Genomic DNA, 144,179 nt, shown 5'->3' on the forward strand with positions numbered 1-144,179 from the left:
TGGGGCTCAGCTCCCACTCTCCACTTACATAGTTCAGGACTCCAGGCAGGGAATGGTGCTGCTACCTACGCGCTCGTGTGTGTGTGTGTGTGTGTGTGTGTGTGTGTGTCTCCAAACTTCAGTTAATCCAATCATGATAATGCCCCATAGGCATGCCCAGAGATTCATCTTCCAGAAAATTCTAGATTTTGGGGCAAGATGACAACTAACACTACGTGTTACAGGAACCATCACTGTGAGATCGGTTTGTTCTAATTCCTATTGTTCAAGGGCACTTCTTCAGACTGCAATAGGCAATGTGATTAAATCTTCCTGTTGCTGACTGGCTTCTTACCCTGCATTGCAGTCATTATTCTGATTTGTATTTTACTGTTAATTGAGAAGAAAGTAGGAATATGGGAATTAAATGTACCATTGAGCCAGGTGTGGTGGGACATTGGCACATGCCTTTAATGTCTGCACTAAGGGGGTAGGGGAAAGTAGATCTCTGTGATCTCTGTGAGTCTGGGGCCAGTTTGGTCTATATAACAAGTTCTCAGGTTCTAGGACAGATAGAGATACATAATAGAGAGTAGAGAGAGCCTCTGTGGTGTGTGTGTGTGTGTGTGTGTGTGTGTGTGTGTGTGTGTGTGTGTGATTGAGTCATGATAACATTCTAGAAGTCAGTCATTTGAAAACTTCCTGATAGGAACTCATGATAAATTAATATAACCTTCTTGAAATTAAAATTTTAATGAAGGACTTGTTTTTCTTTCTCTTACAAGGATAGTTACTTGTTTTAAATTCTTCAGTTCTTTTAAATTATTCAAATGATGGTGTGGAGTTTGAATGTAACTGGCCTTCCTACTCTCATAGGGAGCGGCACTGTTAGGAGCTGTGGCTTTGTCAGAGTGGGTATGGTCTTATTGGGAGAAATATGTCACTGTGGGGGCGAGCTTTGAGCTTTCCTATGCTCAGGATACTGCCCAGTGTCTCAGTTGGCTTTCTGTTGCCTGGAAGTTGTAGGATTCTTAGCTACTTAGCCAGAACCTTGTTCTGTCTGCACACTGCCATGCTCCTGCACACTATCAAGATGAAAATGGGTTGAAACTGTAAGCAAATTATCCCAACTAAAAGATTTTCTTATAAGAGTTGCCACGGTCACGGTGTCACTTCACAGCAATAGAAACCTTAATTAAGACAGAAGTTGGTACCAGGGACTATGTTATTGCGGTGATGGGCCTGATCATGTTTTTATTTGGAGTAATACGGGTTTGGGGAGTTTGGGTTAGGATAGCAGTGGAATGCTTTAAGTGCTGTTTAGTGGCCATACTAGTAGGAGCGTGAAAGACAGCGGCGTAGAATGTGATGTGATGTGGGGGGCTTGCTCAAGAGGTTACAGAGGAGAATTTTAGTATGTTGCCTAGAGAATGCTCTTGTGATGTTTTTGTGAAGTGTCTGCTTTTTGCCCTTGTCTGAAGAGTTTTCCTGGGGATTAAATGAAGAATTTGGTTTAATTATGTTGGCAGAGGAGATCTCAAAACATTCTAGTGTAGACTATGTTGTGTTGTTATTAGTGTCAACTCTGATGAAGATTTATAATGAAAAGGAGCAAGCTGAGCAAGGAAAAATTATTGAGGAGAAAAAGAGCACCAGAAAGTGTAAGGGAGCTAAGTCCATTTGTTCAAGGAGATAAACAGATAAGAAATTGAGATAAAAGGAGTGATGACCTCGGGGAAAGAGCCTATCAAGCTAAATTTCCAGCTTGTGAAAGGGAATTAAAGAAAAGCTTAGAGCAGTTTGTGGTGGTATGTGCAGTTCATCCTAGCACTCAGAAGGCAGAAGCTGGTCTCTGAGTTTGAGGTCAGCCTAATATATAGAGCAAGTTCAAAGATAACTGTTAGGCTGGGAGCCTAGGCCCCAGTCCCTGGCATCTATCTCAGCCCCCAGGCATGGTCTGGACTTCAAATCCCAGCAGGCCAGATCCTGACCCCTCCCTGGGGGTGGGGTCAGGACCACTCCCCAGGGTACTTAAGTAATCCCCCCAAAGAAGAACACGTGGTCCCCCTTTCTTCCTCCTGGTGGTCACGTTCCTGCGGCTTCCTGGTTTCCCCCTCAGGGCCACCTGAGAGCGCAGATCTTCCATTAAACCTGGATATTTCTTTTTTTAAAAAAAATATTTATTTATTATGTATACAATATTCTCTCTGTGTGTCTGCCTGCAGGCCAGAAGAGGGCGCCAGATCTCATTACAGATGGTTGTGAGCCACCATGTGGTTGCTGGGAATTGAACTCAGGACCTTTGGAAGAGCAGGCAATGCTCTTAACCTCTGAGCCATCTCTCCAGCCCAAAACCTGGATATTTCTTAATTCGGCTTGTTTTGATTTGGTTTGATTGGGAATTTTTGCGTCGTCAGAGAGCTCATATAGGAAATATTCCTAACAATAACCAAAGTTGGCAGTGAAGAAAATCATGGAAAATAGAAAGCTGGTAACAATGTAATTGAATGAGGGGACATGTTCCAGGCCCAGCAAGCAGCAGAACTTGGCAGCTTCAGCCACATGGTTCTGCTTTAGAGTTAAGGATAGAAGGAACGGGTTATAGAATTTGCCTCAGAGTCTAAAAAAAGCCTAAAGGTCAGGCATGTGTCAATGATGTCTCCAAATGGAGGCCTAGAGAGGCTATTTTATAAAGCTGTGATATTCTATACGTATATAAAATTGTCAAAACAAAATGTTCATATTTAAAAACTGCAACAAAGGGCTGGAGAGATGTCTCCAAATTTAAGAGCACCCATGTTAGGTAGCTCATAAGCACCTGAACTTCACCTGCAGGGCACCCAACACCCTTTCTCCACCTCTTAGGGCACTGCAAACCCATACATAGACATACATATATACATAATTAAAAATGAAAAAGTGAGTTTTTTATTTAAAATTGGAAAGAAAAATATGCAAAGAATATCTATTAGATTTTATTTATATTTGTTTCTTCAATGTCAGCAAAATAATTTTATGTAAATAATTCAATAAACAGGCTTCTGAAAGATATTTTTGTTTATTTGTTTGTTTGAGACAGGGTTTCTCTGTGCAGCTTTGGTGTCTCTCATGGAACTTGCTCTGTAGACCAGGATGGCCTCAAACTCACAAAGATCTGCCTGTCTATGCCTCCTGAGTGCTGGAATTAAAGGTGTGAATTAAAGGTGTGTGCCACCACCACCCAGTAAGAAAATATTGTTTAGTTTATGGCAAGATATTGCCAATAGTTCTCAACGGAAAATTTAAATGTAAGCTGTACAAAGTAATAGATGCAATTTAGAAATTCTTATTAGCGTTAAGCAATGCTAATACTCAGATTGTCCTAGGTCGAGGTGACTGACGACAGAGTGAATAGAACCAACTATTTATATAAGGGATTTAAAAATAAACATAAGTTAAGAATAAAGGCTGCTATTTACCAATGCTTTCCATTATTTAATCCTTCCACTTATCTATAACTAAGATATTTTTTACTGTCTATTTTTGAGAAACCAAAATAAGACGGGACTGCTTTTGTGGATTTACAGTACCAGGAATCCAAGAGATTTAGGCTTCTAGCACCCACGCTGGGCAACTCACAACTGCCTGAATCTCCAGTTCCATCATCATCTCTGGCTTCTGTGAGTACCCTCACTCATACACACATGCCCACACACAGACACACACGTATAGACATAATTTTAGAAAACAAAACAGAACTTTTTATTTTATATTATTATTGTTATTATTATTATTAATTATTTTTGGCATTTTTTTCTTTAAGACAGGGTTTCTCTGTAGCTTTGGAGCCTGTCCTGGAACTAGCTCTTGTAGACCAGGCTGGCCTCGAACTCACAGAGATCCACCTGCCTCTGCCTCCTGAGTGCTGGGAGTGCGCCACCACCGCCCGGCAGAACTTTTTATTTTTAAATAAAAGGAAAAGTCCAGGCATGACAATGTCCATCTTTAATGGCAGTACCACAGAGCTAGAAGCAGGCAGCTCTGAGTCAAGACCAGCCTGCTCTTCATCTAGAGTTCCAGGACAGCTCGGACTGTATAGAGACCCTGTCTCAACAAAACAAAAGTTGTAACTAGTTTATGACCTCTATAGCTGACCAGCTGGCTTGGCCCTTTGTTGTTTTTCATGAAAGTCACGGAAGTCCTGCACCCAGGGCCATCTCTGAGAATTAAGAGCTGATTCCCTCCTCACTGCTCCTGAGGGGACGCCCTTCTCAACCCAGGAGAAATGGTCCAGCGGGAATTACAATAATACGTTAAAAATATAAACAGACAAGAGGGAGAATGGCTTTCCCGTTCACCTGTGAGAGAAGATGCAAAGATGTAATGTTCCTTCGCATCCTACCCCAAGCCGGAGAGCGCAGTTTTCCACGTACTTTATGTTGTTTGACCCACGCATTTCATTTCTAGCCACTGGTGACTGCCCGAGGACACTCCATCAAGCTTATAATTTAAATTTGTTTAAAAACCAAATTCTGAAAACTAGTAGAGGATCAAGAAACTACATAGTCCAACTTCTCTATAACATGTTTCACAAAAAAGCAAAATAATAAAAAGATCAACTTATTTCCAAAAGCCACTGGGATGTTAGTTACTACATTCTAGAGAAGTCTACCACCTCTTTGTAAAGAGAACGGACGCCAGATTTGTTTTCTTTTTCTTTTTAACTTGTCATTGTATTTTTAGAAAGAGGGGTCTGAACCACTACAGAACTGCTAAACTGCAGAGAACAAACAAACAAAAACCCTCCCAGTACATTCTGGAACACTACCCAGGCCACGCTGACTACTAGCAACCAGACCTGCCCGGGCAAGCCTTGGCACCGAGTGTTCAGTTCCGTGGCTCAGGGAAGGACGGAAATGTTCCAACGAGAGAGGCTGAGAGATCCGGGCGTGGCATCGAGGGGGCGGAGAATTGGAGTCTGCTCAACGGCAGATGCACGCTGATTGGCCCAACTTCCTCAGATGCCATCCATCAAAAGGAGCGCACCAATCAGCGGCTAAGATGCGCCCCCCGCCCGCCAGCCCCGTCCCCGGCCTGTCTCCCAGCTGCCGGGCGCAGCTCTTTCGCTGCGCGCTGACCCCCGGGGACGCCGCGCCAATTCGGGGCGCTGCGGGCCCCTCCACCCGGGACGCCCTCCCCTCCCCGGGCCTCTGCTCGCTTGCCCGCCCGCGAGTCCGTTCCCCTCGTCGGCCTCTCGGTTCGGGAACGTAGGGCGAGCTGAGAGCAGGCCCGGGGAGGGTGGTGACCACCGCCGAGGAGCTGTAGCTGTCAAGGTGAGAGGGAACTAGGGGTGGAACTCGGGGTGGGGGCGCTGTGCAAGCCCCAGCTAGTCTGCTCCAGGAAAGGCGCAACCGGAGCCGTCGTCCTGGGATGTTCCTGTGTCATGCCTCCCAATCCCAACTTGCACCGTTGAACTGAGTTAGTGGTTCTTCACCAGGGCGACTCTCAGCTCCTCTGTTCTGTCTTTAAATTAACAAGAGAAGGGTCATCTTCTGTCTCCAGGACTTCGCCTGTGACAGGGTCTCGGGGAAGTGCTGTGCGTGCTTACACCAAATGCGACTCCCAGCTTCACCTAACTTTTTCTTTTGGTCTTTAAATGATGTTGCACTATTAAGAGCATGTGTGCTAAGCACCGCACCGCGTTGAGTCATGTCGTGTGTCATTTCCAGCCGGCCCAAGAAACAGATGTTGCTGTCCTCAGTTCACTGATGTGGAAATAAGCTCATTATCTGGCAGTAATTAAACATCTATCTATGTGCGAAGCGGTTTGTGGGACTCCCGTTAACCCACACAGTCTATGAACTTCGGCAATAATCGTCTTTCTACTTCATAGATAAGGAACTAAGAAGGTTCCCGTTGTTAATATAGACGACAGACTATTATGTTCTGTCATTTTCACTTTTTGATTTGGGTGTCTTGTGCGGTAGTATCTGTTTCTGGCTGTGGACTGGTAATGAATAAGTTTCCTAAAGCTGGGGAAAAAGTTATTTTTGTTCTTGTTTTTAAGCCATAGTTCATGTCCTGCACAAACTCATAATTTAGAAATGTGACCAACTAGGAGAAGGTAAAAATTACCTGAGAGCCCTTTGCAGGGTCTCAGACTTAGTGGGGGTGGGGGAATTGCGCATTGTAAAGCACTTCTTGGCACAGCGCACAGATGGCGGGGCAGGAAGGGGCTCTTACCCTCTTTTCTGGGTTTGTTCTATATATAGATGATAGAGCTACTGACAACTGACTCTCAGAAACTGCTACACCAGCTGACCACCCTGTTGGAACAGGAGTCTAGATGTCAGCCAAAGGTCTGCGGTTTGAAACTAATTGAGTCGGCACACGATAATGGCCTCAGAATGACTGCAAGACTCAGGGACTTTGAAGTAAAAGATCTACTCAGTCTCACTCAGTTCTTTGGCTTCGACACTGAGACGTTTTCCCTAGCTGTGAATTTACTGGACAGATTCTTGTCTAAAATGAAGGTATGTTCGAGCTACACTATCCCCTTTCTTCTTCTTCTTCTTCTTCTTCTTTTTTTTTTTTTTTTCGAGACAGGGTTTCTCTGTAGCTTTGGTGCCTGTCCCAGAACTAGCTCTTGTAGACCAGGCTGGCCTCGAACTCCCAGAGATCCGCCTGCCTCTGCCTCCCGAGTGCTGGGATTAAAGGCGTGCGCCACCACCGCCCGTCCACTATCCCCTTTCTTAATTTTGCTCAGCATCTGTTTAAGAGATCAAATTGCAGAGGGCTGGAGATGGCCAAGGGGTCAGAAGGCTTGCTGGTCTTCCAGAGGACTTGAGTTCTATCCCAAGCACCCAGGAAGGCAGCTGGAATCTAATGCTTTCCTCTGGCTTCCTCCAGCACCTGCTCAAATGTAGCAGACATCACACATATACACATGGATACACAAAATCGATACTAATTTTAAAAAAAAGCTGTCAAATTGCTGGTTTAGACCTGGTATTAAAAGCCATTTTCAAATGTAGTAATGATTCTTTCTTATAATCAAGAGTAGTAATACATCACTTACTAGTTGTGTACGGAAGAAGAAAATTGTCGGATCTAACGATTAATTGTAGTAGTCCAGTAGGAAATCTGGCTGTATTTAAAAACCTTTCTTGACTCAACAAAATGATCCATCAAGTAAGAGCAACTGCTGCACCTGCCTCAGGTGGTCACATCTGAGTTCTGTCCCTGGAACACACAGGGAAAAGAGGGAACCAACTCCCAAAAGCTGTGCACCATGCACACAGCTGCCCTCCCATCTGCCTTTGTCCCTTACACACACACGCACACACACTCACGCACACACAGTAATAATAAAAATTAACGGCCTGGCATAATGGTGCATGCCTTTAATTCGAGCATTTGGGAGGCAGAGACAGGTGGATCTGTTAATTTGAGGCCATCCTGGCTTATACACAGTTCTAGACCAGCCAAGGGTACACAGTGAGACCATTTCAAAAAATAAATTTTTAAAAAATTAGAAATCTTTCTTAAAAACTGTTTTATGTATAGTTATATGTTTGCATGTATATGGGCACACTCACGCTACATCATGTATGGAGGTGAGGACCATGGCAGCAACTGAGTCCTGGGGATTAAACTTGGGTTGTCAGGGTTGGTGACCAGCATCCTTACCCACTGAATCATCTCACTAGCCCTTATCAAAGCCTTTCTTGATAGACTGGGTATTTCCAGTCATCTTTACATGTTCATAGATGTAAAGACGTTAAAATCAGAATGTTAGGTTGTGGTTAAGAATTAAGATGCATTTCTTAATCACTGCCCATATATAAAAGTTCTAATTCCTTTAGCTGTCTGGCATTTCCAGCTTCAGTTTGCATGCAGCAAAAAGAGAAGTACTGTCTGAAGGAGGATCATCTATGGCAAAATACTTGTATGGCTTTCAAAGTTTAACTGTTAAAACTGAAGCTATCTCCCCTATCCACCAAGTTACTGGTTCCAAGAAGGGCACATAAGACCGGCAGGCTTCTGTCCAAGTGGGGAGATGTTAAATTCACTGTAGCTCAGTTGTTTGTTGCAGACATACTTTCATAATGGTAGCTCTGAGTCCTAGATGTCCCTTCCTGTTCTATTTATTGAGAAGTGGTAAAGACACACACTGCCTTTGTTTGTGTTTGTAGGTACAGGCGAAGCATCTTGGGTGTGTTGGATTGAGCTGTTTTTATTTGGCTGTTAAGTCGATAGAAGAGGAAAGGAATGTCCCCTTGGCAACTGATTTGATTAGAATAAGTCAGTACAGGTTCACGGTTTCAGACTTGATGAGAATGGAAAAGATTGTGCTGGAGAAAGTGTGTTGGAAAGTCAAAGCTACTACTGCCTTTCAATTCCTGCAACTCTATTACTCACTCATTCAAGAAAACTTGCCATTTGAAAGGTATGTGGATTTTGTTTTGAACAACAACAACAAAAAAGGTTGGAAAGCAAAAGGATACCGTTTGGCTGTTGCATAAAGTCGGAACCTTCATAGAATTCTTATCAGAATAAGTGTGCGTCACCTGTCCTTTGGACTTTACTGCCTAACAGAAGTGAAAAGATGGGTAGGTTATTGGAGGCTTTCTTAAGATAAAAGGATATATGTCAACTTTATAAAACCTAGGAAATAAGCATCTAACACAAATTTTAGAAAGATATTCAGAAGATGGAGAAATTCTTATTAAAATAAAATCATATTTGTGGTATATTACTGTTCCCAATGATTTTTACCAGAATAATTTAAAACTCATGCTTAAGAAGTTTCTATCACTGATAGGAGAGAAATTCCTTTCCTTCAAATAATTTTCTATAAGAATATGAGTTCCACTTTAAAAACAGACGTTAACATTTCGAAAACTGTCTGCCAACTAGATATAATAAATACTTTCTACATAAAACCAATCCCATTTTCTTTTTGAAGGAGAAACGATCTTAATTTTGAAAGACTAGAAGCCCAACTTAAGGCATGCCACTGCAGGATTGTATTTTCCAAGGCAAAGGTAAATATTTCCTAAGAGTACGTGTAGTTACAGAGACCTATTTTTACACTTGACATTTACTTCCTATTTCTCTTTTCCAGCCTTCTGTGTTGGCATTGTCCATCATTGCTTTGGAGGCCCAAGCACTAAAGTATGTAGAATTAACAGAGGGAATTGAATGTATTCAGAAACATTCCAAGGTATGTGAAGGTTGTAGCGTCAACCCCATTAACCATCTACAAAAGAAATGTATCCACTGCACTTCTAAAGTAAAATAAGATGCCATGTATTGATTTGAAGCTTAAATGGTTCTCCCCATTTGGAGAGAGGAACCATAATAATGGGTTTACATTTATTGCTATAAATAAGTGGGGCTTTTAGTAATTTTTTTTTATTTATGTACAGATAAATGGCCGAGATTTGACCTTCTGGCAAGAGCTTGTATCCAAATGTTTAACTGAATATTCATCAAACAAGTGTTCCAAACCAAATGTTCAGAAGCTGAAATGGATTGTGTCTGGACGCACGGCTCGGCAACTGAAGCATAGTTATTACAGAATAACTCACCTCCCAACAATTCCTGAGACGGCTTCATAGGTGGCAAATCTGGCTGCTTTCCAGGTCTACACCTGAAGAACTGAAATACTGTCTTCAATAATAAACAATATGGGATTAAAATAGTAAAGGGCAGAACGACTCTGTTGATCTAGTTCGTGAATACTGGAGGGCATTTACTGTGTACAAGACGCAGCGGTCTCAAGAGAAACAGCCTAGCGAACCTCTAAACATATGTCAATACTTCTGTCACCTTATTAGCTCAGGAAAGAGAATCTTCCAAACCTGAACTTTCGAAGTAGTTAATGAAATAGTATTTTTTAAAATTACACATCACCTCACTGTAGCTCATTTAAAGCTCCATAAACCCAAGCAGAAGGACGAAACAAAAAGTTTGACCCATATATGAACAAGTTTGAGTCTGTTCGTTGATTAAGAAAATGCAGTATACAGTTGGGTGATGTAATTTACAAAGTAATATAGGGCGGACAGTTGCCACGTTAGATTTCTGGAAATTGCTGGGGTCTCTCAATTCTATATTTAGTAATTTTTCTCTATAGCAGATGAGTACCATTCCAAAGTAATTAGGTGTTTAAAAAACATTAACTTGGTTCCTGATACATATACATTTTTGCCATCTAAATTTTTTAATCATAGCAAAGATTTATCGTTTAGGATTAAAACTAAATGTTGCCAGGCTTTGTGGCGCACACCTTTAATCCCAGCATTCAGAAAGCAGAGGCAGGTGGGTCTCTGAGTTCTAAGCCAGCCTGGTCTACACAGTGAGTTCCAGCTACATAATAAGAGACCCTGTCTCAAATCATTTAAAAAAAAAAAAAGTAAATGTTGCCGAAAAGATGGTTCAGTAGGTAAGGGTTCTTGCCGCATGCCCCTAAGTCAAGCAACCTGACTTAATTCCCTAAGCCCCACGTGACGGGAGGAGAGAGGAGAGCAAACATATGATCATTCACCTTGGATATCAGTTCGGGTTGCCTTTAGCAGCTCTCAGTAGGGAGGCAGATTTCTGTCAGGCTGGGTTTGTGTTGTTAGCTTAGGGAGTAGGATTGCAGTAGCAACAAAAAACTGTCCCAAGTCCTTCTCTGCCACTCTGACCATGAGTTTTAAGCTATGAAACCTCATAACATCACCACCTTAGCAGAATGGTCTCAGTGGTGGGAAGACTCCTGATTCCAGGCTTGGTAGAGCTATGCTTAGGTTTGAATTCACCCACGAAACATTCAAATCAAGGCAAAAGACATGAATGTGAAATAAAACTGTGAACCTTCATTTTAACATTGGTCTAACATCCTAGATTGGATCAATATATACTTAGGTGGTATTGAAAACGGTAAACTACTTAATTTAAATCTCAAAATTTAAATTACGAGGTTTACATCAAAACCAACATTTCACAAATGCACTTTTAAGGTATTATCGGGTAATTTAAGCAGTAAATGGTTTCTTGGCACCCATAACCAAGTACTAGCTAATTTAGAGGTGGGATTTTTTATTGCTATATGAGAATTACATTTAAACTTGTGGGTGTTTTATATAAAGCAGATCTCTCACAAGTTTTGAAAAATCTATTGTTACCTTTAATGTTTCTTCTAGAGAACAGGTGGTTTGTATCCATAATAAAAGAAACCTACAGAGCTGCTGCTTCAATCTAGCCGCAACTAAGAAAATTTGTTTCTACTGTGTTAATAACTGGGTGAATTATCACTCTGAAAATTTATTTATTGCATCAAACTTAGTTCAGGCTTGAAAAAGCAATGCTGAAGGTCCCCCCCCCCCCAAGTTTTATTATAAAACTGCCACACTGCTTCTAAGGCATTTTGTTTTAAAAGGAAGAGAAAATTTGGAAAAACGTTTACTGTGTCTTCAGGGAGGCACTCTGTAAAACCACCAAGGTTGGCTTTGAATATAAGATCTACACTGTTAAATTGTAGCTGCTCCTCAGTGCAGCCTGAGTTCACCCAGCATGACTGTAACCATTTTGACATGTAATGGGTAATGACTAATGGAAAATAAACCAAAGAACGGGAGTACTTCATCCTTAACCTTTGTAAACCATGTTTCATGGTTACCTTTTCAGTTCTTCCTAAAGGCTGATTTGAGTGGACAGAAGTAAACTAACCAACTACCATTATGTTTTGAACTAAGGAATGCACCTTTCAATAAAATTATTGAAACGAACTCCTTCCCTGGGTGTTTTTGTTTCTTTGGCTTTCTTTATGTTGTATTGTTGTATATTAATTTTACTAAAGTAAGATGCACAGAAGCAACAAGAAAATCTTTTTCAGTAATGCAGCTATCATGCTGGGTATGGTGGCACACACCTTTAATTCCAGCACTGGAAGGCTGAGACTGGTGGATCTCCAGAAGTCCAATGCCAGCCAAGGCTACATCATGGTCACTTGGTTTCAACCCCCACCCCACCCCCTTTTTTTAGACAGTGTTTTTCTGTGTAGCCCTTGCTGTCCTGGAGCTCACTCTGTAGACCAGCTGGCCTTGAACTCACAGAGATCAGAGGTTCACCTGCCTCTGCTTCCTGAGTGCTGGGATTAAAGGCTTAAAGGCTTGTGCTACCATGCTAGGATAAGTATGTTGGTTAAATGTATACTAAAAGCTATATTTATGCATTATTGTTAATCAGGTTTTTCATCTAGATATACCACTGCTATGGCTATTATTCATTTTAAGAATTTACCCTTAGATCCCACCCACCTGAGGTTTTGTCCAAACCCTCCTACCTAACTAAATAATATTCAAGCAGAGTGAATGTTACTGATGCTGATAACCTGCTTGGATCAAATGGTAATTATTATTGAAGAGAAACTGTAGTTAGAACTCTTCATACTTGAATTTTTTATTCTTCGATAGCTTCATACATGTATATAATGAATTTTAGTCACTGTCTCTACCATTCCCGTTCCACTTTCTCCATCTCCTCTTCCTGGTAGAACCCCTACTACTTACCGTACACATGCGTGTGTGTGTGTGTGTGTGTGTGTGTGTGTGTGTGTGTGTGTGTGTAAGCACACGCACATGCATGCCAGAAGAGCACACATGAGTCCCATTCCACTCTTTCCATCTCCTCTTCCTGATAAAACCCCTACTGTGTGTGTGTGTGTGTGTGTGTGTGTGTACACTGTCAACAGTCCCTTGGGGGATGCGTGGGGTCTCATGACCCTTTTCTTTTTCCAAGATGAAATGTTAATGGACCCAGTTCTAAGAGCGTTTAAAGAGTTATAAAGTGGGCATTGTGAGGAAATCACAACAAAACTATTGGACCTGACTCATATACTCCCTTTTCCAAGTACCTGAACTTTATGCATTCCCAAATATATGATATATACACTTGCTACTTCTGATCTAACGTCCATAGCTGTCAGGGAGTCTTTGCTATAACTCTCCTCATACAAATCCTAAACTGAATGAAGATACCAGTTAAGTGCTTCAGAAACACAAGAAGTGAAGTGATTTGTACCTGGTAGATACATGGTATGAGGGGTAACATTAAAATTCAGGAACTTCTGACTCCAGAGCCTTTTGATCGTATGAGTATGTATATTCTGTCCCCAAATGAATTAATACATGTGAAATTGTATAATTACCACAATCCAAACCATATTCTGTGCACTATCATGACAGAACATACCATGATAGAATATAGAACTTTCCCTAAAAACAAAGTAGTATTTATCAAAAGGTCCATTACAAAACAGCCTAACGAAAATGTGTCATGTCTTGCACTGTGAAGCTTGTAATTTTCCTAATCCAACAGCAGAGGAGATGATTTTTACATTAGTTCAATAAATGGACTTAGGAGCAATCAAAACTGCTAAAGGAGGATAGTTCATCACCAAGTAACCTCCCCACAAAATCACTAAATATATCACTACTTAAAACATATGAAACTAAAGCATAGCAATGAAAGGAGAAATCTTCAGTCACGGCTGGAAACTAGACATGACTCTTGGAAATCCATGGAATTACTAGAACATTAGTGCTGACATAAAGCTGAATACCATTAAATGACACACAGACTAAGTGCGACACCCTAAAAGAGCGTGTGAACCCTTCTCAGGTGAGTGCGGGACATTCATCAAGACAGACTAGTTCTTGGGTACCAAAAACTAAAAAAAGCTGAAAGCATACAAAGTATGTTTGCAGAAAAAAAGTAGAAACAAGTTAGCATGCAAAATTCTAAGCACTTAAAAAGGAAACTGCAGACTTCCAAACAATTTGGGGCCCTAAGGATAAGCCTCAAAATAGAAAAGTATTTTAAACAGAGTGTAAATGAAGCAGCGCCATGTGTGGAACGCGCTAAATCAGTACTTGGAAAGCAAATTACAGTCACTGCATTATTGACTCTGACGGTCTTAAGAGCCAATAAAGTTTCTATTTTAAGAAACTGCGGTGGGAGGCTAAGTGAAACCCAAGCGAGCAGAAAGAAGCAATTTATGAAAAAAGATGGGGCGAAAAAAATCAAAACAAATTAGCAAAACAAAAATAAAAAAATTTGAGAAAAATCAAAACCAAAAACTGGTTTTGTTTTTGAAGAGAGCAAAAAAAACTGATATTCTAGACAAACTCCAGTATTGGAAAGAAGAGATAGGACTGCAGATCCTGGAAGACATTAAAAGGTATTGAGGCTGGTGAGATGGCTGGCCAGAGAGTAAAGGCGCTTGCTGGCTGTTCTCTGACGCCTACAAGTGCTGTGCGATATGTTCGACTGTACATTCAAAACAAATGATTTTTGCCGGCCAGTGGTGGCGCACACCCTTAATTCCAGCGCTGGGGAGGCAGAGGCAGGCGGACCTCTGTGAGTTCGAGGCCAGCCTGGTCTACAGAGTGAGTGCCAAGAAAGCCAAGGCTGTTACACTGAGAAACCCTGTCTCGCCCCTGCATCAAGGCTGAACAAGGTAGCCCACAACAGGGACTGGGCTCCAAAAAGCTAGTTCATGCACCAGGGATAAATCCTGATCCCACTGCCAGGGGCCCACTGACTGCCCAAGCCACAGAACTGTCTTTATCCAACTGAAGAGAGAAAGGAGCGATTATGTGAGCGCAGTGTGTGTGTGTCACGATCATGATGTGGAAACCTGCAGAGATAGCTCACTGGAGCTAGTGGGACCTCTTGGACTCTGTGCTGACCAGCTAGGAACTTGTATGGGACCGAACTAGGCCACCTGCCTCTGCCTCCCAAGTGCTGGGATTAAAGGCGTGCGCCACCACCACCACACTGGGCTTTAACACCCTTTTTGAAGTTCAGCTAGCTACAAATAGTTGGGAACTTCAGCCGGATATAAGGGAAGTGTGGAAGCCTTGCAGATAGCATTCCACACAAGGATGAGCAACAGTGAGTTCATCCTCCTAAAGCACAGCTGATACGGGCTGGCCCATTTCTCTGTCGTCTAGCCAGCACATTCAGGAAAGATGAAGGTGTTAGTAGGCCTCTTCTCAGCACCGGAATGGAGGCAGGAGAATCAGGAACTCAAGGTCATCTCAGCTACGTAGTGAGTTCAGGATTAATATGGGCTACATGAGATTCTTTCTCCAAAGCAAATAGACCCCCCTTTTCCACTCAAAAAGAGGGTAAAATGAAACTGATTTATACAGAAAACTCAAGGAATCAAACAAACAAAAACATGAAAACCAAAACCCACAAACTGAATTTAACATAGCCATAGAATACAGAGTCAACAAATATCAAACATATCTGTATATATGGACTTCTAAATTACGATGTCAATAACACTTTAAATCACTCCACCTAAAAATGAACACTGGGTAATAAAGACACAAAGGATCTATAAACTGAGAAATATAAAAAATGCTTATAACTGTAACCAGAGAGGGACTCAATGTAGACACATTACTAATGGATTGGAAAACATGAAATTCCATCCTGTGATGGCTATTCTTGGTTGTCAACTTGACTAAATCTCGAAATTAATGAAAACTCAAAGGAATGGGCACATATGCGAGGGATTTTTTATTACATTATTTGGAGTGGAAAGACACATTTCTAACTGGATCTTTGAGAGGGGAAGATCCACTGCGAATCCGGCCCACACCTTCTGCGGGCAGCCTAAATAAATGACACAGGGGAAGGAAGCTCTCTCTTCTTGGCTGCTTACTCTTGTTCCTGCTAGTATACCCATTCCTTCACTGGCCTTAAAGACCACTTCTTTGGGAGTCTGGGGTGCAGTGAAGTCCAGCCGAGACATCCAGCCTCATAGACTGAACAACTACTGGATTCTTGGATCTTCTATTCATAAGACAGCCATGGCTGGAATGGCTGGACCACAGTCTGCAAGCCATTATAATAATCCCCTTTTATATATAGAGGCTCATTTTCTAAGTTCTGTTACTCTAGAGACTCCTAATTCACATTACCATCTCAGTGAGATCTCTCACAGATACAGACAAGATGGATCTGAACCTCTCAGAAAAATACAGAAAGAAGAAAGTTGAAGGAATCAAGCTACTCCATTTTGTGTCTTGCACTATACGGCTGTGATAATCAAGGCAGTGTGCTATTGATAGAGGATTGACTCATAGTTAGTGGAAAATGGTACCAAACCAGACTCACACAAACACAAAGCTGATTTTTGTTTGGAGACAGGGACTCACTTTGTAGCCCAGGCAAGCCTATTTACTAGGTATAAGAGCCTGGCTTCAAACTTGCAGTGGTCCTCCTGCGTCTGTCCACTTAAGTGCTGGGATTACAGGGATGACCCATCATCATGCCCTGCTACAACTGATTTTTGGTAAAAGTACAAAGATGATTCAGTAGGCAGTGTTTTCAACAAAAGATTCTGAAACCAATGGGTAGGTAAGAAATAAGGAATTTCCACCTAAACTTTCCAGCTTCCATGAAATCTGCTAAAAATAGGTAAACAGTTACATGTAAAACATGACATCAGGGGCTGCCGTAGACCCACAGTTGGACGGTCTCACTATGTCTCTGTGCATATTTCTCTTATGCTTTTCAATAATTTATGAATCTTCTTTGAGAGCCTATATTCATACTTTGGAATATCTTCCTTTCTGAGCATTTCTTTCTCTTAGCCTTTGTGTATAGTCTTTATTAAAACATCTTTATTTAATAAAACCTCAAGTTGGCTTTAAAAAATTCATTAGATTAAGACAAAAACAAAGGGAAAAATTCTTATGATTAGAAATTCCCATAAGAGTTCTTATGGGAACACAAGACACAAGCATAGTCTACTTACAATATGATAAATTAGGCTTAGCCAAAGTGAGAAAAAAACTTAAGTGCTTCCAAACAAACTACCAGAAAATAAAAAATACTGATTGGAGGGGAAGCATGCCTGCCATCCCTACTCTGTAGTACTGAGGTAGGAGGCTTTCAGGCTGTCTGTATTACACATCAAGAGTGTCTCAAGGGGCTGGAGAGATGGCTCAGTGGTTAAGAGCATTGCCTGCTCTTCCAAAGGTCCTGAGTTCAATTCCCAGCAACCACATAGTGGCTCACAACCATCTGTAATGGGGTCTGGTGCCCTCTTCTGGCCTGCAGGCACACACACAGACAGAACACTCTATACATAATAAATAAATAAATAAAATATTTTTTTATAAAAAAAAAAAAGAGTATCTCAAAACACAAATAAGTAAAACCCACAGGAAATTACCTAAAAAAAAAATCACACAGCAGGTAACTTGTACCCATATGATGTACAACTTAATAAGACAACCCTATTTCCAAACTGGCATGAGATTTGAATTATTTCCTTTTGGAACTTGCTTTGTAGTCCAGGCTGGCCTGAAACTCAAAGAGAAACACCTGCCTCTGCCTTGAAAGCGCTGGGATTAAAGACAAGGCACCACCACCTACAAATGAACATTCATCTTTAAAGACGATACACAAATGCTCAATCAACACATGAATGCTAGCAGTAACCTGCCTTCACAGAAATGCAAACCCAAACACAAGGAGGCTAGGAGATGCTGCAGTGGGTAGAGAACTTGTCACCAAGACTGGTGACTGAGTATAATCACTGAGAGCTGCACGGTGAAAACAAAACTGACCTCCTTGCTCCCTGTGTAATGTGTATACCCTAACCCCTGACTCACCCACTCGCCACACAACGGATAAATGTACAACATAAATATCTACGTTTGCAAGTATACACAGCCACAAAGATACCTACCAGGTCCTATCACTAGAACAACTCAAAAAGCCAGCTAAGGCTGGGCAGCCGTGGAGCACACCTTTAATCCTAGCACTCGAGGGGGCAGAGGCACGCCGATCTCCTGAATTCAAGGTCAGCCTGGTCCAAAGAGTGAATTCCAGGACAGGCTCCAAAGCTAACCCTCTCTTGAAAAAACAAAAACAAAGAAGTATAAGCAACAATGTGGAAAAACTGGCATCCTAAACACCACAGGGAAATATGTAGCTTCTTTGGAAAAGAACCTGGCAGTTTTTCAAATGATTAAATTAAGGCACATGTGGTGACCTGAGAAAAAATTGGCCCCCAAAGGGAGTGGTACTATTAGGAGCAGTGGCCATTGGTAGAGTGGGTGTGGCCTTGTTGGAGTAGGTGTGGTCTTATTAGAGGAAGTGTGCCTATGTGGGGCTGGGCTTTGAGGTCTCATATTTTCCATGATTCTATCACGGAAAAATGCCAAAGCATTAAAACCCAAAGAAAGAATGGGAACTTGTTCCAGGCTAAAGTGCCTTGCTGGGCAGCACATCCCAGCAGCAGGGCTTTCTTACTTAAAGGACATTGCTGGGCTCAGTCCAAATAAATGGCATCAGGTCTGAGGATGAAACAGCAGTACCAAGTCCATGTCGACGTTCTAACTTTAATGATTGCATTGTTGAGAAAACATACTTTTTGGAAGCAAAACAAAATAAACCACCACCAACAACAACAAAAACCAAAACAGTAAGACTGAGGTGACAGAATCATGTCAATTTATTACAAAACAGTATTAAGATTTTTAAAGTGTTAATACTTTATAAGCTTTCTACACATTTCAGACTATCTTTTAAAGAATTAAAATACAACTGGGCGGTGTCCCAGCACTCGGGAGGCAGAGGCAAGCGGATCTTGAGTTCAAGGCCAGCATGGTCTACAGAGTTCTAGGACAAAGAGGAAACCCAACCCTTTCTTGAATGCCCCCCACAAAAGAAGAATAATTAAAAGACACAAAAAAAGGATGAAAGCAATTTATTCTAGACAATCCTCTCTCTGTCTGAATCATTAAACTTATGTGAAGCTACTAGCTTACACCCAGGGGCCTACACTTGCTTTCTGACACTAATAGGTTACTCATTATCCCTTTGTTTGGCTTTTACCGGTTTTCAATTTCTTCACATAATCACTTAGGCAGTAACACATGAGTTAAAGAGTTTTTCACCAAATCAAATTACCTAAAACTCTTCTGTATACTTTTTCCTTTATTAAAGTGTTTCCAGCACTGTACTTTCCTTCTAAGGACTGGCATATTTAGACAATGGGCTGCAGTATATATATATATTTTGGTTTTTTAAGACAGGGTTCTCTGTAGCTTTGGAGCCTGTCCTGGAACTCACTCTGTAGACCAGGCTGGTCTCAAACTCCTAGAGATCCTCCTGCCTCTGCCTCCAGAGTGCTGGGATTAAAGGCATATACCACCACTGCCCGGCGAGGAGTGCATAATTCTTACTCAGAAGTTTACTGAACATTATTCCTGCATCAGACTAAAAAAGAAAAAAAATTCCCTGAAGGCACTTTTTCATTTCATATGATTTGTACTCCAATGCTTTTGTAGTAAAAATACATTTAAATATGAAATTAGCAAAATGTAGCATACAAAACTTAACGCAGAGCAATAAGTTATCATCTAGCCACAGGACAGTTGCTACACTTCCTGTATAAATCATATCCGAATGTAATCTTTTAGAACCATGCTGAAATACATTTTGCAATGTTAACTGTACACATCCGTGTCTTTCATCCTTCATATCATCTGCTGCATTAAGCTGCCAGCTCCTGCTGGGATCCACAAGATGGAACAAATAAAGAAGCAGTCATTTCTCAAGGCTTGAGAAATCTGGTCCGCCCTTTGTGTAGTTTCCTGAGATTTCTGCACCACTGAAGTCAAAACCAGGGTTCTGAAAGACATAAAATAACAAAACTTACAAGATGTTGAATTCACAGTTGACAAAAACAAAACAAAACAAAAACCAAAAATATCACTGCAAGCACCCATGGGAAAATGAAAAACAAGAGGCACCTTTCAGATCTGTTGGTCTTTACAGAAAGAGATGCATGTGACAACGCTAGTGACCGTACAGCGAAACATCTTTCAACTTCACTGTCTGTATAAAAGATCTTAACCTTTTCTCGGGGCAGGGTGTATTATAGACTGAACACAGAGCCTCCTTTAAGCTAGGCAGGTACTCTATTCTGATTTATACCAATTTTCAATTTAATTGTTTTCTTTTGAGACGTGGTGTAGCTATGTCGCCCAGGCTGACCTTGAACTTGCAGTTCTCTTGTACCATCCTAAGTAGCTGAAATTAAAGGTGAATATCACCAAGCACAGCTAATAGCTGGTAATTTTTTGAAGCTTACTATAAGCCATGCAGAGTTCTAAGAGCTATATGTATATTAGCATAGTGATACACATTATATACAGTGGAGTACTGCTGTAAGCTTCAGACTTTTCTGGGGGCATTTCATTTGTTTAACAGACATTTATTGAGCCCCATACAACTTGGAAAATACCACTAAATACATATAGATTTCAAAAGTAAAAGAATTTAAGACTTCTAGAGGAGCTTATACTGCAGCAGGAAAGCACAAATATCAAACCATAAATACTGACACAGATTTCGGCAAGCTTGACTTGTACAAAGAGACCAACAGGAATCACTTTTGACTATGCAGACTACATAATTTCTCTCATAAACACTTGATTATAAGAAACTGCTATATATAAAACATATTAATAAGTGAACAAAGGTTATGTCTCTGTAAAACTTTACCTGCAGAGACATACAGAGGGTTGAATCTCCCCAGGCGACAATTTGCCAACCTCTGACTTAGTGTGCTAAAGCTTGTAAGTGCTATAAAAAAGCTAAACAGAAAGTATGGCAGGAAAAAGAATTAGAGAGAAAATTATAGACTTAAATGGGATCGCTAAAATTTGATGAGCTGAAACTACAGAATAAATATTCCAGTCAGAATCAGCAGAGAGCCAGGCATGCTGGCACATGCCTTTAATTCCAGTATCTGGGAGGAAGGTATCTGTTCATGGCCAGCTTGACCTGATTTTATATGTGCGTGTGTGTGTGTGTGTGTGTGTGTGTATTACACACACACGCACATAGAAAGTTCCAGTACAGCCAGACCTACACAGTGAGATACTGTCTCAAAGGAAAAAAAAAATGCAAGAGAGAAAGAGAAAGGGAAAAAAAAAAGAAAAAAGGAGTGGGTAAGAAGTAATTGATCAATTATCCCATTAAAAGAAGGAAGAACTTGGAGAATTCTGAGAAAAAAACACACTGATCTGACTTGAGCTATCAAAAGACATCTTTAATGGCTACTCTAAGATGACTATTTGGGTAAGAGTCAAGGAGGCTAGTCAGAAACTTTGGCCGGGTGGTTGTGACGCACACCTTTAATCCCAGCACTTGGAAGGCAGAGAGGCAGGTGATTTCTACGAGTTTGAGGCCACCCTGGTCTACAGTGAAGAATTCTAAGACAGGCTCCAAAGCTACAGAGAAACCCTATCTCGAAAAACAAAAAACAAAACCCACCAAACAAACAAACAAAGAAAAAAACAGACAAAAAGACCATAACTGAGATGGCAGCAGAAGTTTGAGGTGGGGGACTAAAACAAAGAAGGGATCTCTCACCTTGTTACAATATGTACTTTACAGTGTTCCAGTGTTTTAGGCTTATTATTCATGAATTACTGATATGAATTCAGCAATCTTAAGTTCACAGTAACAAACATATTTGTGAAATTTAAAACCCACACACGCTGGGGTGGTGGTAGCATATGCCTTTAATCTCAACACTCGGGAGGCAGAACAAGATGGATCTCTGTGAGTCTGAGGTCAGCCTGGTCTACAGAGCTAGTTCCAGGACAGCTAGGGCTGTTACACAGAGATACCCTGTCTAGAAAAACCAAAAACTAAAACCCACATAGTAGGCTATTTTCTTACCGTTCACTTTAAAACTCACCCAGGAGGTTTTTTTTTTAACTACTTCGTATAATGGCTTATGAACGAATACCCGCATTTGGATCGTGTAACTCTACATACTCACAGCTGCACCCGACTTACTTCTTTCTGGAACCGCTCTAATGTAAGTTTTCTCTGCATTTGGTCTTGTACCCAGGGATCAGCTGCATATTCAGATTCTAGAAGAGAAGTCCAACAGTTTGCAGCGTCTCTCTTGGTCTTTGTCAGGACAATGCGGACCATTTTTCTATCCTCTAAAATACAAATGAGAAACAAGTTACAGAGAAATTACAGAAGGAGTTAATCCTTGCAGAAACAAGTTACAGAGAAATTACAGAAGGAGTTAATCCTTGTATTTTCTAAGACTGTCAGGCAATTCTGATATACAACTGTTCCCAACACATTTCTTCATCTTTAACAGCTACAAGGACAAGATTTAAAACAAAGAACAGTATCACAATCTACTTTTTAAATTTTATGAATCACAGTAATTATTCTTACCCAAAGTCCATGTTCCTTCATCAGCAATTGTAGAATCAAATAATTTTCCCTGGGAAATAAATATAAGGTTCTAAGGATACAACATTACATTTTATACATTCTCATAATTAAGATTTGGCTCATTTCAATCTAAGCCACATCTTAGACTAGTCCAGCCTAACTGTAGGGGCTCAACCCTGAACTTCCTCCTACTCAAAGGGACCCCGGTTTACAAAATTTGACATTCTTAGCATTGGAAACAACACAGGATGCTCTAAACAAAACAAAAAAGACACACTACTCATTACGGATAGAATAAATGTGAAATTAATTATAAAATGCTTTACCAATCAAAATGAACAATCATGATAAAACTAGAAGAAATGTTCTATTTTATTTATTTCTTGAGGGAGGATCTCTGCCAGTGTTCTCAACCTGTGGGACGCAACCCTTCTCTTCTGGGTGTCCCATATTAGATATTTATAGTACGATTCGGGGTTTTTTGTTTTTTTTTTTTCGAGACAGGGTTGCTCTGTAGTGTCCCGGAACTAGCTCTTGTAGACCAGGCTGGTCTTTAACTTAGAGATTCACCTGCCTCTGACTCCCAAGTGTTGGGATTAAAGGTGTGCACCACCACTGCCAGGCCAACAGTATGATTTTTAACAGTAGCAAAAAATAACTTTATTTATGTCACCCCAACAAGAGGAACTGTACTAAGGGGGCTACAGCATTTGGGAAGTTTAACAACCACTGTTCTGTGTAGTCCTGGAGCTCAATATATAGACTTGACTGGACTTGCCTGCCTCTGGTTCTCAAAATGCTGGGATTAAAGGCATATGCCACAATGCCTGCCTTAAAAATGCTACCTTTTAAAGCAAATGTTATTAAAAGCCAGTTCAATCTCTTCCGAAAAGCTGGCACTAGAAAAAGCCAATTTCTTAAGGAGAGTTAACCACATACTGCAGATTTTGATGTCAAATTAGCTGTGACTAATTTTTCATCTTCTCCTGCCCAAGGTTACAAAACATGGTACCAGTCTCCCTTCACCACTACACTGCATGGGCATCAATCAGGTTACACATCTAATCAAGGAGAGAAATTCAATCTCAGATTGTTATGTGAATATTCTTTCTTTCTTTCTTTTTTTTTGAGACAGGGTTTAGGATTTTTCTGAGATTTGTAGAGCAGACTGTCCTCAAACTCACAGAACTCTCCCTGCCTCTAACTTTGGGATTAAAGGCACCATCACCCGGTTTGTGAAAATTCTTTAAAAAAAAAAAAATGGTATAACCAGATTCAAAATGTATTGGTGAAATCAAATAGAAGAGGCAGTATTTTCTTCACACACCTCTTCATTATCTTGATGATCGTCAACATGCAAGAAACCTGCAGTTTAGAAAGCCAATCTGACATTTTCATCCACTACCCTAGTCTTGTTTGTTATTCCTCTATTTGCCTGCCTACACATCACCGTTTTGTCTAGTCTCTGGGACTTAGATCAGTGCCCGGAAAATGATGCGCGTTTGCTCTTTTGATCTAGTTAGCCTTCTGTCAGAGGAATTAAGAAGCAGCAGAAATCTGTTTTAGAAACAACAAGGAAAACGGAATCTTTACATTACCACCCACTCAAGGTCAGCAGCTCTGGGAGCGGGTGCTACGAGGAGACAGACCCCTCGCCAGATCCAGTTCCTTTCTGCCAGCCAGGAACTGACCTTCCCACCCAGCAGTCATCCCTCTGAAACCGTGAATTTTAGGACTCGGGGTTCGGGGAGGCCAGAAGGAGGAAACTCGGGACAAGCCCTGGCTGGCTACCTTGAGGATCTCACGGCCACCCACGGCCAGAGCCACATGCCGGCTCTGCAGGCCGCACTGGATGTCCTGCGCGCGAGTGCCCGGAGGCACCTGGACTTCAATGAACACCTCCTCCAGGGTCTGGTACCACTGGCCCCACGGCGTCCCGCACGGGACCACCCCACTACGCTCCTCAAACGGGGCAGACATTCTCCAGAAGCCACGCGGGGACAAGGCTCCGAGTGAGCACGGCACGGGCGGGATGCAACTTGAGGTCACCGCACATGCGCAGGAGACCAAGCTGGCGCGTCCGAGCGTGCAGATTTTTCCCTTTCAGCGCCCATTCAGGACACTCGCGAGACCTGGGGTGAAAGAACCGAAGCCCGGCGATGTCGACATCCCAAGAACGGTGACGCCAGAACAAAGGAGACCGGCGCTCGCGACCTTTTAACCTGTGTGACGCCGAAAACACGGAATCGCCGGCGGGGCGCCTGTGCAGTGCGCTTGCGCGAACGGTGAGTCAACTTAAGTAACGCCGGACGGGACTGGCTGGAGCCGTAGCGGCGGCGACCAGCAGCAGTCTGTCATTGGCTGTCGGCTTAAAGTTACAGTCCTGCCGATTGGACGCGGCACAAACCTCGTGCGCATGCTCCTCGGCCCCTTTCGGCTGGCTCGGCTAGGTTTCTGTCTTCTGATTGGCCGACGCGGGGAAGCTGGCGTGAATTTGAATCCCGGCGAGCGGACAGTTGTAGAGGCGTTTGGTGGCCGCGGCTGGTCCGGCTGTCAGAATGTCTTTTCCTAAGGCGCCCCTGAAAAGATTCAATGACCCTTCGGGTGCGTACCGGTGCGGGAGTAGGGTGGGAAGGGGACGCGCCCTCCACCGATCCTTCCTCAGGCGGCGGGAAGCCGGAGTAGGGCTGGCATGGTGTTTGTTTTTCTCAAAATAAGTGCAGTAAACACTTGGCAAGGGCTGTACAGGATGGTAGGGATGTGGCTCCGAGTAAAACAGAGTCTCCCGACCGACAACAGCGAGCCTTCAAGAGGGAAATTCTACCAATAAGCCGTCAGCGCCATGGTGAAACTATAGCTGGTTGAAGGGGGATGAGAATTGGCAGGCATTACGTGTTATTTTCCTTAGACTTTTCTTTCTTTCTTAGACACTGGTACTTGGTGGTACAGTAAATTGAGTGTAGGTGGTGATAGTGTCCAAAAAGTTAGGCTAAAGGAATTTTTAATGTTTTCACCATTAAGAATTAGATGTTTCCAGGCCCAGTGGCCTGAGCTACAAAGATTGTCAGTGACCCACCCCTCTCAACAAATAAATAGTTTTAAGGAAAATGAGACTGAAATCTGCTCAGTGTTAACACAGCTAAGTTGACAAAATTGATATGGGAACCCAGGCTTCCGCTGATATATCCTGTGTCCTTAACCACTGTAGTGTCTACCCACAATAACCAGGGAGCCTTAGGTGTGATTTGATCGATGCTAACTGTACAACTGTCCTGTTCTAAGGGCTGGAACTTAGTCCCTTAAGCAGCCAGATGAGCAAAGTACCCAAGTTGCATTCTTTACAAATGAGAAGTTGAGGGAGTTTCTGACTATATTGGCCATCAAAGGCCACGCTGTATCCTCTGTAACATTGTAACATCTGTCAGGTCTATGTCTGTGACTTCTAGCCACACCACTCCACTCTCAAGGTCAAGGGACTAGCAGATTCGTCCAGCTCAAGGGCCACACCACGTAAAAGGTATTCGAACACTTAGGTTCTGCAGAGCATAGGAAATTGACATTGGACTATGAGTTCTAAGTGACTAACTGGAAAATGCAGAAGTCTGGAAGCTTGAAGGCTTTAGTTAATGTAATAAAAACTGCATGCAGAAACCCATGACTTCGTCAGCTGATTTGTTTGTTTTAGGTTAGAAGATAGCAGCTTGGATAAGAAATCCATGAAAAAATAATGATAATCAAGGCAGCAATTGCAGCCACTTTGTGAATAATAAATAACACAGTTTACAAATAAATGAATTGTGTCTGTAATAGCAGAGGTCTATTGTCTCTGTGACTTTTTGAGGTGTGTGGGGGGGGTGTCTTTCTCTGGAAGACCAGGCTGGCCTCAAACTCACAGAGATCCACCCGCATCTGCCCCCCTGAGTGCTGGGATTAAAGGCGTGTGCCACCATCTCTTAGCACACCTCTGACTTTTCTAGTAATGCTCTCATAGTCCTAATTTTTTCAGAATACACACACATAGAATTTTAAATAGGGTGATAGCACATGAGAGTTTCTTTAAAAAGTCAAGACGCACAAGAGTAATCAGCTGTCTGCGTCATGAGAAAAGTTAATTGAATAATAGATACTTAGAATGAAGAAGAAAAAATCCAAGATAATGAGATATTTAATCTCCAAATACTTGAAATCCATAAAGAATCAAAAGTGTTTATTTGAAATTCTTGAGGGTTAGTGGGAAACATGTATATTAATTACAAGCAGGCATATTTCTGAGAGTAAATATCTACTGCTACAATAAGCCTGCTTGGACTAACAGATTTTTATGTCGTAAGAGATTCAAACACATGTACAACCAGAATATATGGACACAGTTTAAAGTCTCTTCTGACACAGTCGTCTACATTAGCTGCAGCTGTGTTCTAACTGGGCGGATTTTTGGTGCTCAGGCCTAGGTCTGCATGCATAAAAAAGCCAAGGACTCTGTTCCTAGAAAGCCTATAGGGTTTTGTATTTATAAAATGATAAAATTATGCTGGGCGGCGGTGGCGCACGCCTTTAATCCTAGCACTCGGGAGGCAGAGGCAGGCGGATCTCTGTGAGTTCGAGACCAGCCTGGTCTACAGAGCTAGTTTCAGGAAAGGCTCCAAAAACCACAGAGAAACCCTGTCTTGAAAAACCAAAAAAAAAAAAAAAAAAAAAAAAGAAGTCCAAAATTGTATTTCCCCCATCTGGTTTATTCCTCGAGGCTAACGTGAAATGGGAGAAAGTGCTTGTGTTGCACGCTGTTTGGCTTTACTGCACTGACAGGCTCTCCTGGGTCCTACTGGTTTCCACTCTGAATACAGAAAACGGGGCTATTCTCCTTTGCTTGATAATTCTAAGAGAAGTTTCTGTGCAAAAGCTTAAGCCATACTGCGCTTGATTTGGCAAGGAGCCGAAGTGGGTGGGGAGAGTTTAAAAAAATAACAACAAAAACTCTTCAAGCATGTTGAGTCCTAGTACCCTCGTCTACCACCTGGCCCATCCTTTCAAAGAGGGCAAAAGTGCTGGATAGAGGAAGGTACACTGGAGCTAGGCATCACGCTGCATGTGACCTGAGCACCCTGGACACTAAAGTGAGAGACTCAGGGATTCAAGATGAGCCTAGAATATATAGTGAGCTCTGGAGGAGCCTGAGTTCCATAGTAGAATACTGTGGAGCGAGAACAAAAGTAGGGAAGAAAGACTGTTAAGCAAAAACATAATATATCTTGGGAAATACTAAGTTTTCTGGAATAAATTATCTTAATTCATCAACAGTGACTGTGGGGAACAGAGTAGGAAAGGTTTATTGGCTTCCTAGAGGCAAACCAAGTCAGGAAACACAGATGGAGTTCTGCTAATGGCTTGCTTTTTATGGCATGCATTGTTACACAACCCAGGACCGCTTGCCCAGGGGTGGAATACCCGCAGGAACTTCTGATGAAAGATAGTAGATACTTATTATAGGTATTGCTAATCTGTTAATGGTGGTAATAAAATGATAACATTAAGTGATGCATTGCTGTTATGTGTTTTCTGTAGGTTGTGCTCCATCCCCAGGAGCCTATGATGTTAAAACTGCAGAAGTAACTAAAGGACCAGTGTCTTTTCAGAAATCACAAAGATTTAAAAACCAAAAAGGTAATGGGTCCTTAAACAATGATTCTACAGTCTTATAGCCTAACATAAGCAATACTGTTGACATTTTAAAATGATTTTGCATTTCTAAAGTTTCATGGCTGAAAGTATGTTTGCATATCATTGTTTGGTTTATTTATGAAAGACTCAAGTAAGGAATGTTTTCTTTTCATGGTCAGACTGTACATTACAAGTGAAATTATGCAGGATATTTGCAGATAGGTAGTTTCCCTTTGGATAATTGCTTTTCCTTTCTGTCAGAGTATTGGGACTGCCAAGGAGTTGGAGGGTTGGCTCAGTGGTTAAAAGCCCATAGTGTTGTTGCAGAGGACCTCAGTTGGGTACAAACACTCAAGTACACACACATACTCCCACACAAACACATGGACACTCAGGTTCACACGCATACTCCCACACAAACACATGGACACTCAGGTACACACACATACTCCCACACAAACACATGGACAAATTTAATATTTTTTTAAAAAGTTTTTTAAATTAAAAATATCAGGAAGGGGATTGGAGAGATAGCTCAGAGGTTAAGAGCACTTGCTGATCTTCTAGAGGTCATGTGTTCAATTCCCAGCAACCACGTGGTGATTCACAACCAACTGTAGTGGGATCTGATGTCCTTTTCTGGCATAAAGGCATACATGCAGATGGAGCACTCATATACACAAAATAAATAAATCTTTAAAAAAATATCAGGAAGATTTTAGGTCTATAACAAATAATTGTGTAAGTAATTATTTGAAATGTACAATCAAAAGGAAAAGCTTATCTTGTTCAATTACTGTCTGCAATGAGAAGTTTGGAAATTTTATTGTTTGTGGTTAAAACATACATCAACCATGGTCATATTAGTTTTTTTTTTTCAGAATCTCAACAAAATCTTAATGTTGACAAAGATACTACCTTGCTTGCTTCATCTAAGAAAGGAAAGACTTTGGTTTCAAAGGTGAGAAATGTTTATAAGACTGTTGGTATATTCATTATGTCATTGACTATATACCTGCAAGACACTGTGTTTGATTAAAATGGCTAAGTGTGTAAATCAAATTTATATGTAAGTTGGAGCTAGAGAGTATGCTTACTGCTCTTTAGAGGACCTGAGTTCAGGTGCTTGCACTTAGAATTGGAGTTTTGTATGATTAAGCATAGACTCCCCAAATGATAGACCTTTTCCAGTAGAAAAGGCTACCAGTTTTGAAATGAATGTCAACTTAGAAACACACATAACAAACCTGTTATTATTAATGATGTATATAATGAAGTATAAACATCCATGTTTATATTTTCTTCCATTGTGTCAGAAAGGCTGCTATGTACAAGATTATGTGAAGATTAATTATGTCATAGATAAATAAATGCCATTAAAAAAAATCAGAATCACAAGTTTTCATCATAGACCTCTATTTTTGCTGTAAAGGAAAGGGAAAGCTATTTTTCTAATGGGTTGAAATTAGAAAATTGAAATTTTTTCAGGTTTTATGAACATTTTAGCCAGGCAATGGTGGTGCACCCATTTAATCCCAGCATTCAATAGGTAGAGACAGGTGGATATCTGTAAGTTCGAGGCCACTCTGGTCTAAGAGTGAGTTTCACTAAGAAACCCTGTTTTGAAAAACTGGGGGGAGGGGGGCGCATTTTATTTATCAGAAAAATTCCTATAAAATATGTCATAACCCTCTACAGTATTTACAATACATATGAAAATGGGTGTGTTAGTTTGTAGTTTCAATCCCAGCACATGAAAGTTGGATTGTGAATTCAAGGCCAGGGTGAGTTCTTGACGTAAAAAAGTAAAAATTAGGAGCTAGAGAAATGGCTCAGTTACTGCTCTTTCAGGGGACCCAGGTTTAATTCCCAGAACCCACTTGGCTATTCCCAACACTTTATATGACTCCTCCAGAGGATTCAGTATCCCTCTCTGGCCTCCGAAGGCACCAGGCACACACATGGTCTGCAGACATATATGCAGGCAGAACACCCACACACATGAATTCTTTTTTTAATTTGAAAAAGGACCAAATATAAATAATTAAATATCAGATTGGGCTTTGATATTTGTGGCTTGAAGTTCATAATTTTTTTTTTTTGACTTTTAAACAGAAGGAGCCTCAGAAGAATGATAAAGATTTGAAGAGATTAGAGAAAGAGGTAAGCCATACTTTCAGCTTACTGGGGAATAAATGGAATAGTGGAAAGAGGATTGCATAGATTTGCAGGCTAATATTGTGGAGCAATTTGAGTAGTTCTGCAGTGAGGTAAGCATGTCATTCATGTCAGAGCCTTTAGGGAATGGATCCTTGTCTCATTTAATTTAATATTGCCTGTCTTTATTGAGGATCGATGGCAATGAGGATGTTATGGTTGATACACGTGTAATAATTGAGTTAGTGACATTGCTGATGAGTGAGTGACATTGCCAAGATTAGGACTGATTATTTGCATCAAATTTTAGGTTGGCAAGTTTTTAACCATACTTTCCTTGTTTTGTTTTGTTTTGGTTTTTTTGCATCAGTGTGTGGTATGCATACTTACATGGTATGTTCATGTGTGCATAGATGGAAAAGCCAGCGTCGTCTTAGGTTGCTCTCCACCCTAAGTATTGAAGCAGAGCTTTACAGAACCTGAGCTCGCCCTTTCAGCTAGTCTGCCCAGCTAGCTCAGCCAGCTCACTCCAGAGATCTGTTTCTACCTGAAGTGCTAGGATTACAAGCGGGCCACAACCCTTTACTGACACTTAGATGGCTTCTGGGACTCCAAACGCCAACCCTCATGTTTGAGCAGCAAACCCTCCCCAAACGTTTTCAATGTGTTGTTTCTGTGTTTCTGTTAACTAATATTCTGACAAATATTAGTTTCTGTGTTTTGCTCTTGGTTAACTAGTAGAGAGAAAAAAACATGGCTCACTTCTGCCTATTAAGTTCTTCTGAGGACTCGGCTTTCCTGAAATAAGAAACATATAGCACTTCAAGCTATAATTTAAATTTGTGTAATTAGGACCAGGGAAAACAAGAATTCTTACAGCTTTTAAGTGACTAAATAGTTAACTATCTTACACTTATAAGTTTATGTCAATTAAAAATTATTGGGTTTTGTTGTGGTTTTGTTGTGTGTGTTTGAAACTGGGTATGTAGCTCTTACTGGCCTGGAACTCTCTATGTAGACTGGCCTGAAAAATCACAGAGTCTGCCTGCTTCTGCCTCTCAAATACTAATCATTCAGAATTTACAGTGCACATCTTTAAAGTCTATTCATAAGGTAAATATGATTATTCAAACAGAAAGTAGAAAAAGAATATCTGAACACTGTATCAAATTGTACGTTTCCTAGAAGGGTTGAGGCTTCTGGTACCGGTACGATCAATCATGTATTTATCCTCTCATTTTCTTCCAGATCCGCGTTCTTTTACAGGAGCGAGGTGCTCAAGACAAACGGATCCAGGATATGGAATCTGAGTTGGAGAAGACAGAAGCAAAGCTAAATGTAGCACTCAGAGAGAAAACATCTCTTTCTGCAAGTAATGCTTCGCTGGAAAAAAGGCTTATTGAGCTAACCAGGGCCAACGAGCTACTCAAATCTAAGGTAGTTGGACCTCATAAGAACACAACATTGAATAGTGCTTACGTTCACATTCGAGTGGTTTGGTAGTTTAAGCTTGTGACACTCACAAGTGGAGTTGAGGCTGTTTATTCACTTACAGCACAGGTGTAGGAGTTTTTGCTCTCACTGGACCTAACCACACAAACTAGAGTGATGGTTTGCTGTGCTAAGTACTGGTCTATTTCAAGAAGGCAAGTAAGGTTTTGAATAGAATGTAGTAAACACCAGCAAACCATTAGTTCTGCTGTGACTATTAAATTAAGTGCTTTAAATATTAGCCTACTGTTGTAGGATTATTTTTACCTACTTTATTATAGGACTTAGAAATGATTAATAAAATGAATGTACTCAATACATAAATTGTGTTTATAAGTAATAATGTACTAATAGATTCTAAAGAATGTACAATGGTTCCATTAACCAATGGCAAACATAGAGGGAAGTCATCGTTCAGTTGAATTCATCATTTATTCAGTGCCTGTGATGGGCTATGCTCTTTATGTCTGGAATAAAAAGTGTATTAGAGCCCAAGAGAGATTCTGACCTAGAAGGCCTGGATTAGGCCCCATATCCTGTATACTTCAGGTATCCCAAGCAGCTGAGACTAGTTTAGCAAACAGTTCTACAAGTCTTTCTGGGGTTTGTCTAAACCCTGCATTAATAGTAAGTGACCTCTTAGACCAACGGTTTTCAACCTGTGCATTGCAACACCCTTGGCAAACCTCTATCTCTAAAAGTATTTACATTATAATTCATAACAGTACAAAATTACAGTTATGAAGTAGCAGTGAAAATAATTTTATGGTTGAGGGGGAACTATATTAAAGAGTTGTAGCCGGGCGGTGGTGGCGCACGCCTTTAATCCCAGCTCTTGGGAGGCAGAGGCAGGCGGATCTCTGTGAGTTCGAGACCAGCCTGGTCTACAAGAGCTAAGCTAGTTCCAGGACAGGCTCCAAAACCACAGAGAAACCCTGTCTCGAAAAAAAACAAAACAAAACAAAAAAAAAAAAGAGTTGTAGTGTTCGGAAGGTTGAAAACAATTGACTTAGACTGTTTCAAAAATAAACCAGGAAGTCAAGGGAAAAGGGAAAAATCAGTACTGGTGTACAGTCAGTACTTGTTGTAGTAAAGCTCTTTTTTCTGCCAAAGTATATTACACATAATAACTCCAGTGATAGGCACATTATTTAGTATTTAAGTAATTCTTCTTCTTCTGGGTTTTTTGTTGTTTGTTTGTTTTGAGACAAGCAAGGTCTTATGAAGCCCAGGCTGACCTTGACCTCTTGGTCATCTTGTCTGTGTCTCAAGTGCTGAGATTACAGGCATCTGATACTATACCCAGACTTACGTAATTATACATATGACTTAGCAGAAAATATTTCTGAATTTTTATGTTTGTTGTAGTTTTCTGAAGATGCTCACCAAAAGAGTATGAGAGCTCTGAGCCTGGAGTTGATGAAACTTAGAAATAAAAGAGAAACAAAGATGAGGGTGAGTGCTACCTTTGGTGTATATCCCGTCTCTTGTCTCTGGGAACCTAAGAGCTTCTCAGTTCCTAAAATAGTTGTCTCTGTGTGCAGAGTATGATGGCGAAACACGAAGGCATGGAGCTGAAGCTGCAGGCCACTCAGAGGGACCTTGTGGAGTCTCAGGGGAAAATAGTCCAACTGGAGGGAAAACTGTAAGTGGGAAAGGAAAAGGATAGTTAAGTGACGATTTCTTTATTAAAGTGTTCTATCAAACTATATGTATTAATAAAGTTCAGTAATGTTTCAGTGTAAATACACATTGTATAATGAGGAAATCAAATTAAATATAAGAATCCCCTCATTACCTTATAGTGAAGAACTCTAGCTTTTTTAAGTTATTCCCAACTCAGTCTGGAGTCATGTTACTGTGGCATGCCAGCTTCTTCCTCCTTTCTGTATTAGAACTCATTGATCAAAAGTTCTCTTTAAGCCGGGCGGTGGTGGCGCACGCCTTTAATCCCAGCACTTGGGAGGCAGAGGCAGGCGGCTCTCTGTGAGTTCGAGACCAGCCTGGTCTACAGAGCTAGTTCCAGGACAGGCTCCAAAGCCACAGAGAAACCCTGTCTCGAAAAACCAAAAAAAAAAAAAAAAGTTCTCTTTAGCCAGGCGGTGGTGGCGCTCGCCTTTAATCCCAGCACTCGGGAGGCAGAGGCAGTCGGATCTCTGTGAGTTCGAGGCCAGCCTGGTCTAGAAAGAGCTAGTGCCAGGACAGGAACCAAAAGCTATGGAGAAACCCTGTCTCGAAAAATCAAAAAAAAAAAAAGTTCTCTTGACCAACTAGCGCCATGCTGGTTCTTCCCTATTCTTTTTCCAAGTTTCAGTAACTATGTTCTTTTATGATAATTAATTTTTAATTCCACTAGTTTGTGAGATTTGTGGTATTTGTCTTTGTGCCTTGCTTGTTTCACTTGGCATAATGAACTCTAGTTCCATCCATGATGTTACACGAAAGGATTCTGCTTTCTTTATAGGCCTGTGTACTATTCCACTGTATGTCATTGGATCAGTTTGTCTCTTGAATAGGTGTCCTTGGCTTCTATGTCATAGCTGTGTGAGAACTGCTGAGGCTACCGTGGGAGTGTAGCCATTACATCCATGTAGCGACTTTGTTTCCTTTGACTATATACCCACAGACACAATTGTTGACCTTATGGTAGTTTATTTTCAGTTTTGTCGTTCGTTATGGAAAAACCTATGTTCTGTTTTCCATAATAATTATGTCAAATTTTTTCCTACCACCAGTGTACAAGAGTTTATTTTCTTCATATCCTTATCGGTACTTATTAACTTCAGACTTTTTAAAAAATTTATTTATTTATCTTTATGTGTATGAGTACTTTGCCTGTATGTATGTATTTGACTATATACATGCCTGGTGTGTGGATCAAGAGGACATTGGATCCCATGAAACTATATTTACAGACGGTGGTTGTGATCCACCATGTGGGTGCTCAAACCTAGGTCCTCTGCAAGAGCAGCCAGAGTTCCTAACTGCTGAGCCATCTCTCTAACCTCCAAAACCAGTCTTTCTCTTTCCCTCTAGTCTCTCCCAGGTACTGTCCTTTCGACTATTCCTATGGACCACCCCCCACACTTTTAAGTTGATAGCCTTTTTTTTCTTTATGATTGTTACCTGTTTGTGTGTTATATATACAAATATAATACAACCTGATGAGTCTGTTTTGTTATTTAATGATCATTCTTTCTATGGCAAATTAATACTTGATTTTGATTTGCATTTTCTTAGTGATTAATGATATTAAGCATTTTCATCTATCTGTTGGCCATTTGTATATTTTTAAAAAATGTCCATTTATATCTCCTGCCTATTTTTAAATTAGGTTAACTTTTACTATTAAAATTTGAAAGTTCCTTATATAATGTAAATATCATAACTTTATTAGAGATACACGTTGCAAATATTTTCTCCAATTCTGTAGGTGGTCTCATCATACAGTATTTGCTATCCAGAATATTTTTAGTTTGATGTAGTTATATTTATCTATTCTTACTTTTGCTTTCTCTGCTTTGAGGGTTTGGCCATTCTATTTTCAGTGTCCTAAAGCATTTCCCCAGAATGTGTGCTAGTAGTATTGTTGTTTTGAGTGTTAAGTACTTAGGCCCTTTTGAATTGACTTCAGAAGCTGATGGGTTATAGGGGCTTACTCCCATTTTTCTGCATATGGATACATGATGTTCCCAGCATCATTTATGAGGATTCTTCTGTCTCTAGTGCATGTGCTGTGGGTCTGTTTGTTTCCCTCTTGGCTCTAGGCTGTCGATTTATCCAATTGTCTTATTTTTACACAAACACAGTATTTTCATTTCAGTAGCTTTGTAGTATATAAAATCATGGAGTGTAGTCATTCTTGCATTGCCTATTGCTCAAGGTGTCTTTTGGTTGTATGGTCTTTTGTTTGGTACAAATTATAGATTTATTTCTTGGTTTGTGAAGTATGTCTTTGATATCTTGTTAGAGGTTGCACTGAATCTGAAGATACTTTGTGGAGTATGAATATGATAACAATATTGACTCTTCTATAAATATAAAGAATTACTTATATCCTGTAAGGTTTTATGTCAGTATTTTGTAATTTGTATTATAGAAAATGATCACCTCTGTTGTGGTTTAAATGGCACATGTCCCATACAATCTCATCTTTTGAACTGGATCCCAGTTGGTCATGCTGCTGGGAGGCTGTGGAACCTTGTGGAGGCTGGGCAGAGCTAAATGAAGTAGGCCTCTGGGAATGGGTCCTTGGAAACTTTAAAGCAAAAAAACAAAAACAAAACTGCAAGGGGTTGATGAAGAGTCAGGGGTAAGATGCAGTAGTTTTGGTTACAGAGTAAACTTTTTAGTCTCCATCTTATTTCTGCTCTGATTTTTATTGTTTCCTCTATTAAGACTATAGTAGATTGTTAGCCAATTTTCTCTGAAAGCTGTATTTGCTATGACTGTTTCCTCAATACTTTCTTTGTTGCCTTCCTTAACCTCTTTTTTTCAGGGGTGGAGGGTAGGTAGTTTAGAGACAGGGTTTCTCTGTATAACAGCTTTGGCTGTCCTAGAACTTGTTTTGTGGCCTTGAACTCACAGAGCTCCACCTGCTTCTGCCTTTTGAGTGCTGGGATTAAAGGCGTGTGCCACCACCTCCTAATTCTTCCTTAACCTCTTAAGTTAAGTCATAATCATACTCTAACCTTATGAATGTGTTACCTTCAACTCCTTTTTTGCATCTTCAGTTTTGATGAACAGGGAAGATCTTGTTCTGCTAGCATGATTGTATTGAAATAGTTGACTAACCCAAACTGAAACACAGGTATAGGAAGATAGGATTCATGTCCAATTATAACCTTAAAAAAAAAAAACTGAGTTACAACTACCATAAACATATCTCACACACATCACATACACAGACTCCTACATGCACACACAAATGTGTTCACTCATCCATGCATACAGAAACACATCTACACATACATCACATGCACACAACTGTGCCGCTTTATAACCTGTAGCCAAGTGTGGTCTTAGATTTGTTCTATATTCATAGTGTTTAATATTGCTGGCCTATTTCAGCCTTTCTAATGGTGCTATATGCTAATTTGTCTTTGTTGTTCCTGTTTGAAACAAAGTTGTGTGTCTCATGTAGCCCAGGAAGTCTTCAGTGTCCAGATCCTCCTTCCTCAGCCTTTCAGGCTGCTAGGATTTACAGGCCTGTGCTATATGACCTGGCAATAATTTGTTATATCTATAGACTTTATATATCTTCTCTTATGAAGTATCTGTTTAAATCTAATTCTTCCCTCAAAGTAGAAGAGCCTAAATCACATAAGTAATCGAATACTGTACAACCTGGAATGGAAGCTTCTTAGCATACAAAATATGATTTGGGTTGGTCAAACTAGGAAAGCTGCAAAATATGACCATTTCTAATTTATACTGCTGTTCTTATCATAGATCTTTTGTCAGAGTGTGTTTGGAAAGCTTTTTCGTGTAAATAAAATCTAGTTACCTGTGTTGATCATAGTTGCTAACCTGAAAAATCACATGAAATTTAAGGTAGAAATTGACCTCTGGAGTTACCTTACCTGACATAATAGTATTTAGTATCTAGTAATTATTATGCATGGTTATTACGTAAACAAACCATATATATTTATTTCCTTTTTTCCCCAGTGTTTCCATAGAGAAAGAACAGATTGATGAAAAATCTGAAACAGAGAAACTCTTAGAATACATCGAAGAAATTAGGTAATATAAATAGTAACTTGAAAATTAATTTCCAGGCCAGAGAGATGGCTCAGTGGTTAAGAGACCTGGCTGCTCTTCTAGAGGACCTGGGTTCAATTCCCAGCAGCCACATGGTGACTTAACAACCATATGTAACACCAACCTCCAGGGGAATCTTATCTGATGGCCTCTGTGGGCATTGCACATCATGTGGTACACAGACATCCAGGCAGATAAAACATAAACATTGAATTTATAAATAATTGAAATGAAAAGAAAATGACTTTACTGGCTGGGAAATAACTTTGTGGGTTGCCTGGCATTTGGGAAGCCCTGGATTTAAATTCGAAATTGTTTTGCTCATAGAAAACAAGAGGACCTTATTTTCTTGAATATGTTCTTCCAGTACCTAAACAGGAATTCTCTTCAAAATATTCTTTAATGCAGTTGTGCATCTGATCAAGTGGAAAAATATAAACTCGATATTGCCCAGTTAGAAGAAGATCTGAAAGAGAAGGATCGTGAGATTTTAAGTCTTCAGAGGTCTCTTGAGGAAACCCTCACATTTTCTAAGCAAATAGAAGACCTGACTGTTAAATGTCAGCTGCTTGAAACGGAAAGAGGTACTGTGCTATTGATGTTGTTCTACTTCAGTAAGGCCTGGGTGCTGTCTATAAAAAATGCATGTCTGTATGACGGCAACATTTTTCATAATTATGTGAATACCAAAAAAAAGTCCATGTGCTATGTTTGGGAAGTTTTTTTAATGGTACAGTGTTTGTTTTATTTCAACATGTTATATTCTTTGACGACTTCTACCCTGGGTGGCCATTCATAATTAGTGTAAACTCAAAACTAACCTTTCTGTGTAGCATATATAATAAGGTAATGACTATAATCTTACCCCTTAGGAAACACTTACTCTATATAGTGTGCTACAGCAATGGGGTGAAATATCAGCTGAACTAAGCCCCTTAACATCAGTATTTAGTTCTGGAATGCCTCGTATTTTCCTTTTATAGACGATCTTGTCAACAAGGACAGAGAAAGGGCTGAAAGTCTCAGTGCTGAGATACAGATTGTAACAGAGAAGCTTGTTCTGGAAAAACAAGAATATGAAAAGCTGCAACATAAAGAATTGCAAATAGAGTCACTTCTACAGCAAGAGAAGGTAGTTAACTACATGTATTTTTGCTTTTTTTTTTAAAAAAAAACTACTAATTATATCATAATTTCTCCTTTTTATCAGAAATTCTCTGTGTATACTTTGAATGTTTAGTCACAGATACTAGTATACGTTTTATCAAGTAGACAAGATAGGTATTTATAATTACCTCAAAAAAATGTCTAACACAAAATCTCCTGAGTAAATTGAAAACATGAGGACCTTGGGGGAGAACTGAAGGGGGGAGGGGAGAAGCAGGGAGGGGAGCAGAGAAAATGTAGAGCTCAATATTATATATATATATATAAAGATTCCTAAGAGTTAAGGGAAAAAAAAGAATGTCTAACATTAGGAAAAAGCAAAACAATATAAAAATGAAAGTTGCATAAAGAAAATTTTACATATCAGTAAGGGAATTAAACCCATGAAAATATACAAACAAAAAAACATGGTTATGGGGAATAGAAGTAGATAATTGTAACACTGTAACACAACACTCCGATTACTTGTAAACATGGAAAGAGGCTCTCCCCCATTAATCAGTGGATTAGAGATGTTCATTAACCATTTCACTGTCATACTGTGAGGAAGGCTGAATCAATAGGGATGGACATGCACTAATGTGATGGATATTTGGGGGCAGTAGACAATAAAAGGGGTTCAATAGGTTAATATACATTAACCTGGAAAGATATCAACTATTTTTATGATTTTAAAAAAATTTAACATACACAGAATATGTAGTATAGACCCCCCCCATCCCAAATGTATGGCATGTATGAAAATATATGGGCAATTACTCTAAACCAAAAGTTACCTCTGGAAAGGAAAAAGAGAGATTGGAATAGGGATTAGTGAAAACTTATACTAATTTCATTTAAAATCTAGAATTTTGTTCTCAATAGTAATGTTTTATAAAACTTTGAAATGTGTATCCTATAACGGAAACATTTTATTAAACAGTGAGATCATAATATACTTATTATCATATTTAAATAGAGTAGATTGGTAAATTGGGAGCATAGGGCCCATGGGAGAGGGTTGAAGGGGAGCGGGGAAGAGAGAGGAGCTGAGAAAAATTAATAGCTCAATAAAATCAAAAATAAAAGGAAAAAAAATCACGATAATTTAATGTCAGGAATTGAATGACAGATTTGTGTTGTGTTTTATGTAGATAGGGAAATAAGTCTTCAATGACTTTATTTTTTTCTCTTAATGTTATCTAATGGGAAATGAAGCATTTTATGCATAGGAAGTAGATCATATTTATTAACAAGATAAAAGTAAATAAATTTAGAGTATATTGAAGTATGTATAAGCCAGTTGTAAAGCAGATATAAAGAAAGTTGTGTGATGGTTTTTCACTAAAAAAGCTAGAAATTATATTTTCCACAGTATTAAATTATAATATATAATATAGGGAAAGTGAATATAGTATGTATATTTTTGTGTTTCCTTTAAACTTTCTAATTTATTTGCCATACTTCATGATCTGTATTGCATTTCTTGTCTCCAAGAAAGGTCCTGAGGCCACATCTAATTATTTTGTGCTTCTTTGTCTGAATGCAGGAATTGTCTGCTAGTCTTCAGCAGCAGCTCTGCTCATTTCAAGAGGAAATGGCTTCAGAGAAGACTGTCATTAGAGAAGAGCTAAAACTTGCCCTGGAGGAGTTAGATGCCGTCCAGCAGAAGGAGGAACAGAGTGAAAGACTGGTCAAACAGCTGGAAGAGGAGACAAAGTCGACTGCCGAACAACTGAGCCGGCTAGAGGAGCTTCTGAGAGAGTACGTGTTAGTGGGGTCTTTTCTACACAGGACGGGAAATATGAACTGTTTCCTTAGAGTTCTCATGTCACCTGAGTATATGCACGAAGGTAGGAAGAGATACAGAGGAACACGTGGTACGAGTATACATATGCTCACATACGTACACCACACACATATATGTAAACAGGCATGGTAGTCAAAATAAGAGTTGCCTAGCACATGTTTACTCCCCAGACCCAAGAGGTTAAGGCAGGAGGATGATGAGTTTGAGATTTGTCTGAATTGCACATTGAGTTCAAGGTATTGGGCTTTAATAGTGAAATTTTGTCTCACAACAAAAAAGCAACAAAAGGAAACCCTTTTTCTAAGCCAAAAGCTAGTGTTTGCTACTACATTTTCTAAAAGTCTGGGCATCCACATTAAAACAGTTTTTATTATATTTGAAAACATCTAACCTTTCCATTTGTTAAATATCTTTTTTGAGAGAATCCAGACACTCCATTCATTCATGCGTGTGCACATCAGCATGGACAGGCACACATCACTGCATGCATGTGGAGGTCAGAGAACAACTTTTGGGAGTTGCTTCTCTTCTCACCATGTGGGGACCTCAGGATGTAACTCAGATCACCAAGGTTGACAGTGGCTTTTTCCCCTCAGCCAATCTTTCCTCATTTAAGAATCAGAAAACAAAATGGTCCCAAGCTATAGTGGCTCATGCAGGTAATCCCAGCATGTCAGAGTGAGGCAAGAAGACCGCAGTGAGCTTGAGGCCAGCCTGTGTTGTAGAATGGAGTGCTCTCTCAAAAATAAAGCAATCAGCCGGGCGGTGGTGGCGCACGCCTTTAATCCCAGCACTCGGGAGGCAGAGACAGGAGGATCTCTGTGAGTTCCGAGACCAGCCTGGTCTACAAGAGCTAGTTCCAGGACAGGCTCCAAAACCACAGAGAAACCCTGTCTCGAAAAACCAAAAAATAAATAAGTAAATAAAGCAATCAGAATTAGCTGGTAAGCATTCAAAAACAGCATTCTTATTCAAAGAAAAACTGTCTCATGTTTTGGTTTTTTTTTTTTTTTTTTTGGTTTTTCGAGACAGGGTTTCTCTGTGGCTTTGAAGCCTGTCCTGGAACTAGCTCTGTAGACCAGGCTGGTCTCGAACTCACAGAGATCCGCCTGCCTCTGCCTCCCGAGTGCTGGGACTAAAGGTGTGCGCCACCATCGCCTGGCCTGTCTCATGGTTTTGTATCAATTTTATATTACTGCAGTCCTTTTATTTCAACTTTATTTTCCAGCACATGCTGGAAATGCATTTAAATTAAAATTTAGCAATTTTATTCTTTTATTTTTAATTGTTATTATTTACTTTAAAAATATTTTTGAAATGTATTGTTATTGTTAGCCCGTATGTGTGGTGTGTGTGAGTCTAGGCATGGGTAGAGATCAGAGGACAAATTTCAGTAGTCATTCCTCCCTACCATGGGTTTCAGGGACAGACATAGGTCACGAGGTTGTGTTGGACTCTAGCGTCCAAACACCGAGAAGGAGTCACCCCCAAAGACCATCTCACACACCACAGCTGATGCAAAAGCATGAGGATTTTATTAATTCTGTCATGACAGGGTCCCCCAGCATTCGGGAAGCCAAGAGACCTCGAATAGCTGGTACAGTCTACTTTTAAAGGGGCCACAGAAGCAAGTGGGGTTGTTCTTTGATTATTCTGATTGATTGGCTTATTCGAAAGGGCTATTACCAATAATTGACTGGAGACCTATTGCCAAATCAGATGAGGTAAGAGGTCATTTTGACCCCGTTTCCCAGGGGACCGAACCAAAACATACATATATGGGTAATTGTTCAGGAACTGAGTACGTGCGAGTGTAGCTGTTAGGTCCTTGGTTCCCAGGGGAGGAGGGGAAGCACTATGGCACAGAGGCTGAGAGGATTCAGAATAGTCAAAAATGGCTTCAGGATTGTCTTAAAGTCTTACATTCCCTCCTCTTACTTGGTCAAATATCTCAATCTTGAGATATTAGTAAATTTGGAGGACCAATTGGATCTGTACACAGAGATTAACAAACCAGTGTTGTAGGCCCATCATAGATCAATAGAAGGCACCAGGTCCTGTTGTCCTGGGACTTGGGAGAGTTAGGTTTATCCCCAAATACAGGACGTATGAGAGGTGATATTGTTGAAACTGTCAGATGAGGCTATGCGATACATGGTGCAGTTTATGATCTTTTGTAATTTTTCCTTGTTCTTAGGAAAGAAGTTGAGCTTGAGAAAAGTAATGCTGCTCACATCCATGCAACCATGACTTTACAGGAGAGGTATAATGATAAAGTGCAAGATCTTAAAGACATTACTGCTCAGTTGGAAAGGTATTTTTCTTTGTAGTGTTCACTATGGAATGTATGAGTGGGGAGATGTGTTTACCTACAGAAATCTGAACGAAGTAATCCATAGAGGATGACTGCCATTACGTTACATTCCATAAAGACTGGCTGTAAATGGGCACCTAGTGTCATCTCGTTATCTTACTACACGTAGGTTGGTGTTCTTTTCCTACCATCCACTTCAAACCCTCGCGAACCTTTAGCACCATCTACTTTCCGGATAACATCATTTAAAAAATAAAAGCTTTTAGATCTTCATGATAGTTATCTTATCCCCCTGACTATTCACTAATTCTTTAGTCTCCTGTTTCTTTGTTGCTTTTCTTTCCCTCTCCCCCAACCATTACCCCTTCCTTACACTCTCTTGCTGTGATTGCTCTGGTTAGCCTGGTACTATCTGAGACTGGCCTCAAACACATGGAAGTCCTACCTCAGCCTCTGATTGCTGGTGTTACAGGAATGCTCGACTGTGTGGAAGCTAATATTTTAGCCTTTTTAGCCTTAAGTGACCGTATAGTATCATTTCTTCCTTGTCCCTTAATTTTTCTTGACCAGGGTTGGCAGCTCATCTGCACTCCTTTGCTCGGGAGTTCTAAGGCACAATTCCAGTAAGGTAGAGGCCAGAATGAACTAGATAATGAGTGATTTCTAGCCCAACAAAGTGTGACCCTGTCTCAGAGTGCAAAAAAGAAAATTAGAGGTGTTTTCAGTCAATATGATTGTATATTTGATGTGAAGTCATTTTTAAATGCATAAATTAGAAAAGAAAACAACCCAATTGACCCTCACATTTTTCTTTACCTCTCAAGGACCACTCATTCCCAGCACCTTCTTAGCACAAAATTCTCTTCCTCTCAGTCCATCCTCTTGAGGTAGCACTAGTTTTCATAAGTGTTATTTCATACAGTGCTCATTTCCCTCAACTCCTACCCTATCTACTTCCTATTCCACTTTTGGGGGTGTGGGGATACACAGTCTCTCTGTAGTTCTCGCTGTTCTAGAATTTTCTATGTAGATCAAACTGGCCTTCAACTCACAGATATCCACCTGCCTCTGCCTCCCAAGTTCTGGAATTAAAGGTGTGTGCTACCACACCCTGGCACTAATTTCTCCTTTATTAAAAAAGGTCAAAAGCATTGGAGAGGGGGCTCAGTGGTTAAAGGCACTAAGTGCTCTTCCAAAGGACCTATGTTTGATTTCCAGCACCCACAGAGTGCCTCGGCCATCTGTAACTCTAGATCTGGATATCAGATGTCATATTCTGGATTTTTGGACACTGCACATATGTGGCTCACATATACCTTCAGGCCAGCGACTCCTAAACAGAAAATGTTATGTAAACTCATTAGTGTTTACTTCAGAGTACTGAGTTGTTACCTGCGTGAGCACATGATAATAAGGTTTTTTCGTCTGCCAAGAAGTATATAAGATCTAAACTTTGTCATGTGTACAGTAGTAACAAAGAAGTGTCTAACTTTTTCTCTCCAATAAGCTATAAAACATCGACCCTTAAAGAAATGGAAGAGCTGAAGCTGGAGAACGTGGCTCTACAAGAAAGAGTAGCCATGGCTGAGAAGAATGTGGAAGACGTTCAGCATCAGATATTGACAGCTGAGAACACAAATCAAGAATACGCAAGGTGAGTAGCACAAATACATCAGATAAGGAAAAAAAGTTTTCTGTTTGTTTTTTGAGACAAGGTCTCAACTCACTATGTATTCTTGGCTGAAACCTACTATGTAGAGCAGGCTGGCCTCAAATGGAGAATCTGCCTGACTCCGCCTCCCAAATGCTGCGATTAAAGGCAAATTCCCACCACATCCAATTAGAATTGAAATTTTTAAGAACTTCTCCTACTGCTTTGTGTTTCTTTTCTCTGAAAAGAAGGGATAAAAATTAAAATGTCTGTGAGATAATTAGTGGATTCTTTTTTTCTCAAATCCAAGGATGCTTCTAGATCTGCAGAACAGATCAACATTGAAAGAAGCAGAAATTAAAGAAATCACAGTTTCATCTCTTAAGAAAATAACTGATTTGCAAAATCAACTCAGACAACAGGATGAAGACTTTAAGAAGCAACTCGAAGAGGAAGAGACAAGGTAATTCAGGCTTAGACCTTGAGTGCCGTGTAATGCATTGTTTTTTTTCTAATAAGTTGAAAAAAGATAATTTTTAAATTTACTTTTCCCATACAGGAAAGCAGAGAAAGAAGATGCAGTGGCAGAGTTAACTGTGGAAAGTAATAAATGGCGGCTCCTTTATGAAGAACTTTATAACAAGACTAAACCTTTTCAGGTGTGTTGCTTATGATTAACTTTTCGTGAGCTGGAGGTATGACTCAAGGTTTAAGAGTACTGTTTGCTCTTCCAGAGGACCCAGGTTCAAACCTAGCACCTACATGGTGGCTCCCAACTGCCTATAACTGCAATTCTAGGGGATCCAACACTTTCTTCAGGCTCCATGGCCATGTGGTACACAGACATACATGCAAAATACCCATACACAGAAAGTAAAGCAAAAATAAATAAACTTAGTTGGATCTATTTTAAGAATGCATTTCTTTCCTGTGAGTCTTGGCTATGACTCGCTGCTTCTGTATTACTCTTCATTATGTAGTCATGGTTACAACTGAACTGCATGTTAACAGTTTTCAAATTTTATCTGGTACTCAGCACTTGGGAGGCAGAGGCAGGTAGATCTCTGAGTTAGAGGCCAGCCAGGTGTACAGAATGAGTTCCAGGGCAGTCAAGGCTATGCAGAGAAACTTTGTCTCAAAAAAAAAATTTTTTAATCTGGGGATGAGTAGGGTGCTTGGCATATACAAAGTCCAGGGTTGAATTCCCAGCACTATGTGAAAACAATGAAACCAAAAGCTAAGGGCTAAAATTTACTATTTATAACTTTTTCACCTTTATTGAAATACAGTTAATAAACTTCGTAGTCATAAAATTTTAACATAGCTATTTAAAAAGTACTTTCTAATAAACAGCTTGTAATTAGTCGTCTTGAAGGCTCTCTTGATAGGAACATCAGTTTTACTTGGTGGTGTGTATTCTGATATGATCTATCTCAGTATTTTTCAGGTTAGTATACTGATCTTTGTACTATATTTTGTCCTTTGGTTTTTAGACGGGAGTCTTGCTCTGTGCTCTAAACTGGCCTGGTACTTGCTGTGCCAAGCAGCCTGGCCTGGGGTTTGAAGGGCTCCTCTTTTAATTCCCAAATTGTGTCCTTACGACTCTGCCCGTGCGCCTGACTATCCTTTGTCCTTGAGACCTAGGCTGGCCTCCAAGTTTTTACGTAGCTGGAGGGCCTTGAATCCCTGACTCTCCTGCTTCTGCCTTCTGAATTGAGAATTTATAGCCATAGTCCACAATACATGGCAATAACCTGGTCTTTTTATAAGGAAAAGGTGGTGGGCATGGTATCAGATGCCTTTAATCCCAGTACCCAAGAGGCAAAGATAGGTAATAAAGTTCAGGCCAGCCTGATAGTGCATTCCAGGACAGCCAAGTCTACATATGGACACCTTTTATTTCAAAAATATAACAAAAAACGCCTACAAAAAAAAAAACACAAATACTATCTGGGCGGCAATGGCACACGCCTTTAATCCCAGTATTGGGGACAGGCTGGTGGATCTCTGTGAGTTCAAGGCCAGCCTGGTCTTCAAGAGCTAGCTCCAGGACAGGCTCCAAAGCTAAAGAAAAACCCTGTCTCTAAAAACAAAAAAAAAAAAAAAAAGAAAGGAAAAAAAAAGGTCTAATTGGACTGGAAGCAGATACTGTTTACAAAGGTGACTTGACTGTTTTACTGATAGATTAAGAAAGCTGGCTAGCCTGGCAGCGGTGGTGCATGTCTTCAATCCCAGCATTTGGGAGGCAGAGACAGGAGGATCTCTTTTAGTTCGAAGCTAGCCTAGTCTACAGAGTAAGTTCCAAGACAGGCTCCAAAGCTACACAAATAAACCCAGTCTCAAAGGAAAAAAAAAGAAGACAGCTGGATGGATCTTTATTGCTTTCTGTTTTGATGATACTTAAAGTAAAAAATGCAAAGCTTAAAGGATTTTCTTAGTGAAATTAAACAGCCTTCAAGAAAAGTGTGAATACTGCTTGGTGTGTTATTTTTGTTTGTTTATCTTTATGCTTTATATGAACTTAATAAGATTTAATGATTTTAGGCCAGATGTAGTCACAAATGGTTTTAATTACTGGTGTTAGGGCAGAGGCAGAAGGATGCACAGGTTTAACAATTTTAAGTCTCAAATTCATTAAAAACAAACACGTGTCTTTTCCAGGAACAACTGGATGCCTTTGAAGCAGAGAGGCAGGCATTGTTGAATGAACGTGGTGCAACTCAGGAACAGCTAAATAAAATCAGAGATTCCTATGCAGAGCTCCTGGGTCACCAGAATCTAAAGCAAAAAATCAAGCATGTTGTGAAATTGAAAGACGAAAATAGCCAACTCAAATCGGTTTGTAAAATAACACTTGTATTCAGATATACTAAAAACTAGAAAAACTGAGCAATTTATAGGGGAGAACGCATGTGAGAATTAATGAACTTATTTAGTGTTGAACTGGATGGATATTCAGTTTTACTTAGCTTTATAATTGCTGCTGTAGTTGACTGTGTAAAATGTTTTTTGTTTGTCTTTGTTTAGGTTTTTTGAGACAGGGTTTCTCTGTGTAGTCCTGCCTGTCTTGGAACTCACTTTGTAGACCAGGCTGGCCTCGAACTCACTGAGAGCCGCCTGCTTTTGCCTCTCAAGTGGTAGAATTAAAGGTGTGCACCCACCACCACCTAGTTGACTGTATAAAGTTTTACACGTTCATCTCTATTTACACAATAACCATTTCTTTTTTGTAAATACATGAAGATAAGTCATATTCAAAAAATGATTATTTAACTTTTTTCCTTCTAGAAGGTCAATTTATATTTTATTTACGTACATATTCACATTTTTTAAATCTGTGCACTTGCTGATAAACATCTAGGCTTATTTTGCAGCTTGGCTGCTATGAATTGTTCTGCTGTAGACCTGAGTATATAGTTATCTATTATCTATTGAATGTTGATTTGATTCTTCCTGCTATATACGCAGGAGCTGTAAGCCATCTCGTGCAGTATTTTGTTGTAACTCCAGGACGCTGCTGTCATCTGTCTTACTCTGTCTTACTCCCCTTGAGCACACTGAGCTAGGACTTTAGAACTGAAACTAGAGCCATTTAATCTCTTTTGGTGCCACCTCTGCCATTGGAGCCATGGTTCTTAGTGACTTGAAGGGAAAGGGTATGAGAAATAGCCTCCGTTTCTCTCGCTCTTGCATCTCCGTTATGAGCTAGAGCTAGGGTGATCAGTGTTTGCAGAACACCATTGCACAACTGCAGCTGAGCAGAAGACATTTGCCCGTGGACTTCACCTCAGCAAGTAGGAGCTGCTGGCAAATGGGCTTATGGGTGGGAGTCTTCGGGAGCTGGGGAGAAGGAAAGCCTGTGTTTTTGGCGATGGGCTTTCTAGTATGGAGTGAGCTTGCGGATCATTTTGAATAGCTAATTTTTTCTTGGTTATTGTGCTTTAAGAGGACCATTTCTAGAGGAAGAATATGATGGTTGCCTTTTTATACTAATTAGTTTTACTAGGAAGCCTACCACAGAGTGTTAATTCTGTCAAGCCAAAAGCTGATTTGAGGGCAATTTATTTTCACTTCACTTTTGATCAGAAAAGTATACTCATAACTATAGAAGGACAAGAAAATTTGAAATGCTTTGTTTACTTCGTATGAACTGTTCCAAATCACTTTGTAATTAAATCTTTTGTGAATGTGTAAGAGTTACTTTTGCCATTAGTTATGATATATAAGCAACTTTTTGGAATATGTCTGCAACAATGATAACACATTTTACCACTGTATTTTAGTGATTATTTGTGTTTTTCTTATCTAGGAGGTGTCAAAACTCCGATCTCAGCTTTTTAAAAGGAAACAAAATGAACTCAGACTTCAGGGAGAGTTGAATAAAGCTTTGGGCATCAAACACTTTGACCCTGCCAAGGCTTTTCACCATGAATGTAAAGAGAATTTTGTCCTCAAGACCCCATTAAAAGAAGGTAAAAAAAAATTATGTATTTATATACCTGTCATCATTCATTCTCTGTCTGTCTGTCTGTCTCTCTCTCTCTCTGTCTTGCTTTCAGAGTAGTTTAGTGATTTATCTTTTTTGTAAACTATGAAACTGTGTTGCTATCTTCTAATATAGAAATTCTTTCTGAGATTGATGTATCAAGGCTACTTTCCTCCTTTATCTGCTTCTGCACATCTAGATGTCCTGTCCTTCAAGTTCCATCCAGACCACATCTTCCTTCAAGTCTTCCTTTTATTGCTTGTACTAACATCCCTCCTTCCTTATCCCCTCTATACTGCATGTGTCTCGCCAAAGGCCAATCCCTCTGTACAAAACTCACAATGTAACCTAAGTGTGTATTAGATCCATCATAATTTTTTATATTACAATTTTAGAGAAATAATTTTTTGATGGAATCTTTAAATATTTCACAGTTAAGTCCTGATTACTTGCAATTGTGTATGTGCATGTGTATTGATATAATACATATGTATATATATATTATAATATGGTATAGAATGTGAACATTGCTTCTTCTGTCTTCAAGAACATAGGTCTGGTTTTAGTTTTTAATGACTTAGGAATTTGGTTTGGTTTGGTTTGGTTTTCAAGGATTTGAATGTAGACCCTTGAACATGCTAGGTAAGTGTTGTGCCTGAGTTAGATCCATAACCTGGATCATCGGTTAGTAGTTTTAACCTAAAATACTTATAGCCTGTTGTGATCTTCTTTTCAGGCAACACAAACTGCTGCTGAATTCTGATGTAACATTAAGGATCATGGAAGTATACATTTGAAATACATGTTGAAGATTATTCTCTTCATTATTCCTGATATTATGTTTATAATATATATTATATAATATATTGTTTCTACTGCCCATTCTTAGATATGTGGAAAGACATTCAGCATTTGTTATGAAGATGTCTTTTGACATTTTATTTTCTATTATGTATCAATTTAATCTTTTAATCTTTTTTAATTTTTCTCATCTCATTCTGAACCATCTTACTTGCTTTGCAGCTTACGTCAAATCAACATTTTGTTAAGATCAGTATTAAAGATTTCCCCTCTACTCTGTATTCCCCCAGTGTTTGTAACTTGATGTTAGAGTTCTCTCTATTGTGATGCAGAGTGGAAAGACTGCAGCACTTTGGCTTGCTTGTGCCTCTGCTTGATTTACTTATCATGCTCACTCTGGTCTCCCTGTCATCAGTCTCTTCCCACTTCAGACAGAATAAAGGCACCTTAACTCCACAGTAACCTCTTTTTTATCAAAGTCACTGAATTATTTAATCATTCCCAGATTCTTTGGCTCTATCCTAGTTCTAAACTAAAGCATGTAGCTCGGCCTACAAAGCTACATTTTTAAAAAATTAGCCTGCTAAGTTTTAGATATTCTGAGACAGGATTTTTCTGAGTAGCTCTGGCTGTCTTAGAACTCCCTATGTAGCTGGGCGGTAGGCAGAGGCAGGTGGATCTCTGTGAGTTCGAGACCAGCCTGGTCTACAAGAGCTAGTTCCAGGACAGGCTCCAAAACCACAGAGAAACCCTGTCTCGAAAAACCAAAAAAAAAAAAAAGAACTCCCTATGTAGACTAGACTGACCTGGAACTCAGAGATCCACCTGCCTCTGCCTCTCAATTGCTAGGACTAAAGGCAAGCACCACCATGCCCAGGCTCAAGGAAATCTGAAAGACTGTACATATTAGATTTTTAGAGAATTTGTCACCTGCATATTCTCTGAATATATAGACACTCATAACAGCCAAACAGTAATTCAATTTTCATGTAATAAAGTTCTGTTCAAGATGTATTTGTGTCTACCTCCGTCCTAATTTATCTCAGAATCATAGGTGATACCTTTTATTTATTTCTTTTAAAGTTTTATTTATGCCAGGGTGACACACACCTTTAATCATTAGCACTCTGGAGGTAGAGGCAGATGATGAGTTTAAGGCTAGCTTGGTCTATATAGCTAGTCCCAGTCTAGCCTGTTATAGTATTTAGGCATCTGTATTGACCTGCCCTTGGGGTCCAAACAGGTTACATCCTCAGCTGTAGCCACTAAGAGCACCTCCTGTGCACATTCACTACCTTCCCTTTTAAAAGCTGGGCCTTGACCCCCCCCCCTTCTCTCTCTCTCTCTCTCTCTCTCTCTCTCTCTCTCTCTCTCTCTCTCTCTCTCTCTCTCTGTCTGTCTCGGTCTCGCTCTCTCTCGGTCTCGCTCTCTTTGTTTCTCTGCCTGTCTCTCTGTCTCCCCACCCCTCTCTCTGCCTCTCTCTTCTATTGTGCTGCCCCGTCCCCAGAAGCTGGTTTCCCCTTCCTTTCTCCTCCTTTTCCATTCTCTTTCCCCTAGTAAAAAACCACCCTGTCAGGCAGTGGTGGCGCACGCCTTTAATCCCAGTACTTGGGAAGCAGAGGCAGGCGGATCTCTGTGAGTTGAGGCCAGCCTGGGCTACAATAGCTAGTTCCAGGACAGGCTCCAAAGCTACAGAGAAACTCTGTCTCAAAAAACAAAAATAAGTAAAAAAAAAAATAAAAACAAAAAAAAAACCCACATGGCCTCTTTCTGTCATACTACTTTTTAAATTACAATACAGCCAAGACTACATATTTAGTTTTACTTAGGTTTAAACATTGAAAATTTATATTATTTATTCTATTCTTGTAGTATTCTGTAGAGATTTATAGCCTTTAGTCATAGTAAATATACACAAGGAAATCAGAATAATCAGTCTTTTGTGGACTACTGGCTTTGTGATGACACTATCCACAGAATATCATTTCTGGGGCTGAAGGCAGGGCTCAGAGATGGAGAGAGGACCAGAGTTTGAGTCTTAGTACCCATGTAACAAGCCAGGCATCCGGTACACGCCTGACACATGCCTGGGTCTGAGACAGGAGAGTCACTAGGATTCGCTGGCTCCTGGCCTAGTCAGAAAGACAGCAAGCCCTAAGTTTAGGGAGGGACCCTCCCTCAAGGAACAGATGAAGAGTGATAGTGGACCACACCTGATTTCCCGGTCCTCATTCCTACACACAAACACAGAATTCTTAGGCTTATTCAGGTTCAGTGAAAATTCAGTGGAGTTCCTGTCTTGCCCCATGAGCAAGTCATAACCAGTTACCTGGTTATAAGCATATGTGGGTCTTAGTGTTTATACAGTCATACTTTTCTGCAAAATAAGTGCACACTCTACAGGAAAACAGATTTTGACTTTTTTTCAGATCCAAATTGCTTGTCCATTTTATCAATGTGATTGCTCTTACTACATCAAACTAATATCCCAGAAAATGTTAACTGAGTCCAAAGTTGTGACTTCAAGGATACAAAATATGATTGTATTGTGTTTTAAAATGCAGGTATCGCTATGCGTGGTTGTATATAATTCTAGCACTTGGGAGGCTGAGGCAGGAAAATGTAAGTTCATGTCTGGCCTGGACTTCATAGGGAGACTCTGTTTGTATTCAGGCGTCTACTGGCCTACCCTTGGGGTTCTGACAGGAGCTACCGAGAGCACCTCCTATGCACTTTCACAGTGTTCCCTTTTAAAAGGTAGACCTTGCCCACCTTCCATCTTTCTCTCCCTCCCCCCTTTCTCTTTCTCTTCTGCCACTCTTGTCCCCAGGAACTGATCTCTGCCCCCCTTTTCGCCCCCTTTTCTGTACCCTTTTTCTGCCCCTTCTCTAAAATAAAATTCCCATATGATCCCTGTTGTATGGCGTGACTCCTTTCCTGCTGGTTTTAAATAAATTACAACACCCTGTTTTATTTTTTAAAAATGGATATAAGCTTCATATAGCAATAGAGTGAAATAAACATATCTTTTGTGTTTTAACACGTCTGCTAAATGTCTATACTCTTGAAATTCACATTCCATTGATAAAAGTTAAGTCTTCAGAAAGTTTACTAAGGCCTTCACTGTCAATCCCCGTTTTCTACCAGCACAAGGTTATGCCTTCCACAAAGATTACCCACCTGTTCTAGAATTTCACATACATGGAATCATATTCTCTCTGCCTAGCTTCATTCACTCTGCAAATGACAGATTCATTTTTGTAGTTTATTTCTTTGTATTCCTAAGTAGTATTCCCCAGTATGGATGAACCAGAATTTATCTATTCATCCGTTGACAGCTGTTTGGTTTAGCTCAAGTTTCATGCCATTTTGAATTCAGCAATAGGGCTGGTGAGGTGGCTCAGTGGGTACAAGTGCTTGGCACCAAGCCTAAGAACCTGAGTCCAATCACATAGTCAACAATAGCGGGAGAGACCTGTAGGTGGTGGCACACGCCTTTAATCCCAGCAGAGGCAGGCAGATCTCCAAGGCCAGCCTGGTCTATAGAGCAAGTTCCAGGATTGGCTCCATACCTACTGAGAAACCTTGTCTGGAAAAACTAAAAAGAAAAAGAAAGAGGAGAAAACCAACACCTACAAATTAACCTCTGCTCCCCTCCCCAGCACAATGCCCTTACCCCACAGGAACATGCCCAAAAAGAAAAATTTAAATGGAATTAAGCATCTCAGAATACTCATACAAATCTTCGTGAATGGGGTATATGCTTTCATTATGAATGCGTGCCTGCATTACTGGTTGATGGGGAAGTGTACCGGGCGGTGGTGGCGCACGCCTTTAATCCCAGCACTCGGGAGGCAGAGGCAGGCGGATCTCTGTGAGTTCGAGACCAGCCTGGTCTACAAGAGCTAGTTCCAGGACAGGCTCCAAAACCACAGAGAAACCCTGTCTCGAAAAAAGCAAAAAAAAAAGAATGTCAGCCATGTATTTTCAAATGGTTTCACCATTTTTGTATTCCCACTATCATAGAGTGAGCAATCTGACTGTTGAAAATGCTTGCAAGTCCTAGGACAGAGAGGGCCGGCAAGTGAAGGAGTTAAGAATGAGCCACATTAACATCCACTGTTTGGAATTAGACACTTAAGAAACAAGTGCAAGAAGATGATTCTGATCTTTCTGTTTCTTGAAGGTAGAAGCAAAGCCACCTTCTTATTACCGTGAATGGGGAGTTGAACCTAACGGAGTTGTGCAAACCTTATCAAAATTACTCCCAACTGCCAATCTCACCATGTAATTTTTTTTTTGCTATTCATAACTTACTATTCTCTAATTCAATGTATAATTGTTGAACTCTTGGATCCTTATTGTCTGGTCTTTAGTGCCTTATTAGCGCAGCATTGCCATGTAAAACATGTTTTTAATAAGTTTATTTGTTTTATGGCAAATTAATTCTCAGCTCCAGCTGAAAACATTAAGAAGACAGAGGCAAATATTGCGTTTTAGCATTTAAAGTTTGGGCTGGAGAGATGGCTCAGTAGTTGAAAACACTGACTACTCTTCCAGAGGATTCAGGTTCAATTTCTAGCACCCATATGGAAGTTCACAACTGTCTATAACTCCAGTTCCAGGGAACCAATACCCTAACACAGATGTACATCTTGGCAAAGCACCAAGGCATATAAAAAAAAATTCAAGGGGGCTGGAGAGATGGCTAAGAGGTTAAGAGCATTGCCTGCTCTTCCAAAGGTCCTGAGTTCAATTCCCAGCAACCACATGGTGGCTCACAACCATCTGTAACGGGGTCTGGTGCCCTCTTCTGGCCTGCAGTCATACACACAGACAGAATATTGTATACATAATAAATAAATAAATAAATATTTTTAAAAAATTCAAAATTTTGGCCCTGTGATGGTGGCACACGCCTTTAATCTCAGCACTCCAGAAGCAAAGGCAGGCAGATCTCTGAGTTCAAGGCCAGCCTCATCTACAAGAGCTTGCTCCAGGACAAGCTTCAAAGCTAGAGAGAAATCCAAAGCATTTAAAGGTGGGTAAGTCTGTTCAATTTCAACCATTCTATATAGGTGTACAATGATATCTCAATGTGTTAGGTAATTATTGGCCCTTCCTCTGTTTTCCTTTGTTACATCTAGTAAAATTTTCTTCAATTTAAAAAATTGGGGGCTGGAGAGATGGCTCAGTGATTAGCAGCTCTCTTCCAGGAGACTTGAGTTCAATTCCTAACACCCACACAGCAGCTAACAACTGTAACTCCTAGATCTGACACCCTCACACAGACATACATACAGACAAAACACCAATGCACATAAAATAAATTATTAAACAATTAAAAATGGTTTTTTTTTCAAATTATTGAATTGCAGTTCTTTAAATATTCTGAATATACTCATTTCGGGTATATGTATTAAAATTATTTTTTCCCAGTCTGTAATTAATTTGAACTTATTAATAATGTCTTCTCCTAAGCAGGACTGTTTCACCTTGAGGAATTTCAATTTATCATTTAAGAAAGTAGGTGGTTTTAATTTCACTGTTGTATCACAGATACCAAAAGATATCATCCTATAATTGAATTCTTTGATACTGCAGCTTTTGCTGTTTGACAGGACTAATCTTTAAGATATATATATATCAGCACCTCCCTCTCCCCCAGGCCTCCTCTGATTTCCTGACCTTAGGTGAATCCTCTGAATTCCTCCTACAGCTCCTACAGCTTGCCACATCACATGCCCTATGCCCTCTGGGTAGGCTATAAAGCTGAGTAGCATTTTAAAGCTCAATTTCAATACCAGCTTCTACAGACGTTAAAACAGTGCAAGGCCATAAACTCAATGTCTCAAAGCTGAACTAAGCAAGCTTAAATCGCCCTTGAAACTTCAAATTGCTGGCTCCGCTTCACTGCTAAAAAGTGGTTCTACACTGTTGATGCTGTTAGGGGCAGGTTTGGAAAGTACTGAGAAGCGGTATTCAATGCTTGGCTAAATATAAACAGAATACAGTCAATGGAAACGACCACATTCTACATTTAAAAAGGGCATTGAATGGGGCGGGAGAGATGGCTCAGTGGTTAAGAGAGATGGCTTTTACTCTCAAAGCATCGGGGTTCGATTCCCAGCACCCACAAAATGGCTCACAACCATCCATAACCCCAGTTCCAGGGGATCCAACAGGCACACATGGAGCTCATACATGCATGCGAACAAAATATTCATACACACAAAATAAACTTTTTGGAAAGCACCGAGGAATTTTACTAAAGATTCTGTTAAGTGTGAAACGTGTGAAATATTTCAAAACAGGAATCAATTGCATTGTACTTCCCCCCAACTTGGCTCATTCTCGCTACCGGAGACGTCAAGAAGTTCTACCGGGAGAATTGCACTTTTTTTTTTTATTTGTTTGTTTTGTTTAACAGTTCTGTCGTGGATTTTGGTAATGGACCCTCTCTTGACTTACAATTAAACATGAAACTTCTCATTGGGTAGTTTCAAAACGAACAGGAGGAATCAGCTGCCAGTTTACTGCACTGTGGAAAACTGCACGAGATTCCAGGATTGGAATGGAAATGCTAATTTAAAAGGTCAAGCGGAGCTGCGCCTCACGTTTTTGGCGTCCGTGTGCTCGGTGCGGGCGGAGCAAACAAAGACCCAGCCAGAGAAGCCAGACGCCGGTATTCCTCCCGCTGCTGTTTCCCCAAAATAGTTCTGGAATCATGCCTGAAATGCCGGAGGACATGGAACAGGTAAGAGCTAGCGATTCAAGATACAGTCTCCATTCCGCGTTGACTTAAAAGCGATTCAGAACGGCTGGTAAGAGCAAAATGGGTGTAGAGGAAATATTTGCCGGTGCCATTTCCTTAAGAAACAGAAGCTTGAGACACAGAATAAACTCTCTTGGGTTTCTGACCCAAAAAACCAAATTGTGTTTGACAGAAATAAATTATGAAGCAGAACGAGTTTCATTCTCTACGCTACGTGCAATGGTGGCGAAGGTTCTGGATAGTATAAGATTTAATCGGTGGTGCATGCCCGGCTTTTGTCTTGTAGGGCTTGAATCTGCTAATGGGACTTTCAGTTCCAGTTTGCACTCTTTAAGACGTGATCCCTGTCGGAAGCCGGACATTGACTGTACACATAGAACCTTTTTTTTTTATTAAGCAAAATGACTAAAAATTGCATTTAAGTATGTGCCCCTAGAGATCTATGCCCAACTTTTGCCTGACAGGTGTCAAATCGTATTCTTAAATGTAGGCAAACAAATATTTCTTTACTCACTCGAAGGTTGCACAGGGAATCAAACTGCAAATTGCAGAAATCCTTACATGTTCCTTTTGAGTACAATTTATAATCCCGTCTAGGAAGGGATTCCTTCACACCTTCCAACTAGAGACATTCTCACTTTTAAGAAGGATGTGGGATCTTGGATCTGTCCTTTCCCTCAGACTTTTTCTTTCTAATTATTCTTGTAATTTAGTGTTAGGTAGCCCTTTTAGTAATCTTTAAGGCCTGGATTAGAAAAAAAAATAAATGAAAAACTGACGGGCCTCGGGCTGCCTCCCCCCCCCCCCCAAAGAATTACGTGAAAGGGGAATACGTTTTTTTAGTGTATGGGGGAGGAAGGAAAAATCACCTGGCTTTGACGAAAACTTTTTCTAGACGGCAGCTTGATCGTTAGTTTAAAAATAAACCAGACGGATTGTGACAATAAGGCGTTTGGGGGAAATCCAGGCAATGGTCACGTTTAGGGGCGAGTTTTGAAATCCCTTATGTGGGTGTCTGGATGAGAGCAGAAGGCTGGGTCGAAGCAGGCGAATTCTTTCCTGGGTGAGAGCTTTCATTTACAGTGGAGGTTTCATAGGCTTGGTTGTGCTGTACTTCGGAAGTTTTTTAACCCGCAGGTAATTCAGTTGAGTGCTGAGTCAGGCACTAGAGGCTGTTGTTTCTGATTAACTTTTAAACAGCCACACAGGTTTGGAAGAATGCCCGGCACTGCGCGCGCCCTTCCTTGGTCCCATCGTTTTAAGTTTTTGCAGCTCCTCCAAAGCTTGGCTCGAGCAGCCCCGCAGGGTCCCCTAAAGTGACTTCCTCCACTTAGGGCAGCCAGAACACCTGTAAAATCTACTTAAACGTGGACCAGGCTCATTATCGGAGTTGTTTCTCATTTTGTAATTCTTAAATTACCCAAATGATATTCCCTCCCACACCTTTTTTATTTTTAATTAGCTAAAAATACACACTTAAAAAACTTCCCAGCAATTTTTTTTTTTTTTTTTTTTTTTGGTTTTTCGAGACAGGGTTTCTCTGTGGTTTTGGAGCCTGTTCTGGAACTAGCTCTTGTAGACCAGGCTGGTCTCGAACTCACAGATAACTGCCTGCCTCTGCCTCCTGAGTGCTGGGATTAAAGGCGTGCGCCACCACCGCCCGGCCCCAGCATTTTTTTTTTAACATTCCAGAAAAACTTAGTTTCCAGAGATGTTAATGACTCAGAAGACAGCACCTATTTTTATTCTTTCTCCTTTCCTTGAACAAACAAACGACCAATCACAGCTTGTCTAGATTGCTTGTCCACTCTTGTGATCCCAGCTCTTGGGATGGGACCACCCTTGGTTTTTGCCTCTCAAGTTACTGATGTAGTCTACTTTGTGTGATACACGCGCAGTTGACTCTTAGGCATTTCGCAGTCTGCACACACAGAACTCTAGGCCACTCGATTCTTTATTCCCCTTCACTAGGAAGGAAGAAGTAGACAGATTAAAAAAAAAAAGAAAGAAAAAACATCACTCACTCTCTTAAACACAAGAAAACCTGCAGTCACTGCTTGGCGTTGCTCTATCTCTTTAAGAACTGGCACGTGTGCTAGAGCGTCCCTTGAGGTCCCGCCCCGTGATGAATGCGTGGCGGACGGTGGCCAATCAACGGCCGCGGCCATGGCGGCGGAAGCCGGAAGCGGCGGCCCGGGTCGGCCAGGGCCTAGGGGGAGGAGGGCCAAGGGCGCGGGCGCTGTGGCCCCCGGCTGTGCTGCGCTGGAGGTGGCTGCGGTCGCGACGGCGACGGCGCTAAAGCGGCTGGCATGGTGGGCCGGGAGAAAGAGCTCTCTATCCACTTCGTTCCCGGCAGCTGCCGGCTGGTGGAGGTGAGGTGCGGGGCGGGGAGCCCTGGGTGGCGCCTCTGAGTTTGTTTACCTCGCTCGCTGCAGGCTTCCCCTGAGCCGCTGCAGCCAGGAAGTTGGGGCGGGGTGGGGGCCTCCCGTCACCCCCGACGGCTTGTTTCCATTTGGGTTCTGTGGACCTCACCTTTGTTTTGAATTCCTGGATCTTTAAGGAGATGGGAGGGTGGCTTGTTATCAATGACGGCGTTGGGAATGTCAGCTCAGTGACTTCATAGTTCACAGGGCACGTTACTTGGGGCACTTTTACGGATGTCAGTGTTCCCCAGTATGCGGTACTGTTAACGCTCGGTCTCACAGTGAGAACACGGTCTTTGCCTCGAGTTTATTCGCTAAGGTTTGAGCAGGTATTCCAATACAGGTTTGTTTGGCCCTTGGCCACTTTGGGTTTCAAGTCTTGCACGATGGAAGACTGCTGAGATTTGGGAGACCAAGTGTCTGGTAAACTTCCCCTGCCTCTTCCCAAATCCGAGTCGTTTTGTTTTGAGCCCCTTAGCAATTACTGACCTGCACAATTGATGAGACTTAATTCCCAAGCCAGTATGTCTTTCAGGTATAAGAAAGTATAGGAGATGACCACTTTTGTTCATGCCCCAAAATCTGTGTCTGTCTGTTGAAATGGAGTCTCTGCTGTCTAGTTTGTCTGGTTTTTGTTGTTTTTGTTTTTCGAAACAGGGTGTCCTAAGCCGGGCGGTGGTGGCACACGCCTTTAATCCTAGCACTTGGGAGGCAGAGGCAGGCGGATCTCTGTGAGTTCGAGACCAGCCTGGTCTACAGAGCTAGTTCCAGGACAGGCTCCAAAGCCACAGAGAAACCCTGTCTCGAAAAACCAAAAAAAAAAAAAAAAAAAGAAAAGAAAAAGAAAGAAAAAAGAAACAGGGTGTCCTAGTGTATCTTTGGCTGTTGGTATTAGTTCTTTAGATCAGGCTGGCTTTGAACGCACAGAGACCTGCCTGCCTCTACCTTCCAAGTGCTGGGATTAAAAGCACGGGCCGCTGTGCCCTGCACTGCTGACTAGTTTTACCTCCACTTAATACAAGCTGGAGAGGGGGGGGCCTCAGAAAAAAAATGCCTCCTTAAGATTAGGCAGCAGGCAAACCTGTGGGGCATTTTCTTAGTTACTGTTTGATGTGAAAGGGACCAGCCCATTGAGGGTGTTAGCATTATTAGGCGGATGTCCTAGAAAATTGGTTGAGCAGGCAAGTCCGTTAGCTGCACTTCTACATAGCCTGCCTCAGGTTCCTGCCCTGTTGACTTCCTGCCCTGATTTCCTCTAATGATGAACAGTGATGCGAAAGTGGAAGCCAAATAAACTCTTTTTTCCTCAGATTTTGGTCCTGTTTTATCACAGCATAGTAACCAACCCTAACTAGAACAGGTTCTCTCTGTATAACCCTTGCTGTCCTTGATCTCAACAGAGACTTCCTTGTCTCTACACCCCAGAGTGCCACCATGTCCAGCTGCAAGATTTTTATATTTGGGTGATGTACATTCGGTATTGTCTCCAAGTGACTTGGCTTTAGCTAGTTCAAGTTCATTTGCAGTTTCAGGCTGTGACTGTTTCTGCATGCATGCATGTATGTACACATGTAAAGTTAATGTGTTAAAATTACAGAGTAGAGAGTGGTAAGCTGGATGTAACTAACTTGAATGCCTGTAAACTCAGCACTGTAGCAGTGATGGGTAGATATGATCGCTTTTCAGGGTGGTGGGGTATACGGGTAACTTTTCATGTTTTCATTTGTTTCTTGAAACAGGATCGTATTCTGTATTCATGTGTAAGTAAATTTAGTGCTGACTGAGGGATATATATTAGTTTGTTCAGATTTAAAATATATGTCTTAAAGATCAGATTAGTTTTAGTCTAAATAAACTGCTTTGAAATGTTGACAGATTTTCAAACCTATAAAAATGTGATGTGCCATCTGAGGCTTGCGCGTTTTCATAATATCTTCGAAGATGGGAAATTCTTGTTGACTCATCAAGGTGATATACCATCACTTCATCCATCATAAAAGCAAAATAACTTCCATTATTAACATGAAATCTAAATCAAGTGGGGAAGTTACTTGTGATTTATCTTGGGTTCTTTTTCTTCATTATTAATACTTTGTTCTATTATTTTTTTCTTTTTTACTAGTCTGGAAGATTTTAGTTTTTATTAACATATTCATTAAAAAATTTTTATGTGCATGAGTGTTTCTCCTGTGTGTTTGGGTGCACCTCATGCATGCCTGGTGCCCACAGAAGAAAGAAGAGGGCATCAGATCCTCTGAACTGGGAGTTAACAGACGGAGTTTTTAGTTGCCTCTGGGTTCTGGGAATCAAGAAGAACATGCAGTGTTCTTAACCATGGAGCCATCTCTCCTGCCCCTTATTTTTTATGTTAGAGTCTTTTGTGTGTGAATGCAGTTGCTTTCAGAGGCCAGAGATCTGGAGCTTGAGTTATAGGTGGTTGTAAGTCACTCAGCGTCTGTCTTCTGCAAAAGCAGTGTGAGATTGATTATTAAAACTTATCAAGTAAGTGGTGGCTGGAAAGATGGTTCTCTGGTTGAGTACTTTGTTGATTTGCAATGTACCCAGGCTCAGTTCTCAGCCCACCTGTAAGCCCACTGCCTGAACTCCAGTTCCAGGAGATTTTACACCCTCTTCTGGTCTCCCCCAGCAACGCAGGTGGTGCGCCTGCATAACACTCATACACATAAAATAATTAAAAAACAAACTTATTAAGTTGTACAGTTGTTGGTGCAGTTTGATTAATCTAGCTTTAAAACTGAGTTTTTAGGTATGACATTAATAAGAAAAATACTTAGATTTCAGGTATTTGGCACACAATGATGGCAGCCCATTTCTTTAGAAGAATTGTTTTCAAGCAGACTTTCCTTCTTTTCCGCTTCTAGGAGGAAGTAAACATCCCTACTCGGCGGGTTCTAGTTACAGGCGCCACAGGTCTTCTTGGCAGAGCAGTTTACAAAGAATTTCAGCAAAGTAACTGGCACACTGTCGGCTGTGGCTTTCGAAGAGCAAGACCAAAGTTTGAACAGGTGAACCTGTTGGATTCTGAAGCAGTTCATCACCTCATTCATGATTTTCAGGTACGGGTTTTTATGTTTGAAGTTGTATGTGCATTCTATTCAGAGTTCTCTGGAGTGTACAGAAAGTGCATGCTGGCTGGAAGCTGTGCTTGAAACTGTAACCTGCTGAGCAGCAACAGTGCAGAGCGCACTTTGCTGGGGAGGGGGGTGCTTTACCTGCAGTGGTGCAGGTTGTGGGGCCAGGGTCCCCAGCATGCTGGGCAGGTACTCTACACCAGAGCTAGATCCTCCCTGTCCTTTACACAGTGCACAGCTTGTATTTATGCAGTATTTTCCTAATAAGACTCACCATACAAATAAGTGTTATCTGGAACCTGGAAAAAATTATTATTTCTGCTTTAGAGCCAAGAAAGTACAGCCAGGGATTTCGAGAACCTGTTTGTTATGCTCCAAAAAAAGTTAGAGGGAGAAGGAGATACAGTTTGGCTTGCCATCAAATTATAGCTTTGGTTTTTTCTAAAGGTGTGAGCCCTAGAGCATGGGTACTCGAAACACTGGGGAAACCTGATTTTAGGCTGCATGCCCAAAGAGTGTAATATAGTAAATCCTTGATGGGCCCTCGATGCTACATGTGAAGCATCCCAGATTCTGATATTCAAGTTTAAAAACAATTATACCTTCTTGAAATTAGGTATGTGGGAGTTCATTCTCTGCCTCTTTCTCCTTTTAAAATTTATTTTTATATATTTTCTGTGTATAGGTATAGGTGGAGTTTTTCTGTGTCCTGGCAATTGCTCCCAAATAACCACGCGGAGACTTATTAATTATAAATGCTTGGCCAGTAGCTCAGGCATGTTACTAACTCTTACATTTTAAAATAACCCATATCTCCTATCTACACTCTGCCATGTGACCTGGTACCTTTTCTCAGTATAGCAGGTTCATCTCCTCAAGATTCTGAGACTCCTCCCCTTCTTTATGCTCTCCTTTTGTCTGCAAGTCCCGCCTGACCTCTACCTGTCCAACTGTTGACCAGTCAGCTCCTTCATTAATCCCATCACAGTGGTGTATATTCACATAGTGTAAAGTAATGTTCCACATACGGGTGTTTTGCCTCCATGTGTATGTTTGTGCAACACGTGTGTGCAGTGCCTGTAGCAGCCAGAAAAGGAAGTCCTTCTAGTTGAAACTGGAGTTACAAATGGTTGTTAGTTGTCGTGTGGCTTCCATAGCATTGACTGTTAGCACAGTCTTAGTTCTTGCTCTGTTCTTCTTGAATTAAAAAAATAACTCTCTGTGAAAGATCTCCTGCATCCCTCTGTTTTTGTGTGTAAGGAAGACCTGTTCTGCTCACAGTACTTCCTGTGTTCTGTTTAGTTGTCAGCTTGACAAGAGCTACAGCCGTCTGCAAAGAGAGAATCTCAGTTGAGAAAATGCCTCTACCATGTTGGTCCATGGGGCTTTTATTTATTTTTATTAATGACTGATGTGGGCTGGCCTGGGTTGTGTAAGAAAGCAGGCTGAGCATGCTAGCGGGAGCAAGCTGGTAAGCAGAGTACACCATTGGCTTCTAGACCACTTCCTGCCTTGACTCCCTTCAGTGATTTACTTTGGTGTGTAAGTGAAACAAACTCTTTGCTCCCCAATTTGCTTTTGTTCCACAGTAATAGGAAAATAACCAGGACAGGATGGCTTACTGCATTTATGGTCAAATGGGCACGCAGGTTCTGTAAATAGTTGATTCTGGTTAAATGGCTGAATTTAAACATTTAACTTGCAGCGGGTACTATTGCCTATGTCATGAATTCATTAACTGGAACGGCAGAGCACTTAGTGCCGTGAGGCCTGCGGTCTGATGAGTTATAGTCGTGTACATGGTAACCCTTTCCCACCACATCGGCATAGCCGTCTTATTTTGATTATAGTTACAGTTGCTGACAGTTTTTTTCTGCATTTTTGTCTAGGGATTACTAAGTTGTTTCTTACCTTGGCTAGGTATGACGTTTGGGCTTACATCTGCCTGGTGTGTGGTGTGCAAAGTGCAATTCTTTTTTTTTTTTTTTGGAAACCATGTGTGTGTTTGAAGAAGAAAAAGGAAGTATGACAAACTATTAAAATTAAATGATTTATTAATTAAAGGAATATTGACTTAAGGAACCTTTTCTTTCTCCGAAGTTCTCTAAAGAAGCCATTGTTCTCTGTTGCTTACCATTTTGAGTTTCAACTCAGTGTTTAACTTTCAGCCTCACGTCATAGTGCATTGTGCTGCGGAGAGAAGACCAGATGTTGTTGAGAGTCAGCCAGATGCTGCTTCCCAGCTGAATGTGGGTGCTTCTGGGAATTTAGCAAAGGAGGCAGGTAATGCTACATCATCACTGGATTTTTTTTTTTTAGACATACCTATTTTAGGTTTAGGAATATTTTACCTGCATGTGTGTCTATGCACAGTATGTGTGCCTTGTATCCTTGGAGATCAGAAGAGAACTTCAGACCCCTGGAACTGGAGTTACAGGTGGTTGTGAACATCCACGTGGGTGCTAGGAACCAAAGTCAGGTCCTCTCGAAGAGCACCAGTGTTGCTAGCTGTGAGCCTTCTCCAGCCTCCTTCACTGTGGTTTTGGCTTTTGTTTGTTTTTACAGACAGAATTTTTGAGTTACCCTGAGTGTTCTGCAACTCACTTTGTAGACCAGGCTGGACTCAGGTTCAGGGAGTTCCGCCTGCCTCTGCGTCTAGAATTTGGGGATTACAGGCATGCGCCACCACTGTCCAGCTTCACCGGGTTGTTTAAGTTGAAAGTTTTGTTGCTCTCTTACATGTGTTTTTGTTGAAGAAAAAAACAAAAACAGAAAACATTCCAAGCAAAAGTAATGAAGTGGGCGTATCTTTTCTTTTTGTAGCTGCTGTTGGAGCGTTTCTCATCTACATTAGCTCAGATTATGTGTTTGATGGCACAAATCCCCCTTACACAGAAGAAGATATACCAAATCCCTTGAATCTCTATGGCAAAACAAAATTAGATGGAGAAAAGGCAGTCCTGGAGAACAATTTAGGTAAGATCCAGCATATTTGGCACCTGATGAAGACTGTGTTGTGTTGTTTATGAAAAGATATGTCCTAACTTATAAAAATATCCAGAGTTGCTGTATGTATGTATTACATGCCTGAACTCCCAGCACTCAGAAGCTAAGTCAGTGAAGCTCTGTCTTCCCCTCTTGTAATTAAAAAAGGGAGAGAAAGAAAAGGAACTAACCGTAGGTTACTAGAAATGAGACTGTGGACTGGTGAGACAGCTCGGTAAGTAACAGTGCTGCCACCAGTTGATGAGTTCCCTTCCCGAGACCTGTGTGGACAGAGAGAACTGGCTCCTGTAAGCTGTCACTGACCTGCACACACACATACACATAAATAAATGTAATAAAATTTTGAGGCATCCTATACCATGATATTTTCTTTTTAACATGTGCGTTTATGTGTACATGTGTAACTTCTTTGAAAAGAAACTAAAAGAAAATTTAAAGCTGGGAGAATGAAATCTCTCCTGTGTGCTGTTCCTTCAGGAGCACAAACATGAAATATGGTTTCTTAGGAGAGGTATTTCAGAAAAAAATTTTTTCAAGTGTTTGCGTTTTGATTCATAATCTGACTTCCTTCCCACATCTCTGCATCTCATTATATATGCTGCCAGTTCTGACGTGACTTCTTCCTGTCTGTGGGCACACCGTGCTCACTTATTTTCTATGTGTTGCAGCACCATGCTCAACATGATGATCCCTGTGGAAACCGATGCTTTGGGTCATAGTGTACCCCTGAGAAGCAGCCACCAGCTTGTGGTGTCCTCATTTATGGACATTTAATTTGTCAAGTTTTGTGTTTTGTTTTGTTTATTAACTATTCTAAGTTATTCTGTCCAGTGGTAGAGTACTTGCTGGGCATGTGCGATGCCCAAGGTTAGATCTCCAGTGCCTCCAGATAAAGTAGATACACAAATGAGCATCAGTCCTAAGAAGTGGCGCTAACATCAGTCTCTACCTTGCTTCATGTTGTTTCATGTCTGTTCCATGTTGCTGTTACAGTGCACAGAATGGATCATTTATAAAGAACTGGAATTTACTTCTCACAGTTCTGGAGGCTGGGAAGTCTTAACCTCCAAGAACCAGCGTGTGGGAAAGGCCTCCTTTCTGCTTGTCCTCAACCATACTAGACTGCTCCCCATTAAGCTCTTTCATAGTGATATCTTCATGACCTAAACATCTTCCCAAAGCACCTCCCCAAACCAAGCATGAACATACTCAAGTATGTATCCATCCATCCATCCCATCCATCCATCCATCCATCCATCCATCCATCCATCCATCCATCCATCCCTATCTATCCATCCCTATCTATCTATCTATCTATCTATCTATCTATCTATCTATCTATCTATCTATCTATCTATCTATCTATCTATCTATCTATCTATCTACCTACCTACCTACCTACCTACCTATATACATACATAGTCAAGTATGTATTTATCTACCAACCTATCTACCTACCTACTTACCTTTTTATCTTTCTGTTGGACTGGGAATTAAACTTCAATATATAATTTTAGAGTGGATACAACATTCCAATCACAGCAAGACCTGTCTTTATAAATGAAAATACATGTCTGCTTTGTTAAAAGTGCTAATAATCTGACAGCTATCATACCCTTCACCAGATATCAGTATAAAATCTAATACTGAACATTTCTTCAACCATGATTATAAGCGTGTGACCACTCAGCCCTACCCTTAAATTGATCAGTTTTTGATTGGTACTTCTGTGTGTGTATACTTGGTCAAATTCAGCAATGATCAGTGCAGTATCCAGACACTTGGTTGTGCGTCTTGTAGGGACCGGAGTGTTGTTTACATAATCACGTGATGTTTATCAGTCAGGAGGAAACCTTTCCTTGATGTATTCCAGCTATCAAATACGTAACCTGTGTAGACGGTTTCCCAGTTGGCCCAAAATTGTTCTGCAATGCTGTTGTCTTTCACACTTGACCTCCAGTCAGTCATTTTGTTGTCTATATAGGCTCTATTTTTTAATGGGTATAATGACCAATTTTATAGGAATTCTATATGTGTCAACAGATACTTAAAATATTCATGATCACCATTCAGTTTGTTCAGTTATGAGCTGCATCCTATCCTGGTATTTTTATATTAAAAGGCAAGGTTTCTCTTTTGCTATTATTTAAATTCACACAATTTTTCTTTACATTAAAACATGGGAAAGAGCCAGCCATAAAATATCTACATGTGTTGTCCCTAGGTGCTGCTGTTTTGAGAATTCCTGTTCTGTATGGGGAAGTTGAAAAGCTTGAAGAAAGTGCTGTGACTGTTATGTTCGACAAGGTGCAGTTCAGCAACAAGTCAGCCAACATGGACCACTGGCAGCAGAGGTTCCCCACACACGTGAAGGATGTAGCCAGTGTGTGCCGGCAGCTGGCAGAGAAGAGGATGCTGGTGAGTCTTGGGAAAGATGGCGCCTGCCTTCTGTCTTAGTGAAAGTTCTGCTTTGGTGTTTGGCCCTCCATGGGTGTACATAGATTCTCACAGACTGAAAAGTTAAACATGGTTTTTAAAAAACCGGAAACCAACAAAAGCAGTTTCTACAGAGTAGAGGTTGTGTTCATGAGGTCTGTAGTGTGCAGGAGATCTGTCCCTGCCTTCCTCGTTCTGGGAGTAAAGACACAGTGGATTAACCACACCTAGTGAGAGGTATTTTTTAATTTATTACATATGTGTGTGTTCATGAATTTATATACACCCATGCATGTAAGTGTCAAACAATCAGAGGTCATGGGATCCCCTGGGAACAAAACCAATTCCTCTTAAGGAAAAAATAAGCACTCTTGACCACTGAGCCATCTTTCCACCCCACAATGGAAATAAATTTTAAGCATTTGGAGAAGTTGGCATTAAATACAATACCCATACGAAGACTGGAGACAGTTTAGATTATGAGTAATGCTGGCCACAGCATGACTCCATTTTTTTACTATATGAAAATGATACTGGTATAAGCAAGCAGACTTTCCTTTCTTGCCCACCAGTTCCCAAATAACCGACATGGAGATTTAACATTATTTTTAAATGCTTGGACACTAGCTTAGGCTTGTTTTTAGCTAGCTCTTAATAACTTAAATTAACCCATTTCTATTAATCTGTATGCTGCCCGAGGCTTGTTTACCTCATGTACATACTTCCAATCCTGCTCGCTCTACATCGCGTGGCATCTCCTCAGACTCTCTCCTGCTTCCTCCTAGTGTTCTCCCTGCCCTGAAAATCCTATGGCCATTGACCAGCCAGCTCTTTATTAACCAACAAGAGTAGTGCATATTTACAGTCTACAAAAAGAGTGCTCCACAGCATACTAGTGTATACTGTGGGTAAACTAAAAGTTTCTTCATACAGGTGAAGACAGGTACCAACACCAGAGGTTGTCCTTGACCTTCACATACGTGCTGTGACGTGCACACCTGAGTTCACACACAAACAGTTAATTCTATAGTAGAAGCTTTTGGAAATTTGTTAGGGGGAGGAAGCCTGAGCAAGACTGAAAATAATAGCATGGCATCGTTAAGTGTATTTAACTAGTTCATCTCTTCAGTTTCTTCAGGTGACCAGTTTATTGTCCAGAGTGACCTTGAATCCCTGTGTAACTTAGGCTGCCCTTGCAATTCAAGGCTGTCTTTCTACCTCATCTTTCCCAAATACTAAGATTACTAGCATGTGTCACTGTGCTTTTTAGGTTCATTTTAAAATGGTTTCATAACTGATCTTGGTGGTACACACTTGTAATAACAGCATTTGAGATACCAGTAAAGCAGCAGGGTCAAGTGGATCCCTATGAATTCTAGGCCCACTGTGTCCATCTAGTGAGCCAAGGCTAAGAAGCGAAGCCAAAATTTTTTGTTTTTCTTAAAACAAAAGGAGTGAGGCTAAGAATGTGGTTCAGACCATAAAGTGCTTGTCCAGCATGCAAAAAGCCTTGTATTGAATCATAGGACCTCATAAACCCGACATGATGGTGCATGCCTGTAATCCCTGAACTTGGAAGACTCAAACTGGAGGTGAGCCTCAGCTATATGATGATTTTGAGGACAGCCTAGACTGTGTGAGATCATGTCTCAAAACTGTTTTGTTTTTATTTAACTTAATTATTAACTTAATAATTTAAAATGTTAATTAAAGTTAGTCAATGTCTCTAAATTGGAGCCACTTGTTTTTATTTCAAAAAGTTATTTCTATAAATTGCTTTTAGTGTTGGATTATTTGTAGATATTTGATTTTAGGTATTTGAAGAGAATATTCCAAAATGGTAGGTTTGCTTTTGATTCTTGGACCTTTAAAATTAAATTTCTTGTCAAACTTTACCATTAATTTTCTTTTTTCTTCTTTCTCTCTTCCCTTGTGTTTGTTGTTAGGATCCGTCCATTAAGGGAACCTTTCACTGGTCTGGCAACGAGCAGATGACCAAGTACGAAATGGCATGTGCGATTGCAGATGCCTTCAACCTCCCGAGCAGTCACTTAAGACCTGTAAGTCTGCTGATTGACGCCTCCCTCCTGACCTTCTAAGGCCGCTATATGTTATTAGTAGCATTTTTCTGTTTGGGATAATTAAAAAAGGTGAACTTAATTTGCATCTTAGTATCTAACTGTAAATTACCCCTAAAGAAGTCAGAGTATTGATGGAGATAAAAGGGGGTGGGGTGGGGGGTACTTGCTGCAGAACCCAACAACCTGAGTCAATCCACATTACCGAAGGAGAGAACTGACTCCTACTGTCTTCTGACCTCCACATGAGCATATACTCCCATGTACACACACACACACACAGACATACGTACTTTTTTTTTTCATGTTTTGTTTTTCAAGATAGAGTCTTACTATGTAGCTGTGGCTGTCCTGGAACTCCTCCGTTCTGGGATTAAAGGTGTGTGTCACCACCACCTGGCTGATTTTTTTTTCCTAAGTATTGTCTTGAGGGCAGCATGTTTATTTTTCTATATCTAATAAGATCAGGTCTTTTTTCACTAAGGGAAACTTATAACTCTATTTGAGTTATCAAGTCTCAAGATGTTACTTCTTTACTCATGATTTTTTTTGTTTTGTTTTTCTTTAAAGATTACTGACAGCCCCGTCATAGGAGCACAACGCCCCAAAAATGCTCAGCTTGACTGCTCCAAATTGGAGACTTTGGGCATTGGCCAGCGGACGCCATTTCGAATTGGAATCAAAGACTCGCTCTGGCCTTTCCTCATTGACAAGAGATGGAGACAGACTGTCTTTCACTAGTTTATGTGCTGTGTATTTTTTAAATGAAAAGTCTAGTATGTGGCACTTTTCAAGAATAAAGGAAATAGTTTTGTATGAGTACTCCTTAATTGTGACTCATGATCCTTCAGGTAAATGATGCTGTTGCACTAGGAGAATGTCGGAGAGACTGAGGGCAGCCATGCCTTGTTTGCAGTCATGACTTTGAGTTGATCGTTTCGTTCTGGTTCACCTTCCTCTTCAAGAAATATAAATTATGATTCTTAATGTCTGAGAGCTGGGATGAAACAGACTGTTAGACTCTGGATGAAATGCATTATCCATTCCTGTAACTCCGTTTTTGTTTTGTTTGTGGACCTTTGTATATTGATAGTTTCAGCGCGTGTAGGATCCTGTGAAAATCATCGCTGCTCATTGTTTGCTTTGCTTGAGCCCAGATCAAAATGCTTGAAGAAAAGGAAACTTTATTTTTGCAACTTTAAGTATGGTTTTTATGCTTGATTCTTAATGTGTTGTGTATATCAGAACTGTATAGCCTGACACCTCACCTGCATAGCACCATGTGGCAGACACTTGAGAGAGTGCGTGTGTGTGTATTTTTTTTAGTATAAATACATATCTGTCTCTTTCACTCTGTCACCAAGTGATATTTCATACATGTGCTTATAATAATGAGCCTTGTTTGTCTTTTGATCACTTATGAATAACAATAAATACTGCTGGCATGTAACACTTTGGTTTCTCTTTTATTTAAAAATATATAATGTTTTAATTTTGAGAATCTCAGTGTATTTTGATCATATTCACTCCTATATCTATCCCTGCTTCCTTAATATTTTGTTTTTGTTTCCTTTTGTTTTTAAGAACACTGACTCACGGGTAGAGCCACCCACTTGAGATGGTTGGCCCACCAGGGACCACATTCTTCGGCTGTCTTCCATTCCCAAAATTGGTTTATCTTTAATTTGTTTCTTCTTAAATTGTAAGTACTGCTAGGCATGATGATACACATCATTTATTCTATAAGAACCAGGTAGATCTCTGCTTTTGAGGCCAGCCTGGTCTAAATAGCAAGCATCAGGCCAGGCAGGACTACATAGTGAGACAATATAAGGACTGACTTAAGTTTTAGACGCTTAGAATCTCTGCTATGTAATGTCAGCATGCAGTGTGGTGTAAGGTAACCCTTATACTTGATCTAGAAGTATTTTTGTACCAACTGATTAGAAACAACTCCATAGTCTTGTTATGTTTTATTTAAAATTTACCTAGAATTTGGGAATTAGAATGGACCTTGTTTGGATCATTTGGTTATGGCAATCACCAGACTGCATTAGGTTTTGGAATTTACTGGGTTATTGCTTACACCATCTTAAACCATTGTCGATGAGCTGAAATAGAATATACAAAATTAAAGCCTGCTAGTTCGGCATGATTTCTGTATTCCCAGCATGAGAAAAGAAACTGAGGCAGGAGGATTACTGTGATTTCAAGGACAGCCTGTGTTACAAAGCAGGCAAAAACTAAAAAGTAAAATTGAGAATTTAGAGGTTTTCTTCAAATTGCTGTATTTTCTGTTTTTTTTTTTTTTCTTTAAAAAAGTGTATAAGAGCCGGTTGTGGTGGCGCACGCCGGTAGGATTTGCTGAAGGAGGCAGAGGCAGGAGCATCACGAGTTTGAGGCCAGCCTGGGCTACACATTTAAAAAAAAAAGAAAAAAAAAGTGTATAAGAGCACTGCATGGGATACCTGGTGCCAGATAAGGACATCAGATCCTCTGGAACTGAAGTTGAAGACCTGTGAGGCACTATGTGGGTGCTGGGAATAGAACCTGCTCTTCAAGAGCAGCCATTGCTCTTAACCCTTGAACCAGCTCTCCAGGCCCATAATTGTTGCACTTCACACCATGCAAAATGTAAGTTTGTGTGAACCGTCATCTTCTCATTCTTTAGTCAAGAGCCAATAGCATAGGCCAGCATGACACACACAGGCCCATCATCCTATATTGACCAGCCGCACAGTACACATTTTCTGCAGGTTGTCTTTGAACTTAGATTTTTGGGCCACTTATGTTGAATCTTAAGTCCGTTTTTTTAAGTTTTTGAGTTTGCATTGCTGGCCTCAAGCTTAAGATCCTTCTGTCTCAACCTTGCCAGCGCTCAGATTTATAGGTGCATCACAACTGTTGAGAAAGTATTCTCCCACCATTGCCCTACTTCCTAAGAAGGCCATCATGGAATTTGCTACCCTCTGGGCAGAATTTGACCATGTGTATATTTGAGATGTATTTGACACCCTAATCACAGCAGGAAAGGGTTCTGTTGGAGCTTCAATCCCTTTGAGAGTTTAAGTGAAGGAAATAAAACCTGTTTCACAAGTCCTGGGGAAACATCAGGAACATACATTTACAAATATCTTCGCTTATCAAATGCATTTGGGGCAGGTGCCATGCTTGTTACCATCGATATTACCTTCATTTTTAGTTGAAAGAAAGGAGTTCTATAATAAGACTGCCAGTGACTTTTGTTGTCTCTCTGTCATCTTAAAAATATTCCTAAACGGGGGAAGGCAGGAGAGATGGTTCTGCCATTAGGAGCCCTTTCTGCTCTTACACGAGACCCAGATTTGATTCCCAGCACTATCTGCAACTCCCCTTTCACAGGCCTTGATGCCCTCTCTGGTCCCGCAGGATCCTGCACTCCTGCACATACCCACACACATAAATCCTCCTTCCCCTGGATTTTCTGCCATAAGCATACATATATAGTTCTGGAAATACACTTAAATAGATTTTTAAGGAGAAATTATTCTGTCTGGTGTTTTGCCAAATGGCTTCTGAAAGCTTGTTTCTGTATTTTAGCCACATAAATGTCAACACAATTGGATTTAAGGTTCTGTAGTTATCCTTGGAAATTATTCTGTACAAGTTTGTGCTTTTTGTTGATGTTTGGTTTGGTTTTTTGAAACAGGGTTTCTCTGTGTGCCTTTGGAGTCTGTCCTGGAACTTGCCCTGTAGACCAGGCTGGCCTCCAACTCACAGATTCACCTGCTTCTGCCTCCTGAGTGCTGGGATTAAAGCTGTGTGCCACCACCACCTGGCAAGTTTGTGTGTTTTTACAAAAAGATGGCCATGAAGTTGCTTATCCCTCCCAAGAGTTTCCTCTTTATTGCCCACTTGATTCTATTTTATAGTATACGTATATACGTATCACTGAGCAATTTTAATTTTCCCCCAGTTTGTTAATAGATTTCTTTTTTGTTTGTTTCCTTGTTTTTGTTTTTTTGATTTTTTTTTGAGACAGGGTTTCTCTGTGTAACAGTCCTAGCTGTCCTGGAACTCACTCTGTAGACCACTCTGGCCTCGAACTCCAGAGATCTACCTACCTGTGCCTCCCGAGTGCTGAGATGAAAGGCGTGTGCCACCACCACCTGGTTGTTAATAGATTTTTTTAATGAAAATTTTTTGAAACAATCTTTTCTCATTTTACGTGCCTATCCCAGTTCCTACTCCCTCCCCTCCTGTGGACCCCCTCCCCCACCTTCTCCCCACTCCAGACCCCCCTCCACTCCTCAAAGAGGGTAAAGCTTCCCAAGAGGAGTCAATGAAGTCTGACACATCACTTTAAGGAAGGACCGTGGCCCTACCCTCTGTATCTAGGCTGAGCTAGGTAGCCCTCCAAAAAGAATGGGCTTCAAAATGCCAGTTCAAGTACTAGGGATAAATACTGGTCTTACTGCCAGTGGCCCCACAGACTGTCCACGCCACATGACCGTCATCCACATTTGGTGGGCCTAGTTTGGTCCTATGTAGGTTCCCCTGCTATCAGTCCAAAGTCAGTGAGCTCTCACTGGCTCAGGTCATCTACCTCTATAGGTTTCCCCATCACAGTCTTGACCCCTTTGCTCATGTTATTGCTCCTCTCTTGTACTAGTCTCCTGAAGCTGTGTCCAGGGCTTCGCTGTGGATCTCTACATCTGCTTCCATCAGTTATTGGATGAAGGTTCTATGATGACAATTAAAGTAGTCATCAATCTGATTACACGGAAAGGCCAATTCGGGCACCCTCTCCACTATTGCTTAGGGTCTTAATTGAAATCATTCTTGTGGATTCCTTAGAATTTTCTTAGTGCCAGGATTCTTGCTAGTCCCATAATGGCTCCCTCAATCAAGATATCTCTTTTCTTGCTCTCCCTCTCTGTCCTTCTACCATACATACATAAAAGCACTCATACACATAACAATAAATCTAAACATAAAAGTTAGAGGAGACAGAACAGCTGAAATTTTCCATCACAAAGGTCCCTTCACCCAAATAACTTTTCCCATACATTGAACTCATGGCCTATTTTATCTTTGAAAACTTGTATGCATTTCCCAGCTTTTACCACTGGGGGAAAATGACTTATATACTGACCATAGACTCTCCTAATGTGCCCTCTGAAGTGGTTTGACTAAGAATGCTCCCCTCCCCCCCACAGGCTCATCTAATTGAATGCCTAGTCATCAAGAGTCACACTATTTTGAAAAAGGTTAGTAAGTATGGCCTTCTTGGAGAAAGTATTGGCCTTGTGCCAATACTTGTTCTCAGTTTTCAAAATCTCATTCTTTCCCTTCCCCCCTCTCTTGTTTCCCAACCTCCACCACACCACCTACAGATCAGGTTATATCTCTCAACTGCTTCTCCAGTGCCTGCCTGCATGCTGCCATGTTCCCTGCCTTGGTGATAATGGACTAAGCCTCTGAAACTAAGCAAACCACCAATTAAATGCTTTCTTTTGTAACAGCTGCCTCGGTCACAAATGTCTCATCATAGTTAGAGAATAGTGACTAAGATACCATCTAAATATTTCCTATACTGACTTGGTGTCTAATGTCTGTAATCCCAGCACATAGAAAGTAAAGTCAGGAAGATTAGGAGGAGCTCCAGGTCAGGCTGAGCTATATGAGACTTGAGTGGGGGGAAAAATCCAAAAGACTCAGCCCCTGAACACTCTGCTCAGCTGTACAATCACTATGTTCCTCAGCAAAGACAGGATGTCCAGGATGAAGAATGGTCCATTTTCTGGATTAAACCTCCTCGAAAGACCTCTGGTCCATGCTGCCCCTGGAGGCCACCTTGGTGTCAGTGGTCCACTGCCCAAGGCTGTATGGGAGCCTGAGCTTCATGTGGATATTCGTGGTCTGTGCTGCAGCCTAAATCCATATTGGTGTGTGGGGGCTGTGCTGCTGCCAGGACCATGTTGATGTGACCTATGCTGCCACCCGAGGCCAGATTGATGTCCTTGGTCTGTGCTGCCACCAAGGGTTAGGATGGTGTCCATGGCCCATGCAGTGGCAGAGGGCTATGTTGATGTCTGTGGTCTGTACATTTGCCAGGGACCATGCTAAGGTCTGTGGCACGTGCTGATGCCAGAGACTATGTAGATGTCTGTGGTCCATGCTGTCTCCAGAAACCATGTGTAAATTCGTGGTCTGTTCTCCAGCTGACTGTAAATGGTAAAGGAAGCTATTTTTTTTGTCATACTATTGATGGACTGCAGCTTCTAACAGGTACAAAGACCACTTCTGTGGCAACCCCAACTGTAGGAGCCAGCCATGATAGGCTAAGTAGAAACAGACCACTCAAAGGAAGTTCTTTACTTCTAGCCATTATCACCTGCCAGTGTAGGACTCAGCCATTTTAATAGAGGCCTGAGTCTCACTAGTTTACCCCAAGCAATACCTGGTTGCAGGAAGAACCACAAACAGATTACTTGAGCACCACCCAAGAACTGACCTTCAGGAAATGCTTAACATTCCAACTGTTGTAGATAGGATGACCTTCCAGCACACGCTCACCAAGACACACCTAGACAAATGTCAGCCAATCAGGAATCCTGAACCTTAGAAACCCCTCACCCTCACCTTTACTACTATAAAAACCCAACTCTAACTGAGCTCAGGGCTCTTTGATTATTCCAATATGTTGGACATGCAGAGAGACCAAGTTTGCAAGCTTGTATAAAATAAAGGCTCTTTGCTTTTACATATGGGACTCGGTCTCCTTGTTTTGGGGGGAACTTTGTGGATTTAGGCCTAACACCTATCCCAACCCCCCCACCCAAATTAACAGCTACCGAAGAGAACTCTTAAAAATTGTGATGAAAGTACTGAGGTGTAGCTCTCCACAACTGGTGGCTTGTGGCAGTGAGGACGGGTGGGGATGGACTCTTTTTTCTTTAAGATCACTGGGAGTTTGGTCACGCTCTAGTGAATATAGGCAACACTAACTGGACTTGATTTTTTTCTTTTTCTTCCCTTTTGAGGGATGGTGGGAGGTCACAGGGTTGCAGAAAGACCTGGGAGGACTGGAAGTGAGTGTTGTCAGGGTTCATGATGTGAGATTCCCAAATAATCAAAAAAGTATTTGAAAAAAAAAGTTAATAGATATAAATATTGTAATTACAATTCTTGCTTGATACCTGTTTTGTTATATGTAATTTTACTATGTTAAAATTAAAACCTTTTTATTTAAACATAAAAAAGTTAAAGCCCCTATGGGGAAACTAATCACACAGATTCTTTAATTTTCACTCCTATTTTTCTTTTTTTTTAAATATTTATTTATTATGTATACAATATTCTGTCTGTATGTCCGAACTAGACCTCATTACAGATGGTTGTGAGCCACCATGTGGTTGCTGGGAATTGAACTCAGGACCTTTGGAAGAGCAGGCAATGCTCTTAACCACTGAGCCATCTCTCCAGCCCCCTCACTCCTATTTTTCTGCTTTTTATATCTTTATTTTACATATGAGAGATTGCCTCATTTTTTAACTCTCCAATTTTGTTACTAAATTGTTCTTTATAAAAACTGTCTTAATTCCATTAGTCCTTCTATGAATGTTAGAATTATCTCATCTCTTTGAAATATTAATGATAATTAAATTTTGTGGATTATCTTTTCTTCAGGTTCTTTTTGCCCATTTTTTTTGGTCAGTTTTATTTTTTGTTGAAAGTATTGTAACACCGTCTGGCAATCTTTGGTTTCCAGGCCTTAATGCGAGGGAGACAGAAAACACTATTGGAAGTGCAGGGTACTGGGTGTTGGTGTGTAGGGCATTGTCCTGGACATTAGAGGCCATGTACCACTATCATTGGCTTCTCCTCACTAGATACACATCATGCTCCCCCATCTACACGTGTACACGTATCTAGACACCTCCCAGTGTTCCCTGGGAGCAATATCACCCCCGTTGCAGACCCCTGTTTTATGGCAGCACAGGCCATTCTTTGGTTGGAGAGCACTCGCTGTCATCATTTTTATTTTTTCCCTGGTAGGTGGGACCAGCTCAGCTTTCCCTGGATTCCTCAGCCCCTTTCCTGACTAGTGCAGGTGTGACTGCCCACGTTCTGGTGGTAGAGCGTAAGAAACAGCCTCCGTCCTGCAGTCCGAGGCCTTTTCAGCGAGAGCACATAAAGGAAAAGTTCATCACAGGAAGCGGAGTGGGGAGGAGGCTAAGGCTGAGCACATCACTGCCTCACGGTCTTGCCTTTACCCCACCTGGAAAGGCAGGAGCAGAAGGACCGGAGGGGCCATCAGCCTGGGGGCTTCTCTTTAGTCATCCTCTTCTCGTTCCACTGGTCACAGCTTAGAGATTCCATAGTTAGTAATGTAAAGGGCCACTGCTTGAACCAGACTTGCTATTTATATGATAGTCTATATTTCTTAAGAGTCTGCAGTAAATCCAGTGGAGGCCTCTCCTCAGGATGAACTAATTTTGGTCTTCTTGCTAGAATGCATTGATCTTCTACACACCAATTTGAAGACACTGCGCTCAGCATGCTACCTTCCTATATTCAGGTTTTTCCTAGTTTCCCTGTGCTCCCTCTATCTTCAGCCTGTCTGTAGCTCATCAGTCCAGAACTCACCTGTGTTCATCCGCCATAGCAGAAAGTCTAATAAGCTAGACACACTGGGGCGGATATCAATCTGCTCCCTTTTTATACCATCATTTCCCACATCCAGGATTCAGATCTATGTTTTGAAGAGTTCTGGATTCAGATAGCTTACGTCTCCGTTTTCATACTGCGGTCAACAATGCAGCCTTTTCAGGGGCAGGGAGAGGGCGGATGTGGGAGAAAAGCGAAGTTCTTAAGCATTAGTCTCTTTTGCTCTCTAGCAACTAAAATTCTATTGTGGATCTCTCTTCTTTCCTCTTCTTTCTGTCTTTATTATTTTATGTCTTATTTTTTTTCCCGAGAATGATTTTTTTGAAGTAAACTTTGATCCGTGTTTCCAGACTGCGTCTTAATATGGAGCCATTGTATACCATAATTTTTTTTAAATATTTATTTATTATGTATACAATGTTCTGTCTGTGTGTCTGCCTGCAGGCCAGAAGAGGGCACCAGACCCCATTACAGATGGTTGTGAGCCACCATGTGGTTGCTGGGAATTGAACTCAGGACCTTTGGTAGAGCAGGCAATGCTCTTAACCTCTGAGCCATCTCTCCAGCCCCATCTCTCCAGCCCCCTACCATATTGATTTTTGTGGACCTGTATGCTGCGTGCCTCTGACCTGCCTTATGAGATTCAAGTCCTTGCTTTCTTTAGCTCAACACCTTACAGAATTGTCTGTGAGCCCTGGGCTCCCTTGAATTGCACTTCTTTGCCCATATGCCTGTGGGAAAGTTAATTAACTGCAACTGGAATAGTCTGGATATTAGATGAGATCATCATTTAACTCAGACGACGTACTAAACTAACCATTTTATTTTTGCCCATTAATATCGTTTGCCTTCACCTGGAAAATGGATGCTAAGATTAGTCACGATTCCTAATATTTCTGAAGTATCTTTAGTTTCAAAGACATGAATCTTTTTGAATTTGAGTAGATTTCTTATTATAGAGTATCAAGGTTAAGCTTCAAATTAGCAAACAACTAACTCTCTGATTCCTCCCCAGAGTTATTCTTAGAAGATGATTAAGGGTCAGCATCCATATTAACATTCTTGATTTGAAAGTTATTAATTTCTATCCTTTACCCAAAGTTCCAATAAGTTTCTTAATAATTGCCACTTTCTGAAATGAGGCTAGGCTACCTTTTCCATTTATAAAATGTGGTTTTATTTGATTTTAGTAAGCTATATTTGTATTCTATTAAGGATAAAACTGTCTAAATACGAAATGCACCAAAATTAGTATAATAACTTCTATATTTGGGTGCTTCCAGGATATTCAGTGTATGAAGACAAGATGTTACCAAACTGTTTGTAGTTTTTTATGTGACTTCAAAGAATTACCAGAGATGCAGTTGCTTGAACAATTCTAATGTATTACCTTACAAGTTTGGTCAGTTGGAAGTTCAGTATAGATGTCTTTGGGCTACCATCAAGGTCTGTGTGTGTGGGGAGACTATGATCCCAGCTCATCTGGGTGGATGATGGTCTTCGGTTTTATCTGGATTGATGGTAGCCTTCACGTCCTTGTATCTGTGGGTGTAAGGTCCCCGTTTTACTGCTAGCTTTACACTGAGAGCTAATGTCAACTGCTAGAAGCCACTAGATTCCTTAGCTTGCCACTCCCTTCCTTCATTTTACAAGCTTGCAGAAACAGGTTGAGTCTTGGTGCTAACTCTCTCTGCCAGCACTGTCCTACCTCTCTTGACCACAGCCAGGAAAGAGTTGCTTCCAGGATGTATGTGGTTACATTTGGATCTCAGGGTCAGTAAAGTAAGTTACACCTACAAAACCCTTGTCATGTCAGATGACGGGAATGAAAGTAGGACTACAGCTGGACCCATAACTTAAAATTAAATAAATAAAATCGGCAGCTTTAAAATTCAAGGTAGGGGACTGGAGAGACTGCTCAGAGGTTAAGAGTTGGCTGCTCTGGGGGCTGGAGAGATGGCTCACTGGTTAAGAGAACTGCCTCCTCTTCTAAAGGTCCCAAGTTCAATTCCCAGCAACCACATGGTGGCTCACAACCATCTGTAATGAGATCTGGTGCCCTCTTCTGGCCTGCAGGCATGCGTGCAGGCAGAATACTGTATACATAATAATAAAAAAAAAACATTTAAAAAAAATAATTAAAAAAAAAGAGTTGGCTGCTCTAACAGAGGTCTTGAGTTAAATTCCTAGCAACTACATCTGTAGTGAGATCTGCTGCCCTCTTCCGGCCTGCAGGTATACATGCAGGCAGAACACTGTATACATGATAAATAAATAAATCCAAACGATAAAAGCTCAAGGTAAAATTTTCTCCTAAAGTGAATGAATGCACTATTGTTTGCTTAAATATGGTAAATGAAGATTGTTGAAACACAACCAACATTAAGTATATATTTATTTTAATTGATGCATACTGATTATGCATATTTATGGAGTCTAGTGTCATGGCAATACGTCAGAAGCAGCTCTTGAGGTTTTTCCTTTCCTTCCTCAATTTGACCATTTTACTTTCAGTTTAATCTATGGTTAAAATTCTGCAGAATAACAAAGGTAATACTTAAAAAAATAAAAACAAACAAACAAAAAAGCCCCAACAGCGCTGGGCATGGTGAGACACACCTTTAATCCCAGCACTTTGGAAGCAGAAACAGGCGGAGCTGCGGGAGTTCAAGACCAGCATGATCTCCACAGTGGTCCCAGAACAGTCGGGGCTACATTGAAAGACTCTGTCTCAAAAAACCAAAAGCATTTTTAAAAAAATTATGGACAATATCTATCCTGAAAGTGATAGCCATTTCTGTGGGGCAGACAAAAATGAAGCAATTTCGTCTTGCTATTTTTGGAGATGACAAAGCTGTTTAAATGGAAAGGAAATTAGAATAGAGATACTAAATAGCACAAGAGGCAAACATCGCCAGTTTTTGCTATCTCTTACCCCCAAAACTTCAGCGCATGATCCTGAGACAGACTGGCAATATCGTGTACTGTCTTTTATCATGCTCCAAAAAGCAGTGATTATCTTGGAAGAGTTTCAAAAGCAATTAAGAAAATCCCTTATGTCAAGTTACATTTCAGACAGGACAAATTAGATGTCCGGGGAAATGTCCTGATGAAGTGCTCGAGAAATAATGAATCCGTACACAGTTTGTAATTGCTCCAGCAGAAAGCCTCCGCAGCGTAAAAGGGCCTGTTAACCTGCGACGGGGAAGCTCAGTCGTGGGCCGTCTTCTCTTTCATTACAAATGCAAATGTCTCATGAAATGGAGCCCAGAGCATTTTTCAAATGTCCAAAATGTAATTCAAACATTGTTTATTACATTTCGGTCTGGGCTTTTCACGGCCTTACAAGCTGCCTTGTCGGTCGGTGGTGACTGTTCAGCCGGCAGGGTCTGCAGTGAAAAATGGCTGATTTGGCTGGTGAAGGCAGAGCGTGTCCTAAAGGGTCAGGGTTAACACAAATGCCACAAAAAGACAGCCAGGAATTCGGGAGGCATTTTAGGAGTTAGGTGTCCCCGAGATGGCTGTATTGGGTTCTCTCCTTTATACACTAAAGGCGGGCGTGTACTTTTCCATCTGCATAACCCTATTTTGGTAACTACAGAGCAATGCAGGCTCCATGAATGGTGGCTGATGAGCCCGTGGGGGCAGGAATCCGAGTGGGTATTGGAGGCCGGGGTTGCTTCTGAAGAGCCGTCATCTCTTTGATCACAGTGCTGGGACATTCAAATGTGATAACCTTCCCTAACAGGATTCTGTTTCCCCTCTGAGTAAAATGCTAATTGCAGCTCTTCCAGACAACTTGGATTGTAAGTTGATTTTCTAACTTTTGAAACATGGGTATACTCACCGCTAATTCTCAGCCCCATGATGAACATTAGCAAGTAGGGAGTTACTACAGGGTTATTACACAGTATTTATAGATTGCTTTTTATTTGTGGTGTTTGAAGGTCTCTTAAATCCGAACTGCTTCCAAATAACCTTGGGATCGTTTTTCATCTTGATCCAAATCCCATGGAAACAAACCAATCATGAGGCTCTCTGAAAAGTCGTTGGGAGCCCCAGGCTCAGAGCCCAGCTGTGCAGCACGAACTATTAGGCCCTGTGCTGCCAGAAGCTTTGAGTAACTGAGCCAGGAGGACTGATGCTCATTTAGGAATCAAAGTCAGTGTTTTGTTTCCTGAAGCCTTTGCCTGAGCTGAGCAAGTGGAATAAATCCCACTCAGGAGTTAGGTTGTGTAGACTTTATCGTTTACGCAATTCCTTTTGAAACGGTTTGACAAAGCGATGTCTTTCTTCTTTAAAGACTAGGTAACAGCCACCACAGAGCCAATAAGAACAAACTTCTCCATAGTCATTTTTACAGAACAAACGATGTCGAAGTTTGTCCTCATTCTGGTTCTCTTCCACATTCATTGACCCACGTTCACTCATGGGAAGCTTTTCTTCACCCTGTTCTCTTGGGAATATATACTGAAACCCTGAAGCTCCCCCTGTTTCTCTTTGATCTCAGAACTGTTTTTTTTTTTTACACAATACTCTTGCTTACAAATAGCTTTCTGAGTTTTCATCAGTATAATTCAAATTTTGCGTGATGTAGCCTATGGAGTAATTACTATCACTGTGCCCATTTTCCAGGTCGAGAGGCAAGGCCTGCAACTGCTAAGTGCTGGAGTTCATTCCACGTGACCCTGCTGTATCTCACCTATTGCTAATGCTAGCTCTGTAGTGAAGAAATCAACAGTGTTTTTGCTTTTTACATTTAATTGAATCTAGTTATTTGTGTGTGTGTGTGCACAGTGAGGGTGCCACAGTGCTCATGTATAGGTCAGAAGACAACTTCTGGGAGTTGGCTCTCTCCTTCTACTGTGTGGAAAACAGGTCTCAAACTCATTCATCAAGGTTGGCAGCAAATCCCTTTTACCCTCTGAGCTGTCTCACTGACATGAATACTAGCCTTGGGGTCTAGGGCACCGGGTTTTGGATGCAGATGCTGACACATTGGCGGCAAGAACATCTGATCTTGGGTAAAGCGAGGAACTTCTCAGTGATTGCATTGCCTCAGTTATGAAACAGTGATATCTGTAAGAAATAAAAAAGACCTTAAGCATTCTGTTGTTTAGATATACGGTGTCCTTTAAACACTGTGTGTCAAAGGTTTGCTTCCCAGTCTGTGGTACGAGCCTCTAAGAGGGGAGGCTTAGATATTAACCCCCTAGGGGTATGGTGATCAGTTTGGGAGTTTGGGTTGTGAATTTGACAGAGTTTATAGTCATTTAGGAAACAAACCTTTGGGCATGTCCCTTGGGGTAAGTCCAGGGACGTTCAACTTGGGGGGAAGCCCACCCGAAATGTGGGTGTCAACATTTGCTATTGTAACAGAAAAGCAACTAATGTGGTCTATAGTATATTTTTAAATGGAAGTTCAAGGTGTTAGCCACTAAGAACTTATCTTCGGTGTTCTCACCTAACTCTGTAGTTTGCAAGGAAATCAGATGGTCTGTATGTTGACGAGAAAAGTGGTGTATTATGTTGCCTCGTCCAGAGTTCACTTCCAGACTCTTGACCTTTAGGGATGGAGGACTTCCCAGGGCTCTAAGCCATGCAGGCTGTATGCTTTCCGAAACCTCACCGAAGCACACTTTCTCGGCCATGCGCTATTTTGACCAGAAGAGCTTTTAGTTTCCACGTTCATGTGCTCATTAATGTGAGCTGCCTTAAATAAGAAAGGACAGCAGTCACCACTTGCTGTGAGTTCCTGTCACCCCAGAAAGCGTGGATGGAGTGGGCTGGTGCTCCAAGATGGGCAATGACACACAACAAATGCTTCTGAAACAGCCTGACTCCCTCTCTGCCCCTGGACCAGCTATTTCTAACTGCGCACCGTGTAGCAGGAAGTTCCCTTCGCAAGCTGGTTCTTTCTGGGGCCCACGCAGTTTATTAATTTCACAGTGGCAAATATAGCAGCAGGCGGCACTGTGAAGGACTGGGTGGCAGGGTAGACATGATGACTTATGTATTTCTTTCTTTTTTTTTAAAAATATTTATTTATTTATTTATTTATTTATTTATTTATTTATTTATTATGTATACAATATTCCGTCTGTGTGTGTCTGCCTGCAGGCCAGAAGAGGGCACCAGACCTCATTACAGATGGTTGTGAGCCACCATGTGGTTGCTGGGAATTGAACTCAGGACCTCTGGAAGAGCAGGCAATGCTCCTAACCGCTGAGCCATCTCTCCAGCCCTGACTTATGTATTTCTATAGGTGGGAGAGTATGAACTCTTTGGTGACTTCTACCATAGTAAGCAATTAGAATGGCAAGCTCTCATCAGGTTTCAGCTAAGTATCTCAGAGTGTCAAGATAAGGATGTGAAGTTTGTCGAGTTCAACACTCCCATTATGTTCATGACCAGTTTAGACAGATGAATCTTTCTCTATACTCATCTTACTTCAATGTCTGTCAATCTGGGGATGTCAATTCACAGACATCTAATGAGTATTTACCGTATGGGATTTTTGGTGATCGGAAGAATATTGAGGAAAACAAAGTGCATTCCTTGTCTTCAGGATCTTGAATTTAATAGATGATAAATATTGAACACGTATAAATGCAATATATACAATATATAAAACATATATATTTCTTTGAACAATAAACTAATAATTATTTAGGAAAATTTCCAGAGATTGTTTGTGTGTAAGTTAAACATTGATTTATATTTTTTAAAAACTAGAGTGGAAAGGATATGCACATATTTTGCATTCTTTGACTTATTTTATTGGGCATTATGATTTTTATTTCATTTCATAGCTGTACATATACTTTGTTTCGGTACTATTTAGTATGTTTCTGGCATCTTATTAAATAGAAACCAGTTTTTTAAAAATTGCCTTATTATAGCCTTTAAGACAGGGTCTCCCCAGCTGTCTTGAAGTTGCTGTGTGGGCAAAGGTATCCGGCCATTAACAACTCCTCGCTCCTCCTCCTGAGGGTTGGGATTGCAGACAAAAGCCTCCACTCCTTGATGTGATTTATTGTTTTAGCCCTAACTCAGCATATCCAACTTATTTACCTCACCAGTCTAGAATTTGAGTTCATTTTTATTGATTAAGAACTGCCCTGGAGGGGCCGGAGAGATGGCTCAGCAGTTAAGAGCATTGCCTGCTCTTCCAAAGGTCCTGAGTTCAATTCCCAGCAACCACATGGTGGCTCACAACCATCTGTAATGGGGTCTGGTGCCCTCTTCTGGCCTGCAGGCATACATACAGACAGAACATTGTATACATAATAATAAATAAATAAATATTAAAAAAAAAGAACTGCTCCGGAACCTGGCGGTCATGGTGCACGCCTTTAATCCCAGCACTAGGGAGGCAAAGGCTGACAGATCTCTGTGAGTTCAAGGACAGCCTGCTCCACAGAGTGAGTTCCAGGACAAATTCCTGTCTTAAAATAACAACACTCACCCCCCCAAACAACAACAACAACCACAACAACACTCTGCTCTTGAGCTAGGTAGATGGCTTAGTGGGTAAGGGGCATGCTGTGCATGCATAACGATCTGAGTTTTATCTCCCAAAGGTCACATAAAATCTGGGCACAGTAGTGTATGTTCAGGGAGATGGAAAGCAGAGACAGGAGACCTCGGTAGGTGAAAACCAGCCAGGAGTCCAGCAATGATGGGGGGAATGGACACAAAACCCCACCTCTAACCAACAAGTTATTGGCAATCGGAACTGGCAAAGGGAAAATCAGTTTTCTCCAAAGCAGTGTCCCCGGCTGTATCAACCACACTCTAGTGTGCCCAGAAGCAGTTGGCCAACACAATAGGAATTCCATATTTTTTGTTTTTGTTTTTAAGGATTTTTTGAGGAAGGGTTTCTCTGTGTAGTCCTGGTTGTTCTGGAACTAGCTGTCGACCAGACTAACTGCCAGCTCTTAGAGATCCACCTGCCTCTGTCTGCAGAGAGTTGGGATTAAAGTCCTGTACCGCCATAACTAATCCTTTTGTTTGTTTTGATTTTAATTTTTGTGGGGTTGTTTTTAGAAAGAGAGAGAGAAGTTTTGGTTGGTAGATCTGTGAGGAGTCAAGGGAGGGGAAAATATGATCAAAATATAATGCATAAATAAAATTTTTAAATAGATTAAAAACAGAATGAAAGATTTGAACATTTAGTGATGTTCCTTGAACTCTTTGACTTGGTTGTGCTTCAAAGCCAGCTTTGCTGCATGAACTTCCAATGACACAAATTTCTTTAGGAAAATGGCTTATTTCAGGGATAGAAATGCAAAATGAGCATACACTAGACAAAACAAAAACGTGCTCAGGAAATATAATATTATATCAAAAGGATTTAGGAACTAAGTTGAAAAAGATCTCCCAATAGCCAAACCTCGTTGTAGAAGCTCGCTTGTTCGTTCCCAGCTGCTCAGCCCCAAAATACTCAGAAACTATAATATTTGCAATACTGTTTGGCCAATAGCTTATGCATATTTCTAGCTCACTATTATCTCTTAAATTAACTAATTTCTATTATTTTTTATTTTACCATGAGTCTCATGGCCTACCAGCAATGTTCCAGCTGGTGGCTTGTGTCTTTCTCCTCTGGCAGCTCCATGGCGGCTCCTGACTCTGCCTTCCTTCTCCCAATATTCAGTTTAGTTTTTCCCACCTAGCTCTACTTTGCCCTATCACAGGCCAAGCCATCTTCTTTATTCATTAACCAATAAAAGCAACACATATACAGAAGGACTTCCCACACCAAAACCTGAGGACAATTTTAATAAAAAAATGATATAAGAATGAATTAGCTTAAAGAATTAGAAATGAATCAAGAAGTCATGGAGATGGAACAGATCCTCCTTATGAATTCCAGGACATAAATATCAGCTACGTAGTGGCAACAGACACTTGCTGTTAGTATGGGCTAACCACAGTAATACTTGCTGCAGGCAATCATCATTGAAGATACTGGAATTAGTGGATGAAAACATAAGGAGAAGTCACATATTTATATCAGATGCATGGATCACGCCACAAAAATAATTAATGTTTGCATGAGGAAAAACAGTAAGACTACACTGAAGACGTCTTGCAGTGTCATCCGTCTTGGTTAAGTGCATCAAAGTTATCTTGACAGCAATGGGACATACTGACATGTGTCTCTTGAAATGATGCTAAAAGAAGGAGACATAGCTTCTGTAGCATTCTCAACAAGACGGTACACTATTAACCTGTATCATGAAGAATAAAAGACAAACTCAAATTAACATCTGTTGCTAAACATTCCTTCTCAATAGGTAGACATCAACATTGTCCACCTCTCCTCCTTGTAAGATCCCAGCATCAAACTGAGGCATGATTTACTGGAGTTCACTTGAGGGATCCAATGAACATTTTGGGCTTCCTTAAAGAGCACAGGTGGAGGGTTATTTACAGAACTGTGGTCACCACACAGATCCTGCAAAAGGCTGCACCCAAAAGCCTTTAGTCAGCAGAGATGATGGTTTTCCCAAAGCTTCATAGATGGTGTCCCCTCCTTAGTCATTCCTCATACATATACTACACCCCTCAGCTAGGTCACTTGCAATTACTATATAATTGAAAATAACTGGTTAGGAGGTGTGACCGGATGCTCTGGTGAAGTTCTCATGATGATCTTCTGATGTGGGATCCCCCTCTGTATGCTGTGAATATGTTGGTTAATAAATAAGCCTCTCTGGCCTATGGCAGGGCAAAGCATAGAAAGGCAGGAAATCCAATCAGAGATAGAACAGGAAAGACGGTGGAGTCAGGGAGATGCTATATAGCTTACAGCCCCGTGGTGATACACAGATCACTAGAAATGGGTTAATTTAAGATGTAAGGGCTAGCTAGAAATATGTCTAAGCCATTGGTCAAACAGTGTTCCAGTTAATATAGGTTTTGTTTGATCATTTGGGTCTGGGCAACCAGGAAACGAAAGAACAGTCTCTATTAACACCCTTCAGCCCTTCTTTCTATCAAGGATGGTAAATAACTTTCATGAGCTGGCCTAGTTGAACTCCTGATGATAGTAACCATTTGACCTGGAGGATAGTCTTGTACGGTGAGGTCTTTCATCAAATAACCGTCCAGATGTGTGCCCGCTGCCATGCTCCATGGTATGATGGCTACCGACTCTAACCCCCTGGAACTGGGAGCCCTGAATTAAATGCTTTATTTTATAAGTGGCCTTGGTCATGGTGTTTTGTCAAGGTGATAGAAAAGTAATGAAGAAGTCGGGCGGTGGTGGTGCACGCCTTTAATCCCAGCACTCGGGAGGCAGAGGCAGGAGGATCTCTGTGAGTTCGAGACCAGCCTGGTCTACAAGAGCTAGTTCCAGGACAGGCTCCAAAATCACAGAGAAACCCTGTCTCGAAAAAAACCAACCCCCCCCAAAAAAAAAACCAAAAAAAAAAAAAGAAAATTAATGAAGAAAGGTCACCATGTTTATGAATCCATGAGAGGTATCAAAGCAGAAGTACCTTGGGTTCTGACCCACAGGAACTCTGCAATGAAGCTCATTGTTTAAGAAGAAAGAGTAAAAACTCAAGAATTGTCCAACATTAGAAGAAATTAAGGGAATATGAAGCCCAAGTTCAATGTAGTATCTAGACTAGAAAATGGATTTACCAGGACAAAGGCAAAATTTCAAGTCAAGTCTTCACCTTGAATGCTTCATAGATGTTAGCCTCTTGGCTTTGCTAATCATATGTAGTTACTGAGTATGTTTGGAACATTTGGGTCTGGGTACTTCTTATTTAGAAACTCCATTGGATATTTGTGCATTTTCCAAAATCTAAAATTAATTTTTTCTTTTTTTTAAATACAAAATTTATTTAAATAAAGTATTATTCCTTGATGTGATTGTAAATGATTTGAGGCCGAGTTTCTTGCATCTGAAACTCAAAAATAAGGAAATGTACTTCTCTAGAATTTTTAACCATAAGCCTATTTGTATAAGGCTTATTATCCTCAATTACTGATCAAGAAATTAAGTCTTAGGATGTTTAAATAACTTAAATAAGATCACATAATAAATAATCGAGCAGGGATTGATTCCGTGCCTGCCTGCCTTCAAAATTTTATTAATGTGATAGAAACAATCAGGCAACTGGATAAGTAATCCCTGTTACTTTGAAATTAGTCATATTTTTAAACAAATTTTTAAATTAAAATTGTTTTTTAGAGTGTGTTTGTATGTTTGTATTAGTATGTGTGTTTGTGTTTATATGTGTATACATGTGTGTGTGTGTGAGTGTGTGTGTGTGCGCCACAACAAACTTGGGAGGTCAGAGAACAAGCTGTAGAAATTGTTTCTGTCCTACCACATGGGTCTTCTACCACATGAGAACTCAGGTTCTCAGGCTTGGTAGCAAGTCTCTTTACCTGAACCAATCCTGATTCTGAAATTAACTGCATTAAACAAATTTCAAAGACTTTATGTTTTTGCGTTCATACATGTCTGTTCACCACATGGGTTGCTGATAAGGCCAGAAGAGGGCATTGGATCCCTTGGGACTGGAGTTACATGGATTCATAACAGCTCGCCACTGAGCTGGTTTCCAGCCCCTTAATCATAGTTTTAGAAACTCTACCTGAATCCGTAAAGAACTCGAAGCAGAACAACCGAAAGTGGGCTGGAGGTGAACTGATGGCAAAGCTTTAGAAGCCGTTTCAGTGTTTACGTCTTAGCAGCATCTGGAAGAACACTATAATTAGACAGTGCAGGAGGCCATGCCAATTAGCCTCAATTTGGACTTTTAGAAATAATTAACACTTGACAGACAGTATGATCAAATAAACTAGATTACAGGCATTTTTCCAATGGGATGTATACTGGGCTTAAGCCTTTGATGAACTGTTTTTCTATAGTGAAATGGTTTAAGGGAAAGCAAACAGTAGGTCATGTTAAAATATCCATTAACTAAACACCCTGAAAAGGGTGCAAAATGCCTCCAGCTGCCAAGAAACAATTAGGCTGCAAATATGCCTTTGGTTACCTAGCCACACATTCCCTAAACATTTAGTTCTAATTAATTTTCTTCATTACACAACAATGCCTCTCCTAATTACACTAGAGAAATTCTATAAACCTACCAGCTATTCAAAGTCTTTATTGCACAAATTATTCTGGAAGGTCCCGATTATGAACAAATCCTCACTCTCTAATTTATACATACCTCATCTCAGTGGATGCGCGCTAGTTAGTAAACCCTTGACAGCCAGGCCAAGTAATCTGCTATGTGACCACATTTCAAATTAGTAATTTTAGTGAGATGGAGCGTCAAGGATGAATAATTTAAGACACATCAAGGCAAAGGTGCAAAGTACAACTGGGGAAGCATGTAGCATCTGAATTCCTACACGTGTCACTAAGGCTTGTGGTCCTCCAGTCAGCAACAGAAGTTGCCTCAAAGGAGCAGGGCTCTGGGGCTTTCCCTGACTCACGAATGCAAAGGGCGGGAGTGTCTGTCTTCAGGTGCCAGGTGCAACACCAAACATGTGATCATAGCGAAGATGAACAGAATGGAGGACCAAGACTTTTAAGAGAAGTCAAACACGTGAGGGTATCAGAGCCCCGGTGAAATGATGTGATGTGTTCACAGTCAACATTCCAGTCGGCAATGGCAATGGGTTTTTGATCCTACTGCACATACTGGCTTTGTGGGAGCCTAGGCAGTTTGGATGCTCAACTTACTAGACCTGGATGGAGGTGGGTGGTCCTTGGACTTCCCTCAGGGCAGGGAACCCTGATTGCTCTTTGGGCTGATGAGGGAGGGGACTTGATTGGGGGAGGGGGAGGGAAATGGGAGGCGGTGGCGGGGAAGAGACAGAAATCTTTAATAAATAAATAAAAAAAAATCCAGTCGGCAGCACCTGCGTCGCAGACCAGAGTTGTGCATGGAACACACTGTGTCTCTATAGACATATTTGGTCAATTCTTCAGCTAAGCGGTATCACACATAAAAATTTATGATTGGAGGATGGCGTGAGGATCAGGTAAATAAAGCAAATGCATCCTTAATTCTTCTTTAAATGTCATTTTTTATTGATTCTTTGGGAAATTCACATCATGCTCACCAAACCAATCTCATTCATTTTCCAGTCCCTCCGTTTCCGCCCTTCACTCTTTTTTGTTTGTTTGTTCTGAGACAGGGTTTCTCTGTAGCTTTGGTGCCTGTCCTGGAACTAGCTCTTGTAGACCAGGCTGGCCTTGAACTCACAAAGATCTGCCCGCCTCAGCTTCTGTGGGATTAAAGGCGTGCACCACCATTGCCTGGCTCTGCCCTTCACTCTTGTAGCATTTCCGCCTCAAAGGAAGACTTAAAAGGAAATAACAAAAATAAATAAATAAAAATACGGATAAAAATATTAATTAAAAACAAACAAATTAAAAAAAACAAAGCAAGCAAACAAACAACAAAATACGCAAAAAAAAAAAAATTCTCTTGTCTTTCCCGCCTCTCCATTGCCTCTTCGTTAGTCTCAGTGGCATTGGGAGCTGCCGTGCATCATGCAGCAAACAGATTCACTTGAGAATGTCCATTGGGTAATAATGTTTTGTTTGTCAGGTTCAAAGCCTCAGGATGTTGGTCCACCATCAATGCTGGATCTTCGCGGAAACTCCTCCTGGATATCCCGCTGTTGCCCTGAGTTATGGAGATCCCTCAGCTGTGGTTCCGCAGAACCAGTATCTTCAGGTGCTCCAGCAGGTCCCAGATGGGACGGATATTGCCGAGTGCCAATTCAAAGCCCTGGATGTGTGCGTGGGTGGTAGCTGTGTTGTTCTGACTGGCTGCGGGGACTGCCTCCTTAAGGTGAGGGGTGGAGCCAGATCCCCAAGGGTGAGTGTGTGTGTGTGTGTGTGTGTTGGGAGGGTGTGGCCAATTTCTCTGTGCCAGGATCATTAGGGTCAGTTATCTTAGGGCCAGTGAGGGGTGGGGTCAGCTCTCCTGTGGGTGGGGTGGATCTCCCTGGGACAGTGTGGGGCGGGGCCAGCTAGGCACAGCCCTGGTACTTCAACACATGGTTCAGCAGATGGTACACTTGGGTACCTGTGGGAACATGGACAATGGCTATCAACTCAGACTCCAACTGCAGCAGGACTACAGTCGTAGATATGTCCTCTGGGCCACAGCTCGGGCCTGAACATCACCGTAGCCCCGGGTAGCAAGCCCCAGGAATCCTCCGGTTTCTACCTCCCCAGCACTGAGAGTACCAGTCCCTGCCACCACGCTCAGTTTTTAACATGGATGCTGGGTATCTGAACTCCAGTTCTCACTCTTACAAAGCAAGCACTTTACCCATTGGCCTATTTACCCAGCTCCCATCAGTTGGCTTTGGGTTTTAAGAATTAAGGATGTGTGGGCTAGGTTTCTACTTAGGACCATGTCTGGGTTTATGGGCCTATTGCAGCCAGGGTCTGTGTTGATGTCCATGGCCAGTGTTGCCAGCAAAGGCCACGCAAATGCCTGGGTTCTGGATTGCCACCTGTGACCATGTTGGGGATCTGAACTCAGGTCTTCTGAATTTCACTGTAAGTGCTCTTACCCAGCGATCCGCTCTCATTGCCAAGCATGAGATTTTTGTCCACCTTGTTAGATAAACAGAAAAGCTGCAGGGATTTGCTACTCAAAGCTCGGTCTACAGATTGGTAGCATCTACATGACTCGGGACACTACAGTTCCTATATTTACAATTTCCAGTTTTACTAGCTCCGCACAAAATTCAAATTCTCACTGAGTCTGGAGCAGTGGTCCTTGAGTTTCAGCGTGCGTTGGGCATGGCATGACTCGGGACACTACAGTTCCTATATTTACAATTTCCAGTTTTACTAGCTCCGCACAAAATTCAAATTCTCACTGAGTCTGGAGCAGTGGTCCTTGAGTTTCAGCGTGAGTCGGGCTCTTGGGGAAAGCACCTGCCTCTAGAGCCTGAGAATTTGCATTCCAAAGGAGTGTTTCAGGAGTCTTCTGAGACAAGAGCTCTTGACTTCTGACATCAATTCCAGGATTTTGTAGTTTGAGAGATTTGATTGACGGTAGCCAAAGATGGTCCTAAAGTTGTTTCAGAAAGTACAGGCTTGTGCATTTTTTTTTTTTTTTTGGTTTTTCAAGACAGGGTTTCTCTGTGGCTTTGTTGTGCATTTTTTTAAAAAGGTTATTTCAGAAATCCCACGTATGAAAGGATAGCAAGTCGATAATTCAATTTTAGAGGAAGGCTGTTAGATACTGCACAGACGTGGTCCCATTACTACCATCATGAGAAGGCCAGAATGTACAAAATCAGTGGGTCCTGGAAAAGATGAAGCAATCTGAGTTTTTAATAAACACCCAGATGTTTCTCAGACAGGTGACTGATGGATGGATCCTGAGCAACCTTGCTTTAAATGAACATTCTGGAGAAAGAGCTTAGGGTGCACCCTGTCAGCAAGGCAACGTCAGTGTTCGGCCAATGAAGAAGTAGCAAATGCATCTCACAGCTTAGCAACTGAAGCATGTCTGAGGAAATTGGTCAACTGGGCCTTCTCTTACAGATGCCCCGGCAGACCCTGCAAACTCCTCCTTTCTTAATTATGTCTGACCAGCAGTGAGCTCTCCAACCGCTGTACTCCTTAATCGATTTATGCATCTTACAACTTCAATTAACCAGGTGCAACCATCCATCTGGATAATATGAGGACAAGCTGTTAGTTTGTGAGTGAAGAAAAGAGTCTAGGGACACCAAATATTCAAGCAAGTAGCACTTCTGAGGTAACATTGACCCTGATCTTTGGAAAGCTAAGGGAGGAAAACAGAGGGGTTAATCTGTTTTCATAGAAAAAGGCAATGCTCCTTGGTGGTGGGAAGACGACGGATGAAGGTAGGTGGCTCTTGGTACTGTTGTGACCTCCCAGGCCATTTCTGAGCTCAGTATCTCCAGCTATAAAACAGACAGATGGCCTGCTTCTGCCTCATCCAAGGGAATTTACAAGACTGTGAGATGAATGAGACAAAGCACTTTAGAAAATGCAGAGAAATGTTTTTTTTTTTTTTTTTTTTTTAATTTTCGAGACAGGGTTTCTCTGTAGCTTTTGGTTCCTGTCCTGGAACTTGCTCTTCTAGACCAGGCTGGCCTCGAACTCACAGAGATCCACCTGCCTCTGCCTCCCAAGTGCTGGGATTAAAGGCGTGCGCCACCACCGCCCAGCTGGCAGAGAAATGTTTTATTAATTTTGGGTAGCTTTTCTTTAGTTTATATAAATATGAGAAGAATTCTTCACATTTACAGCATGCCTGATATTTTACAATTAAAGATTTTGTCCTTTTGCAAGAAGACTACGCATGTTGATTGTGCGGTAGTTTTAATATTTTTCAAAGGTTTATTTATTTTATGTGTATGAGTGTTTTGTTTGCATGTATATATGCACACTATTGCATGACTATACCCCCAGAGTTCAGAAGAGGGCATCAGATCCTCTGGAACTGGAGTTACAAATGGTTATGAGCTACCATGTGCATTTTGGGAATTGAACCTTGTCCTCTGCAAGAGCAGTAATTGCTCTTAACTACTGAGCTAACCAGCCTAACCTGCTTTCTCTCTCTCTCTCTCTCTCTTTCTTTTTTTCTTTCTTTCTTTCTTTCTTTCTTTCTTTCTTTCTCTCTTTCTTTCTTTCCCCACTTCTGCCTCTTCCTCCTCTTCCTCCTCCTTCTTCTCCTCCTCCTCCTCCTTCTCTTTCTCCTCCTCCTCCACCTTCTCTCTCTCCTCTCTTTCTCCTTCTCTCCTCCTTCTTAGTCTTCATTGTCATCATTGTCTTCTTCTTTTTATTTTTTTGAGACAGGGTTTCTCTGTGTAACAGTTCTGACTGTCCTCTGCCTCACAAGTGCTGGGATTAAAGGCATGCATCACCATTGCTCGGCTCTGTTTTCTTAAACGAAAAAAAAAGTTGGTATCTTCTGATTCAAATTCCTACTAGTGGAGACAATGTTGGGATTTGTTCTCCAGATTAGAGCTGGATGAAGTTGCAGAGAACATACACACATGCCCTAGGCTGTAATTCTGTAACTGACTATGCTGGCTAAACTTATGCCAACTTGACACACAAATTAGAGATATCTAAAAGGAGGGAAACCTAGTTGAGAAAATGCCTTTATAAGATCCATGATAATTAGTTGTTGATGGTCCTGGGTTCTATAAGAAAGCAGACTGAGCAAACCATGGAGAGTAAGTCACTAAACAACACCCTTCCCCTTTCGTAGACTCTATCGGCTCCTGCCTCCGGTTCTGCCCTGTCCTTCCTTCAGTGATGAACAATAATATGGAAATATAAGTCAAATAAACTCTTTCCTTCCAAAACTTTGGTTTTGGTCATGGTGTTTCTTCACAGCAATAGAAAACCTAAGTAAGGCACCGACATTGTGCTGAGCAAAATTTCTCTCCACGTTCCTTTACTTTTCAAAATTTTCTAACTACCTCAAGAGTTTAAGGTCAAGCTGGGGAGACCAAATAGACGCCATAAAGTACTTTGTGATTAATTACTGATCAAAACAAACTGCAAATGTAAAATGACATTGTCTGAAGTTCCCAGGTGAAATTGAAGTAGCATCCCTAAAAGGAGAAATTAGGATTTAAATTCCAAATGCTGAGAAAAATGGCTTTATCACTTCAACTCTTTTTTTCTAGTTTCTTATTGACTAATTCATATATATAATTGATTTTTATTGAGCACTACATTTTTCTCTGCTCCCCTCCCTTCCTCTCCCCTCCCCACTTCAACCCTCCCCCAAGGTCCCCATGATCCCATTTACTCAGGAGACCTTGTCTATTTCTACTTCCCAGGTAGATTAGATCTATGTAAGTCCTCATTGATGTCTAAGTTCTCTGGGGTTGTGGTTTGTAGGCTGGTTTTCTTTGCTTTATCTTTAAAAACCACCTATGAGTGAGTACATGTGATAATTGTCTTTCTGGGTTGCCTCACTCAAAATAATGTTTTCTAGCTCCATCCATTTTCCTGCAAAATTCAAGATGTCTTTTTTTTTTTCTGCTGTGTAGTACTCGATTGTGTAAATGTACCACATTTTCCTTATCCATTCTTTGGTTGAGGGTTATTTAGGTTGTTTCCAGGTTATGGCTATTACAAAAAAAGCTGCTATGAACATAGTTGAGCACACATTCTTGTGGCACGATTGAGCATCCTTTGGATATATACTCAAAAGTGCTATTCCTGGGCCTTGAGGAAGGTTGTTTCCTAATTTTCTGAGAAATTGCCACACTGACATCCAAAGGGGTTGTACCAGCTTGCATTCCTACCAGTAATGCAGGAGTGTTCCCTTTTCCTCACAACCTCTCCAGAGTAAGTTGTCATCAGTATTTTTGATCTTGGCCATTCTTACAGGTGTTAAGATGGAATCTCAGAGTTGTTTTGATTTGTATTTCTGTGATGACTAAAAATGTTGAACATTTCCTTAAGTATCTTTCAGCCATTTTAGATTCCTCTGTTGAGAGTTCTCTGTTTAGGTCTGTATTCCATTTTTTATTGGATTATGTATTCTTTTGATGACCAATTTCTTGAGTTCTTTGTATATTTTGAGATCAGACCTCTGTATGATGTGGGTTTAGTGAAGATCTTTTCCCATTCTGTAGGTTGTTGTTTTACCTTGTTGACCATGTCCTTTGCTTTAAAGAAGCTTTTGAGTTTCAGGAGGTCCCATTTATTAATTGTTTCGCTCAGTGTCTGTGCTGATTGGGTTATATTTAGGAAGTGATCTCCTGTGCCAATGCATTCAAGTGTACTTTCCACTTTCTCTTCTATGAGGTTCAGTGTGGCTGGTTTTATGTTGAGGTCTTTGATCCATTTGGACTTGAGTTTTGTGCATGGTGAAAGATATGGGTCTATTTTCATTCTTCTAAATGTTAATATCCAGTTATGCCAGCACCACTTGTTAAATATGCTTTCTTTTTTCATTTGATATTTTTTGCTTTTTTTTTGTCAAAAATCAGGTGTTCGTAGGCATGTGGATTAATATCCAGGTCTTTGATTCAGTTCTATTTGTTCTCCTGTCTGTCTTTATGCCAATACCAGGCTGTTTTCAGTACTGTAGCCCTGTAGTAGAGTTTGAAGTCAGGAACTGTGATGCCTCCAGAAGTTCTTTTATTTTACAGGATTATTTTGGCTAGCCTGTTTTTTTTTCTTTTTCTTTTTCATATGACATTGAGTACTATTTTTTCGAGGTGAAAAATTTTGCTGGGATTTTGATGGGCATTGCATTGAATATGCAGATTGCCATTTTTACGATGTGTAACTAGCTTTTAATATGGGGTGTTGGGAATCTAAATCCAGGTCCTCATACCTACAAAGCTTTACCTACTGAGCCATCTACTTAGCCTCTGATTTAAAAAAATATTTCATTTTTATTAGTGTATGTCATTGTACATAAGAACTTTTCATTCAGGCATATAATGTATGATTTCCCACTGTGTTGATGTTATAGCTCACAGATGAAGTCATTGATGATATAGTGTCCTTATATGATTTCTGATCAGATTTCTGAATGGCTTTTCCTGCTTCTTGCCTAATAAGTGACAAATGACTTTCCCAGTATAGACTTTGTCCTATATCCCTTTCTTCAGGCCACTCCTGTCTTAACTTCGTAGGCTAGATGAAAGCAAGGACAACTATCTCAATCCCTGCAATTCATTCATCACTAATTTATCAGTGTATTAAGATGAAGGTGGTGAGTGAGCCCCAAGTACTGTTTTCCATGACATTTACCCTGTAGAAGCTCTTGGGGGAATACACAGGTAGAAAAAATAAGCAAAGATGAGAATCATTTACACAGATCTAGACTTACAACGCTTAGTGTGAAGGACAACTATCATATTTTAAACGTAAGGCAACTAGCTGAGGTCAGGTCAGATCACAAGGTAGTCTTAGTAGGATGGTTCGAGGAACTCTGGACTCCAGCACATGTTGCCTAGTGTTTAGTCACGAGTGACCTACCACATAGAGACTGATTATAGCCTGATGCATGGCAACTTTTAAATTCATCAGTGAACGCTGTGTCTGTTTTCTGAAGCCTATCATTTTGTTTACTCCGGGTTTGATTTGATGCCTATTGTTTTCACATTGCCTCCTCTCTTTGTTTTTTAAACCAATGGAGGGTTCATATTGGTATGGGCAGTGTTTAGAGTCTAGTTTCTCTTTTCAAGTCGGACAGAGTGCTATTTACTGTGTGCTCCTCGGGTCAAGCGAATCAATAAAAGAGGCCAACAAAGCCTGCCCTTGAGCAGGCTCAGGTTCACTGTGTGTATATTGTGGCAGAAGCTCTTGACCTTAGTGTCTCAAGGGAAAGAGACAGACCCCAATAATATCTGTTCTGTGGATAATAGGCAAAGAGAAACTTGACAAAAAGGAACAGGTTGGTCTTTGCTTGGCTTTCCCATGCCAGTTCACAGATGATTATCAAATTAACCAGAGATCTGAGTCAGTTTAGGACAGAGAAACCGTGATGCTTCTGCAGAAGTAAATTGTAGAGTGACTTTGGGTCATTTTAGAAAACACAGAGGCATCTTTACTTTCTAATGGAAATTCGTTTCTGTTACTGCTAGAAACAAAACCTTTGTGATCCCATTCCATGTCTCTAAATATCATGAATAAACCTTGTAGGGTATCTTCTCATCATTTTTCTGTTTGAAACTTCCACAAGCATAAGGAATGAGAGTAATATTTAGGATTGACTCGTGTAGATACAGAATATTTTGGACATTTTCTTTTAAGTTTTAACAATGTCATACACATATAAAAAGTATCTCGACCATATTCCCCCGCCAATTCTATTTTCTCATGCTGATCAGTGCTTTCACAGCAATGCCTCTCTCACCTTCATGGCCTCTTCTGTTTCTTTGAAAATAACTCAGAATCCAATCAATGTCGTCTGCATGAAGGTATACCATGTGCCAACAGCCACACTCCGAGAGAAATATGATTCCACCCAAGTAGCTAGAGGTAGAACCTCACGAGCCCCTCCCATCCATGCTGGAATTATTGGCCCCTTTGGTTTGGCAGCAGCCTCATCATGTCAAGAAGAGAGCATTGTACAACACACCCTCCATCCTCTGATTCTTACTTTTCTCTCTCTCTCTCTCTCTCTCTCTCTCTCTCTCTCTCTCTCTCCTCTCTCTCTCTCTCTCTCTCTCTCTCTCTCTCTCTCTCTCTTTTCTTTTCTTTTTTCTGGTGACAGGGTTTCTCTGTGTAACAGTCCTGGCTGTCCTGGAACTCACTTTGTAGACCAGGCTGGCCTTGAACTCACAGAGATCTGCTTCTTCCATTATATTTACCCCTTGTCTGCAATGCTCCTTGTGTCTTTGGAGTTCATATAGATGTGCTTTGCATATTTTTATTACACTATCTACATCTATTTGCTATTCAAAAGAAATTATTTCTTTTCTTTTTTTTCTTTTTTTGGTTTTTTGAGACAGGGTTTTTCTGTAGCTTTGGAGCCTGTCCTGGAACTCCCTTTGTAGACCAGGCTGGCCTCGAATTTACAGAGATCCACCTCCCAAGTGCTGGGATTACAGGCGTGCGCCACCACCGCCCAGCAAGAAATTATTTCTTATATTTTTGGTTGTGAGCCTAGCCTTTAATGGCTGAGCCACCTCTCCAGTTCAGAAATTTTTTTCTTAATTTCATGTCAGTCACTTGATTGCATGCAAGGTCCTAGGATCATATTCCCCACATCCATTGCATCTTGCTAGCGCTCTCCCAGTCCTGTCGACTCTTTCTTATTCCCACCAAGCTCCCCTTCTACTTTCAAGTCTTTCTATCTTTCTTTTCAAGTGTGTTCAAGTCTTGCACGAGTGGTCGCAGCTGTTGTGTGTCTGTGATTGCAATGGCCATGCCATATTTGGAAGAGAGCATTTAATAGAGCTCCTTCCTATTCCCGAGCTCTTAGAGCCTTTCGGATCGCTCTTCTGGGACGTCACTTTAGCTTCAGAGTGCGGGACATAGGTGTCTCATTTGGGACCGAGCACTCAGCCGTCGCTTCTTCTCAGCACTTTGATGATTGATGGTTTGTTCTATTTTGTTGCCACCCAATGCCAGAAAAGACTGGAAGAGTTACTCAGATTGTTCTATAGCCATCTCTCAGACAGGGTGAAGTCCAAATAAGGTGAGAACTCTTAGGATATCCCCATCCTTAGGACAACATCTTTCCAGGCCTATCCATGGCACAGGTGTGCGGAAGTACAAAGTCCAAACTTGGTTTTGCTGACCACTCTGTTTTATAGTTCTGCTCAGTTCTGAGAAATTTTCTCTGGAATTTTTTTTGGGAAGAAATTGTCCTGCGTACAAAAAATTTCTAGTCTCTATCCTTTCAACATACAAGGAGAGAAATGGCAGGTAGAAGCACATCTTCTGGAAGCCTGCCTTTCAGACCTGCTCATCAATGCTGACACTGAACACAGCCCTGCTCAGGAGCTGGCCGGTGCTTTTTCAGTTTAGAAAGTGAGGTAGACAGCTTGAGCCTGTGGGGTTCCACAACCTAAAGGATCCCAAAGGCTTTCTTCAGCAGTTAGGGAAGAAAACACGTGTTTAAATAACCATACCTCTTTCCTTTGTGCCAATTTTTGATCAAGGTAAACCTATGTTTCTGAACCAAGGATTTGGAGCATCGCTTCCAATCCCCTTGCTTAGGCTCCTTTAAAAATTTTAGTGTATGTCAGTGTGAATATAACTACATGTAAATGTGTAAATGCATATACACAAGCATATGTCTGTCCCACTCTATGTACACTTTTCTTTTTCTTTTTGGTTTTTCAAGACAGGGTTTCTCTGTGGTTTTTGGAGCCTGTCCTGGAACTAGCTCTGTAGACCAGGCTGGTTTCGAACTCACAGAGATCCTCCTGCCTCTGCCTCCCGAGTGATGGGATTAAAGGCGTGCGCCACCACCGCCCGGCTACACTTTTCTTTTTCCTCTTTCTAAAATTTGCTCGTGTTGTTGAGACAGCACTTCTCGTAGCTTGGGTAGCCTTGAACTGCCTCTCCTGGGCTAGTTGAGAAGGCTCAGCAGATATGGCATGTACTCTTCTTCTTCAACTTTTGATTCTTTTGCCTTCACTTCCCAAGTACAGGACTACAGGCACTGCCACCGTGCCTGCTCAGTACGCTTTCTATTTAGTGGGCTTTTTCACCTCAAAGGGTATATTTATTTTATTTTATTTATTTTTCAAGACTGTTTCTCTGGGTAGCCCTGACTGTCATGGAACTTGCTTTGTAGACCAGGCTGGTCTCAAACTCACAAATATCCACCTACCTCTGCCTCCCAAGTGCTGGGATTAGAGCTGTGCACCACCACCCACCTAAAGACCTTCTTATTCTTTGAAAATTATATACGTTCATACAGTGTCTATTGTTCATTTTCATTCACTACTACCTCCTCCAACTTCCTGGTGCCCTCCACCCCAGCTCCTCCCAGATTTATGACCAGTTTGTGTTACTTATATGAGGGTGGGGTTTCAGAGGACTTACAACAGGGATGCTCAGACTCAGCCTTTCAAACCCCTCCCCCCACATCCATTGGTTCTCATGTTCTTTCTGCTCCTTCTTCCACAAATTTCCTCGTGCCTTGCATAGTTGGGGTTGGTGTAGATGACCTAGTCACTCAATTATTTATACTTGATATTTTGATCAATCTCTGTGTTAACCATTGCTTTCTGCAAAAAGAGGCTTTTCTGAGAACAGCTGACATGAACCTGTGATTGCCTCTGAAAGTCCACACACTAGGAGGACCTTGGCACTTTGACAAATGATCAATGGTGTATACTCATCAGCATGGTATCATTAAAAATGGTTGTGCTGCTCCACAAGTCCTCTGTGCCCTGATTATCCCTATTTCCACCCCAAGGTCAAGTGGCCATTTATTTACTCTCTTCCATAGTTTTGCCTCTTCCAGAATACCATATAGTTGGAAACATGTACCTATTTTCATTTTTTCCCCTGTTCATACTAACTTTTTCTTTAAATACATTTTTGAGACAAGGTCTGTAGCTCAGACTGGTCTACTACTCCTTATACTACTGAGGATTACTTTGAATGCTCCTGCTTCTACTTCTTGAGTGCTAGGATTATAGGAATGTGCCCTCTTGTCTTTTGAAGTATTTCCAAAAAATATTTATTTATTTATTGATATATGAATGAGAGTCTGTGTGACTATAAATGTACTACATGCAGAAAGGAGCCTGTGGAAATCAGAAAAGAGCAGCAGATACTATGGAACTTGTCTTACTTAGGGTTTCTGTTGCTGTGAAGAGACACCATGACATGTGTCTTGGTGGCATGTCATGACAACTCTTACATAGAAAAGCATTTAATTGGGTAGCTTACAGCTTCAGAGGTTTAGTCCATTATCATCATGGTGGGATATGGCAGCATGCAGGCAGACATGGTGCTGAAGAAGGAGCTGAGTGGAGAAGGTGGTGTAACCTGATCTTGTAGGCAACAGGAAGTAGTCTGAGACACTGGGCATGGCTTGAGCATATATAAACCTCAGAGTCCACTCCCACAGTGACATACTTCTTCGAAGAATGTCATACCTACTTCTACAAAGCCACACCTCCTAGCAGTACCACTCCCTATGAGCTTATGGGGGCTCATGACTTTGAATCTCTGATTTTCCTTCTTTTTCCTTCTACTTGCTGAGAGTACAGTTAATTTATTTATTGCACTCTACCTGGTTTATGCCATGTTGGGGATCGAACTCAGGGCTTCATGAGTGCTAGCAAGTACTGTACTAACTTAGCTATATTTCCAGACCCAATTACTAGTTAATTGGCTTTCCAGTTCCCAAAATTTCATCTTCATTTTCTTCCAAAATCTCTTTAGTATTGACAAAATTAGGTTTTCCGAGGAAGAGGGTGTGTGTGCTCTATCTGATGACTTTCCTTGTGATATAGTCTTATTCTATGTTAAGAATTTCTTCTGGCCCCACCTTCCATCTATATTTCTGCAGTATTCTTGGAAATGTGAAAGGGAGATAGATTTCTATTCCAGAGGTTGGAGTAATGGCTTGGTGGTTAAGAACATTGCCTGCTTTTCTAAAGGTCCTGAGTTCAATTTCCACCAACCACATGGTGGCTTACAACTGTCTGTAATGAGATCTGGTGCCCTCTGAGAAAGAGACCTGGTCAGTCATCTTCATCAACTTAGACCATTAAACCCAATATGGACAAGTTCAACAGAACCACCATATACGGGCTGCCCATGCATGCTTCAGCATTGCCAGGGTATACATTTCATTTCATTTTCATGTCAACATGACAACAATGTTACTATGAATGCTCCAATCTACAGTTTCTTCACCTGTGGAATGGGGATTTGAAGAGGTACTAGCTGCACACAAATGCTTCAGGATTAGCTGAGGTGTAGGGGTTATTTGCAATATTGCTGTGAAGAGACACTATGACAAAGACATTTTACAAAAGAAGCATTTATTGGGGAGTTGATTACAGTCTCAGAGTGTGAATCTTCGGTCATCATGGTAGAAAGCATGGCATGGTTCTGGAGCAGTACTGAAAGCTTACATGATCTTTCAGACAGACAGACAGACAGACACACACACACACACACACACACACACACACACACACAGAGACAGAGAGACAGACAGAGAGACACAGAGAACACCTGATTTAGGTTTTCAAACAAGTCCACCCCCCAGTGACACACCTTCTCCAACAAAACCACCTCTATTAATCCTTCCTAAACAGTTCACCAACTGAGAACCAAACTTTCATCTACATGAGCCTATATTCTCATTTAAACCACCACAATTGCCTACTGTAGGAAGCATTTTTAGAGGAATAGTATCTGTCCTATCAATGCATAACAAAACACTTGAAAATCTCCTATGCATATTCATATCATTTTGATTATAATTTGTTAAATCTAGACAACAGTTTTATTATTGCCTTGCTTTTTAAATTATGTCTGATTATTATTTTTAATAAAAGTTACTTTATTGTAATGAACTCAAGTTAAATCATTACAAAGCAAGATTAATGTAGGAACTTAAACATTTGCTCAGTCCCAAATTCTATGGATCGATGTGAACTTAGATATAGTCACAATGATGATTCAGAAACTATGAAGCTTGTGGCTCACATTTTATCACTAAAAATTATGTCTCTAGTGACTTATCCATCAAAAAAAAAAAGAAAGAAAGAAAGAAAGAAAAGGAAAAAGAAAAGAAAGGAAGAAGGAAAAAGAAAATTACCATAGCACAGTTGAAACTAGAGAAACAATTAGGTTTATATACTGCTTCACAATGCATGTATCCTTCTGCTTGCATTCGGTCATTCTCTGTCATCTAGTAGTATCTTTCCGTGGCCTTTCTAACCATTATATTATGACCATTCTTACAGCTATTTGAATATATACTTCAAGACTAGTTCCTGCACATTAGGGAGAACATGGAGCCTTTTCTTTCTGAGTTAGATCGAAATCATAGTATAATATTATATATTTTAAGTCCATCTTTTTTTTTAAGATTTATTTATTATGTACAGTGTTCAGCCTCCATGTATGCCTGCAGGCCAGAAGAGGGCGCCAGATCTCATTACAGATGGCTGTGAGCCACCATGTGGTTGCTGGGAATTGAACTCAGGACTTCTGGAAGAGCAGTCAGTGCTCTTAACCTCTGAGCCATCTCTCCAGCCCCCATCTTTTTTTTTTATTCTGCAAACTTCATGATTTTGTTTTTCTTTACAGCTGGATAATATTCCATTTTGTATTTGTACCACATTTTCACTATCCATTTATCTGTTGATAGGCATCTATGTTGGTTCTATTGCTTTGCTATGGTTAAAAAAAGAGAGAGAGAGAGAGAGCAATAAGCATGGCTATGGAGATATCTCTATGGTAGGATATAGAATTCTCTGGGTGTCTGCCCTGGAATGGAATACTTGGGTCATATTGGTAATCCTAGTTGTATTTTTTTTGAGAAAACTCCAAACTGATGTCCATAATGGTTATATTAATTTGTATTCCTACTAGCAATGGATTAAGGGTACTTTTTTTCCCACATCCTTTCTAACCTTTAATGTCAGACTTTTTAAAAAACTTTTTTTTTTTGATTATTGTTATTTTGTTTTTCAAGACAGGGTTTATCTATGTAGTTCTGGCTCTCCTGGAACTCGCTCTGTAGACCAGGCTGGCCTTAAACTCAGAAATCTGCCTGCCCCTGGGATTAAAGGCAAGGTCTACCAGAGCTTGGTTTTTTAAAGCTGTTAATATGTATGTACAGAAACCTTAGCAGAGTACATTTAACCCAGTTTAGTGGTGAGTTCTTCGACCTTTTCCTTTTCCAAGTTGGCAATGTGAGTCACAGATTTCGGAACCAGTATATTGCCTTCCCAGTGATGGCAATTCTTATTGTATCTCTCGTTGTAATTGGGCCTGTTAGCTTCCGCCAGCTTAGCCAGAGTACCCTTGTCTTTCCCCGTGTGAAGGCAATAGTGGTGCATACCTTCCTGTGGACCAGCTGTTCTAGACTGGCTTTTTGTTTGAGGATGCAGTACAGGACCCCCATCTTGCAACACAGGGCAGGCAGGAAGACCTTCGGCACAACGGGATCTACATTGCGGGCAATCACCACCAGCTGAGCCTTCTTGTTCTCTATAGAGGTGGTGCCTGTATTGACCCATGCTCGAAAGCTAGGTGGTCTCTTAGTTGGGACATCCCTTTTGCCAGCAGCTCTCTTCTCAGCAAGGGCTGAAGTCTGTTGCTTCTCCTGCTTTGTCTCTGGCCTGTGTTTAAGCAGCTAGATAGCTGTTTCTGGTCCAGGGCCAGGGGAAACTGCTTAACAGCAGCTCATAGAGGATGGCCCTTTGCCACTGCAGCCTGATGTAGTGGAGCCATTTGACGAAGTGTGGGAGATCTCTTTTGGGCTGGATGTTCTGCGCAATGCCGAAATTCTTTTCTCAAAGGATTCAACACCTTTTCGGCCTCCTGTTTCTTCAGGATGGCGGGGATGGGGTGGGGGTGGGGAGGGATAGGGCAATGGTTTTTCTCTTGACATTCTTTCCTTTGGGCATCTTGCTCAGCTGGAGAAGAGAGCTTATGCCAGATTTTTTGATGATCACGTTAATGATTGGGATGAGGTGGTATCTCAGAGTAGTTTTGATTTGCATTTCATTGATGACTAGGGATGCTGAACATGTTTTAAAATGTTATTGGATATTTGTGTTTCTTCTTTTGAGAACTGCCTGTTCATTTCTTCAGCTTATTGGTTGATTGGCAGTTTAATTTCCTTGGTATTTATTTAATTCCCACTGTTCTTTGTAAATTCTGAATATTAGCTGCCTGTCTAAAGTATAAATTGTGACAACTTTCCCCCACTTTGTGGCTCTCTCTCTCTCTCTCTCTCTCTCTCTCTCTCTCTCTCTCTCTCTCTCTTGCTGAGCAGTAACTTCTTATTTTCATGCTGTCATGCTGACTCTTGGGGCTAGTTCCTGCCATGTTGGAGACCTGTTCAGAAAGTTGAGTTTACTGAGTAAGTTTACTGGTGCATCTTGTAATAGTTGAGTTCAGAGCCATCCTGGGCTGCATAGTAAGAAACTGCTAACAATTACAGCTGTATTAGTTAATTTTCTGCTGCCGTGGCAAAACATCATGACTCAAGCAATTTACAGAAGGAAGAGTTTATTTAGGCTCAAGATTTCAGAGTGATAGGATTCTGTTAGGTCAGGGAAGCATGGCTGCTGGAGCGATGAGCTGAGAGTTCACATCTTTTTTTTTTTAATTTATTTATTTATTAAAGATTTCTGTCTCTTCCCCGCCACGGCCTCCCATTTCCCTCCCCCTGCCCCAATCAACTCCCCCTCCCTCATCAGCCCAAAGAGCAATCAGGGTTCCCTGCCCTGTGGGAAGTGCAAGGACCACCCACCTCCATTCAGGTCTAGTAAGGTGAGCATCCAAACTGCCTAGGCTCCCACAAAGCCAGTACGTGCAGTAGGATAAAAAATCCATTGCCATTGTTCTTGAGTTCTCAGTAGTCCTCATTGTCCACTATGTTCAGCGAGTCCGGTTTTATCCCAGGCTTTTCAGACCCAGGCCAGCTGGCCTTGGTGGGTTCCCGATAGAACATCCCCATTGTCTCAGTGTGTGGGTGCACCCCTCGCGGTCCTGAGTTCCTTGCTCATGCTCTCTCTCCTTCTGCTCCTGATTTGGACCATGAGATTTCTGTCTGGTGCTCTAATGTGGGTCTCTGTCTCTGTCTCCTTTCATTGCCTGATGAAGGTTAATATTCAGGAGGATGCCTATATGTTTTTCTTTGGGTTCTCCTTATTTTGCTTCTCTAGGATCACTAATTATAGGCTCAATGTCCTTTGTTTATGGCTAGAAACCAAATATGAGTGAGTACATCCCATGTTCCTCTTTTTGGGTCTGGCTTACCTCACTCAGGATAGTGTTTTCTATTTCCATCCATTTGCATGCAAAATCCAAGAAGTCCTTGTTTTTTTACTGCTGAGTAGTACTCTAATATGTATATATTCCATACTTTCTTCACCCATTCTTTCATTGAAGGGCATCTAGGTTGTTTCCAGGTTCTGGCTATTACAAACAATGCTGCTATGAACATAGCAGAGCATATACTTTTGTTGTATGATAAGGCCTCTCTTGGGAGAGTTCACATCTTGAATGGTAAGCAGGAAGCTAAGAGAGTGAACTGGAAATAGGATGAGGCCTTGAACTCTCAAAGCCCGCCCCCATTGATGCACTTCTTCCAGCAAGACTTCACTTCCTAAACCTCCCCAAACAATGCCACGAAATGGGGACCAAGTGTTCAAATGCCTAAGCCTGTGTGTGGGGGTATTCTTATTCAAATCACTACAATGAGAAAGCAAAACAAGCAAAAGAAGTATGTACCATAGAAAGTTCCATGTTTTGGATTTGAACAATTGGTCCCTATTGTATAAGCTGATTTGTCTTTTATGTATAAGTCAGAAGATATCACTAAAGGCCCTTTGGTTTCCATACCAGTACATTACTTGCTTGTTTTTGAAGAATATGCTGTACTAATGTCATACATTTTGCACAGGTAAAGCCTAGTTGTCTAGTTTTCGGTGATAGTGATTCAGATGTAGTAATCTTACCCTTTCATTATAAAACATCCCACCAACATCTTGTTAGTATTTTAAAAATAATCTGTTAATGAATTCTTTGGGTTAAATTACAGCCTTCCAAAAATATATGTTGAAATTCTCAATCCTGGTGTCTATGAACACAATCCTACTTGGAAGTAAAGTTTTAATCCATACAGTGAAGTTCAAGTGAAGTCAGTCAGCCAGACCTAAATGCAGTATGACTTCATCTGCACAGGAAAATGTCATGTGAATCTAGAGACACACAGGGAGAGCACCAACAGATAAGAGGAGAGACTGTTGGAATGATTTAACAGAAATACCAATGATGGATAGATGGTCCAGCCAGAAGGGAGAAAAATACAAAGAAGGATTCCATTGAGAGTTGCAGAAGAAACGTAGCCCTGTGGTCGGTCACCTTGACCCTGAGACACTCGCTTCTGGACTTGTCAGAAAATAGACTTCTGGTATTTTAAGCAATCCAAGTTTGAGATAGTTTGTAATATTAGTACCAGTAAATGAAAAGTCCATTGTCTGCATGGGTTATCTCTTTGAAGGCTCAGAGTTGGTGGTTTCTGAATCGTATTTATTTCTCCACATTTACCAGCTGGAATTCTTTGAACAGAAGAACTTTTTCCTTTTCACTAAGGCTATTTGCCTTACATTGAGATTTATTTACCTAGAAAGTCATAATACATGCTGACCTTCCTCCTACTTCTTTTTCATTATCTAATTTCAGAGTAATGAGTTGGTGCTCTTCATTGATGACCAATGAGTTTATTTAATTCCCAACTTCCATTTTTTCCCACTTTTGAATATATTATGGGTTTATGAAGAGAACTTATTTAAAGAAAATGTCCTTAATAAATTGTTCTGGGCCTCTGGGCTTCTCCCATTTGTAAATGAAATGTAGGATTGGTATCTCACCCTTGAGTAAAATGTTCACCAAGAAAAATGACCTTGTTAGGATGTCTAAGAAAATGTCTTTTGGAGCCCCAGTGGAAGTCTATTGATGTTGCAATAGAGTCAAAGTTGAATCTAGTTCAGATAATTCTTTGAATGCTAGTATAATAGTGGGTAAATTTTTATTACTATTTGTTTTCTAACTTGATAAATCTTTTATCGTCTTAGAACTGTGACCATCCTCTTGGAAAGAATTAAATTCATATTTGCTCTCAAGATTTCTTCCTATCTCAAAAATCATTATTGGACTATGATTATAAGACCCATTTTTCTCGTGCAGATAAGAGCAGGTGCCTAAGAACAAGGAATGGGAGGTCTGTGATCACTGTGATGTTGACCTCAAAAGCCAAACCTTGAGCCAGAGACCTATTGCAGGGAAGGGTCAGGTAACTTGAAACTGGAAATGCCTAGGAAAATCAAGTTGCACAGGCTTGTTTTGCTCTGTCTCCCTGCTAAATTTCAGCTCTTTCAGTGCAACGCTGAGTATACCCTATTGCATTCCTCAAACACCCCGCATAATGCTTTTAGAGAATACGCGCTCAATAAATAAATGACTTCAATTAGAATCCAGACAATTAAAGTTTCTCAGAAGACCAGTATACTTTAGACAAATTTAGAGCAATGAACACCATTATGCAAGAAGATGGAATGGATCCAATTACCATAAAAAGGATATATTGTTTGTATACAAAATAATGTGAAAGTCTACTGATAAAGATATCCATAATATAAAACAGGTTATATTATAATATAATATGTCATTGTATTAAGAAAAATAGTAGATAATTTACCATATGAGTCATAGAATGTTAAAAGATTATAATATATGTGATGGGTTTTATTAGAATGCAATTAAGGAAAAAGAAACAAAATATTTCAATATAGGAAATTTGCATGGAAATGTGCTTACAAGGCTAGAGCACAAGGAAAAGAAGGGACTGCTGAGGTGTCAAGGGGACATTCCCTGTGGAGAGTAGCTCTCTGGCTTCAGAATGAGAAGCAAAAGATTTGGTTAGAGTTCATCAGTGCCTCAGAGGAGGGCAGGTCTCTGGCGGGGAGGTAGTACTGTCTGGTTTTGCTGTCCTTGCCAAAGGGGTGCTACAGGAATGGTTAGGGAGTGCTGAAAAGCTGGAGGCTGAGGGTAAAACTACCTGTAGACCTGAGCTTAGGGCCACTGCTATCTTGAGGCTGACAAGAACAGCAGCAAGAGATAGAAAAGGATAGGAGGCAGAATATGCTTCCTGTCTTCCAGTTCTTCTCCAGCGAACTCCCTGGGGTGGGAACTCCCATGAGAAGCCTGCAAAATAGACGTTGGGCGTAGGCTTGTAGTTGGAATGTTACCAACAAGGGCTGCACACATGGCAGCTTTTCCTGTGCTTCTATGTTGCTTCAGTTGAGTCTTGGAGCCAAGCCTGCCTTGAGCTACGGGTCATACGCCTGTTTGAGCTCTTGCATTCAGTGCCTGCTGCAGTTGCCTTGCAACAAGACTAACTATCTAAACAGAATATTCTCACCAGCTCCAGAAGAAATCCTACAGCCTTTAGCACTCACCTTTAACCCCTCACCTGCCATAGCTCCTGTTCTAGGCCACCAGGAACCTCTCTTCTATGTCTGTGACTTTCTCCCTCTTTGGGTATTTTTTACAAATGAAATCTTCCTTGCTTGGTTTCTACTATGTTGCAAAATTTCTTCAAGGCCCACCATGTTGTGGCATGTCTTAATACTTCTTCGGGTCTTATAGATTGACTAATATCCAATTGTAGGAACATATGACATTTTGCTTATTCATTAGTTAAATGAAAAACTAGAGGGCTGGAGAAATGGCTCAGTGGTTAAGAGCATTGCCTGCTCTTCCAAAGGTCCTGAGTTCAATTCCCGGCAACCACATGGTGGCTCACAACCATCTGTAAAGAGGTCTGGTGCCCTCTTCTGGCCTGCAGACATGCATACAGACAGAAAATTGTATACATAATAAATAAATAAATAAATATTAAAAAAATAAAATCTTTAAAAAAAAGAAAAACTAGATAAATTAGACTTCATCAAAATGATTTAAAATTTCTTTCCCCTCATTTTGACTTTTAAGAAATACGTCATATTTTAAGGAATACATTTTAATCATTATTAAAACCTCCATTGTTCCCCTCCATGCTTCCCCAAATACACTTCCCTACCCCCCTTCATAACCTATCTAGACGAGAGCTCAGCATTTTTGCAGGCTTAACTAACTATCCATCCAGACACATCCTGCTCTCACAGCGCTTATGTCAGCTGGCAGCTACTTGCGGTTACGAAGTTAAAAAGTAATAGACATGGGTACAGTGCTTTAAAGACAGCAATATTCAAACCCAAACAATCCATTCATGTCTGCAAGCTATGCTTTTATACAGTTCCCTTTTCTATAAGAGGGACCCATGTCTCAATCTCTTTGTACAGAGCAGATTTTGATAAGTCAGTCTTTCCCCTTCTCATTATACCATAATTTTTCCACCAATATAAGCTCCTGTGTATGGTAAAAGATGAACATTTCTATATCATATTTTACACTGTATTTTTTCCCCATTGGATCACACTAGATCCTATCACTGATTCTATATGCTTGATGTCCAGGGAACTTAATTCTCAACAGTTGGCACTATGTATATTCCTAAGGTTTTTTTTCCCCCTATTCTATGTATATTTGCTTTTTTCTCCTTTCCAGAACTGTGAGACATGGTTAATGTTCCAAGTGTTGTTTTCTCATATGTGCCTAACTATCTCTATTGAGTCAAAAAAGTTCCCAGGATTAGGAGTTGTTGTTAGTAATTCCAGAGAAGAAATTTGAGAAGTATTAGCCCCCTGCTGAATCTTAGGAGAAAATATTCAAGAAAGGACAGAATCTCCAGGGGGAAATTACAGCTATTGTATGTGTGACTGACAAAGACTAAAATTGTCCAAAGAATCAACAAAGCAATAAGAGAGAAAAGAACTTGCAAGCTGCAAGAATTCTGCAAATTCCTATGCTGTGCTGTGAACTACTGGTCCTTGCCAAATAATAGTCCATCTCCACAAGTGCATTACCCCGAGGAAACAGGTGGTCACATGCTAAACTGAGGCTAGGTTGCCAGGCTCCTGGCAGGGCTCCCAACAGAAGTCAAATTTATATAGTTTTTCATTTAAAAATATAGACTGTCTATGTGTATGGGTATTTTGTCTGCATATATGTTTGCCTGCATATCAGAGGAGGGTATCAGACCCTATTGGACTACAGTTATAGACAGTTGTAAGCTGCTATGTGGGTGCTGGGAATCTAACTCAGGACTTCTGGAAAAACAGCCAGTGCTATTAACTGATGAGCCATTTCTCTAGTCCAATACAGTTTTTTTCTCTAGTTGCTTTTATTTTTGCTTTATATTTTTGTGGACTACAGAATGTAGGACCTCATATATGTTAGGCAACTGCTATACTAATGAATTTCATGATACATATGCACACACACATTTCATGTTTGTGTTTTGTTTCTTCATGTCACATCTCAGCATTCATTGCTTAATGCAGTGTGACAAAGATTTACATGTTTTCTTCTAAGTGTTTTATAGCTTTATAAAATTTATTATGTATGCAATATTCTGTCTGCATGTATACCTGCAGGCCAGAAGAGGGCATCAGACCTCATTACAGATGGTTGTGAGCCACCATGTGGTCGCTGGGAATTGAACTCAGGACCTTTGGAAGAGCAGGTAATGCTGAGCCATCTCTCCAGCCCCTCATAGCTTTATTTTTTCACTTAGGTCTTTGATCCAGATTGAGTTAATTTTTGTATACAGGTATCTGGTTGTCTCAGAATTATTAAGATTATTACCATATGAAATTATCTTGGTAAACTTATTAAAATTATTTGAATTCTAGACTCTTAATTCTTTGCCACTGATTTATATTTTTGTCCCTGTGGTAGACCACAGTCTTCATTAGTAGAGCCATGAAGTAAATTTTTTTTTTTTCGAGACAGGGTTTCTCTGTGGCTTTGGAGTCTGTCCTGGAACTAGCTCTGTAGACCAGGCTGGTCTTGAACTCACAGAGATCCGCCTGCCTCTGTCTCCCGAGTGCTGGGATTAAAGGCGTGGAGCCATGAAGTAAATTTTTAAATTGGAAAGTATGAGTCCTACCCTACAACTTTACTCTTTTCAAAAGTAATTTTGCTGTTTGTATGAATTCTGGGATAGCATCTTAATTTTCCTAACAATGCCAGCTAGGATTTCAATAAAAATTGTACTGTATACCATAGTTCCTTATTTTTAGAAAACACAATATCATTATTATATTGACTAGAAAGACTATTCTTTAAAATGCTAAGTGTCTTAGTAATGGACAAATATGAACTGTATCAGATTAATATCAAGACTCTTTCTCTCTGGACATTAAAAGGAGATTTATTTATTTATTACCGCATGTGTACACTGTATGCGTGGATGCATGGGTGCATGGATGCATGGATGCGTGGATGCACGGGTGCATGGATGCGTGGATGCATGGGTGCATGGATGCGTGGATGCACGGGTGCATGGATGCATGGATGCGTGGATGCACGGGTGCATGGATGCATGGATGCGTGGATGCACGGGTGCATGGATGCGTGGATGCACGGGTGCATGGATGCATGGGTGCATGGATGCACGGGTGCATGGATGCGTGGATGCACGGGTGCATGGATGCGTGGATGCACGGGTGCATGGATGCATGGATGCGTGGATGCACGGGTGCATGGATGCGTGGATGCACGGGTGCATGGATGCATGGGTGCATGGATGCACGGGTGCATGGATGCGTGGATGCACGGGTGCATGGATGCGTGGATGCACGGGTGCATGGGTGCATGGATGCGTGGATGCATGGGTGCATGGATGCATGGGTGCATGGATGCGTGGATGCACGGGTGTATTCACAAAGCATGGTGGAAGTCAGAATATGGTGCTGAGTGTTCTCCTCTTCTACTCTCTGTCTACACCTTTGAAGCAGAATCTTTCCCTCAACTTGGGGCCCACACTTTCTCAGCTATGCTGCAAGCCTAGCAACTCTTCTGTTTCTGAGGGTCATTGGCTTGCATAGGAGGCCCAGCTTGCCATGTGGATGCTGGTGTCCCAACTCTAGTCCTTGGAAATGGACTGTAAGTTACGTTAACGGCTGAGCCATTGCTCCAGCTCCTGACGCACTTTTATGATCGTGTTGTCCTTTATGGTCTAGGCTGGCCTCAAAGTCACAAATCTGCCCATGCCCTTTGAGTGTCGAGAATATAGGCAGGTACCAACATGCCCAGCTTGCTTCTCTTTAATAGAACTCATCTTTTATCACTTTGTTAAGTTTCAATTTACTTGGGTAAAAAAGTCTCTATGAGGCACTGTGAGGATGGGCGCTGTGTTGATTTTTGCCGAACGCTGTATCTTTGGTCTAAACCCAACATCTTCCCAGCAGAGAGTGTGAAGAGATTCTTTGGGAAGGCAGATATCCTCTTGAAGAGCTGGGGAGCAAGGGAGGAAGGGGACGTGGCTCTGCTCTGTCTGACCAGTGTGATGCTTAAGGTGCTAGACTAGGTAAGCACAACTCAGCTTGATGTGATACATGCGAACACAGTCATGAGTCCACTTACACAAACTGCTCAAAATTCAGGAGCGTGGAATATGAAGCACTCAAGAGGGGGGTTATTTTCATTTTAGGCTGATAGAAACCGTTTAAAATTAGACCGTGGTGATACTTGTATTCTAAATGCTAAATACTATATTTACACGTGTACATTTATAAACATAAATTTATTGCTGTTATTGTTGATCAAGTTCCTGTATTGTCAGGAAAGGTGGTTTATATAGTTTCAGATTTTATGTTTCTCCATTCTGCCTGGCTCACCTTGCTGGAGAAATTCTCCTTCCCGTTCTTTGTCTAGGCTGTGAGTTCCTATTATTCTGCTGAAGGATGCTTATCCAGGGATACCCTCGGATATTATCTTGCCATACTGAGCTTAAATGATGTAGCCAAAGGTGGCAATCCAAGTGAATAGTGGAGAGCCAGTAAATGAAGTCAGGAAATGAAAGGATGCTTACCTGTCCCCTTGCAGGAGTCAGCAGGAAGGCAGTGAGGCAGGAAGCCAGGTAAGGGCACTCTGGTACAGGAGTGACTGATACTATCATTAGCTTCACGAGCTGGGCCTCCTTGCCATCCAGCTGCTTCTAATGACATTTTATTTTCCTCTTGATTTCCTTTCCCTTCCATAAGAAAACTCAATGTGAGATGAAGCTCAGAGTCCAAGGTCTGATTTGAATAGAAATTTTATTATAAATAATATTCCCACCATTTTAAAGGGAAACTTCTATACATAGCGCTCTATTTATAAATGATTTATATTTATGAAAAGGCATGTTTTTAGATATAACCTTTAGAGCCTCATTGGAAAACAGATGCACTATTTTCTTTGACCACAAGAGGGCAATTGTGTCACATGTAAAAAAATTGCCCATCTCGTACTTTCTGAACAGATGGCACATTTGTTAGCTTTCATTGGATGTATTTTCCCTTTATTGAAGCACAGGGGAATTTCACATTTGCAGGTAGGATGGGCAAAGATAGTTAAAATTTTATACCGTATTTTTATCTCTTTGTCTATGCTGATAAAGGTAGCAACGACAGTTGATTTATCCCCCCTTTCTGCTGTTTTGAGGGATTAGCGCGCGAACAGGCTTAGGTGAGCATCTCCATCACTACAACCCCGCAGAAGATGTTCTGTTGATTTTACATTTAATTGGAAATGTCACAAAGATAATGCAAAACTCATCTTCAGCCAAGCCCTCCAGTCGCTCTTAGATCCCCTGGTTCCCAGGACGTCCTTGTGTTTTATTGGTCTCTGCGCCTTTAAGTAGCTACAATCCAGCAAGCTTTCTCTGCGGATGGTGTTGTGTGACCTTTCTCAACCCCATGATCATAGAAAGTCTGAAGAGTCCCTTTCACAGATGGGCTGAACCCTGCTGAGTTCCTAATGTCCTCGCCCCCCTCTGGGTTCTGCCGCTCTTAACTCAAAGCTAAGCAGCTCCCTCTTCCCAAGGTGGGACGAAGCGGAGAGTCATCGCCTTGTAAAGGGAGACAGTTTCAGGATTCTTGCCTTGGGCATATGTGGTTTGTCATGCGGTATTGGCCCGCGCAGGCTTTTCAAATTAGCTGTCAACACTTAAATGCAAACGGTTCTCATTAAAGACCCAGATTTCTTGCGTTTCTGGCAACATTGGACAGTGTAGTAGGGCTAGCCTGAACAGTTGCCTTGTCACTATCTGGGCTGCTACCTTCTTTGTAGCAGTGAAGAGTCACAATCCACTTAGCTTACTCCTCTCCCCCCGCCCCCCGGCCCCCCCCCCCCGCCCCTTGTTTTGGAAACAAAGAGAAAGGCCTTGGTAATCACGTTTGAAGTTTTTGTGAAACAAAGGAAATGATAATTTAATACCCACGCCTGTCTTGGGGGTCACGTCTGGAGAAGGTCAAGGCTAAGAGAAAAAGTGAAAACGCTCCAGTTTGGAATTTGAGCACCTGGGAGAGCTCCCATCTGCGGCCCTGGGATCGTCAAGCTGGACCTCAGATAAGGGCCTCCCAAAGTTTTTCTCTCACCAGTCCTAGGATGCATTCACTTTGCCTGTTCTGTTTCTGGCTTAGCAGGATGCCGGGGTGGCGGGGGGGGGGGGGGCACTCACTGGGAGTCGGCCACGCCCTAGATTTTTCTTACTTTCCTGTTGGGAGTGGTGGCACACGGAACCCCATACTAGCAGAGTCACTGCCTGCCTGGGCTGGGAGGAAGAGGGAGGAAGAGCAGATTAGAGAGGAGCCGCTGGAGAAGAGAGGTGAGGCTCCTGCACTCTGACATGGATGCCTCTCCACGCCAGCTCTCTAGCTTCGGTGGCAGCTGAGCCAAGTCACAGCCTGCGGTGGCTAGAGGGACAGACAGGAAATCCATTCTCGGCTGCCTCTGTATCGGCAAAACGCCCAAAGCAAACTGCTCGGCAAGTTTGCTTAAGTGGAGACAAACTCACGACTTTGCTCCTTCAAAGCCCTTGTTTACAAGTCAAAGCCTGGGTTCACTGGGGCTTTCTCAGCACCTTTGCTTCCTCAGGCAGAGACTCTGGCCCTTTGTCACTGGAGACACTTGAGCCAGCAGCCGGCTTCAGACCTTAGCTCCTGGGATGGAGAGCAGACTCTAACCAAGGTAGATCTAGGATGCTCTCTCCAGCTTCCATGGGGGGGGGGGGGAATGGGGAATATAGGGGGGGGGGGAAAGGAAAAACAAACACAAACACGCTAAGGTCTGGTGAGTCAGGAATGTACTATAATGTTTTACTGGAGAGTAAGGAGACCAGAGAAAGAAATTGAGCCCTGTGGTCTCCAGAGATGGAGACAGAGGGATTGTCATGAATTCAAGTTCAGCCTGAGCCACATAGTGAGACTTTGTTTTCAAAAAAGAAGCTCAAGCAAACAAATATATAGAGAGAGAAACTGAGCGCACAAAGGCTCTAAAAGGAGGCCTCTCAAAGACTAGAAGGCATTTAAGACAGGTATCTTAATAGCTATCAGGAGAAGGTATTGATGCCACCTGCACAAGGTCCAGCGTTATACTTTACAGAGTGGATTAGTTAGCTTGAAATGAAGCACCTGTAGTAGCTGCTAGTATTCGGAATATAAACAATGCTGCTTAAAGGTAGACTTTGATGGATTTTAAAAATGATACCACAGATGTTCTCTTATTCTCTGTTCAGCAAATACCTTCCTGTGTGGGAAGTGAGGCAAAGGAGATTTTTTTTTTAACACAACAAAGAACCCATCCATGTCAGAGGGCACCAAAGGGATTGAGTAAGTGACCAGCTCTGTTAAAGGAGACTTGAAAGCAAGAGGTGAGGACCCATGGGACTGGAGGAAGAGCCAGCTGCTGCTGAGTCCTGGCAAGGATGCTTTCACACAGTGCAATGCTGGCTGTGTTAGCTATGTCTTTAAAACTTAGGTTTGGTGGTGGTGCGCATGCCTTTAATCCCAGCACTAGGGAGGCAGAGGCAGGAATCTCTGTGAGTTTGAGGCCAGCCTGGTCTAAAGAGAGTTCCTGAACAGCCAGGAACCCTACACAGAGGAACCCTATCTCAAAAAACAAAGACAAAAAAACCCTAAACAAAACAAAAATCTTCTGGGGCTGTAGAGATGGCTCAGTGGTTAAGAGCCCTTGTTGCTCTCCCAGAGGACCCAGGTTCAATTCCCAGCACCCAAATGACAGCTCACAACTCTCTGTAACTCCAGTTCCTGGGAATCTGACACTTTTATACAAAATGCACATAAAACAAAGATACACACACATTAATTAAATAACTTAGATTTCCCTCTGCTAGAAATAGGATGGAGAGAGGGCCAGGTCCTTGCCTATAGCAACATAGGAAGGAAGTGATAAGGCTGACATTTTGAAGCCCTGCCACTTCCCAGCTCATAGGTTACCACCAGAGAAAACGCTGCCCATGCCACCAAGGCCCTTCTTCCACCCTTCCCAGCATCATGTCCTGGTGCAGGTTTGCATTGGTGAGCTAGGGTCTTTCTTCATAGCTGCTTGGCATATGATACTTTCTTCAGAAAATGCCCTCTTTCCATGCAGCTTTTCCAGTTTTGTGGTCTGGACCTAATTCTTTCACACTGAATTGTCAGCTCTTCCTGACTATAATTCCACTAACCTTTGCTTTTCTTCAAGCCTTTTGTTCTCGGACTGTCTACATCGTCCGCAGTTCTCTTCATTGTCCTCCCAAATGCAGCACAGTTCTCCCTCCCTGCTTTCCTCTTAAACTGTACCTTCCTAGAATGTACCCTGTGGGGTTCAGCAGTCAAATAAACCTGGAAAATGATTGCTTGTTTAAATTGAGTTTATGCTAATGCACATCATAACTTTCTCAAAGGATGTGACTTCATACCAGGTTTCTCAGTGTTAGACTTTAGTTATTGAGCGTGTGTGTGCATATGTATATATGTGGGGGCACTTGCCTTTGTGGGCACACATAGAGGCCAAATTTAACATGGAAATGCCTTTCTGTGATCATGTCTTCACCTTAATTTTGAGACAGAGTCTCTCTCTCTCTCTCTCTCTCTCTCTCTCTCTCTCTCTCTCTCTCTCCCTTTAATTTTTTTATTTGCAATTTTTAAAAGTTAAAATACAATTACATCATTTCCCTCTCCCTCTCCTCCCATGTCCCATATCCCTCTTCCTTTACTTCCTATCAAACCTATGACCTCTTTTGCAGGTCTTGTTTAGGTAGCCACATTGTTGAGTTTCCATGGGTGTAGTTCCTGGAGATAGGATCTTTTACTGAACCAGAAGCTTGCTGCTTGGCAAGACTGCAACAGGGTCTGCCTGCAACTAACCTCTAGTTATAGCTCTAACTAGTATTATCTGCCTGCAACTAACCTCTACTTATAGCTATAACTAGTATTATAACCACATGCTGTTTTTCTGGATGCTACAGATCAAACTCAAGTCCTTATGCTTGTATAGCAAACATTGCCCACGGAGCCCTCTTCCTACACCTGAATAAAGAAACCCCTTCCCTCCTGTCTTTCCCTTCCCTAATATCCTTCCATCTTTCCACTCTGTTCCTCCCCACTTCTTTCTTGCCATTTTCCTTTATTTTACTTTTCTTTTAAATAAACTTTATCTCAAAAGACACCTTGTTAACAAATAAAAAGATTACATGCCCAAATTAGCCATATCCAAAGTCTATACAACTCAATGAACTTTATACAGTTACAATGTCTTTACGTAAAAAACAAAACAAAACAACAAAAAGCCTTATTTCTTCATGGGGCTTGAATATCTTAGTAGATGTTTTCTGATGGATACAGCTCTGACCGTTATGGTTAAGGTTACTGAATTCCTAAGTAGGATTTGCTGAAGGCCAGCCTCTGGGGCTAATTGTATTCCTCATCTGGCTGTGATGAGGGCAACAGTCAGCTGAGCTATTGCTCTGGAAGACTCGTATTTTGCATTTAGATTCCTGTTGTTGCTGTCTTGCCTCCTCCCCAAGACCTTGCCTTAGGAGGCAGCCCAGTGAGTGCGTCCCTGCGTTGTCCTCTTCTGCATTGTCCTAATTTCCTTGACCTGATGTGTCATTGCAAGGTCTGCCACTTGACCCCGTTCCCAAATGGAACTTCATGTTGCTTGTCTTCCCCCAAGGCACCACGGACACCTCGCTATGTCTTTTTCTCAATTTAGCCTTTCTTGATAGGCCTACCTGGCTGTTCCAATCTTTCATTTGGGTTCTATGCCTTGCTGGCCCAACTGAACCCTGTCAAATATTTGGTATAGCTTAGTTATCAAATATTTCAGGCTTTGGGGCCAGGCAAACGGAATTTAAATCCTAATTTCACCATTTTATAATTGCACACCCGGCAAGCACCTCTGCCCACTGAGCCATCTCACTGGCCCTATGCTGTTAACTCTAATTGGAGGCACAGCATTGGCCTAGGCAGTACGAATCACTCCTTGTGTGTAAAGATTCATCTAAAGTGACATCTGCTCTGCCTTTCTTGGAGGGTGGGTGCAGAGAAGCCCCGTCTCCATGCCCCCTCCAAGGATCAGGAGACGCCAACCTAGTACCACATTTTACTGCTCTCTGAGAACTCACTTCATTTTCCAGAGCCCCCCCCCCCCTCTGCCTCCCTTTGCCAGTACTTCAGGAGATTGCAGTCTGCTTAATGGTTTTGTCCCCCAGCCTCTACCAAGGGACTATGGCAGACTGTTTGAGTGAACATCTCTCCATTTTGTGTTATTAGAACTGCTTTCTAGTATTAGATCTGAGTCCGCTTTTGAGAACTTTGAGGCATAAAACTAAAAACCGAAGAAGACAGATCTGAGAACTAAATGCCCCTCTTCCCTCCCTCTCAACGGGATGATTGACATCTGGGGACACAGCATGCTACCTCTCTTAGGATGCCGAGCAAAGTAAACACTGTTTGTAGGAGGAAACACGATTCTACATTTATTTGTGGAGACTCAGACGCTGTCTCAGGAAGCAGATGTTTTGTGCCATAATTCCTCTTGATGGCACTGGAACCTTAAATATCGCTGCAAGTCCAGTTTTTCACATTCTAAATCCTATTATCTAGGTTAGCTCATCTGTATTCAAAAGATCAATGTTGCATTATTACAAAGATCCTTTCAAGTGTGAAAAGGATGGCACTTCATTACAGAAAGTAAAAGAAACTAATCAAACTTTCTTGGTGAAATCATTGACTTTTTTTATGTAAAGGGCAAATTTAAGATTTTTGAAAGTCCGAGATTCGAGAGAATTCAGTGGTTTGGGCTCATGCCGGCCTGCATCTGGTTGTATCGTGTGGTCGTGGATAACCCAAAGAAGAAAGAGGCTTTCTTGAAAGGGTCTCAGGGCTCCCAGCTGTTCTCATTTTTGCTGTCACTGCTTGGTTGGGTAGCGTGGAAGAGAAATAAGATGCTGGTAAGGAAGAGAGAGAGAGAGAGAGAGAGAGAGAGAGAGAGAGAGAGAGAGCATAAGGTGTGGCATACAGCATCATCTGCATTGATGTGGCTAATATAAATTGCGAGGAAAAAAGGTTAAGTATTATACATTTACTATTTTTGAATTTTTTCCTTGGGGGAAATGAAACCCAGACCCCCACTCACTCCAGCTAGGTGCACCGTCCAGCCTTGTGCACTATCCTAACTCTTTTCACCAGACAGCTGTTCTCTCATTAGGAGCGGTTGTGAGTATTGGTTATTAACATGCAGCAGGCTGTTCAGTGGGGAGTGCATTTAGATTAGCGCCAGTGATAAGAAGGGATGGAACAGGACTGGGAGAGAGGAGTTGAGCCAGTATGCATGCTGTATTTGTTAGGGTTTCTATTGCTTCGATGAAACATCATGTCCAAAATGTAAGTTGGGGAGGAGCGGGTTTATTCAGCTTACACTTCCACATTGCTATCTGTCATCAAAGGAAGTTAGGACAGGAACTCAAACAGAGAAGGGTCCGGGAAGTAGGAGCGGATGCAGAGGCCATGGAGGGTTGCTACTTCCTGACTTGCTCCCATAGCTTGTGCAGCTTGCTTTCCTATACAACCCAGGACCAAAAGTCCAGGGATGGCACCACCCACCGTGGGCTGGACCCTCCCCATCCATCACTAAATAAGAAAATGCCTTACAATTGGATCTCATGAAGGAATGTCCCCAACTGAGACTCCTTCCTCTCTGCAGACTCTTGTTGTAATCTGGGCGCAGCGGCGGGGCTGTGTCCCCAAAACCCCAGCCGCCTGCCCGGCTAGCTTATGCCCCGAAATAATTACACAGACTGTATTCATTTAAACACTGCTTGGCTCTTAGCTCTAGCCCTTACTGGCTAATTCTGATATCCCGATCAACCCATCTCTAATAATCTGTGAGCACCGGTCTTACCGGGAAGATTCTAGCCTAAGTCCATCCTGGGTCGGAGCTTCATAGTGTGCGTCTTCCCTGGAGCAGGTAGTATGGCGTCTCTCTTGCGTCTGCTCCGGAGAGGAGCGCTGTCGGGTCTGCCCTCACTTCCTCTTCCTCCCGGCATTCTGTTCTGTTTACTCCTCCCACCTATCTCCTAACCAATGAGAGCCAAGCAGCTTCTTTTATTTTAACCAATGACCTTCCTCCATCAGACTCTAACTTGTGTCAAGTTGACACACAAAACCAGCCAGTACAAATGCCCAAGGAAAGGCACATGAGCACGAGGAGCTGGGGACCTAAAGTGAAAAAGGGAGAATTTGTCAGTAGTGTATGAAATTTATTGATTACTTTCCTTATCGCAGTAACAAAATACCTGACCAGAAGCAACTTAAGGGAGGAAGGTTTTGTTTTGTTTTGGAGTTTAAGAAGGGAGGGGACAGCATGGATGCTCAGGTGACAATGCATTCACAGAGAGCAGAGAGGAACCGGAGCAGGGGCAGTAATCCCATACCTAGTGGCTTAATTTCTTCCATGAAACTCCATGTCTTAAGGGCTTTGCAGTCTTCCAGAATAGGTGCCACTAGCTGTCAAACACATGTTCTAACCCACAAAGTTACTTTCAAGCCAACATAGCAAACTAAATGCCTGGGACAAGACCCTTGGAGGTCACTGATTATTAGTTATTTTTACATTTTTAGTTTACACTGTGGTTATTTGTGGGGTACACTATGATACATATACAATAAATGATTAGGTGAGGATAATTGGCGTACCTGTCATTTCAGAATTGGTTGTGTTCAAAATCACCCCTTCTAGGTTCTGAAACATTTAATGAGTTATTGCTCACCGTAATTTCCCCAGTGTTATAGAATACTGGCCACACCCCCAGTTCTCTCTCCAGGCTCTGATAACTATGACATGACTCTACCACTTTGAGACCAACTCTTTAGCTTCCACACTGAGTGAAAAAAATCTATGGTATTTATTTGTCTTTCTGTGATTGACTTATCCAACTTAATATAATGTCTTCCGCATCCAAATGACAAGATTTCATTCATCTCTATGGATGAATAACCTTCTGTTGTATTCTGTCCCATGTTTTCTGTATATAGAGATCTGTGACTGGGTTTCCGTTCATTCCACATCTTGGCTTTTGTGAGTAGGGCAGCAGTAAACATACGTGTACAGATGCCTCTTCAGACTGATTTAATTGCCTTTGGATATTGATGCACTAGGGGATCATTGGGTCCTAGAGTAGTTCTGTTTCTAGTTTTATGAGCAACCTCCATGCTATTGAGCCTCATAGTGGTACTAGTTTACAGTATCAGGAACTACAGATAAAGTTTCTCCGCATCTTTGTTAGTACTATTTTTCTTTTGTCTTTTTTATTTGTCTTACCCCATTCTAATTCCCAGATGCCCTTTTTTCTAAAGTGCCCACCACCCTGACCATCTTCAGATGATGTCTTTCTGGTTTCGTAGGCACTAGGATTGTGGTAGGTGCTGGGGCTTCCAGTGACGAGTGATAATCGTTTAAGGCATTCTGGTCAGACATTTCTTGTGAAGGTTATTGATTATTAGGATATTCTGGGTGTTGTTTGAAGCAGTTGGAATTTACTAATTTATTTAAGTCACTTATCTCTGAATGATATCTGGAGGACTTACCCTTGTCTTTATGTGACAGATGGGAAAACTGAGGCACCTGGGCATGAAGCTTTGGGAAGGTTCCTCTTAGAATCCTTGGATTTTTATGGCAAACTGTGTTTATGTTCATTTTAGTGAAGTCAAAATCATTCCTCATATTTTAAAGAAGTCTTCTGTTAGACAAGCTCCGAGATTCCAGTCTGATATCAAATTCACCATGCAGGTGAGCATAGCCTTGAACTTAATGATACTCCTGCTTTCACGTCCCCAAGTCTGGGATTATAGGTGTGCACCATTAAACCTGGTTATGTGGGACGGAGTATGCTCAGCACCTCATTTATACATTGCTAGCATTCTACCTACTGCACTACATCCCTAGACTGCCTCTTGCAATCTTATGACTCGTATCTGGGTTAACTATAAGGTTGCCTTACTGCCATGTACACAGTATGGCTATCACTTTAATGTCTCACTGTCTGCTGATGGTAGCAATAACTACATAAGTCCACTGAGCATTTGAAACAGGGAAAGTGCAAATTGAATGCTGTTAAGGGTAAACAAAATCCACACCAGATTTCTTATGGAAAAAAAATAAAAATAAAAGTCTCATCAAAGTTTTATACCAATTGCATGTTGAAATAACAATATTTTGGATCTATTGGATTAAATAAAAGGATGTTTTAAAAATTGATTTCATGTGCTTTTACATTCTAATGTGCCTATTAGAATTTTGTGAGGTTGTGTCTGTGGCTCCCAATGTATTTCTGTAGAACAACACTGCTTTGCAATGCCTAAAACTCTTTCAGTTGGGGATGTATTTTTCTCTTTTAAATGCAGAGAAAAACCTTGCTTAGTTTGGTATGAGGATCAGGTTCTTTTGATATGCTTCATTTAATTTGTATTTATTAATAGGGATTCCATCCATCGGATAGCCATGACTTGCCGCTTGTTTAGTGATTGTTGGAAACTAGTTAGAGGCAGCCAGAGTGAGATGAATCAAAGTTCTATTGTTGTAGGGGAACAAGGTCATCAACTTGAAATTAATCAACGGATTTCAAATCACCAGGAAGGGATATTTTACCCTCAGCTTTACAGTTTCAGCATGTAAATTGCTGTTTAGAGGAGAGCCTGTAAAATCAATCCAGCCTTTCTCCCTTCAGAAATTAAAAGCAATTTATTTTTGTTTTTGGCAAATCCTGGAAAGTGCTTGTACATCCAACTTCTTCTTGACACCACGCGTGTTGCATGCTTTTTAGACTTTTGAATAAAGAGGTGGAAAAATCAGTTGCTTTTGGGGCTCATAGGGTTTGGAGGAGACTCCTCTGGTCCCTGTTAGGGAGCCCATCTGTCCCCACCTAATACATTTTCCTTCAAATGAGTCAGAAACTCCAAAGCTGAACTTTGCCAAAGGAGCACATATCACGTGGACTCCACCCAGAGCCTTATAAATCATCCCCGGATCACACCAAACTTGGCCCCCAAACTGGGCACAGATTTTCCAATCTGGTCCTGGAGTTTGCCAGAAGGCAGGAGGACCACAGAGATGTGTGGGATGAAGCTGGCTTCTGTCCCAACTTCTGTGCTTAGTCAAGCTCGTCTGGTCTGAGATTGAGTACACACACAGCCTTGTAGGTGAAAGACACTCGGCCACCTTGGAGGATCTTTTTCTTCCAAGAAAAAAAAAACACCTTCACAAATAGCTGTGTCCTCCAGGAGATCCAAAGATGACTTGTTCGAGTAAGCTTACACATCACAAGAGCCAATCGATTGCCCTGAGAGTTCTTCACAATGGCAATACCGTTATGATAACAAATCCAAGTGGGGCCCTGAAATGAATGAACGTTGATTTACTCCCGATAGATACATAGAAGCTTTTCGGTGAACCGATTCTTAAATATAACCAGAGTGTCTTTTGTTGGATTCTAGGGCAGGTTCCTTTAATATCTTTGTTGTTGTGCCTGTAGTTCTTAATGGAAAGGAATAATAATGAATGGCATTGCTTAGTACTTGTTATCTTTGGGTCAGTGCAATTTATTTCCTAGCTTTCCCTGAGGTGCACTATGCCATAGAGTATTTGTCTGATTTCGGTGGGGGTGGGGACCAGGCAGGGTGGTTTACAAATGTGTAAGCTCTACCTAGCACACGCATCTTCAATAAGCTGACGTCTCTGCATAAGGAGAGATCTTCATTCTCAATCTATTGTCTTTCTGATTCTCCTAACGCCATCAATTGCCACCTGAAAATGAAATGAAAGGAGTTTTGGAAACAAAGGAACGGGCTTTCCGGAATGTCTTAAAAGTCCAGTCACTGCTTTTACAAAGAAAGTTTCCTCCATCTATCTAGGTGACAGAGCAGTGGGGTAGGAGCTTCCTCAACCTCCCTGAGCCTCAGTTTCTTCAACTATGAAATAGAAACAAAAAATAATATGGTATAATAAAATATAAGACTTATTCTGCAGAATTTAATGTTGCACAGGTAAGAGGATACTGTGAACCAATTAGATTAGCATCGTCTTTGGTCCACAGTGAGCTGTCTAATAGAAAGAGGTCGGTAGTCAGGGAGGAGGTGAAAGTCATCTCCCTCCATCTTAAAGCTTTTCCATGTAGTTGTTTATGTAAACATTGTAAAAAAAATGGTACATGTGACAGCCACTCCATGGACGTCTTAAAAGTACAATGCACACGTAATTTCTAAGAAACTCTTTTTAAACAGACTATCAGTTAAAGTCAAATTTATGAAATTTTTTCTCAGTCTGTATTTTATTTTTTCCGATCCCCCTTTCTTGTATGTGTGTTTGTGTATGTGTGTTTATGTGTGTGCGCGTGCATGCAGTATTGTTTTTCCTAGTTATTCTGTACTTTCCTTTTTGAGACAGGGTTTCTCAACAGGGTTTATCAACAGGGTTGATAGTGGCTAGGTTGAATGCTGCTGAGCTGGCAAATCTTTCTGTTTCTGCCTCCCTGGGGTTGAGATGATAGGTATCCTGCTGTGTCAACCTTTTAATGTGGGTTCTGAGAATTTGAACTCAAGGGGTCATGTTTGCAGGGTAAATACTTTACTGGCTGAACCGTCCCTCAGTTTTCAAGCCAGTGTTTTAAAACAGTAGAAACGGAGCAAAGCTTTTGGGATCCTGTTCCTGATATTGCCTTGCCCAGCCCTAATACAAGGGGAGGCACTTAGTCTTACCTCAAGTTGATATACCATGTTATGTTGACACCCATGGGAGGCGAGCCCCTCTTTGAACAGAAACAGAGGAGGAGTGGATGGGGGCGCATGGAGGGTAGATGGGGGCAGGAGGTGAAAAGAGAGGAGGGAGGGGAAACTGTGATAGGAATGTAAAACAAACAAACAAATAAATAAGAAATTGAGCAAAACGTTTTAAGTTTAGACAAAAATTAATTATCACAGTGCCATAGTCACGACTTCTTGACTCTTCAGGTTTTTTCTTTCTTTTTTTTAAACATCCCAATTGACCAATTGATATCTTTTGTATCAATCAACATGCCCCATGTAAATGAAAGCACTTTTGCCACTTTTAGACACCATTATCATTCTAACAGTCTTCCTTTTGGATACTGATGCTGTCTACTTTACTGTTAACACGAACTCGGACCCAGTTCTGTCTTTTGGAAAAGGAAGCTCTTCATTATCCCACAGGCAAGTGTTTTAAATATTTGAAGATGGTTATACATCCTTTCTGGGATGTTTCTTTCTAGGCTGAACCTGTGCTGTTCTCTCAACCTTTCCTTATGTGGCTGGTAACAGCCCGTAAGCAAGAAGCTCGTGTTCTGGTTTTCTCTTGTGAAATCAACCTAATGGGCTGTGGTGAAGTCCAGTGGTAGGGTACATGCTTCTATACACAAGATGCTTAGTTTTATCCCCAGCCAAAAGTATTGTGTGTGTGTGTGTGCATGTGTGCATGCTCTTGCCATGGTGTACATGAGGAGGGCAGAGTACAATTAACAAGAATTGATTATTTCCTTCTACCATATATATTCTGGGGATCAAACTTGTATTGTGAGCACCATTACTTACGGATCCATCTCGCTTGCCCCTAGTAACTTTTTATTGCATGTGTTGTTACATATGCTATAACAATATGTGGAATAATGATGGCTTGCAAATCTGGAGGCTGACTGGATTAAGTTGGGTGATTCTTGCTTGGGTCTTTCATGGGGTCACTGTCAGATTGGCAGTGGGGTTGGCTTGGCTTGGACTTGCTTGCCAAGATGGCTTTATCACTCGATGTCTTCAGCTGCTAGTTTGGGATGATTTGAATAACCAGAGTCTGGAATATCTTGTGAACAGATAGGGATCTACCTTTCTAAAGGGCCTCTTTATGTGACTTGGCTTCCTCACAGCATGGTAGTCTCAGGGAAGCTGGACCTTTTACAGGGGAGGTAACTACTCTATGAGAAAAGCAGAGGCTGCCAGGACTTCCAGTTCTGGGCCCAGAGGCTGTTAGAGAACCAGCTGCATTTTATCGACCAGAGTTGTCATGGAGCTCACTCAGAGGCAAGGGGAAGGGATGGAGGTTTGGTTGCATAGGAGCAGGGAAATAATTTATGACCACCTGGTCCTTTGCTACAAGGCCTCCTGATGCTAATGTCTAAAGTCACCTCTTAAAATGTGGCTGAAGGGTCTAACGCAGGAAATAGGACATTATAGCCTACCAGGCTATTGCAGAGGCCAGGAGATTTTTTTTTTCATCTCGTGGCTGTTATTGCAATTTATAATCTCCTAATAGCTTTTCTAATAGCTGTCACCCAGTGTGGGTGCCCATCCGCCAGCCGCCTCACATCTGTATTTCATAAGCTCTTGCTTGGCTCCTGTCTCATATTTGTATCGATTCCTTTGTGAATCAAAAGGCAGAATTTGACTTATGTTAATGAAATTTTTACCATTTTGGTCTAAGCAGGCTATTGTTTAGACACTGTCTTTAGAACAAATTAAAAAGCTCCGGCAGAGTTTGGATGGGGTTTTGTAGCCTCGCTTCCTCTTCCCAATCCACTGCAGCTCGAATGAATCCTAGCGACACTTATGGGTTTGGGTGTGTCGGATTTCTGTCACAAAATATCCGCTATAACCAACGTACAAGGAAGAAAGGCTTAATTAAGTCAGGGCTTCAGAGGTTTCTCAGTCTGTGGTTGGTTGGCCTTGTTGATTTTGGTCTTGTGGCAAGGCAGGAAACCTTGGTAGGTGCTCGCTATGGAGGAAGTCAGGAGAGCAGGAAAGCAGCCTGAAAGAGAAAGGGGAGAAGACTGGAGTCCCACAATCTTCTTTAAAGGCATACTCTCCGCGGGCTAAAGACTTTTGTTCGGACTTGCCTCTTCAAGGTTCTGCCACCTCCAAATAGGGCCAAGCTGGAGACCAGGCCTTTAATATATGGTCCATTAGGGATCATTCCATTATAAAAATAGCAGCCGCCCAAAGTACTGTCCTCAGCAAAAGGCTTGAGTCTTGTGTGTGGACTCCCAGGACTTCAAGATTCCCTTTAGCGCCGGGCGGTGGTAGCGCACGCCTTTAATCCCAGCACTCGGGAGGTAGGCAGAGGCAGGCGGGTCTCTGTGCCTTTGAGGCCAGCCTGGTCTACAAGAGCTAGTTCCAGGACAGGTCCCTTCAGCTAGCTGTAGTTCCAGTTTCACCTTTAAAGGCAGGCTATGAGGATAGCAGCGTCGGATTTCCTCTTAACTTGTTGGTGTATTAGAATGTGATCTTAAAAAGATGATCCTCCGTCTGGTGAGTCAGCTCAGGGGAAAGGGTTCTTGTTAACAAGCCTGAGGACATGAGCTGGAGCCCACGGTGTGGTGGAAGAGAACTGATTCTCACAAGTTGTTCACTGACCCTCACACTTGAGTACTGTATTGTGTGTGCACACACGTTCCCCATCACTAAATATGTATTGTAAAATAAAAAAAAAATCGATCAGATTTCTAGCACCCTGAGTCTTCCATATAGTTTTAATTAGTTTTCTGTGGAAAGTTCTGTATATTGATGAATACTGACACTTCTTCTGTCAGACAGTTCGCATGCGTGCTCTCCTGTTGGCTTATCTCTCTCTAGTTCCGCTCTGCATGATTGAGCCAGGGCTAGCTTCTCACCTGAAAGGAAACATTTTGGCCCTTCTTTCTTATCTATTCTATTTGCTGTACATTTCTGTTTTGAAATTATTTATCAGGTTAAGGATGTGCCTTTCTCTCCTCCATTTGCTGCTTGTGTTTTATTTTTTTTATTATTTTTATTGCATATTGACAAGTAATAGCTGCAATTTCAGGGTACAAAGTGATATGATTTTTTTTTTATCTTTTGAGACAAGCTCTCATTGTGTACTTCAGGCTGTCTTGGTACTTCCGATGTGACTTTAGTATGGCCTTGACTTGCCTGAGACCTAGTAACCCAGATGTGCCTCATCCACTCCTGATGTGATAATATCTGAATACAATGTAGAATGACTAAATCAGATCACTGAACCCTCTAAATCATCTTGCTGCTTTAGTTGCCATGTCTAAAAGCATATTTAATCAAAACTCTGACTGACTGAACAAATCTTAATTCTTTAATTGGCTATATGATAAATTATAATAGTATGTCTCCATAGTAAAAGCCACACTTTATTCTTTTATTATTGTTGACTAATATTCTATTTTGAGATTAATAACAAATTAATGCCTACATGTTTATTAATAGATATTTGAATTTATACATCAAGAAATCTGGAAGTGAAAAATCTGTTGGTACAAAACATTTATAAAATCAGATATCTTTACAGGATAACTATCAAGTAAATTGATCAAAAAGTTAATAAGAAGTATAACATTTGTTTTCATTAATTATCTTTGTTGGTCGGTGCTAAATTTTCATACATCTATAACTAATAACTGAGATGAAGCCACTATGTCTTCTAAATTATTTCACTTTTAATTATGTCTTTGTGTGGGTTTGTGCAGGAGTGCAGCATCTACAGAGGCCAGAAGAGGGAGCCAGATCTCCTGGAGCTGAAGTTAGAAGTGATTGTCAACTGCTTTCTGTGGGTGCTGGAAACTGAATTCAGGACTTCTGCCAGAGGGGCATTTGTTCCTCAAGGTTGAGCATCTCCACATCCACGACTCCGTCTTTTTACCAGAGATATTCGAAGTGTGCTCTGTGGTTCAACATTGCATGTTTCCGGTTGAGATCAAGAGAACATGTACTTAGAGACTTTTACAGCAGTTTGTCATGGTTGTGACCATTAGTGAGGGACACATCCTGTCAAACAGAAGAGTCCCCTTGGTGATGCCAAGCCAGCACATAACAGACATCATCATCAACCCTCAATGGGACAGACACTAACAAAGATAAACAGGTCCATCCTCCACCACATATCGCTTCAGAAACCCTTGATGGGAGAACAATTGCAAGTTGGTCAAATGCAACATACGTACACATTTATGAGGTAGTTGCCAAGCTCGTACTGTATCCATGAGCTGTATCTGCTATAGCCATGCACCTACACAGCTGTCTGAAACCTTGTTGAGTTCTAGAATCTTCCGCCAGTGTCAAACAAAATTTTGTTCCTAGAGAGGATGCAGCTTTTTCCCTTCGGAGATTTTCTCATCCCAGAATATCAGCGGCCTCGTGGACAGCTCCTGTGTGACAATTGCTTTTGGACTCTGTGGCTTCCAGACAGTGACCTATTTTTAACAGTTCTTTATAAGCCACCATATTCAAGCCTAGGTAGGGCTTAAGCTACCCTTTCTATCTAGAATAATACCTATTTTTAAAAATGCTTTCAGATTTTTTCCATTTACTCGTGCAGTTCAGACTTGAAAAGCAGGAGCTTTGTGCCTCTTTGATTCTCCTCTTTATTCACCAGGAGATGATTTTAAGTATTTTTATAACTGGTGCGAAACGTTGAGCTGCCTTCCCTCTCCTCTCCTTCCCTCGCTCCACCCCTCCTTCCTCTCTTCTTCATTGGTTTCTGTGTTTTTTGCTTTTTGTCTTATTAGACATAGTCTCATGTAGTCCAGGACATTCTCAAACTCATGATGTAGCCAATAATGGCCTTAAACTCCCGATCTTGTGTTTCTACTTCCCAAGTGATGGGATTCCAAGAGTGCACCAACCAGGTCTGTTGGTGCCTTTTTTTCCTTTGCTTTCCTTAGGGTCTTATGTGATCCAGGTTAGTGTAGTGAGAGCTGTGGGCAGGCCTGCTTTTCGTCCCGCCCAGCTCCCTGCACCGCTAGCTTAGCCCCAGAATAATTACACGGAAACTGTATTCTTTTAAACACTGGCCCATTAGTTTCAGCTTCTTATTGGCTAATTCTCACATCTTGCTTTAAACCCATATTTAGCAATCTGTGTAGCACCATGAGGTGATGGCTTACCAGGAAGATTCTAACCTGCATCTATCTCGGAGAGCAGAGCTATGGCATCTGACTCACATCCCTTCTTCCCAGCATTCTGTTCTGTTTACTCCACCCTCCTATGTTCTGACCTATCAGGCCAAGCAGTTTCTTTATTAATTAACCAATGAAAGCAACACACAGAAAGAAGACCCACCTACATCAGGTTGGCCATAAATTTCTGATCCTCCCGGCTCTACTTCCTGAGTTCTGGGATTACAGGCACTCAGGTTTATATGGGTGTTTTTATTCTTAGGGCTTCACCTCAGGGTGTTGTGAGTGCTAGGCAAGCCCACCCTCTCCCAATTGAGCTCTGCTGCAAAGTTTGTGCCTAACATTCTACTTAACTTTCTTCATTTAATGCTGCAACTTGTTCCTCCACCATGGCCACTGATGGCAAATGGCTGCCACATCCCAGGATGGCAACTGAGTGTTAGATGGAAGGAATAAACAATACCTGTCCTTTTGCTCATGAATACTTTGTTTTCTTGTCTGGTCTGAGCCTAACTATATAGACTAATCATGTTCTGAATGTTAATGCAGATAAAATGTTTTTACATTCATGCAAATTACACTGTGCTAAAGGGACTAAAGGGAACCAGCTTGGCCCTGAAGGAAAAAAACAGAGGCAGCAATTTCAAAGGCACTTGAACAACAATACTAAAATAAAATTAATTAACTCCCTTTTAAACAAATTCTTTTAAGTTTTCATGGCAATTTGATTGTGTGTGAAAATTCTTGGCATGTCTTCTACAGGAAAGACACCATTCACTGTGAACTTTAAAGTTAGGGGGAAAAGCAGAGAATTGTAAGGAGAGAAAAAGGGTGCTGTTAACCTTGGGCAGAGCAGAAAAGCATTGTAGTTACATGACGTGCAAAAAGGCCCGTTGGAGCAAGATGAACCCTCCTGCCCATCGGTTCTCAACCTGTGAGTCTAAACATTTTTTGACAAACCTCTAACTCCTTTTCTTAAAATATTTATTTATTTATTTATTAACTCCAAAGACAATTACATTGTGATTTATAACACAGTAAGATTGCAATTATGAAGTAGCAACAAAAATCATTTTATGATTGGGGTTCACCACACCATGAGGAACTGTATTGAAGGGTCACAGCATTAGGAAGGTGGAGATCCATGGCTGTCAAGTTAATTCCATTGTAGATTTTCTTAGAGAACATTAAGAGTCAGTCTGGAAAAGAGGAAATCTCTAGTTGTTTCCAGGCATACAGAGGATGCGTGTGGAACATATATGGCTGGGGTGGTCATGTGCTAAGTAGGGGACAGAGGAGGGCTTGAGTTCTCATGTTCAGTGCTGCCGAGAACGTGAACCCTGAGGAGTGACTGGATCATGAAGAGCCAGGGACATACTAATAATCCTTGTCGATCCATATGGCGAGCATTAGAATCAAATTCCATATATTCCTAATGGTTGTTTTGGTTCTTCTGTTTGTCCATTTGTTTACCAGATGGAGTCTTTCTATATGGTCAGGGCTGGTCTCAACTTACAATGTACTCAAGGTGAACCCTACGCTCATGAAAAGTTTTAGCACTCTGAATGTTTGGATTTATAGGCACGAACCACATTGTTTAGTAAAAATAGATAATATTACTCCAAGAAATTATTTTAAAATATTTTATTTATTTATTTGTTTGTTTTATTTATTTTTGAGACAGGTCTCAATTTAGTGCCCAGGTTGGTTTTATCCTTCTTTTTCATCCTCCCAAGTGGCTGAGATGACAGCTGTCCAGTACCCCATGAAGACTGGAGATGTTACTTTTTCTCAAAATTCTGTGCTCATGTACGAGGGTGTCAGTGTCCAGCATACGCAGAAGAGGAAAGTATAAATAGATTTATGACCTTTGGATACAGCTTACCAAACTTCTTTCACATTGATTTGCACTCTTCAGACAGATACAGATGTTCTGGAAAGCTTAACTTATATCTTGGGAAATGGTGAAATATGATGTGATAGGCCAATCATCAGGAGATCAGATGTCTTTTTTGTGATTGTTTGATTTTTTTTTATGTCTTTAGGCAAGAAAGTTAGTCTGACTAGGCTTTGTCAGGAAAAAATTAGAATGATGATACTAGCACTACTTATTTTTCAGGCTTGTTACAAGGATGAAATGAAACAAATGTGTTTCATACCCTGATATTATACCACGAGTAAGTCTCATTCCTTCAAAAGGCTATAATGTTCTCAAACTTTAGATTGTGGCTAAGAATCACTTGTGGTGCTTGCTAAGGAAGTCTATTTCCAGCCATCCAAAAATAAAGCACCAAAATCTGCATACCTTTCCCACTCCTAGAAATTCTAGATAAAATAAAAACTTAATGAAGGACTGGAGTCATGAACAATAAAGGAACGTTCCTGTAGTTGGAAGCTGTGGTGGAGAGCAGCGATGTAGAGACATAAAATGTTAAGACCATCCTGCTCAGGGGGATAAGCAGAGTCTTGCATTTGAGGTTAAGGGGTGAAGGTGACCTTGGTGGGGAAGGGGAGATAGAATTGTGCAGACACCCATCTCCTAGATAGCTCTCATTCTTATGTAGACTAGAGAAACGCGTACCATTGAATGAGGGAAGCAATCTACAGCTGGCTTGAGCTCTACCAGTCTGCTCTTTTGTGATGCCACATTCTCTATATTATTCACAAACACAGAAGCCCTGGAACTAACTCTGAGTACTTGGGTTAGTGGGATCTGAAGTCTGGAGGAAAAAGGCCAAGATATGTTTCCTTTAAAGGGTTCTATTTCCACCAGTGTCTCTGGGTTCCAGCTATAAAGCCTGGTTATCATTTGTCCTCTTCTCAAACCCACCTTTAACAAGCTCTGGCAGAAATGCAATCCTCCAATCACTGCAAAAGTGAAAGCTATAGAAAGGAAATATGCTCAAATGTTTGAGAAGCCCTGATTCTCTTGTCCTACTTTTATTCCAACAAATCAAAAGAGTTGAGGATGCAGAATCAGGAATATTTTTCTTTATTCTTTTTTGAGACATTATTTCACTATGTAGCTCTGGCTATCCTGGAACTCACCTTGTAGAACATCAAGGCTACCCTCTAATACTCAGAAATGCACGTGTCTCTGCGTCCTGAGTGCTGGGCATGTATTTACCATGACTGGTCAGGGATCTTTAGCACACTCAGGGTAGGATTAAGATTCAGAGGTTCCTAGAGGACCATTGGGAGATTCAGCTTTGCCATTTTCTCAAAACTAGTTCAAAATTTGGTCACTGTTGGTTTTATCTGCATAACAGTAGGTTGAACCCATTGATTAAGCAGATAACTTCTAACAGGGGTTTTCTTTTCTTTCCCCATGATTATTTTGGCTTCGTATGTTTTCTGATTTGAACTGAAAAGGAAGTGGCTTGGGTTTTTTGTCTGTTCTGGATGGAAAAAGAAGCAATGCCGAGCAACCCTCTTCCCACCTCCTCCACCACCAGGAGCAATGCTTTGGAGCTAACATGGAGGTTGGGTTAGTAAACGGAACTGGCATTCTTTTCCCTCTTCTGCCACCTACTTCAGTGGCCTCCGCAGTGGATGGCATCTGAATCCTGTGAGGTTGAAGAGTCCCCCTCATCTCGTTAACTCACGGAAGTCAGCATGGCTCATACTGGGGCCTGGACAGAGATGGTGACTGTCTGTGCTGTCTGTCTTTCTTTATTGGAAACCTGTAGTCACTGCTCCAGAAGGATTTTGCCCTTTCGAGGAGTGGCAGGGAAGTGGCAAGGATTAGATAAGGGTCACAAGGTGACAACCCCTGGGAATCTTTCAGCCTTGGTTTTCCATCTTCCCTTTCTATGGTGCCATTTTTTCCCTTTTGTATTGAACTGATCATGAGACGGGCTTGCTTTTGAAAAGCCCATGTAGGAAAGAGTTGTTTTTCCTGTCTTTGAGCTGTTCAGCCATCTGTCCCCATTTCTTCCTGGTTTCCTGTTATTTCCATTCTGCCTTTTATAAAGATTAACATGCGGAGCAACCACATATTCTATTAAGCTTGTCTCCTCACTACTTTATCTCATTAACTGCTTGATCACTGTGAGTAAAAATAATCTTCCATTAAGTCACAACTTCAAACGTGCCTGAGACTTAGATCAAGTAAGCCTTCAACAGCTTAGAAAAAAAAAAAGAACTCTTTAAATCTGAGAGGTTCACTTCAAAGGCAAACCGATGGTGTTCTCAGCCCAACCGACAGGTAAATAGTCATTTGTAACTAAAGATACGCCAGTGTGGAAGTATGGCTCATGCCGGAGCTTGCGGTTATTCTTAACTTCTTCTCTAGTTAAAGCAATTTAGAGCTTGGCCCTGAGAGGCATTGGCTAGCACAACATCCCACACATCGGTGAGTTGTATCCCTAAGCAAATACCCAGCTTTCTGCTCTGTTTCACCCTAGCCATTCTTTTATTTTCTGCATCCACATACTTTTCTCAGCAATGTACACAATTTGCAAAAAATAGTTAATAGTCATGTAGTGTGTGTTTGGATGCTTTACTGGCCTACCCTTTGGTTACCCAGGTAACTCTCCACCTCTGTGTCAGTGAGATTTTCCTCACTATAGCAAATAGTTGAGATACTCAATTTATAAAGGAGAAAGTCTTGTTCTTTTGATTCATGGTTTTGGAGGGTGTAGCATATAAACAGGCATACCCATTGCTGGGACAGGGCAGGATATCATGTTGGAGGCCTGTGTCATCATGGCGTAGTGATGTTGACACTGCTCATCCTAGGACATGAGAGGAAAAGAAAGGTGCCTGGGTCCTACTGTTTTTGAGGTCGTGTTGCCAATGACTTGAATACTCCCAATAAGTCATCACTTCCTAAGTTTCCACCATTCCCTCATAGGCTTGCACTAGTGAACAAGACTTGGGTCTATGGGGAATATTTAAGATCCAAACTATGAGATTCTTCTTTCATGTCTCAGTTTAGAGCTACTTGACTTGGGAAATTCTCCTGACTTCCCCCACTTATCTGTTTCCTGAAAAAGGTTTTCTGAGTTTAGTGGAATTCTTATAGACATATTTTTAGGACTGTAAAATATTCCATTGTGTAGTAGGAGGCTGCTTGTTCGTTCCTGGCAGCCCAGACACCTGAAATAACCACACAGAAACTGTATTAATTAGAATCACTGCTTAGCCAATAGTTTAAGTGTATTTCTGGCTAACTCATATCTTAAATTAATCCATTTCTATTATTTTATATTTTACCAAGAGGCTCATGGCCTACCAGCAAGGTTCCAGCTGGCAGCTCACGTCTTTCCCCTTTTGTGGCTCCATGACATCTCGTGACTCTGCCTTCTTCTTCCCAACATTCAGTTTAGTTTTCCCCACCTAGCTCTGTTCTGCCTTGCTATAGGCCCAAAGCAACTTTTTTATTCATTAACTAATAAAAGCAACACATATACAGAAGGACTTCCCACACCATCCTTGTAATATTGTAAACAATTGTATGGTCATTGTTATGGCTTGAATGCCAAATGTCCGCCATAGGCTAATATGTTTGAACACTTGGTCGCTGTTGGTGGGGCTATTTTGGGAGGTTGAAGAACCTTAATGAGGTGGGGCCCGGAAGGAGGAGGACTGTTGCTGGGATTTGGGTCTTGTAGGTTTGTAGTTTGATCTTACTTCTAGCTTGAGCGCTGTGCTTTCTGGTCTGTTAAGATGCGAATCAGCCACAACGCAAACTCCTACCACTATAGACCAAGCATTTGGCAGTCATGCTTTTCCATCGTGATGCTCCAAACCCTCTAAACCGTGGGCTTAACCAAATCTTCCCATTCTTAAATTGCTTCTGTCAGTGCGGCATCAAGTGACAAGAAAAGGAATGAATGAAGTCAGTCATTGTTTAATGTTGCAGCTGTTCTTTGGCTATTGCAGTGAGCACCTTGAAATGAAACAGCTTTCTCACATCTTTGCCTCTTTGGGGAAGTTCCTAGGAGAAGAGTCAATAGATAATATACGGCAATCTTTTAGATGCTCCCTGAATTTCACAAAGGTACCAATTATTGCTGAGTTTGTAGCAGTAGACAAAGGTGACAAGTGAAGTTGTCACAGTTTGTTTTTTCATCAGTCTCTTTGGGTTTCTTTGCCTGTAAATTACTGTTACTAATAGTTCCCATCCCCTTTTTACTTGAAGACATGTCTTTCAGTATTTGTAATAATTCTGTAATTAAGGGTTGTGTTCAATCATTTCATGTAAATGTAAATGTATGTTTCTAGTTGCAGACCTACATTTTTTTTTAAAATCAACTGTTGCATCTTGTGTTTTTATGAATAAAAATTCTTTATCTTTTCCCCCTGTTCTTTGCCATTTATTTATTTATTGCCTATTCCAGACAGGCATTCTTTATAAAGCTCTGGTTCTCCTGTAACTTGCTCTGTAATGAGGCTGGCCTTAAACTCAGAGATCTGCCTGGCTCTGCTTTCCTGACTGCTAGAATGAAAGGCATACATCACCATTGACCAACTCTCTTTTATATTTATAGAGATAAATATAAATCCTAAGATTGTAGAAATAATGGTTCAGAGAAAACAAGGAGAGTATATCTACTATATATAGAGAGTAAAACGATCAGATTAGTCTATAGCATATGCTCATGAATTATCAAATTCAGAGAGGGATGAAAGCTACTTTCATATAATACCTTGCTTAAAAACATTTTAAATCAAAATTAAAAGACATAAAAGAATTAGGAGGCTGGAGAGATGGCTCAGAGGTTCGGAACACTGACTTCTCTTCCAGAGGACCCAGGTTCAATTCCCAGCACTACTGGGGCAGCTCACAGCTGTCTGTCACTCCAATTCCAAGGGATCCAACACCCTCACACAGAAGGCAAAACAACTCATATAAAATAAAAATAAATTATTAGAAAAAGTTATAAAATAATTAGAAGAAAATACTCAGTACATACTAGAAAAAGATATAAAAGAATTGAAAGAAAATACTCAGTACATATATGTATATGAGTTAGTGTGTATATAGTTATGAGACTGACCACTCTGCATTGGACAAGCAATGTTATATATGTAACAATAAAAAAATTAAAGAAAGATCTGGCAGTGGTGGCACATGTCTTTAATTTCAGCACTTGGGAGGCAGAGACAGGCAGATCTCTGTGAGTTTGAGGCCAGTCTGGTCTACAAGAGCTAGTTCAAGGATAGCCAGGGCTACACAGAGAAACCCTGCCTCAAATAAACAAGCAAACAAACAAAATCAAAGAAAGGTGCTATCAGCTTGAGAGAGTGGGAGACTCTCATTTGAGGAAGGGTGACTGGGAGAGACTGGATGGAGGGAAAAGGCAGAAAGCAGTATAATTCTGTTTCAATTAAAATATATTGAAATGAAAATAAGAATTGCTATGACTGATAAAAATTCCTAACTGTTTACAGTTTTGGATAGATTTTTTTTTTAATCAGAAATTTCTCAAGTGGCTTGGTGTTGAGTGGGAGATTTAAATTCTTGGTCTCTGAACTTTATCTTTTTTCTAAATGTCATAACAATGCTTCTGTGACTGAAAAGGCGATAATTAGTGTGGCAAAGAGATAAGAACTGGCTTGAATTTAGAAGGGCAGTGTCTAGACTTGGTTTCATTTCATCCCATAATTGTCCCCACCTGCAAAATGGATAGCAAAATCCTTGCACTGTCTACTTCAGAGAGCTGTTTTGAAGGAGAAACCAAGTAGTGCCTAACATAAGTATTTGTGAAGACTGCCATTGTCTTAGTTTGCTTTCTTCTTGTTTTAGTAAACATCACAACCAAGGACAACTTGGAAGAGGAATGGGCTTATTTGGTTTATATTTCCAAATCACAATCTACCATTGAAGAAAGTCAATCAGGAACTGAAGCAGAAGCCATGGAAGATGCTGCTTTCTGTCTAACTCGTGTTCAGATAGTTTCCTTAGGGATGCCTAGGGAATGGCATTGCCTGCAGTGGGCTGGGCTGTCCCACACCAATCATCAGACGGTCCCAGGTGATGCCATGCTGACACTAAAAACTCATCAGCACAGCTCTTTACACAATGCCAGCCCCTTCCTATTTCTCTTTCAGAACTCTTCTTTCTTTCTTTCTTTCTTTCTTTCTTTCTTTCTTTCTTTCTTTCTTTTTCAAAAGAACATTATTGTTTCTGGATTTACTCTGAGAAGGGCTAGCACAAAGCAATAGCTTTGCTTAATAGGTTATATATTCTGATCATTAAGGGCCTTGACTCTGGACTTCTAATGAGTTTAGCTTGAATAAGTTTCTGTCACTCATATTATTGTGATCTTGGGAAAATTATTTAATTCCTTTGTGTTTCAATTTTCCCATCTTTGGAGAGAAAAAAATAATAACTACGTCAATAATCAGGGCTCTTTGTTTATATCAACAACTTTTGCTAAAGCAGAAGAGAGTATAGTAGCTAATCTTATTCAGTATCTATATTTGCACAGACCTCACTGTATATATATAAACGAATGATGTTCTCAAGAGTAGTTAGGATGGGGACTATCCAGAGACTCACATTGTGATCTGGTTCCTTTCTTTGATTTGCTTCTTTTAGGCTCAATCATTTACTGCAAACAGGGATTTTGCTTATATTGGGTGTAATGGCATTTTATTACCACTAGGTTCTCTAATTTAAAATTAAATACTTCATTGACTTAAGGAAATCAATGTGTGAGGTTGAAGAGGTGGCTTAGTGGTTACAAGTGCTTACTGCTGTTTCAGGAGTCTTTGTACCCATGTTGGGCAGCTCACAACCATCTGTAACTCTAGCTCCAAGGGATCTGATATCTTCTTCTGCCTTCTGTGGGCACCAGAATACACACCAGAATGCCCACACATATGAAGGCATACACATGCACACAGAAACACACACAAAATCATGATGCTTTACCTAATATTATAGACTCTGGGTTTGATACTTGGAATTGAAAAAAATAAAAATTATGATGAAATGATAGAATTGATTGTATCCAGGCCTTATCACTGCTCTGGACCTGTAGTGCCGTGAAGCGTATTGGTTATTTAAACCTAAGCATGTTACCCAGTCCTGACCACATGGCACTAGGACTGTCTCTCATAACACTGTTATGTGACTGAAGAATGGGATCAATGGCTTCCCAGAGGAATGGGTGGTGCAAGCTGCATTCATGGTCCAAAATAGCCGATGCCGAGTATTTTTTTTTTGTGTGCCTTTTCCGGATATAGTCTTAAGTATTAAAATTTTTAGGAAGAAAAAGAAAAAAAAGCTAGGCTCTTTTATTTATAGGATGGTGTTTGTTCCTAGGTATATCACAGAGTCGCCTTCAGAAGTGCAGTAGTTAAACAGTCTCTGAAGCAGTTTATTGTAAACATCAAGGAAAGATCTCCAGCAGGCCACCCGGTAAGAGGATTAGGGAGAGGACGGAAGCTCCTTTCTTCTCACCTGGAGCTATTCATGATAAATGCTCATTTCGGCGGCAGCTGCAGGAGCACCATCTTGAGTCCCTGACCTCTCTTCCCGTCAGAGGACGCATCTTGAATATGATAGAAGTGACATAAGGCAGAGGCTCCTTTGTGCTCTTCCCATTGGTTAGTCTGATGTTTGCAGACGTTCATTCTTCTTCCCGGCGAGGACTTAGGTTTGCGTTCCTTTGGACTTTTCCTTTCAAGTTGTCTTTAGTGACAGAGGTGGGGCTTAATATTAACATATAGGAAATGGAGTTAAGTTTAGTTTTGGGGTCTGTGTTATATTGTTGAGACTGAAAAACGAGGCGGGGAGGGTGTCTGAACCTTTTGACTAGACTCATGAGAACACTTTTCTTATAAGCACCATCAACATTGGGTTGAGCCTTCCAACTGACATCCATCATCACAGCAAGCAGGCAAACCTCTTGCAATACAACCAATTACTCTCTCTTTAAAGCCAGGCATCCAGAGACATAACAAATCGTATGCAACAGGATATATTTTGGGGGTAATTTTACTTAATTATAAACAACATCTTGATGTACTTGCCTCTAGAGCCTCTGTGAGGAAGAGTTCAAGTGAATAAACGGTTGCTGCATTTCATGATGGGATTTTAATTTCTCCACCTTGGCTGCTTAAGGACGACAGCCTAATCCGATATCATTGAAAATATGAAATATGTCTGTATTTCCACAATCACTGAGAATTCAAATTGGATAGTAGACTCAGATAGAGCTAATGGAATCTTAACCGAGCTGGAGCCGTGGGAATTTGTGAGGACACATAGAAAATTCAGTCGGGGGGTGGTGGTGGTGGTGGTGGGTCTGTTTAAGAAAGCCTCTGTCCTAACAACGGTACTTGAGTTTAGGTCAAAGAGGGATAGGATGAGAAAGAGAAATAAGGGAGATTTCAGATTTAAGAAAACAATGATACCTTTTAACTTCTCCATCACTTTGATTTCAAAAGAGGAAAACTATTCTGCATATTGCCTAGGGCATCTTCTGGTTATTCTTGAGACAGGTGGACTAACAGAGTCACCCATCAAAGGGGAGAACAGAAAACAGCATCCACCATATAACACTGAATGCGTTTGTTTGCTACTTACTATGCTTTTTTTTCCTTGCAGCTGGTTTCTCTTCTCCCATTTCTGTCATTTGGCTGCTTTAGTTGTAGATGTGACTTTTATTTTCTCTTTTCCAGATGGAGATGTTTAGGGTCAGTTCTGCCAGCAACCCAGTACAGTGAATAACCAAGCCTGCATAACGCTGTGGTACCCTGAGCCCCCAACTCATTTTTGAGGTTGGTACATCTCTGAGGCTGAAGTGCATGCACATAACACTGCTCTGATGCTATTCAGGGAAGACAGATGTGGGCATAGAATCTGTTGCTATTGGAGACTTTTCTGCTCAGGCAGAACGAGGCACTGTAGCTGAAACTTGAATTTTAGTATGAAAGATGATTGTTACTGCTCTAGTGCCACTGATTAAGGTCAGCCTCAGATATTGCTTGGGAACAATTAGGATGGCTTTCAAAATCTATTTTTTCACCCTGACTTGAAAGTCAGGGTTTACCAGGAATAAATGTCGTATATTTAGTACTGACTGTATCAGTTATCGTAAAATAACCACCATTTATTACTTATACTTTTGCTATTGGGCACAGCTCAGCTGGGGTGGCTCAGCTCTGTTTCACGTGATGCAGGCTGAACTCCCTGATATATCTACGGTCAGCAGCCTGGTTGTTAACTTAGCAACTGCCTCGAGCTCGAGGCCAGTGAGGCATGGATCTCTTCCCATGGCTCCTGAAGAGGATACTCTGTGTTTCTTATATTATAGCAATAATTTCCCAACTCTATCACAGTGTCCGACCATCTTAGGAAATATTTCACCCCTTTGCCCAGCTCATTTCTAGGAGATGTTACAAATGTTCTCAGCTATGATCCTTCTCTCGAAATTATGCAGCTCTGCCAGCTGCTGCCGCTGTTGCTGCTGGTGCCACCGTTGCTGGTCACCCAAGGTGCTCCAACACCTCTGACTGCATTCTTGCTTTGGGCCAGTACTCTAGACCTTCACGACTCTTACAAAGAGGAGGGAACACTGCTACTTTCCCTTTGGTGTGAGGCATTAGATGTGCCCCGCGCAGAGTTGTTGGCATCCTCATTTTTATTCCCTCTCTGTTG

At 41.2% G+C, this 144,179-nt stretch overlaps 4 protein-coding genes and 1 pseudogene across 6 annotated transcripts; 3 read left to right on the forward strand and 2 right to left on the reverse strand.

Annotated features, from left to right (window-relative positions):
* Window positions 1-5,037: 5,037 nt before the first annotated feature.
* On the forward strand, window positions 5,038-11,735 carry Ccng1 (cyclin G1). The gene is made up of 6 exons (XM_075941308.1): window positions 5,038-5,291; window positions 6,231-6,491; window positions 8,154-8,407; window positions 8,927-9,005; window positions 9,086-9,184; window positions 9,390-11,735. The coding sequence occupies exons 2-6, from the start codon at window positions 6,231-6,233 to the stop codon at window positions 9,579-9,581; spliced, it is 885 nt and encodes a 294-aa protein (XP_075797423.1). The 5' UTR covers window positions 5,038-5,291; the 3' UTR covers window positions 9,582-11,735.
* A 6,622-nt stretch (window positions 11,736-18,357) lies between these two features.
* Window positions 18,358-24,521, reverse strand: Nudcd2 (NudC domain containing 2). The gene is made up of 4 exons (XM_075941311.1): window positions 24,043-24,521; window positions 22,252-22,300; window positions 21,853-22,004; window positions 18,358-19,671 (listed from the first exon to the last, which is right to left on the reverse strand). Exons 1-4 carry the CDS (start codon window positions 24,229-24,231, stop codon window positions 19,588-19,590), a joined length of 474 nt encoding a protein of 157 aa, XP_075797426.1. The 5' UTR covers window positions 24,232-24,521; the 3' UTR covers window positions 18,358-19,587.
* Window positions 24,522-24,659: 138 nt separating this feature from the next.
* Hmmr (hyaluronan mediated motility receptor) lies at window positions 24,660-51,030 on the forward strand. 2 transcript variants are annotated; one of them, XM_075941310.1, is made up of 18 exons: window positions 24,660-24,855; window positions 27,814-27,912; window positions 28,791-28,870; window positions 30,025-30,072; window positions 31,315-31,503; window positions 32,926-33,012; window positions 33,102-33,202; window positions 37,228-37,302; window positions 37,729-37,904; window positions 38,304-38,452; window positions 40,016-40,230; window positions 42,474-42,590; window positions 44,098-44,244; window positions 44,552-44,704; window positions 44,801-44,900; window positions 46,903-47,079; window positions 48,554-48,713; window positions 49,464-51,030. In XM_075941310.1, the coding sequence occupies exons 1-18, from the start codon at window positions 24,810-24,812 to the stop codon at window positions 49,481-49,483; spliced, it is 2,139 nt and encodes a 712-aa protein (XP_075797425.1). In that variant the 5' UTR covers window positions 24,660-24,809; the 3' UTR covers window positions 49,484-51,030. The 2 variants fall into 2 exon arrangements, with proteins under 2 accessions (XP_075797425.1, XP_075797424.1); XM_075941309.1 differs by having other exon boundaries at window positions 24,663-24,855; window positions 48,551-48,713.
* Window positions 51,031-56,093: 5,063 nt separating this feature from the next.
* Window positions 56,094-70,788, forward strand: Mat2b (methionine adenosyltransferase 2 non-catalytic beta subunit). 2 transcript variants are annotated; one of them, XM_075941313.1, is made up of 7 exons: window positions 56,094-56,285; window positions 61,609-61,803; window positions 63,987-64,101; window positions 64,642-64,794; window positions 67,049-67,242; window positions 69,207-69,320; window positions 69,909-70,788. In XM_075941313.1, exons 1-7 carry the CDS (start codon window positions 56,256-56,258, stop codon window positions 70,077-70,079), a joined length of 972 nt encoding a protein of 323 aa, XP_075797428.1. In that variant the 5' UTR covers window positions 56,094-56,255; the 3' UTR covers window positions 70,080-70,788. The 2 variants fall into 2 exon arrangements, with proteins under 2 accessions (XP_075797428.1, XP_075797427.1); XM_075941312.1 differs by lacking the exon at window positions 56,094-56,285 and adding an exon at window positions 58,488-58,675.
* Window positions 70,789-105,311: 34,523 nt separating this feature from the next.
* Window positions 105,312-105,906, reverse strand: LOC142859622 (large ribosomal subunit protein eL8-like; annotated as a pseudogene).
* Between the last annotated feature and the right edge of the window lie 38,273 nt (window positions 105,907-144,179).

The sequence above is a fragment of the Microtus pennsylvanicus genome, chromosome 11 (assembly GCF_037038515.1).
Source record: "Microtus pennsylvanicus isolate mMicPen1 chromosome 11, mMicPen1.hap1, whole genome shotgun sequence".
NCBI lineage: Eukaryota > Metazoa > Chordata > Mammalia > Rodentia > Cricetidae > Microtus > Microtus pennsylvanicus.

Coding starts and splice junctions, on each gene's coding strand:
- Ccng1 (XM_075941308.1), top strand. CDS start 6,231: ATGATAGAGCTACTGACAACTGACTCTCAGAAACTGCTACACCAGCTG. Junction 8,408..8,926: donor GAAAACTTGCCATTTGAAAG/GTATGTGGATTT, acceptor TTCTTTTTGAAG/GAGAAACGATCTTAATTTTG. Junction 9,006..9,085: donor TTGTATTTTCCAAGGCAAAG/GTAAATATTTCC, acceptor TCTCTTTTCCAG/CCTTCTGTGTTGGCATTGTC.
- Nudcd2 (XM_075941311.1), bottom strand. CDS start 24,231: ATGTCTGCCCCGTTTGAGGAGCGTAGTGGGGTGGTCCCGTGCGGGACG. Junction 22,301..24,042: donor GTGGCCGTGAGATCCTCAAG/GTAGCCAGCCAG, acceptor TTTATTTCCCAG/GGAAAATTATTTGATTCTAC. Junction 22,005..22,251: donor TGAAGGAACATGGACTTTGG/GTAAGAATAATT, acceptor TTTGTATTTTAG/AGGATAGAAAAATGGTCCGC.
- Hmmr (XM_075941309.1), top strand. CDS start 24,810: ATGTCTTTTCCTAAGGCGCCCCTGAAAAGATTCAATGACCCTTCGG. Junction 37,303..37,728: donor GAATACATCGAAGAAATTAG/GTAATATAAATA, acceptor TCTTTAATGCAG/TTGTGCATCTGATCAAGTGG. Junction 44,901..46,902: donor ACAAGACTAAACCTTTTCAG/GTGTGTTGCTTA, acceptor TGTCTTTTCCAG/GAACAACTGGATGCCTTTGA.
- Mat2b (XM_075941312.1), top strand. CDS start 58,613: ATGGTGGGCCGGGAGAAAGAGCTCTCTATCCACTTCGTTCCCGGCAGC. Junction 58,676..61,608: donor GCAGCTGCCGGCTGGTGGAG/GTGAGGTGCGGG, acceptor TTCCGCTTCTAG/GAGGAAGTAAACATCCCTAC. Junction 69,321..69,908: donor CGAGCAGTCACTTAAGACCT/GTAAGTCTGCTG, acceptor TTTTCTTTAAAG/ATTACTGACAGCCCCGTCAT.